The sequence below is a fragment of the Diadema setosum genome, chromosome 8 (genome assembly GCF_964275005.1).
Source record: "Diadema setosum chromosome 8, eeDiaSeto1, whole genome shotgun sequence".
Lineage (NCBI taxonomy): Eukaryota > Metazoa > Echinodermata > Echinoidea > Diadematoida > Diadematidae > Diadema > Diadema setosum.
The window spans coordinates 15013519-15157697 of NC_092692.1; the positions used below are offsets into that span (position 1 = coordinate 15013519).

Genomic DNA, 144179 nt, shown 5'->3' on the forward strand with positions numbered 1-144179 from the left:
AATGTACCCTTAAATGAAAGTTCGATATCAATATGAAGAGATGCTAGGTTTTTACATTGGAAAAAGGCTACAAGTATCGGAGAGTATCAATATACTACACTGTATATATCAACTTGAAACTGTTATATTATATCGCATTGTCACTTCATAGCGCTCTGATTTCGTTTGATTGTATCCTTAGTTTCACCTTGGTGTTTACAGAAATAAACGAAACTGTTTTTTTGTAATCATATAGGTCTAGAATTTTTACCAAACAAAATGCGTTGTAACAGCCTTTCAGCAACTTGGAGTGCGTAGTTTGGATGTAGGTCTGTATAATAAGAAGGTTGCCACGTCAACCTGAAGAGATGCTTAGTTTTGCATTGAGAAGAAGGTGACAGTATAGGAGGGTTTCAACAAACTTCACACTCATGAAACTATGATTAAAATATCGTATTGTTGCTCCTTCGTGCATGATTTTCAATTTTCATCGTTGATGTTGTTAAACTGTTACGATGACAGAAATAAACGAAACTGATTCTTCTTTTTTTTTCGTCATCAATCAAAATGTAATACAGTCTTTATTCGTCCATGTGAACTATTCAGATATGGTGTGTGACGTTTTATAGAGCAAGACAGTGCAAGGTGAGAGCTTGCTTGCCTGTGTGTCTGTGCGGTTTCTGTCTTGTTAGCAAAGGTCAGCAGAGTGAGATGTTGGTAGACATTCATTTGTACGATTATAATCACAAAGCATTTTTTTTTTCGAAAGGGAAAGTGATTGATGTACACTACGTCTGCAAGATCAAAACAGATGAGGGAATTTTGAACGAAGTTAGACGAGTGTTTATAAAGGTACGGCAGTGATTACAGATGGCATCTAAGTAATAGCCATACCTCGATTGAAAAGAAAAGGATCCCGTTGGTCATCTCTCTTTATACGACATATTGTCATGCATTTAGCAATATAAAAATCTGTTGATATGGTGTTCATTGTTTGTATTTTATTGTTGATGTATGCCTATGATAAGCTTAGTAACGTTCCGTGGCCCGGGTGCGATTTATTATAACCCCCCCCCCCTCTTTCATTTTCGTATTTAATTGTATCATAAAGAATTTATCGCTGCAACAGGCAAGTGTTTGAATATTATATCATGCGGATGAAGCAGTTGTGATACAGGAAGGGATATTGGTGTTTACATTAATAAGTGCAATATGTATAGGCATGATATGAGTTAATAGTGTCTGTTTTATTTGTAAATGTCGGGATAATTTATCACGTTGTATGTGATATTGTGTGTCAATATGTCTCAGTTTCAGTTGCCCCCTGTGATACGTCTTTGACGTATACTTAATATAATGTATTTGATGTTTACTTTGCTGTAATATCCAATGTGCAAATAATGTCCATTGTCCAAGTGATTAGTCAGTCAATCAAACCATATAGGTAGGAATACTCGTTGGTTTTGCACGCAAGACAAATTACAAGACGACGATCTCATTTAGTACATAAACGTTCTTTCGTAAACTGTATTTCCTTGGGGTATTTTTCAATGTTTTTGCCTTAAACTTGCAAAAGGAGTCGATAAGTTCTGTCCGTTGGAGATCATAAAATGAAGTAGGTGCCTACTCATCTTTTTTTTTAGGTCTTTAGCAAAACACAAAGAGGATAATGAAAATATTTGCTATAAAGCGATATATAGGTATTTTATATATATGTATATATATATATATATATATATATATATATATATATATATAACATGTGTGTGTGTGAGTGTGTGTGTATATCTTCCGCTAGCTCAAACATGGATTAGGGAAGAAACCGGAGAGATAATACATGTAACAGGAAGTGGGGAGGAACATATATACATGTATATATCAGAAGTGCATGTAGCGTCCTGACAGAACATTGTGCTGAATGTCAGAAGCGTTGTTTTTACATTTAAAAATGGAATTCACGAAACAAGAAAATCCTCGTGCTCCATAGTTCGGGTAGTAAGGTAATGCGTATATATATAGATAAGACATCCTCTATATCTGTGGCAAGGCATCATTACTCGAACGGCAAGAAGGATTTCTTGACCTGTATGTTGGCAGTTATGATAACATTCCTGAATGAGGAGGTTTCAGATGATTTTGAATGTATATTTTGTGTGTGTGTGTGTGTGTGTAGGATAGTTATGCTTTAACACACGAATGTATGTGTGTATACACATTTTACTACATGAATATCTCCTTGGTGGTACCGCACAGAAATTGAGTTAATGGAATTCATGTTCATAAGGAAAGCGGCATAGTTCCTGACATACTTTTCAAAGACCATGAGCGATATCCAAAAAGCTTTTAATAAATCAGCCAAGTGAGCTTTTTTTTTTAAGTGTCAGCAGAAGACTAGAGAATCTCTGACTGGTTTTGGAGTCGCCCATCTTATTGCTAGAGCGAACTGTGCATGCGCAGTTTCGCTTAGTGATAGAATTTCGATAATTATAGTTTCGATGTTGTCAAAGCGCCTGCGTTTGTGCACGAGGAAACTCTCTTTTGCAATTCGGCACGCCTGACTGAGGCAGGTGGCAAACCATTGGCGAACAGATTCGGTAGCCTACATACACCTAAGCGTGTATATTCTTTGTATTGGTGCAGACGAAAAGACGCTTTTTCGTCCACTGCTCCAACTTCGGCGTGTTTGCTGGTTACAAGACACCACCAACCACCGGACGAGCTGAGCCTTGCGCTTCATCGCCTAGTGGGTCTCGCTACGGACCAAAGGACTACATTATATTCAGAGGGTAAGTTGACAGACTCACTTACATACAATGTGTTTGATTCTAATTATTGATATCAGTCAGGATCTTGGAGATAACACAAATAATTGTATGTGACCGCATCATACCCACATCCATGTCAGAGATACATTATGACGTCAGTTCTTGAAAATGTTTTTGGTCTCCACCAAAGACAGAATGTAAGTCACAGCATAATTATTAGTACCTTCTGCTTTCCAAACAGGAGAAAAAAAGATGGACATTATCACAAAGTATAATATTTTCGCCTGTCTCCTTGGAAGACTGTAAAAGCCAGTTATTGCAGAATATCTCAAAATACATGTAAAGACATATTCGTAAGTGTACAATTATGGTCCGATACGGAAACTTAATCTTGTAATCAATCAGAATTCGATGTTTGTTTGTTTGTTTGTTTGTTTGTTTTTCAGTTAGAATGAATATCTTATCTGTCAATTATATTATCTTTTCAAAAGTTGCTGTTAAAAAATTCAATATTTCATCTGCCATAATAGATTATTTTGTCAAAGACATGAAAACGTGCAGTCATGTTTGTAAACCAATTTTTGCCACTTTCTTTCCAGTCGGTCAGGATTTTTTTAATGGAATTTTGTTGTTTACAAGAGACTTTAGGACAGCAGAATTCTCGTAATTTTCATTGATGACATCTTTCTAAATTTGTTCATTGAATAAGGAAGTAGCATCAATTGACTGAAATCGACGTAAGTCATCAAGAAATGGGGGGAACGCAGACATCGGTTCCTTCGGTCATTTTGCAGTATATGTAGGCCCTATATTTTCAGCTTTGCAAAGGAATGTTAAAGAGATCGTATGGTTTTAGACCTATATTGTCAGCTTTGCAAAGGAATGTTAAAGAGATCGTATGGTTTTAGACCTATATTGTCAGCTTTGCAAAGGAATGTTAAAGAAATCGTATGGTTTTAGACCTATATTGTCGGGTTTTTAACATTTTTCGGTGAGATAATGAAAAACCTCAGATGAAATGTGAAAGAGCATGTAATTTAAAGATAACAGTCACACGTACACACACACACACACCCACACACACACACACATATAGAAATCTCTTTCGGTAGTGTCATTTATACAATCTATATAGTCACAGACCACAAATAGCCTTTGTCCATATCATATCAACAATCTGTTCTTTCTCTTTCACGCTTTCACATTCTTATGCTAATGACATTATGTCAGTTATCCATTCGGTCATTTTTATAGATAAGGCCGGATTATAAACGAAACTTTCTCAAAATTCTAAGCGATCTTACATAAAATATGAAAAACTATTAAACTTATAAGTGAATGGCAATTCAGTCATTTCCACAGCAGGTACACTGGATATGGTATTAATGCCACTGTTGAAGTACCTTTGGTGAGAGATTTAATTTGAAAGTCACTCGACTGAAGTTCTTCCTATCAATAGAGTCAAATCCCACAAACCGACAGAATCAAGCCGGACATGAATTATGAAAGCTTCCCAATTTAAACTTTTTTTTAAAGATTTTGTGCAATATGATCATAATTAATTTTCACGAAGGGATTACAACACTGCCTCAAAGTCTCCCATTAGCCACTCAAGGAAAAAATACATCAAAACCAATACGGACGGGAGTTGAAACATGATTGTTTTTACAATTTTTTATGTCATTATTTTAATTCCATACTCTTTCTCACACCCTGTGGCCCTTGTCTCAATCATTCATTCTTGGCTATCCAAGTCAAGGCGTCTGTTTTTGTATATATGATAATCGCTTTTAATTTTCACATATTATGGGAATTGAAAAACAATGATCGGATATTATAATTAGTGCCTTCCCGGAGTGAAAAATTATAGTTGGTTCAGGTGATGATGAAATACAAGGTTTGTGTATACGTTGTTTCGAAAACCTATTAGGCTATGATAATATTATCTGATGAAATCACGCTAAGGCGATATTATTTTTCTCTTCCTTGTTTACCTTCGTCCCGAGCTTTCGTCTTTTCATTATTCGTTCATTCTTTCTTTCCCTTCCTCTTTCTTTCTTTATTTTTGTTCTTTCTCTCCTTTTCCATCATCTCTATCATCCAAGACCTGACTTTATTAAAGGGGAATTCACCCAAAATATATATTTGGTTGCAGTGAGTGCAGCAATATTAGTAGGAAGTGTCAAAGTTTGAGGTAAATCTGAGAGGGCTCTCAATGGTTATGAATTAAAACAAAAATGATGCCTCCAATCGCTAAGAAATATATATAGCTTAATGAAAGATCACTTGACTGACCCCCTACCGAAGATGGGGAAATGATATTGCCCGTAACAAAGTAGGCCCATTGTGTCCATAGCAAGCATGACAAGTCGAGGAAATATGAACTTTTCGTAAAAACTGAAATCTTGTGGAAAGCTCTATACATTTTTCGGTATTAGAATTTCCACTACTGTTACATTCCGAATTGTTTTAGCCTTCTTAACCAGTCTGAAAAACTATAAAGATTCATAACTTTTGAACTGATTTTTTTATTTAATGCGATCTTCTACCATTTCTGCATTCACTGCATCCAAATAACATGCTTGGGGTAGATTTCCTTGTAACCTCTAAAGGTCACAGCGTCCGGGTCAACTTCTGTAACAGAGTATCATGACTGTAATACTTTTGCATGAATGTTCTTCTTTTTCTCACCCTTTCCCCTATACTCCAAACATGTATATCTGAACCTTGTAAAATATGAAAATCATTTGTTTAATGTATTTACTTTATGATAACTATATTACGCAGTAAAACACTAATGAAATCAAAGCGAACTTTACCACTTACAGTATTTCAATTTATTTAGATTCAAATCAAACAGACAGAACTAAAAAAGTTAAGAAAACGGTCAATTTAGGTAGCAACCGTGTATATAAACATATGGCCATTAACCAAATGAAATCTGCCAACAAATCATACTTTGGTTTGGACGGAAAAAAAAAGAGAAGATATTTCGCAAGAGCAATTTTCAATCAACAGTTTAGTAGCTACAATATTCATTTGCCTAACAGGTCATCATTCCTTGTTTATCACAACTGTACAATAATGATTATGATGTGCAGTACAATGTATATGATTCCAAATTTTGTGTTCCATCTTTGAAGACAACAAGCAGAGTATAGTGTTAGACATGTAAACATTTGTGAAGATACATTTTTCATCTATTCGCCAATTTATAAAGTGAAAATAAATCAAATTTCAGTGCCAGACTTTATCAATCGGTGTCCATCACCTCATGTAATTTGCATAGTGATTATGACCAGTGAAATGCTTTACGACGTTTTTGTATTACTTTGAAAAAACACAATGGTCTCACGCTTTGCCAGATTGTGACGGGCGGGTTTCACCATTAATTTTCTGATTGAATAATTCCATGCATCGTAAGTCAGCTTACACTAGGAGTAAAGTACTCAAAATTATCAGTCCACTTTCACAATGTTAAGTCTTTGCATAATTCTTTACAAAGATAATATGGGCGTACCTGAGCGAGATCCCCTCATACGGGCCAACAGCTCTACGAGGTCTTACCAAACGGGTGAGAGCAGCGGCCGAAGACAAATCGGTATATGTACGACATCGTTCGACAACCGTTACGACGGCGATGACGTTCGACGCGACGACCCGAACTTGGGACACAACAGAGGAGGTACATCAAACGGGAGAACCTCTGCTGTGAGTAACCAAGTTAATGGCGTTGGTCCTACCGCGAGGGATGATTTCACACAGGGAACCACACCAGGAGACGAATCGTCGGATGGCAGTTTGCGCAGTCGTGGCAGACGTCGACGAGAGACCAAAAGTGGCGGGAAGTGGCCGTGGTTTCTGTGGCTGAGCATGAAGTACCTGGGTCTCTTCTGGAGTCGGTCTGTGGTAGAGAAGCGAAGTTGTCAAGACTGCTACCAGAAGAAGCTGAAGGAAGCTGATCTAATGGCTCGACATGGCTCTGGTACACAGGTGACCATCTCCAACAAGGACAGTCTGAACATGAGAAGAATTATACAGACTATATTGTGTCAATAGCTTTTACCACTTGGATATAAAAATGTGCGATGAGGCCTTACTGTTTAAAACTTTTAATTTCTGTTAAGGCGCTAAGTATTTCCCGTAATCTACGCTTCTGTTTTTGGCTAGTTTATCGTATTTTTATAACTGTCGTAGGTATTGTCTTCCCTGTAAAAAGTGCTTGCAAATATTTTACGTTCATACCCTGAGTGACGAGATGATACCATGCAAAATGATAAACTGGAACAGCCATACACATAGGTCAAAAGAACAAAATGAACATCAAAGTTGTATGACAACTGACGTCGAACGGTTATCACAAGGGGAAATTCGTTCGAGTTCAAGAAGAAATGCTGATAATTTAAATCAGTTACATGATATCAACTTATTACTTGATGCAATGCTACACTATAGAGATATCGAATACGGCAAGTCACATTAAATTAAAGCGGGATGTATACCAAAATATGTGGATTGAGTGAATGCAACAATGAATTAGTAGAGCACATCAATAAAAGTTTGAGGAAAATCGGGCAAACCGTTCAAAATTCATGTTTTGTTTTGGGGTTTTTTAAGTGTAGGTGCCGCCATCGCTGCTGATGGACGAGAAGACTACAGCAGTTCATGACTTTACTGTATAGAATAACGATGTAAGGAAAATATGAAGAGAACTCAACAAAATGATTTTTATTCTTCTAGCATAATGAAAGAGTACTTGACTTGCCTCTTTCGGAAAGCAGGGGGAATATTACCTTTTCATAATATGCCAAGAGCAAGTCAAAGACATGCTTATAGTGCACTTTTGAAGAAAAATGAAATTTTGTTAAATTATGTTTAAGTCTTCTTTATATTGTTGTCCTGCGGTGATGTCACAAATTGTTGCTGTCTCCTCATCCAGCGATGACAGCACCGCACCAAAACTTTAAAATTCGAAGGGAATTGAATGGATTGTCCGATTTCCCTCAAACTTTACTGATGTGTTCTACTAATATTGCTGCATTCACTCAGTTCTCACATATATTTTGGTGTTGTTACCCTTTAAAGAAATACAGTGAACGCTGGAAGCTCAAATGCTTACGAAAATATGAATATTTCCAATCTTTTAAACATTTATAATGACGAAGCATATAGCTGTGCCAATTCCCATTACGCACTGGATGACAACTCATATCCTGAAAGTGACGGAAAAACATCATTTTCACAGGATCTGTATTTTTAAGCGGGATGATGAAATAAAAAATGTCGATTTATCCCTTTCCTTGGTGAAAGTGATATGCGTTAATCAAAACCAGAGCCCTTTCTTCGCAAAAAGCTCTTCACGCTTTTTTTTTTTATATATGTCATGTTTATCGCAGTTACTTGCGGCTTTACGACGTCATGGTCAGTCCTATTTGCGACCCCCGGAGATCGGCATCGACACCGATATCGACACCATTTTGCAAGTTGAGAACTCGTCCGATGGCATGAGGGTTGCAAATGGGCCGCTGAAGAAGACTTCGAGAAGCACCATTAATAATAGTGATGTTGACGACGATGAGGGGTACGCTGTGACGGACAAAAGCGAGGCCGACACAGCGGGTGACGATGACGATGGAAGGAAAAGTCGATGTCGAGTTTGCGACGCACTGTGGTGGGACGGTAAAGGCCAATATCGCACGTACAGCGACAAGGATATCGGTGAGAAAAGTTTGTTTGTTGAATCAAGTTTCAGATTTGCCCCTAGTGGACATTGGTCGTTGGTTGGACCCCAACCCGTTACTTCTTTATCATGGCATAGTAAAACATTGAATAATCGGTACTTATTTATGTCCATGAGAGGCAATTTGTTGGTCAGTTGCAATGAAATATTCCATCTTCTAACAAACTCTAGCGTGTAGTCTGGGATTCTAATTTCTGTTGGACAAAAACCTTCTGTGATGTAAGACATTTTGCGGACGATATGCAAAATAAGTCAATGGCGGGAATGCAGAGCCTGTGTATATCATGTCCTGTTTCCTTAATTTCTATTTCTTTGCACTTTTTTTTTCATTTTCCACGATGGTATATATTACTTTCTGCTTTTGAGTGGGTCATATGGAAGAGCACTGATCAGTAAATAGGCTTCACAAGAGAATAAATTTCCTTTTATCTGTTAGGTCTGCGCGCATGGAATCACCGTGGCAGTGGAGTCCTGTCTGTGCTCCTGCTCTGCTTGTACCTCTCCCTTGTCCTGTACGATGCCCTCTTCTATGCCCGTTTGTACTGGGGAAGGAAGAAGGACCTCCTACGATACATCAGTTACATGTCGTATCTCATTTTTGGCGGCAGCGTCCCGTTCCTCTGCCTCTTCACGCTCATCCAGAACATTACGAACATAACACGTTTCGCCCATTGGCCCCACGCCCTTGACAGTCGGTACATTGTGCGTCGGCTGCAGTATCTCGACCTCCCCGAGCGCGGACTGCCAAACAAACTTTTCCTCGTCGCCTGCGTCGGCTACCCAACTTTTACCGCGATCTACCGCCTCCTCTTTTACGCAGTCGTTGTCAACTCAGCGAGCCTCTCTCTCCATAGCTACCTGGCCATCATCACCTGTCTGTGTGTATTGACACTGTACGGGGTGTTCTCCTACATCATATACCTTCTGAGAATCTCCTTCGAGCCCCAGCTGAGGCTCGATGTCAGCTTCGTTCGCCAGCACGTCAACCACCTGGACATGTGCAGAGCAAAGCTTGCTTCGACGGTCCAAGACTTCAAGACCCTGCGACAGCTGACCAATGGATGGATGGTGATGGTGTTTGGAGTACTCACCTGGTCTCTAGCCACTCAGGTAAGGATCGATGTCTTTTTTACTGACCGTTAGCTCGTCTTCTTCTTCGGGGTGGGGAATTAGACCCACATACAACACTACCCCCCCCCCCTACACACACACACACACACACACACACACACTAAAAACGTTCCTCAGCCCATGCAATTATCGTCCTCAGATAATTTCATTAATGATTAGGAGCTGTTTGTTAATTACTGCACCGTCAATTTTACTTATCAAATTGACAGTTGGTTTGATTCACTCATTCTCATTAGCACCATATCACTAGGTCAGTTATAGATATGTGCTTCAAATCATCACTTTGCATAAGGCACTTGATGTGTCAAATATGCATGGGTGACATTGACACACAAAGACATCTTTTTCATTTCCGAAACTGAAAAGAAAGGAAAAGACTTTTATCTGCATGTCCTATGATAGTATGTGTTTGTACATGGTGTTGTATGATGCTGTAATGGGTATACACTCTTAAAGGTCCAGTTTACCTTTGGGAGCAGTGATTTCAAAAATGTTCAAGATATCACTTTTGATGCATATGTGTAGGTTTGTTTTATCACAAAACATTCTACTATATAAAAATTTTAGCAATAAAGCCTAAAATATAAGGAGATATCAGTGTTTTTCTCAATAAACCGTAACTGTAGACGCTTTAGTCTGGAAACATTTTTATTATAACTATTGTTCACATTTTGTGTATTCAACAACACTTAACATCGATTATACGGATTCAAATTTTTACAGTGGTTGTTTCTATCCCTAACTCACATTTTAGAACTATTTTAAAGCACTACTGCTGGGTTTTTGTTTCATGTGCAAATGGTAAATTATTCCTTTAAAAAGGAAAGGGTAAATCAGCGTTTTGAAAGGGGCGAGGAGTGACAGCGTTTTAAAAATCTTGTATTCACCCCTTTTCTTGCTGTACATTGCACATCTAACTGCTGGATTCAGCTGGATAAAAGGGTAAATACAACATTTTAAAAACGCTGTCACTTCTCGCCCCTTTTAAATGTTGATTTACCCTTTTCTTTTTAAGAGTGTATACTCATTATGTGCAGTTGTACAACTGCGGTCATTATGTGATTTTGTGTTATTATTCCGAAGGTTTGTAATTCCGCAAATGAATTACTGTTCGTTATTCCGAAGGTTAGTTAATCCGAAAATGAAAGTAAAAGGTTTCTTTTCGAAGGTTCGTTAATCCGAGAATGAATAAAAGGTTCGCTATTCCGAAGCTTTGCCAATCCGATAACGAATCAAAGATCGTAATTCCGAAGTCGTACAGTAGGCACTTTTGAGCTTCTTTTTTTTTTTTTTTTTCATTTCCAGATTAACAAACCACCTTTCTTTGAGGACTAACGAACCTGCGAAATGACGAACCTTATTTCATTTTGGAGTAAGGAACCTTCGGAATAATGAACCTTGTTTGATTTCAGATTAACGAACCTTCGAAATAGCAAGCCTTTATTTCATTTTGGGACTAACGAACCTTCGAAATAACGCCACAAATTTATGTTCGGATTATTCGGAGCAACGAATCCTATTTCATTTTCTGATCAAAGAACATCTAGGTATACGGAATTTATATGTATGCTTTTGAACATCTGACCTCGGAATCACGAACTTTTTTTTTCTTTCCATTTTCGGATTAACGAACCATCGGAATGACTAGCATGTGTCACCTGTTTTATACGGTTGTCCTAGTATAGTGCGGTGTGCTATTGCACTTCAAATGCAATGTTGATTGGTCATCGTCTTGGCGATGTTTTATGTTACTATTGTCAAAATTAAGAATTGCGTAACTGTGGTCATTATAGGGTAATGTTTTCGTCTCGTAAGTTGTAATCATGCAAGATCGTATTGTGATTAAATGTTTTGTTTGTTTTTTTTAGTGTGAACGTAATGCTGTAGGTTATTAACCAAAGAGTTTGTTAATGCAGGTAGGCGTAACATTGTGTTTCGATGGTGAAAATGTGATTGTGTTCTATTCTGTCCATAATGCAATGTTCATTGTTGCATTACTGAAACTGAAACTGAAATTCAATTCCCGTAGTCACAATGGCCATTTGCGTTGCACAGGTCATAGCTGCGTTAATGTTGTGTCAACATTGTCATGTTGTATTGACATGTCTTCGTTTTTATATCATATAGCATTAACATGACAATGTTGACACAACATTAACGCAGCATGACCTGTGCAATGCAAAATACCATTGGTCACCGAGATCATAATGCAATATTGCGTTCCTCCTCGTTTCAGGTGACTTGGAACTACATGCTGTTCAGCCACGAGTGCAAGCTGAACTGGGGCATACAGATGTACATCAACGGGCTGATGGCGCTGGAGAACCTCATGTTCTTCTGCCTGCCTTGCTTCGCCATAGGTGGCGCAAGCATCAACTTTATCTGGGTGCGATTTCGCTATCGTCTGCTGGAGCTGCGGCGCGCCCGCCACGAGCGATTTTGGTATCGCCTGCTACAGTTCCTCAGGGAGCAGGATCCAGTCGAGTGTTCAATGCGGATTACGATGCTGTTCACCCTGATCGGTCTTTTCGTCGCTCTGCAGTTTGGGGATCAGAATCTTTATTATTACACCCCCGGCAATTCGACGGATAGCCCCTCCTCTGACAGCAGTTACGTGTGTTTCACAACATTGAATCCCAGCACTGACACATGAGTGATTGTTTTACAATGCTCAAGACGCATCAGGGTCAAGTACCCATTTCAGTTTTGTTTCTGAAGCTGAAAATGTCGTGTTGCCTCCCATCCAAACCTCTGTCAAGAAGTATGCATTTGGTTTGATTTGCTGATGTTAAACCTCTGGAAAAGATTGAACAGATGTAGAAAAACGGCTTATCCTTATGATGATGAGCCTGCATTTAACCTGTTTCTTGTTTGTTGTTTATTTATTTGTGCGAAATACCCTTGTTTTGAACATTACGAATTCATATAGCCACATTAGCAAATCAAGCGTGTGTAACAGAAAAAAGAAAAAGAAAAAGATGACTTGCTTTCTCACAACTCGTTACATTCAAAACAAAGGCAAACACTTCCTCTTGTTGCTTAATCTCTCCTCATCATTCATGTCGTGATCCGGAAGTCGTAGAGAAGCTGACTCGGAGATCTGTCGTCACCAACTGGCTGTGTCCTCTCTTTTACAGAAAGATTAAAGCATCTTACTATTATACTTCCTTCATTACTGATATAACTCTACAGGTTTACAAAGATTATACCACACATATGAGAAAATAAGATACATGTATCTTGGACGCTGATATTAAAGGGACAGGAGAAGAGATGAAAGCCTGCTTCCCAACAGCAAACGAAAGAAGGCAAAAATCGAGGTATAAAAGAAAAAAAAAGAGGAGGAGAGACTAATTCTCTGGGAGAAAGGGGAGGATAGTGTTTGTTTCTCACTGTTCATTGCGGCTTTGTACAAATCGTGTTCACTGATCGGTCTACATAGTAATATTGTCATGTGACCAAGCTCGGATATGACATTTTTATTGCTAAGTTAAAGATAAATGACAATTGAGAAGGACTTGTCAAACTGTGACGTCATATTATTTATGGTATAGTGCACTATTCCATGAGTGTGACTTAATATTCGTGGTATATTCATCAATGGTCATTATAGACCATTGTGTAAAATCACGTCCACTGCGCGCGCGGTACGCTGATCGTCTGTGCAACAGATATACACGCATGTGAACAAGTAACCAAACTACACTTGTATACTGCAATGACATTTATCGTAGATGAAAACATTTTGTATTTCATTAAAATATTCGTTTGAAGATATAAATCAAATAGATCTTGCACTGTTTCCAGCCTCTGGTGAAATTTTGGTTACCTTCGTGACAGGATGAGCTCTATAGTTTCTTCAGGACTGCGACCCGCTGCAGAAAATATATAGTACTATGCATTCTTGTCACCTCGGTATCAATTATGAATCAACCAGAGACTCTCGGGGCATTTGTGTACACATAATGTGTGTGTGTGTGTGTGTGTGTGTGTGTGCGTGTGTGTGTGTGTGTGTGTGTGTGCGCGCGTGTGTGTGTGTGTATGTGTGCGTGTTTCTCTGTAAATTTCATACCCAGAATCTTTGTCCACCGGTGGATGTAGTAAACACCAAAAGTATGTTTATTGAAAATGCAGCGATATAGCACTTCTTTCATTAATTCATGACCATTGCTGTGATACCAGCACATTACTTTCTGTGTTGCATCTATTGTGAGACCATACATTACAGAAATCATAATGTTGCTAAACCGTATCGTATACATTGTTGTGACTATTATGTAACAGGAAAATAATAAAAAAGAACACACATCACTCGAAGAAGAAAATCCGTTTGTTTGTTTTTTGTTTGTTTGTTTATTATAAAGCCGCAACATTCATTTGGAGGATTTGACTCCAAAATTTGCGCAAGTTGTTATCATCTTTGTTTTGTTTTGTTTTTGTTTTTGCTTGGTTTTCTTTTTTTTTTGGGGGGGGGGGGTAATGAATGTCGGTTTGACTTATCTTTAACGAAATCATTTTGAACAAACTATGGTTTCATATTATGTATGTTTAAAATTGTTGCAATACATTGTTTGTTTGTTTGCTTTCCTTCAAATTATATCCACAACAAAAATGTGATATCGGAAATAAAATTTGGTTTGAATTAAGTGAATTGCATTATTGTCACCAGCAGTATTATAAAGTACAATGATTATCATCCAGAAGTAAACAAAATGTTTTGAAAACCGTCAAAATTCAAAATACCCATGCACATGCTTATCAAACGTGCTTATGTTTTAAGAATAATGAGTGTATGTCACTCTAGTCATTTCTCTGCTCCATTTCTGAACCAAATCTCTTTCAAATCGTTAGTGGAAATTAAAATTTTACAGACATGAATGTGTAAAAAAGAAGAAATGTCTCCCTTGCTATGACGAATGTGTATCATACTGTGAAATATTATCTGAAATGAATTTGGCATTAAGATCGTATGTTGTTAAACAAATCTTATTCTCGATCTAATGAGAGCGGTGAGCATTCCTAGTGTCTGCTTCATTTCATGCCAAAGCAGAATAATGTACTTGTTCTTTTCTCTGCTGTTTTACATTCAGTCTGTATATATGTATTCCTGCTATTTTTATGTTGTTCACAGATTTGCAGAAGAACAGTTTTGCTGAAGCAAATTGCCGTGATTAAATAAAACAATTTCAAACTGAACTGAACTGAAACTGAACTGTTTTGGGGTTTTTTGAGTGGGCCTCCCAGGATAAATTCTGTCACAGCGAGTTCCTTTTTAAGTGCATGAATGATTCTCCAACAATATTAGATGGCATCACCATTTGATATGCAAAGGACAGTATAAAAAAATCAACATAGTCTGATTTTTCTAACATAATGGAAGAGCACTTGACTTACCTTCTTCAGAAGGCAGGGGAACAAGATTCATGACTCTTAAATCGTCAGTAAGAAGTCGATGGAATGTGTATACTTTTCACTCAAAGAATTACATTTTGTGGAATTCTCGTGTTAACATTTTCTTTGTATCTTCGCCCTACTATGACATCACGAATGGCTGTGGTCTTCTTATCCAGTGATGACAACACATGGCTTTAACCAAAACTAACTTAAAATCTGATTTAATTTGAAAGGGTTGTCCGATGTTCCTGAAACAAATATGTATAATTGTACCCAATTATTTTTGCACTGAATCCAATTGTAGGTAAGTCCCCTTCAACAGCTATAGAAGTGTAAGTCTTCAATAACTACACGTCAAAACCGTTTTCGGAATTGGAAACTTTACTTTTAATGAAGCGCTGAAACAAGAGACGTAATGGTGTGGAAATGTAAACAAAATCTATATATGCCTTTATAATGATAATTATGACCATCTCTAAGTGTCCACCTTTTGTATGTATAAATGAACATCAAATGTGAAATGGCTTGATGTAAAATCCCCCCCCCAAAAAAAAAAGAAAAAAAAAGAGAGAGATTTCTTTATCACTCTATTCGAGGACGAACATGGGTGCTCGTAAGAATCTTTGTATGTACAGAAATTGCAAGTCTGGTGACTCTGAATTGACTGGTTCTGTAATGTATTATGCATGAATGCTTTGTTCATAGAAGTTGCCCTTAAAGGGGAATTCCAGTGCAGTTAAAAGTTGCCCTGAAAAGAAGAAGTGGAACTTTTTTTTTTTAGCACAATAAACTAATGAAAATTTGATCGAAATCGGGAAAATAATGAAGTTATGATATTTTTGAGGTTTCGCTAATATTTCAGGAAACAATTCTTGAACAGTCAGTATGAGTGTGCATAATTGTGAAGCGATGATGTCATCTCCTCACAACTTGCCACACAGTTTGCACATACCATCGCAATTTTTAAATTTCCAGTTTTCATTCAAACCCTTATGTCCCAGTCTCAAATCCTGATATCTAATTGATAATTTTTCAATTTTTCAATTGATAAATTATTCAGCTAGGCATATAAACGCAATACACATCAGTAAGAGAAACAGTAAATTTCCATCATTGTATTTTTTTTTTGGGGGGGGGGGGAGGGGATGGAAATTTGTGAAATTTGTGAGGTGATGACATCATCAGCTCACTCATTTGCATATTCTGCAGAAATGAGAGAATCTTCAGAATTTTATAACTTCCCTAAGTTTTATCTAATTTTATCAATTTTAATCAAATCTGCACAGCACCGGTACTCGTAAGATTTTACTCTTTCTTACTAGACTAACTTTTAACTTGACTGGAATTCCTCTTTAACAACCACAAAGTTTGCCGTAGAGTTACCCCGCTTAGCAACAAATTAGTGAATTCCTGCTTGTGGAACTTAAAGGGAAGGAGCAGGTGAATGAAACGCTTCTTTACTATTTATATGCTGTAGGAAAAGAAACTTTCATGAATTGCAATACATTACAGAAACGGTCTATTGCCAGAAAAGCACGTTATCAACATACTGGGAAACCATAAATGCGACATTGATATTTTGTGGCACTTATTGACAGTCACATATTTGGAATACAAACACAATGATATTATTTTTTTCCCCAGCTTTATTTTCCCAATTCACATGCTGCTTCATAAACCAAATACAGGCATGATAATGAATAGTACATTATGGGATAAAAAAATAACATAGAAAACTATGGTATGATAGCTTGCCATTTGCTCACATGAAAATCAAGACGATCAAGACATAAGAGACATAATAGATAATTGTATTCACGAAATGTCCTCTTTCAACATGTTGAGTTCCAAAACATATTTCCTCATCTGTAAACATAACATTGCGGACATTTTTAGCTTTGAGCCAAAGAAATAAATCATGCCAAAAAGATGACACATGGGCACACTTCAGAAATAAATGTATTAATGTCTGTGGATGAGAGTCACAAAACTTACAAATTGACGAATCACTGATACCTATTTTACATAAGTTGAGTAGCGTTTTTTCTATGTACAAACTTAAATTGAAAATTACGAATTCTATTCTCTATCGATGAGCTATATATCAAAGAAAAACGAGACTTCCATAACAGAGAATCTTGTAAGTTCAACACTAAATCAGTTTCCCATATACTTGATGGTCTGTCTCTGAGAGTGTGGTTTTATATTTTTGTACAAAGTATGGGTAACAAAATTTTGAAACTCTTTTGGCTTTAAAAATTGTTCAGCAGAAGATTACAAGGATTCTAAAGTAATACAACATTTTGACAATGTATATTTTGTTTTATGGTGAATTTCCATTGTCGAGGAATTGCATATTCTATACTGAAAAATAAATAAAAAATAACCCTGGATTAAATTTCTGTAATATTTGGTCATAACTCATAAAGGAACCATCAGGGTTGATAATATCTCCTATGTAAATCATGTTTGATTCAAACAAATTTCTAGAAAAAATAGGCTGACCATCAATTAAAATATGGGAATTGAACCATAATGGCTGATATTAATTCGAGCATATACTTATTATAATATAATAACACTGATCTGTTTAACTTCAATACTCTCAGTGCATGTGTACCACAAGATATGAATATTCATGAATATGATATATATGAAGAGTTTTATCGCAAAACGAGCTAACTAAAAATGCAGGATATCTTTAATAATGACTTCTAGAGTATTCCTTGTTATATCGCAAGTGAAGTATTGCTGGTAAGGTTTAATTTTGCTCTATATCTGATGATGGACTTACTTTGAAATGTTTAAAATTAGTGGCGCTTAGCTCATTTTGCGATAAGACTTTTCAACATGTATATATATATATGTATATATATATATATATATATATATACATATATATATATATATATATATTATACGGATACGATGATGAATATGTATACATAGTAGGCCTATATTGTCTTATACGATTTGCGAACAGGGCCTACATTGTGCATGGTATAGCCCGCGTGTGCGTGTGTGTGATACGATGACAGGATGTGTTTTCATAATGCTCGCAATAGGAATCTGCCACAGTGCACTCCCCTCTCCCACTTTTGTTGTTGTTTATTCTCAAGCCACGTTACACCTGTCTGGTCCTGATCATAGCTAAGGTTATTCTTAGAACAGTTTCTTCAGGTTTACCACACGTTACTCATAGGGAATAAACAGTAAGTCTACACTCTAAACTCCTTAGATTTTAGTAGATTGTAGTCACGGACCAATCCAAACGTTGGATTGAAGTTTTCAATCTAATAGAGTTAGAATTCAATCTTATTCGATTGAAACTTTCAATCCAATTTTGGATTGGTCCCTTACTATACAATCTATTAGATTGACTTTCAATCCACGGAATTTAGAGAGTACCTTAAACCTACACAATTCAGATTTTCACTACTCGAGCGTTTGTCACGCCGAGGTGAAATTTAGAAAGGATTACAAAAAGATTGGAAAAGCAAAATGATACTATCATCATGCACATGACAAAACTAAAATGAGAAAGATTATTGCACGCAAAACATGACCACATGTATAGGCTGGATCATCGGGGTGGGGCGAGGGCACCCCCCCCCCCCCCTTCCCGGAATTTTAAAACTCCCTTTTTGTTTGAACTCAGAGAAAAGATTTTCAGATAACTTTATCAGTAAATTTTTTTCCCACCTCGTTATCCCATGCAGTGTGACACACATAGCATTATCATTATGACATTTTTTTTTATTCATTGCCGGTGAGCGCTGGGCACCGTCCTCAATTTGAGCCTTGGTACGTGCAGAAGAAACTGAAGACACATGAGTGGAACAAGACGTGACAGATACCACGATATCATTTCATTTCATTTCATTTCCGACAAAAGTATACAATACAATATGATATTTGCATATACAGAAATAGAGTACAATGTGACTTTTGAATATTCACAAGCGGAATTAATACAATAAACAAAACATAGCAACTGATTGACAAATTGCCCTACGTCGACGTAAATAAGCACTGAATTGATCAGTGTTTTAGTAGTAGCATAAATAATAAAAATCATGGGCGTACATGAGATCGTGATCAGGAGGTCGTAGGTTCGAATCCTGCTCGAGTATGTACGCCCATGATTTTTATTATTGCTACTACTAAAACACTGATCAATTCAGTGCTTATTTACGTCGATGTAGGGCAATTTGTCAATCAGTTGCAATGAAAACATCTCGACGGAAGAATTTCGTGAATTTGAATAACAAAGCAGTACCCGCTGCATGCTATGAGGATTAGAACCAACACTTGCTGTCTGGCGAAAGCTCGATGGTCTAGTCGAGATGACGCCTGTTCGGTGATCAGGAGGTCGTAGGTTCGAATCCTGCTCGAGTATGTACGCCCATGATTTTTATTATGGCTACTACTAAAACACTGATCAGTTCAGTGTTTATTTACGTAGATGTAGGGCAATTTGTCAATCAGTTGCAATGAAAACATCTCGACGGAAGAATTTCATGAATTTGAAAAACAAAACATAGTTTTAAGAGATGCAAAGGCAAACTGCAACTGAATCATATCAAGGAATAGATGTCGAAAATGTATGGGGCCGGGGAACTGCTAAAAAGCCTAGCTTGTAGAATTCAGTCCCCTCGTAAGTAATAAAGCTATAGTAATTTAGTCAAACGAAACGATAAGACAAATTGCGTGAGAAAGAGAGGTAACATAAAACAAATCACACAATATTGCACACACAGACAAAAACAAAGCAGCTCTCTTACAGGCGTTGAAAGAATAAACAAGAGGTCAAAGAGTACAGAAAAGAGAGACAGGAAGAGGTCAAAGACAGGGAAAGAAGCAAAGGAGGAAGAGTTCAAGGGTCAATCCTACTGAGCATCAAATCGTCCCTCATTTTTTATTTCTTTTGCTTTTTATTTCAATTTTTTCTTAACATTCATCTCAAAGTGTGCACCATGGCAAGTCGCTGAATTTCCAATTCCACTTAATGTAAAACATCTCCGTCCCCCTTCGGACCATCTCCATATTTTTTATTTAGATTTGTATTTTTTAGTTGTCTCGTCTGTTTACTTCTATTCCTGTTTCCTCTATCGCCCTCTTTCCCTTCTTTTCTCATTTCCCGCACACTTATAGTTAAGTTATTCACCCATTTTTCCCTGTGACACTTTTTCCAGATTTAAAGTGTTGACTCGGAAGTATTTGCTTCATCGATATTCTCAGTCTCATTGATGCTGCTCCTTTTAAATTCTAGATACATGACTTCATCTCATCGCTTTCCATTTGAGTAACATAGTCTAAATGCCAATTATGTTTTGCTTTAAAATTCCATAGGTAGTGTGTGTGTGTGTGTGTGTGTGTGTACACTTAGAATCCATCCATGTATGTTAAAGCCACTGTATAATTCTGGTTTATGGTAAAAATTAGAAACTCTCCTTTTGAAAGGGTCCTTACCTGTGGAGAAGTGAGGGTTCTGAGACCATACCACAAAGTAAAAAAAAAAAAAATACTGCTCCCTCTTGTGGTCATATATCACTAGCCGATAAAGTTTTAAATTGACTCGAGGGGGGGGGGGGCAATAAATTTGGTGTCAATTTTTTGGGTCTCCGGGGTGTGGTTGCTGCGCTTCTTGAGGGATTCCACTAAAATTATTCTGTGGCTTTAATATGTTTGTATATATTTGTGAGTTGTTACATTACATGTCTTAACTTGTCTTTCAGGGGTCTTATTATACAAGCTTGCTTTTCTAAGACCCCTCCACTTTACATCTATAATGCATCTACATACATTGTCAATTTATATTCAAATATTCTGCAAATTGTTTTAATCGCATATATTCAACAATGTATTCCTTGTTACATATTATTGTTTATATGTAAATTTTTGTATTGTGGAAACTTTGAATAAACTTGAAACATAGTACAAGCACAGTCTTTTGAGTGGGTACCTCCACTTTTTTCGCAGAATGTATAAATATGTTTGTATAAAAAATGCCTCACTTTGCGGCTGACAAATGTTATTCTTTGCTATCTATGTATCATTCCTTCAAACGCATGTCGAATTTATAGGGCCTACTTTTTATACATTCTGTTGAAAGAAGTGAAAATAAAACCTTTGAAATGAAATGAATTGAATTGAATTGAATTGAATTGAATACAGACTTTAGTACGTATGTAGGCCGACAATGAAGACACAGACGCCTCATAATCATAATCAGATATCACGATTTAGCCTTCACATAAAATTGTCTTTGAATATTGATTTTATCACTATGATTGACAATTTTCCAAACATTATACAAAAGTGCACCACAGATGGTTGAAAAGCTTCCTCGTGTGGGAAGGGGTTACCTCCGCTCTGCCGCTGAGCTCCCCTGCTTGCGTTTCTCACATAATCTATTCTTGCTCCTAAGTAAAATATCCCTGTGTATGACCGTGCACACAAACAAGAGAGACACAGCGAAGACCTCTTCTATCGTCGTGTTTGATTTTCCCTGTCCAGTTTCTTTTTTTTCCCTAGCGTTTGGTAGATGTCAAAAATACTAGTAAGTTGCCCTCTGTAGTTGGTGAAGCTACTCTCAATTTGACTTGGCAGAGTAGCAGATACATCACGTGACCTTGTCATTTTCCCTCTTCGTTCATTTTAGTACGTGATCGTGGGGATTGAAGCGAATCCCATGCTTACATAGGCCGCACACGCTATCTTGTATTGCACACATTCACTCTGTGTGCATGCTGTACAAATGTACAACGCACTGACACACGTACACCGTACGTACATAATACAGGCGCGTTTTTTCACTGCTCGATCGTACCCGTACTCGACATTTCATCAATCAATCATACACTGTATTTGGAAAACATCGGAGCGTGTTCGGAAGCTGGTATTTTTCTCTCCGAAAGTGTATTTGTATTTACAGGTAAGGGCCTTGTTAATCTTGTGTTCCATCATCTCGTTCGTGTTTTACGAATGGAGTGATTTAAACCCCTTCCGAGTGAAGGTGTAATGTGCACGTTTTGTTGGCAGCAATCGTCGGCTCAGCTCAGATGCATGCATGCACGGATGGGTATCGTAAGCGCAATGCAGTGCAATCATGGTCGTAACTCGTATGCGCCCTCCATCTCACTCTATTCTACTTTGCTTGGCCGATTGGTGTGAACTGCTGCGCTAGCATTTCACTTTCAACTACCCTCACGACCCTCTTTTAAACCAGTCTCTGCAATATCTCCTCTTTGTTAACTCCATGTCGACAATATTTTTTTTATTTATTTATTCGGTTTGCCTGGGTACTTCACTACTTGGCCCTACTACTACTAGTCCCGTCGTTCGCGCGTAGAGTCTACTGAAATTCATTCAGTTTCACGGTCGGTCTTGCACGTTGTGAAATAGCCAGCTTCTTTCATCACTCGGCTCAGGGAAAGAGATACAGGATTACAGTGTCCGTGTATAGTATAGAACCCATCTAACGGTTAGGCTAGAACTTCTAACGTTGGTTAGCTAGTCTGCTTTTTATGTAGACTTCGTGATCGTGGTAGAGGGAGGTACTGGTAATAAATGTATTGCGTTCAAACTTGCATTGGGTCATGACATTGACATTGACATTGGCAGGTCATTGCATTTTAATCTTTTTTAGATCTGGTCAAAGACTAACGTTAAACAGAAAAATCTGTCTGTCGGGATGAGTCTTTATCTTAATCTTTTTTTCTTTTTTTTTTAATACTGTATCAGCTCTCCTCCGTATATAGGAGGGAATCCATAAAGCTAGACGCAGTTTCTGTTGTGCAGAACATAGATTGTCTAACTAGGGGTCTACATATTGTACAACTACAACGTTAACGTTAAAGTGTAGGCATAGATTTATCACCGACGACCAGATACAGACCAATCTTCCAGTCACTTCAAAAACATGTTTGGCAAACACTAAAATCATAAGAGTAAGACCACTGGAAAAAAAAAAGTTGCTGAAAGTGAAAAAACATTTGTTTGTTTTGAAAGCATGATTCATACAGTATGGCTTGCATCAGGATGGTGTGAAGTGAAGTCACTTGCACTTTATGCACTGCACATCTGCAGGCTAGTTGATAGTTGACACTGTTATATTGTAATAATGATAATTATTGGAAATGTTGGCGGTATTTAATATGATTGCTGAGAAACGACTGCTGCGTACAGCAAGCCGTCCATATTGTATACACCCTGTAATTTGACCATAGCACCATCTAAAATTTGTCCACCGGCCACACGAAGAAACGTACAGTGTCCACATGCTTTTGCGTGTGGTCGAATTTTGGCATGGTCGAATCTTGGTGCAGGTTTTTTTTTATGGATATGAGTCTTGATTGGGTAGCATGTACAGTGCATGTGCCATTTCTGTCCGATGTCCAGCTTTGAACTGAATAGAGTAAAACTCACATGTGGTGGACCATGGGACCAGTCTACTCCTCTGTAAAGTGGATCAAAGGTGATGGCTCTCAGGCCCACCTACTGTACATCTGTACAGTAGTTCATTATCACCGTAGTTGAACCAAAGTTTTTAGTCATTTGTTGAAGGAAATTGGAAGGATTCAGAAAGCATACAGGAATGACAATGGACCAGAAAGGAATGTTTCTGAATATGCATGTAATTGGTAGATCTAATGCACTTTTTTTTGAAGGGTAATCCGTATGTCCATCAATCTGTGAGAAACCAACTCTTTAGTCTTACAAATACAGAGTGTACACGTCTAATGACACAAGGAATCCAATTTATATATACAATGTATGTACCCTAGAAACAAAAACATGTAGATCCTAAATAGAGCCCGAGAGGTGCAGAAAACTCTGAATCTTTGAATTGTTCTTTCAGTGTGTGCATAGCGCCTATTCCACTTTTAATTAATTTCATAACTACATTCCTCTTTTTTCTCCTTCTTTTTCTTCTTCTTCTTCATGTAGAACGTAGTGCAAGACTTTGTGACTTCAACTCTGCCAAAAATGTCTGGGATTGCGATAACAAGATTGTCAGAAGAGAGGAAAGCATGGAGGAAAGATCATCCATTTGTGAGTGTTTTCTGTGTTTATGTTTGTTTGTTTGTTTGTTGCTGTTTTTTTAGGTACTTGTACATTGTATTATTGTAGAAACAGGAGAATACATTGTAGCATTGTCGTGGTAATGTTAGCAAGCAATACACTTCTACATGCATAATCCATTTTACTGTATAATGTACATTATGGTCATCCATGTGATCCATCTCTGATTGACAGTTACTGGTGATTTCACTGTTTAAAAGCTACTTTTGGTCATCATGGCAAGCAACAGATGAAATTTAAGGGACGGGAGGGGACAAAGGGAGGGATTTAAACACCTGAAGTTGGTTACAATTATGTTGTTTTAGTGTTGGCAGGCATCTACTCTCTTTCCTTCCATTCTACAAATCTACAAATCTGATTTCCTGATGGTATTATATTGGTCTGTGATTTGGGTATTAAGAGAAATGAGTGGAGGTATGGAAGGAATATTTGTGTCAAACATATAGACCTGTTTAGTTGTCAAGCCCATTGATTTGAACCCATTATAAAAGCCAGGAATTTGATATGTGATAGATGAACCCCAAAGCTGTATCATCTGTGTAGAAAGTAATTGTTATCTTTGTTCTTGTTCATATTCCTTCAGGGTTTTGTAGCTAAACCAACCAAGAATGCAGATGGCACATTAAATCTAATGAACTGGGAATGTGGTAAGATACATTACATATCTGCACAGTGCAATGGTGGCTAATAGCACCACTAGCACCACTGACCCTATTCTTTTCTCAAAAGTGATGGTCAGAGATGCGCTTCTGACAACATTGTATCATATCAACACCAGCATAGAGTGAAGAGAGAATGAATGCCGCAAAAGCTGATTTTGAATTGATCATGTTCATCTTACAATGCCAATGGATGCCTTTGCTGAGGCAGGCAAAGAATCTTTTGAATGGACAAATTCAAACAAAAATGGACAAATTCAAACAAAAATGGGCAAACCTACATGCTCAGAATTTTTTTAATCAAGATATTACCCCTGGTACATACTGGAACATACAGCAAGCAACATTATGTGTTCTTTTATTTTTGCATTAGTTTCTGGTTGCGTGAAATGCACAAAAATTTCCCCTTTTACAGTAAACAAGAATTAAACAAGACAGTATGCTGTTGAAGTGAGTGGTCACCGTGATCCTATTGAACAAATCATAGCACTTAGTGATGATAGTGTAGCTCATATCAAATGTTTGCTGTTTGATGTAATGTTAGTGCTTAGTTTAATGGGAAATCCTTATCTGATGCTCTAACATGACAACAGTCATGCTGGATTTTATTATGTTTTTTGTGAAATAAAAGGAAACACATCAACAATACAATGTTATTGATGGTGACAGAGAAAGAAAGGAAAAATTATCATTCTTGAAATATCTGTACCTGAGCTAATGTGCAAGGACAGTAGGAAGCAATGTTATTTACTCTTATTGCAAGACATTTGCTGTATTAGTTTTTTATCAATCTAAAACTTTTCTCCTGCAAACACATGAGATAACTGCTAAAAAATATATCCAGTTGATATACAAGTAGGTATTTTGTTTGAACATCAAAGAAAATTATGTCAGATTCTGAATGTGTTTAATATTCTTCTCTGTTGTGTTTGTTTTTTTTTTCCAGCAATTCCAGGAAAGACAAATGTAAGTGTGAAATATTTTGATTTATTTCATTGGTATCAGGGATTTCATTATGTATTCTACTCTGAAAGGGAAATGTACAGTCATATTGAATGTTTAATTGTAGTGAAGGACACTACCATATTATTTTAGTCAAATGCAGGACAAGCTGGCTTTCTTTTTCATGGTTATCCCCCTCTTCTCAGACATTGAAAATGATTGTCATCAGCCACAGGTCACAATTCTGTGTTCAGAATTGTGATCCAATGTCAGATGTGAACAACAGTACTTTAAAGGCCCGGTCACACTGCCCAGAAGTTGCATAAACGCATGAATCACGCAAGAAATTTGGTTGTGCCTGCTTGTCGGTCGAGAATTTTCACTGATACACACGATGAAAATCACTAACAAACCACGCACTTTCAGCACATATGCACGCAAAGGTCCCTAGGACGAATTCATGGTCGTGCGCGACGACTGAGGTCCACGGAAAACCATGCATAATCTGCGCATTATCACTAATGAATTGCGTATGAATCGCGCATGACTCGCGCGTGACCACGATAGCGGCAAAATTTTCACGACCGATCACTGATATTCCACGCATACTTCACACATTGTTCGCGTAAGAACTACGCAAACTACAGAATTAGAAGCATTTTTCTTGTGCTATAGATTTTTCAAAACTGTAACTACTGCAAGTGTGATTTTTTTTTCTTTTCAAGTTGCATTTAATTTCTGTTTTAATCTATCACTTTTCGTGTATATATATTTGCACATTTTTCTCTGTATCACATCCATTATCGGACCACATTACCCAAACCATTATTTACCTGTGATTTGTTAGTATATTTGCCATCCTGGACTAAATATGTGAATTTCAATTTATCTCTTTCATATTGTAGACACCATGGGAAGAGGGTCTTTACCGTCTTCGGATGATCTTCAAAGATGACTACCCAACAACACCACCTAAATGTGAGTTCTCAATTAAAGCTTGACGTTATAGTGTATTTCACTGAGTGGCCAGTGTTTGCAAATTTTTGGTTTCATCAGCGTTCATATACAGTTGCAATAGAATTTGCTGGGAGTTTTTATTCCTGCAACCAGTTTTTCTTGTCGCAAAGAAATTTGGAACATGTTTAAAATCTCCTTATGACAAGAAAACCTGTTTGTAATAATGAAAACTGAATTCATTGTAACTGCTTATGAAACCTGACAAAACTTGAAATTTGTTACATTTGCAAATATTCACCGCTCAGTGAGATACCACCTTTGACAAGTATTGAAATCCTTTTTCCTCTTTCATATTAAAAAGATGCTTTTGCTCTTAGAGGAAGTTGTGTAATTCTGGAGGCAATCAATGTTATACAAATTAACTTACAGTAAAACTTACTGTCATGCAGGTGAAGAGGAATTACCAGTTGCCTATCAAAAGTACATGTATAGGTGTCCCTGTCCAGTGCTATGGTCATTTATTTCTATATTAGGGTTTGTGCTTGAAAAACAAAAACAAACAAACAAATGTCACACAATAGGGTATTTTGAAATTGCGTGGCTGTCCACAAGCGAGAATTATTAAAATTAGAATAAAAGAATATGAATAATTCATTAAAATTTACAGCTGTTGATATTGGAGGAAGTCCCGTTGGCTGAACTTGACACAGCGCTGTACCGTGATGCCTTTTACATTAGGCACATTGAGCAAGAGCATGGGATGAAGATTTCCTTCTCCTCCACCAAAGTAAATCTAAATGACCATCTGTGGCATCGTTCAGTCTTTTCAGAAGCATATCTCTCCATCTCCCCTGCAGGTAAATTTGAGCCTCCCCTGTTCCATCCCAACGTGTATCCGTCTGGCACTGTCTGTCTGTCTCTCCTGGACGAGGATAAAGATTGGAGACCGGCCGTCACAATCAAACAGGTACAAGTGGAGCAAAAGCAACATCTGTGCTGAAATTTACTTTAATAATAATAATAATAATATCAATTTATAAAGCGCAAAACCTATAGACATATATTCTTCTGCGCTGCAAAAGCTTCTGATGTGCTTGATAATAACGAACAGTTAAAAGAAGAGATGTGTTTTGGGTCGTGATTTAAAGACTGCTACTGTTGGGGATTTCCGGACTTCTAGTGGTAGATCATTCCAGAGTTTGGGAGCTGCACAGGCAAATGCTCTGTCTCCCAATGTTACTTTTGTTTTACATGTTGGAATCTGTAAAAGAAAAGTGTCCTTAGAACTGCGCAAATTATGAGTATGTCGATGAGATTTAAACACTAATAATTCGGATATGTAACTGGGGGCTTGACCGATAAGTGACTTATACACAATCAACAACAACAAAAAAAAAAAAAAGTTGGTGAATTGCAAGCGAGTGATTATTTTGAGCATTATTTGTTGAATGGGCATATTGTGAATATTTTCATGTTAATCCCTTGTACTTAAGGTCTCCCAGTGTGCACATGGAAATACCCATGGTCATTATTATGTGTTAACTCTTGATAAGTATTTGATGTATCACCCATATTTGATTTGCTCTGCAATGACACTTTAAGACTGCTCAAGATGTATATGTAGAGAAAAAATTTCAATTTCTTAAATATTTTTCACATCCAAGGGAACTTGATCTTGTCTTTTCAAACATGAAATTAGGGAGAAAATTGATCTTACACCTTTGGTTTCCAGCAAAACATATACTAGAGTTCTGAAATGTATGCAGTTACAAAAGCTATCTCAAAAATCATGTTTGAATGCCTAAACTGTACACTGCTTCATCTCTCAGAGCTTTTAAAACTGAAAAAAAAAAAAATGTTATAACATGCTTAACATCAAGTATTGGTATGTAAGTGATTCTTCTGGTAGTCTTGGAAATCTTAGGAACTAATTATTTGACTGAATTTCCCATCCACAAAGAGAAGTTTGAACATATGGATTTAGTTGCACTTTGTAGGTTAATGGAGAGAAATTTGTATTTGAAGCTTATGAAGGATACATCTCTGCAGACACTGAATATTCTTGGCATGTCATGCTGAACTTTGGTTTCCTATCTGGCAGATTCTGTTGGGTATCCAGGACTTACTAAATGACCCCAACATCAATGACCCAGCTCAGGCAGAAGCATACACAATATACCAGTAAGTGATTCTTTGGATACACCAGAGAGGGCAATAACTACATGCCTGTGGACAAAAAAAAAAAAAAAAAAAAAAAATTGTTTGCAGTTGGTGTTGAGTTGTGAATGATATCGCGTGGAGGCAAAGCTTTTTCGGCTACATGATACAGGATGGTTGCTGTACGAGCTGAAATTTTTGCAGTGGTTTTATTTTTGTGTTCCCTTTGAATTGTGAAAATATACTGCATGCATGTAAAAACATGCACAAACAAAAACGCAACAAAAAAAATGTCGTTTCTAAAAATTAAAATAAGAATGAAGCCATGCTAACACTGGATCGCGTGCAGTATATCTCTAGCATGCTGCATGAGCCAAGACACAAAGTCATATCTGGGGCATAACATCACGCTAGTGCATCACCCTTTACCTCGAATGCAGGGCACATTACTTGTTTATTTACAGAGAATCGCTGAGTAAAAACATCCAATAATAGATTTGGCTCTTGTTACTTGTTGTTGTTTTTTTTTTTGTTGTGAAGGGTAAAGTAACGATTACCTTTGCAACCATGAAATTGATAGCACAAGTAACAATTTGTTAGAATATCTGTACGCGATGCTCTTGAAAATAAAACCAGGAGTAGTAATCAAGTGTTACGCATTCATCTCTCTTTCAGACAAAATCGGATGCAATATGAGAGGAAGGTGAAAGAGCAGGCGCAGAAGTTTGCCCCAGGAGGCGAGTTTTACCAACAACAAAGCACCAAGGCATAGACCTTGCTGACGCGGTGGGGGACTGCACATGGGCCACGAGACTCCCCGCCTCTTTTCCAGAGAAAGAAACAGACTCTGTACTCTTGAATGGTGGCGTAAATTCACCAGTGCACCTGACTCTTAATGTGAACAAAAGACCTGGTGAGGAAGAGCAACCAATCAAACTTCTGCCTCAAGTTTTTGGCAGTGGCTATGGAGATGCCGACTGTGCGAGAGGGGAGAATCCTACCAGCTGTGTCACCGCCAAAAAGCTTGTGGAGTTTTGATAGCCATTGCACAGTTTGTAGTTTGCTGCTTTGTCCAGTCGCCTACCTTGTCCTTTTCCGTCTGCGTTTCATCACAACCTGTGTTTCGTATTTTACGCTTCTTTGTTCCAAGAAATGGTGGGGAAAACAGAGAGAGAGGAAAATGATGAGAAAGGAGTGTATTTATTCCAGTTTAACCAAAGCCTAGCATGCTTTTGTTGTCCCCAGAATTAAAGTAAGTTGGTAAGTTGTAGTATTATGCATGTATTGTTGTTGAATAGTTGTGTAAAATTCATCAGGTTTTATCCAATCCAAGTGTTCACCATATTCACACTCCCAAAATGGCAGTTCTCTCTTCACTACAGGGCAGGATTTATTGAAGCAGCATGGTCTCTCCCGTGTGATTAATGTTTGTCCTTCAATCTCAACAATATGTATCACCAATAGGCTTGTTGCGGTAGGAGTGTCAGTAGACATTATGGTGTAAGACCAATTCCTCACCAAGTGATAATACTGTATAAGCTGTTTTTTCACATACAGATATTTTTGCGAATGAGCAGGTCATGACCGTTTTCGCGAATTGACACCGACACTATTGTAAGTGCACTATTCCCTTAGTGCATAGCGACATTTTCACGTGTTAAACTCGCGGACTGACAGTGATTTGCGAAATTCGTGAATCTTAAACCCTCGCAAAAATAACAGCTTATACAGTGGTCAGAGTCATTCCTGTGCTACCCAGATTACCCCCTCTATGTGATTTTGGCCGGAGGGAGCACTCATATTTTGCTCTCCTTTACTGACTTATACATGCACATTTATACAAGATTGCTTACATAATTATACAAATATGGGTCCTGCTTTCATCACTCTTCTTTTGCAAGTATGAACATGCTCCTTGTTTATAAAGGCCATTGAGAACCTATGAGAGGACAAGATTTGGATTATTACATATTGTCAGGGCCTGCAGCACTCTTGATACAAGTAGACCATGCGTCCTCTGTCTCTGTTTTGCTGAATCTGTCGGAAGGCTGCGTATCTTTATCCGTAGACACGTCAAACAGCATTTATCCCTTGGAAACAGGCGTGTCATGCAGTCGTTAGATTCAGTGCCAATCTCAGTTGTAGTGACTTTCATTGGACAGTGTGATTGTGTCTCTGAGGTAGTCTTGTGTATGTTTAGTTTCTATCAAATTATTTGTACAATATCACATTTCTTTCAATTTCATACACTAATATTTGTTTGGATTGTTTCGTGTGTCACATTTCTTGAAGATAATCATTTGCAAATTGTGTCCTTTTACACTATGTGCACATTTGATGAGTAGAAGTGACTGGGTTTAAAACCACTGCATAGTGTGGCTATATGGATGAATATTCACCAGCAAAAGCACTGCAAAAGCAAAATTTTCAGCTAAGCAGTTACAGAAAGAGAGAGAGGTAGAAAGAGAGCAAGTGTGATACCAGTACTGGAGATGATATTTGAATTTTGGCAGAGTAGTAGAAAATGTGACAGTTTGGACTCGGGGTCAGTCATCATTCATATTATCCCTCTGGCTTCATGGAATGTTTAAAAAGGCTCCAAGGTTGTGACACCATTTTGTTGTGTATGCAAAATGTCATTCAGTGTAGACACATTTCTACGAGAATCAATTTATTTATCATACTGCTTGAGGTAGATAGTCTGTGGCCACCTGCAAAGATATATTATCTTGATGGTTAATTAGGAGGAGTTGTTATGGTACGACAGATGAAACAACAACACAAGGGACAGTGCAGTCCAAGAATAAAAAGGCAATCTCGAAATGGCCAGAAAACACCCATGTTTAAAAAAAAACACAAACAAAACATACTCTTTGACCAATAACTACTCATGACAACTGACTTGTAAATTTTTTTTTCATAAGAATTCTCAGAATGTTGCCTTTATTTGACTGCATTCATTCAATTGATGTACTTGTGTTCAATACTTCTTGAAAGAGGCTTTAAGTCTACACTGTCGCCAGAGGTCTCTTGAAATCTTACAAGTTCATGAATGCTGGACATGTTGGTGTAAATCATCAATATCCCATCTTCAGAACAGTTAGAGAGCAGCTTGTCTTTGAACACTGAAAATTCAAACAAACAAAAGTGATCTATGAAGGACACAAGTGTATGCCATGATCAAACATCAGGACTGCATGCCTCACCAGTGTGTAGAACATTTGTAGGAGAAACCTATTTTGAAATGACAGATACACATATACAATGAATGGTCTACAAACTACACTTTGTATGTAAGTATAAATGTGATTGTGATTTGAATGCCTGTCTCACATACTCTGAAGCTTCATTCAAAATACCTACACTCCTTTGTCTACTGAAGCACTAATATGCCAACTTAGTCTCAAAACTTTGCAATACAAAAACAGAAAAAGGGATTATGTGAGTAGATGGAATATGCTGTATCCATTTTTTAGCCACTTGTCCAGTGTGCTGTGTCAATGACAAGTGTGTCTCTACCATGTAGAGACCCACATACATAAACTTTTTTGGGGAGATTATGGGGGAGGGGGAAATTGGCATTCTTTACTTCTGTGTTATAGGTTGTTTTTTTGTTTAGGTTGTGTTTTTTTTTTATAGTAAAAACATCAAGGAATCTGTCTAGAATTAAGGGAAGAAATTTTATATTTGTTAAAAAGCTTCCGATGTTTCTATGAAATTGACAATTGGTACATATGGTACATATATTGGTGCATATGCTTGATTTGGTCTCAAACGCCCTGCTAGTGAACACAAAATTCAGACCAGTATTTGAATTTCCTTGTATTTCCTGTTCATTGTGACATATTTTTCCAGCCCCAGTGACACAGGATGAAATTTGTCAGTAAATTATTTGTTCTGTGTAAATTGAATGTTTGTGTCTATCACAGCTGTTCGCAGTCATTATAATGTTTCTTTTGGACTGTGTTTTACCCGTGACGGCTTGTGTGTGTGTGAGATGTGTTGCGTTGAATAATCACTTTATGGCTGATTAAACAAATAGGCATCATTCAACCAGTGATGCTTAGAAAAGTAAGTTATTCTTCCATGTTGCTTGACTTTGTAGCTTGTCAGGTTTATAGGGCATCCCTGAAAAAAAAAAAAAAATGTTTTTGGCCTTGACAGTAATGATCTTTTGAAAACAAAATAACAAAGAATTTTCAGTCAATTTATAGATTTTTCTCCTTTTTTGGGGGGGGGGGGGGGATGGGAGAATCACTAGATATGTAGTGCTTGCTCTATAAAGTTAAAACGTTTTCGGCAAAGTATGTCTATGCATATGTTCTGCATTTGAGTGACGCAGTGTGTTCTTATACCAATTTCTTATGTTGAATCATGGCACATGTGCTTGATATACACATGTGGGTATACACGAGCAGGTTCATTGTCATTGGGTTCCTCCTGGTGTCTTAGGTATGCACAGCAAGCATGAGAGACAGGTTTCTTCAGAAGTATGTGAACTCATCACTTTTTTTTTTGTCATATATTTTTAATCTGTTATTTTATTGTTATTTTTTGGTGCAAATGCCCATGTGAATAGGGGAGTAAACAAGTTGTTGGCAAACATTTTTTCTATGGTGGTAGTGTCAATTGTGTTGTTCACTGTGGGCATTACCTCTCTCCTCTTGCAAGTTTAGTGGACTTTATGCTTGTGTAACACCTGGCTTGTATTTTGTCTTCAGTGATCATTGGAATCGTGTATTCTTGTAGGAGATACAGACATTTCTTCACATCTTTTGTGTACAGTGTATATGGGAACATGCTGCAATGAACATGTTGAGTCCCAAGAGTTTTGTGCATTATGTCACGCAAGGATACAAATACTAGAGCGCTCTTGGATGTGTCACGCCGTGTTCTTGTGCTTTCGTCTCTCTCGCGGGCAGCACCAAGTGAATGTGCAGACGTTTATGGGCCAAAGTCTACACTCAGATGCTCTCATTGAGGAGATTCGAGGAACCTTCCGCTTACCCCGACTGAGAAATCTTTTTTTTAGTCAGTGTTTTGGCAGACTTTCTGTCCGATGTGGCAGTGTTCATCATTCATTCTAGTCTCTATGATGCTGATCAAAAGCTCTTCATCCATCTGCAGATATTATATTTGACTTGATCAGACTGAAAGGCAACAAAATTCTATATTCTATATTACACACATACACTAAAAGAAAAAAAAAAACAGTAGGCAAAGCCAATGTAAATACAGTAGAAAGGTGTAGGTTACCCCAGCAAGGAAGTTATTGCTATTAATAAGAACCATTGATATAAAAAGGAATTTAGAAGGAAAATGCCAAGTATGTTTTGTACCATTTGTAGAAAAGGGGTGTGAGTGAGTAGTATGCTTTGGAGCAAAGTTCCGAGGAAAATGTTCGAGAAGTACATGAAATGAGGCATTTTGTATCCCAAGTGTGAAATAGCTAAATTAATGGGACATTGTGTGCATACAGTCCTTTGCTTGCATGGCATCAGATGTGTTGTGATACATGTATTTAGGTCCACTGGATATCACATCATATGCTCTGCAATACTAGACCGGCAGACGGTTTATGACCCACTTATCATCAGGAGTTGTTACACTTTAATGTTCCATTGTAATGCTCTTTTAATTCAACCATTTCTTACTCTGCTCTAAATGATTTCCTTGTTTGGGGTAACTTATCCACAAACTACCTGATGTCTAAAGGCCATTTTACATGATTGTAAATATCCTTAATCTTACTCGCGACAGTAGAGTATAGTTTAGTTGTTGAAGTAGATATGCCATATGGCAGCCATGTCTATGTCTTGTCGCATGGGCAGTCCTTAAGACTTGTTTCATATTGAATCGAAATGCATTGCAAATTCATGTTATTACACCTCTGTGAGTGAACTTATTACAGGAGTAGTGACCTCAATGCATCGATAGACAAAGGCCATGAATTTTTGTAGTGTTGCTGCAGGGTATGTACCCTTTGGGGCAATCCAATATGGTTGTTCTTGCAAGTGAAGTTCATTTAGTTTTGCGTGGTTATTTATTTTATGTAATTTTTTACCCAGGTCTAAGCCAGAATTTCTCCTGGCTGATTAAATTAAATCTTTTCATATCGTATTCCCCAACTTGATCTCACCGTTTTGTTTTTTTTTGTCCTTCGGATATCGCCAGATATAGGCCCTTTCATTTGGACTTTTACCGCTGATGCAAAGTTTTAAAAAAAAATCTTTTGTCTATTATTTCTGTTTGGCTGTGTTTTGTATTGTGTATTGACAATTGAAAACCCATGTCCGTAAAATGCAACCAGTTCTGTCCATACATGAGCAATTTTTGTCATTCATGGAGATTACTTGCCTTAGCATAACTTTATGCTTGCCAGGAAAGAGCTGGCGAGTGTTTATGAAAGATTTCTGCAATACTGATGGAATGAATGAACAATTACAGCACCATTAGATGGTGGCAACTTTTTCCTGTCTTTGTAATCATAGATTTCTGTGTTTCAAACAGAGGGGATTTAATGACTCATTAATTGCTGTACTTTTCTTTGTATCTTTAAGTGAGGGTATTGTTCGTGTGTTTTTGGGATGTTTTGTTTTGGTTTTTTTAACCAAACACTTCGGGGCTCCTAGTCTGTTTAAGCTGCAGAATACATTTTGCAGCCGTAAATTTAAAATTAAAGAGCAGTTGCCATCCCCAGATTAAATGGAATGAGAGTTGATAGATGTAGGATTGTTCCCATGTTGAGTTCTGTATTGGTATCTGATGTTGCAATGCATCCACCAGACCCTAGCATTATTATTTAAGATACCCCTATAGGTTCATGTTTAAATGGCCCGCTATATTTGGTATTTTCTTTTCGCTCTAGGTGCATGTACATGAGGTCATTGTCCCTAGTGGATTTCCCATAATTGAGTTTTCTCCAAGATGTTATACATCTATCATTTATTTCTCTCAACACAATTATGACCTCTGTTACTACAGCAAGAGTTTGAGTTGAGGCAAGCTCATCATGAATTCGATATTTGTAATGCATGGTCGTTCACCCGATATGTTGGAAAGAGCCCTCACAAATTGTGTTCTGTTGTTTGTGGACTTGTGATACTTTTGGTTTTGTAATAAATTGCCATCGGGAGCAACCAATTACGATATGTAGCGAAAGTTTATATGTGCCTTTTTTTACTTGTCTAGACGAGTGAACAGAGTCATCAACATTATATTCTACATCTTTCTATCTGTATATCCATGAGGAATTGTGCGTTGCTCCCATAACTCCAGAACAATTGTCTTTTATTTACTAAACACTGTTGAGCCTGCTGCATTGGGTAACATACACAAATTAGGAACATGTGGAAATTAGGGTCATAGGTTTGGGATGTAAGTGTAACAGTTAATGGGATGTCATAGTTTTGATGGCTTTTCATGATGCTCGGGCCTATATACCTAAGGTACACATCTATTGTTTATATTGTGAGCAAAGCCCTCAAGGACAAAGGTCACTGAACTTTGGCTAATAGTGAAATTTTTCAACCACAATTGGAGCTGGGGGGGGGGGGGGGAATATGTAGATGATTATACACCTGTTCACATGCAGTGACCAGTGATGAGTCAGGTCACAGGTTACTTAATATTTTGCAAAATATAAATTATCAGAACTATAGCTATGAATGACCTGGTGCAAAATGTGAAAAACAACAACAACATGAATGTAAGTTGAGCTGAGAGCTCTTAAAGGTATTATTTACCATTTGCAGATGAAACAAAACCCAGCTGTAGTGCTTCAAAATAGTTCTAAAATGTGAGTTAGGGATAGAAACAACCAATGTAAAAGTGTTAATCAGTATAATATGTGTTAAAGGGAAGGTAAACCCAAAGAGCAATGTGGATTGAGTGAAAGCAGCAACATTAGTAGAACACATCAGTGAAAGTTTGAGAAAAATCGGACAATCGATGCAAAAGTTATGAATTTTTAAAGTTTTGGTGTTGGAACCGCTGGATGAGGAGACTACTAGAGGATATGACGTATGAGTGGACAACAATACAAAGAAAATATAAAGGATATTCAACAAAAATTCACTTTTCTAGAATTATGAAAGAGCAGTGGACCAACCGCTTTCAGAAAGCAGGGGGAATAATTGCTACCCTTAATATGTCAATATCAAGTTGATGGAATATGTAATTTTCATGAAAAATGGATTTTTGTAGTATTTTCTTTATATTTTCTTGATATTGTAGTCCACTCATACGTCATAACCTCTAGTAGTCTCCTCATCCAGCGGTTCCAACACCAAAACTTTAAAAATTCATAACTTTTGCATCGATTGGCCGATTTTCTTCAAACTTTCACTGGTGTGTTCTAATAATGTTGCTGCTTTCACTCAATCCACATTGTTCTTGGGGTTTATCTTCCCTTTAAGTATTGTTAAATTTACAAAATGTGAATAATAATGTTTCTAGAATAAACCGTCTATACAGTTATGGCTTATTGAGAAAAATTGTGATACAGCTATCTCCTTATACATTGTACAACTTTACATTTTAGGCCTTATTGCAAAATTTGTATGTGGAAGGATGTTTTGTGATACAGCTGACCTACAAATATGCATCAAATGTGATAACTCAAACATTTTATTGATTTACTGCTTCCAATGGTAAACATACCTTTTTAAAGGTCAATTAAGGGTCAGGTAGTGGTCACTGTGCATTGACTGAGAGCCATTTTTCACTACTGTATACCATCAGCTGTGAATGTCCATTAATTGCTACAAATATGTGGTAAAGAAGAGAAGTAGAAACAGAAATTGCATTGAAATGACATTGAAATCAAAAGGTGAGAGGTCACTGAATGCATTATGATGATTATATGGTTTTATGATTACAGTAATGATCATAATATAATAAATAAGAAATTATTGCTTATTATATCAATCATATGAGAATCAAGCTGTTGTAGAAGCATGAGGTAGTGGCAGTAGTAGAAGTAGTAATAGTGACTATAGCAGTTGTAGCAGAGCTACCAAGTCTCACGCATTCTGCGTGAGACCCAAGCATTTAGGGTCTGTCTCACGATCTCACGCATGGCACCCATTTTTCTCACGCATTGGGCGAAGTCTGCAACTTGGGCCTATAATAAGGAGCATAGCTCAAAAGATTAAAGTGACAGTTGGAATTGAAGGTATATTTCCCTTACGTCTTTCAAATAAGTAAAAAATGGTCACTCAACTTAAGAGCTAAACATTGAAAAAGCTCCCTAACGTGGGAGGCCACAGGGGGAAAACCCCTCTTACACCCTCGCTTGCGCGCACATTCGCGCTCCGAGATGCCGAGCGATGCCGAGTCATGAAAATCTCACTCATAAAGATTTTTTGAACTTGGCATCCCTGTTGTAGTAATAGGCCTACATGACGATTGTATTGATCATAGCTGTATTATAGTACAAAGTACCAAGACATATAGTGGTATAATTCATGACTATATAGAAACAGAATTGATACCCCCGGTCTAAACCCTGTTACAGTCAGGCTGCTGAAACAACAAGAGGTAGCTAGAGAATCAGTCAATGAGTATCCATTTTTTAGTGGAATGATTTTTTGTATAAATCATTGCAAAATTTGGTAGATATATACAGACAGGTTCATGCATTTGTTCTTGTTTGTGTGCATGTTTGTTTTTGTTTTTTATTAATTTGTTTGTTTGTTGTTATTTGGAGTTTAGTCACTCCCTTGCCCTACGTGTAGTCCGCGGACCAGACGTTTCTAAATAAAAGAGCCAAACCAACGGACCCACTCGCTGAGACAATGACAACAACGCAGAAGTAGACATCCCTCTTTACGGGTCATTGCACGGCCAAGTATACTTTCTCTTTCTATTCTAGCTGATATGCGACGGCACGAAAACTGTCGAATTATGCAGATTCAGCAAAATTTGATAACAAATTAATTCACTAGCACCAATGGTAACCACAAAAAAAAAAAAGTTTCAATGTATATTTCCCGTATCAAATCGTGCTTATTTCATGATACTAAGAAGATCATGTATTCATATAAATTTATGTCCGGATAGATGATTTCGGAGTACATACAGGGAAAAAAGAGTTTAGTAATAACGGTACTTGTACATGTACAGTATGGTTGTTTCCGCTTTTGCCATGTGTCATGCTTACAAAAAAAAAAACCTGAGCCCAGCTACACGTCGAGCATTGGGTTTTATGTCGCGACGTGTAACGTTACTGAAGCTCAATTTCGCTGATCCGCACTGCCACTTTCCATCTGCGTACAAGACACACTGATCGAATGTATCATCTCTGGAGTGCAGCGCTGCACGCCACGTCAACTCAGCCATCTTCTACTTTGACACGAAAGAGAGCAGACCACCATGAATATTTTCCGTTTAATTGGGGATTTGTCCCATCTTCTGGCAATCATATTGCTGTTATGGAAAATATGGAAAACAAGGTCGTGTGCAGGTAAGTAGAAGAGGTTCCTCGTCATTTATTTGTCTCTTTGCTTCGTAGAGATTTAGTAGTACTTTCAACTTGTCTGAGCTGCCGCCGCTGCCCTGTGCGGCGATTTCTACGTGTTATTGTATGTTATTTTATGGTTCGAAAAAAGAAAACGGCATCTCAAATTGTTTGAAAGTATCCCCAATTCCTTGGGCCCTTGGCCTTTTCAGTATGAAAATTTACCCATGAACAATTTTATGACGGTGTTCTGAGGAATAATGTTGTGACTCGTATGCTAAGTTGTCCTTTACGTGACATATTTCCGATGACACCAAGAAACGTCAAATCATACATGTGTCTTGTGTACAAAACTCGCGCCGGTATACGGTACCGCCGCGCCGGCCGGTGGTAGCGCGGTACGGCCTCGGTCCATCCCGCCACCGCAGCGCAGCTGCATTTTGGCAGCAGTAGCTAGCTAGCGAGAGATGCCTGGCCTGACCTGGCTGGCGAGATTGAGAGCTACCTGTTGTACATGTAGAAGTTCAGTACCGAGCTGTAGCTACTAATTTAAGAACCATGTTCAGTTCACTTCAGTTTATTTTATTTTCATTCATCATAAAATACATAAAAATTCAAAGACACATACATTATGTACAACTACAAACTTAGAAAAACTTGTTTCAGTGCATGTGAATGTAGATCAACAAAAAGAACTTTAAAGTCTTTACGACATGTTAACCCTGGAAATATAAATATTACATTAAGAAGGACACAAACACAACCGCATAATTATAAAATAAGTAGATAACATTACAAAAGTAGCCTTCAAACAAATCAGTACAGTAGTAACATAGGAGGAAGAATACTAACTCATAAGATGATCTTTATATGCACGTTTAAAACCATTAAGGAATGGAAATTTTGAAGGAGCAGTAAACTATTCCAGAGGATTGGACCTTTAAAAAAGATAGTGTTTCTGTATAAGCATTTGTGTGTGTGGACCAAAGGATGGTGAAAATGACCGGAGTTTTGCATATGATCATCATCTAACTTAAACCTGTCCACTGTTTTGTTGCACCCTATCGTTATGTTATGTAATTTTTTTTTCTCTAATTGTAGAGGAGAAGAAACAAGAGTCTCTCCTTCGTGAATCGTACCCTTGCATGCTCCGTGCAAAGGAGAAGTTTAATATACCCTTTATTAGCTTTATAGCAGGTGTTTATAAAATATGCCTTTTTGACAACAACAAAAAACCCAGCATTTCTGTTTAAGTTGTGTGTACTATTCAATCACAACAAACTGATCAGTTGTCGCTGTCCCTTTCAACATTTTTGGCAGCAACTGTTTAAAAATTAGTGTGCAGAGAATTAGGACACACAAACAAAAATCATGAAAAAAATTGTTCTTTATTGTTTTTGGTTCGTCTTTATTCTTAATTGTAGTTTTATCGCAAAACGAGCTAACTCATTCTTGTTAAGTTGAGATATTTGTGATTTAAGCTGCTAAAAAACAAAGAAAATATAAAGATACAGGATATTTTTAATAATATCTTGTAGAATATTCCTTTTCATGTCACAAGTGAGGTATTAGTATTACTGGAAAGATTTGATTTTGCTCTGTCTGATGATGGACTTTAAATACTTTCAAATGGGGCTTAGCTCATTTTGAATTAAAACTTCATAGACCCCTATATGCATTTACAATTAGCCAAACACATCGTCTGAAAGACATTGTTTTACCTGAAAGTTTCATACAGGATTTCAACAATTCCTCTGGAATTTAGCTTAAACCTGTTAAAATCAACACCCTCTTCTTAACTAGTCTCCATATCAAAAATGTATGGAAGAGTGACTACATCATGTACTGTAAAACTGTAGGCACATGGAACGTCAAAGCCAGTGGAATGCTATGCATTGAATTGTACTATAGAACCTTCGTAAATTTGCACAAATTTGGAAGATATTCAGCTCCTCTAAGACCTCTATCAGCTCCCTGGTTATTGGCATTTGTTGTAAAAAATACAGCTACATAGGTTGTACCTGTGCTTCTTTCAAGTTTCTCTATTTCTCATGCATGAGTTACAGAACCGGGAGCATTAGCCTGTAACTTACAGGCTAATGCTCCCAGTCACCTATCACCAGCACTTTAATTTAGCAGAGACAGTACCACTCATATGTATGAAGTAATACTCAGTTATAGTAGGTCTACACAAGTAGACTGTTACTACTGTATGAAGTAGTTTCTTGTGGCTGCCAGGACTTAAAGGGACTGTACAGTACTGGTTGAGGTGGGGATTCATATTTGAACATTCCTAAGTGAGATAATGAAAAGCCTCTTATGAAATATGAAAGAGCATGTAATTTTAAGAAGGATTCAACGTTTATTTGATGAAAATTGGTTTTCACTGGCTGAGATATCCCAAAAAGTGCTAATAATAAAAGGCGACATGCCACAACTTTATTAGGATCTCTTTGTTTCACCTTGTTTTTGGATATCTCGGCCATTTCAAAACCGATTTTCATCGAATAACTTTTGATACCCCTTAGAACTGCATGCTCTTTGACATCTCATAGAGTGGTTTCTGAATATCTCGCAAAACGTTAAAAGCTAAATCCTCACCTCGACCAGAAACATCATGCTATATACAGTGTATCTAGCCTAAGCAATCAGTAATAGAAATTAAGTAAGGGTTGTTTTGGCAAGCTCAGTATTTACTTGAACCTTTCCCCATACTGTACTGCTGCGAAATGTGGGAGAGACTGTTTTATGGGTAGGTTCTGTCTGTATCAGGTTTGATTTTTCTTTTTTCTTTGTTTTGTTTGTGTGTGTGTGTGTGTGTGTTTCCCAGCACAGTGATGTAGGCCTACATGTTGTATATAAAAGTTTCTCTCAAATTGGAAATTTGTGCTGGCTTTGTTTTTTTCCTTCTAAAGCAATGACATTCTGAAATGCAATCAGCTCAATCCGTATGAATTGTCATCAATTTGTTGTACATGTATTCAATTACACAGAAGCAAGCAAGAATAAATTCAGAAAAGGATTGCTCTTTGGACTTATGGAAATGCATTGTCTAGTTGCTTGCCACAAATCTTTATTTGTAGAGCTTGAATTGTATCTGTGAAACCTTTGGTCATACCAGGGTCCATGGTGTTTAGTACACGTGTACCATGCTACAGAGATGACTTTCCCTGCTGGGCAAACAGTTATTATAATACAAGTATGTATCGAAGTATGATTTGTCAAATCTGGTATACCTGACTGGTAGAACCCCTCTGCTGTCGTGTCCTACTAATAGTAAGATGCTTCTTGATTTTGTATTTTTAATCACCATTTTTTACATGCGCTTCCCACATTGAAGGCATTTTCCATTTTAAGCAAAGTGCAAATGTTAGATGTTAGACTTTGGAAAGATTTACACCTTGAAATGGAAATTCATGCCAAGTAAACCATTTTTTTTTTTGGGGGGGGGGGTTGGGGGTTGTGTATTGCTTTTGTTTCCTGTTTGTTTGCTTGGCTTTTAAAACTTTGTGTGTCTGTGCTGTTTTATGCTTATGTCAGTGAATGAGGACTGGGGTCATAGGAACCATGTGACATGGGGCTTTTCAAAGTTTGATCATGGGATTGTTGTGATGGGTATCTGCATATTCTTCCCTTCATATTTTTGTTTTCCTCCTGTCACTGCAGGCATCTCGGGCAAATCGCAGGTCCTGTTTGCCCTCGTCTTCACCACCCGCTATCTGGACCTCCTCACCAGTTTCATCTCCATCTATAACACGTCCATGAAGATCATCTACCTGCTGTGTGCCTACGCCACCGTCTACATGATTTACATCAAGTTCAAGGCGACGTACGACAGCAACCACGACACGTTCAGGATTGAATTCCTGGTGGTGCCTGTCGGTGGACTGGCATTCCTTGTCAATCACGACTTCTCCCCACTGGAGGTAAACTTTGCTGAAACTCCCCTTCGGTTGCCTGCACTGAGAGAATGATATAGTGACATAGATGTCATTCTGATTAAGAATTCGGCAGCTATATGTGCATGTACATGTAGGCTTAAGTGGAATTCATAATCCAAAGCAGAGCCATATCCAATGTGTTGCACTTAATTTCAGTGTATGCTTGCTGTAGGACACATATGTGCAAACTGTCCAAGTATTGAATTTTGAGGAGGTAGCAAAACCAACAGCAAAATCAGAACTGGGAAACTTGAGTTTACAAACATGGTTTTTTTTTAAAAAGTCTTCCCTTCCAGACTCATCAAATATCTTCTTTTTTTTTCTATTTCAGAAAGATGAAAGACATGAACAATTGCATGCAGCAAACAGTAGCTCTCTGTAACTTTGAGAAATTATTTTTTTTTTTCTTACAGTGTGTGAAAAATCTGAATTGAAATCAGAATACCAGGTAGATGATAATAGCCCAGTTGGCTATATTTATGATCAAACCACCAATTCTCTCCAAGTCACAAGTATGTCTTCCATTTTGCATTTCAAAGAGAAAGAAAAGGATGAGTCAGTCTGAATGATTATAAGAGATTGCATAATTACATTTTTGCAATACCGTACATCTGTCAAAAACATATCAAATGTCATATGAGCTTACAGATTGTTGTATGTCATGATATAACCTATTCTCTTTCCTGTCAGATCCTATGGACCTTCTCCATCTATCTTGAGTCGGTGGCCATCCTACCGCAGCTCTTTATGATCAGCAAGACGGGGGAGGCAGAGACCATCACCAGCCATTACCTCTTCTGCCTAGGAGCCTACCGGGCCCTCTACATTGTCAACTGGGTCTACCGCTTCTATGCTGAGGGCTTCTTCGATCTCATCGCCATCGTGGCGGGCTGCGTTCAGACGATACTTTACTGCGACTTCTTCTACTTGTACATCACTAAAGGTGAGTGTCAACGCTGTCACGTGTGCAATTCTGGGGCTGCTTTTCAGCGCATGAAAGGGAGGCGATTCAAACTTTCACCAATCACTGTTGCCATAGCAATTGCCAATCAGCTTCCAGTGCTTAGGTAATGACCATAACAACTGCAGTCAAAGTGCATTGACATTTTCAAAATTGGATATGATCAGGATTATGTGCAAAATGATGTGAGAATACAAGGAAGCAGCACCTACCAGAAGGTTTTCAATGGGGAGTTTTTCTTCTTTTACTGACATGACATTAAAATGATCTGAAGGCCCTTTCCACAAAATGTCAAGATTAAGCATTCTTCAGCTATGCCAATTTTTCATCTTGTGTGTGGTCGACCTCGGCAAGGTTGACTGTATCTCCCTGTTTGCTTCTTTAAACTGCCGTGATTTTGATGTTTGTATGCTGGCAGCCATGACATTTGAGATTCTTGTTAAAGCCAAAGCATATTTTTCAAAAGGGCTCAAAATTCATCTTCCACTTTTTGGAATTTGCTTGCAATGTATTGATTTGCCAGGATGAGTTATTCAAGATCAAAAGAGTAAAATAATTTTGATCGTATGCTCACACGTTTTATTCATGAAGAGCCGTCCCCGTTTAGTAGTAGGTGTAGGAGGAACACAGTGTGATGATCGATTGTGCCCTTAGCTTTCATATTTTCCAACAAGCTGCATGTGAATCACTCTTGCATGGAAGATCAACGGATACTCCTGTGGCCCGATTTGTCTATGATGGATCCTTAATTGATTACAGAAAATTGCATACCAAGTTCGATTGGGTATGTTCTGAGATCGTAGTTGTTCCGGTGAACCTTCAGGTTTTCGTTGATATTTTACATTTTCATTGTTACCCACTTGAAATCTTGTTATGGTGTTCTTTTGCACATTTCTTATGCCTAGGGCTACATTTTAAAGCAAAAATCGACAGTTCTGCAGGCATATGAGAACTATTTATTCCCTTTAATGTCCTATTTTCTCTGTATATTCCCTCTTTTTGTATATAAACTGTACATCTCTCCCTCTCATTCTCTCACCTCTCCAACTCTCCCTGTCTTTTCTCCCACAGTTATGTATGGTCAGAAGCTGTCGTTACCAGCGTAAGGGTGCCACTGTCCCCGAGCTGTAGATTAAAAAAAGAAAATCTGGCGGAGCAGACAGCCACACCTTCCTGGGTTGCACTTGCCACATCACTCCTGATGTATGGAGGGTCTGCAGAGCCAGCTTGTATAGATTACACATTTTTTCTCTTGCTTGCTATATTTTTTGTTTTTGTTTTCCACATTTGAAATAATGTACCCCCTTTTTTGGTTTCCGTACATAAGAATATTGTTCTGTACTTGTTGTATAGCATTTGTTTTGTGTACTTCTTCTTCAGCTTGCATCAATATGTGTAACTGTTGAATGCACAAAGATGTTTGTTGTGAGGAAGAAAAAATTGTGATTTTGAGAATGAGGAGACAGAAGTTTTTGGTTATCCTAGGTAGGTGTAGGAAAAAGCTTGTTATTTAAAAGTCTGCTTTTCATCATACTGTAAATGTTCATGTGTCCGTTCCATTTCCTTAGTCAGTGGAGTGAGGATGTTGTACAAATGTACATACTGGCAACAAATACTTGATGTGAAACATTTAGATCCATCTATTTTTCATCTAACGAAGACATGTGCTGTGAAGATCAGTTCGTTTGTTCCAGGAGCAGAGATTGTCCTGGTAGCATGATGTGCATACATACATGCATTGTAGAGTTGCCCATGTCATTCGTATGTCTCTAGAGGCTTGTCAAGTAGACTGTCAGTGATAAATAGCTACAAGTCAGTTCGTAGCTAGCTGTTAGTCAGCGCTGATGCCCCAATGTCGAAGGAAACATTTTGTAAGCTGTATCTTCAGTTTATCACAAACCATGCCTCATATTTTCGTGATTAGTTGTAAACTCTTCAACAGGTAATTTACATATTTGTTTGTTTGTTTTTTCACCTTTATAGTGATTTTTGTAGATAATGATCTTTCTTGATTCTTGTTTCTTCAATTTTGGACAGTGTAAAACTTGAACAAACATCGGGGTATCATCTCGATCCTGTGATGATAAAGCAGTAAGATGGAATGTTATATTCTCAATAAAAAGATAAACACTGAATGCGTACTTTGAGATTATTTTTTTTTTCAAGCAACTTTAGTCTGATGGGTTGCTTGAGATGTAGGTCAGTCAAGGATGTAATGGAAGTTCAAATTGTACAGTTGTCAACTCCAGAGCATCACATGTCCAGTGCTACTCAACCATTGAGACTGAGATAAGGGGCGCGGTTGCAAGATAAGAATCCGTGAGAGAAGTATATTCCCAGCTAACAAAGATAATCCAAACACTTATGACATACATTGTATAACACTGTATTTACAACAGTAGAGAGCTGTTACACAATACAAGACATCGGAGAAAGAGAGAGAAAAGAGACAGTTACGATGTGATTCAGTTTATAGTAGCGTGATGCAAAGGAGGAATCTAGTCAAATATATTTAGGCTGACATTGGTTGTACTAGGAAACATTTGTGATGGTACACATACTCGTCCGCAGAGCTACTGTAAAACCAGAAATTTCTGTGTGCATTTTAGCTTTGCGAATTTTGTGAAAGCCAAGATTCGTGAAATTAAAATGCATGTGAAAGTTTTTGTCTACACTATGATACATAGGATGCCAGCAGAAATTTGTGAAAATTTCATGCTGTGAATGAGGCCATCGGCTCAAATTTGCAAAAATGTAATAGTGCAAATATATCTTGCATTGCAGCATGTTATGACAATCAGTGACAGTGAACCGTGCATAAAGTTGACTCCTTGGCACTGAAAAATGGCCTTTGCTGTAATTGTCCCTTATGTTGAGTATTGATTCCAATTGAATTGTGCTCTCCTGTGAACCCTCGACTTGGCCCAGTTTCGTTATTATGTAATCTGACTGTGTCTGCATTCAAAGATTGTTTGAGTTCAAGCAATTGCTTCAGTTAGGTCATCATGTTTCGGCACAGCGCTGGCCAACTTTCTACGGTCATTTTTCTGAAGCAAGACATCCTCAGAATATTGTTGATAAGAGTGTATATAGTTGTAGCTATTAAAGTATCAGAACCAGTATACACATAAAATGTGCAAAGTCTCTTTTAACCTCGCCAAACAAATGAATTTGTCGTCTGTACCTTCTCTAAATATGCATTTATTTTGTATGCGTGTACTACACTTGTATGTTATTGCCTGAGATGACAAATTTCAAGGTATCTTTTTTGTTGTTGTTGATATCACACAAGAAGATTAAATGTTTGCTATTCATCTTGAGTGCCTTTCACACTCTGAATTTATTGAGGTATAGCACTTCAATTAATTTTCTCATGTCAGTGCTCCTCTTCCCGAAAGAACATATACTGGTCATTTTGTACTTCAAAGAAACTCAAAGCTGAAGTGAGCACAAAGAAGGATAACAAATTGCATACATGTACATGTATAATAAAACTGAAGTGTAAACCTCTTGGGAAGTTTGGCTTTTGGAAGAACTTGAAATTGAAGCTATTTTCATAGGTGATTAAAGCAGTCACTGCAGTGAATCTGCACGCATAGATGAGAAAGAATAAAAAGAAAAATGAATTCCAGCATAAAGGTAAAAAGTTCGTGATATAAAGAGACTGTCATTTGTCTTATACAAAAATGATTTGTAGCAAGAGATGGTGACCTATTAATGTATATTGTCTTTTGTCATTTGAACCACGCGGCTGCCGCTCGCGTCAAACGTTTGACTAATGGTGTGTTCACACACACATTGAGTATGCATTTACGAAGAAGTCATCTCATATTTATAGGTAAAGTGATGGTGAAGTGTAGACTGCTGTGATAACCTGTATGAATTCATGGACCATGATCAGAATTTTATTTTGAACTCCAGCAAAAAATGTGTTAGTAATTTTTCTGCAAGAATTTCAACAAATGATCCATGTCAGGTAAATTGATTGTTGATATTCATACACTGTACGTATATCTTTGTAATTCCTACTGATTTTTTTTTCCTATTAAACCATCAATTTTTATATAAATTTTTACCATGCTGGAGAAGTGGAGAATATAGGTAGAATCTTGTTCCTGTATGAATGTTGCACAAGGACAAGTGTAAATATGACACAAAGTTCTTTATGTGCATGTTTTCGGCTAGCTAGGTAGTGCCAAGTGGCGTTGCATCCAAAGTTTTCCAGCCAAAATCCTCCTTTTCATGTCCACATGATGACATGGCTGTTTTCAAGACGTATTAAAATCATGTGATGGGGAGACGTGACCTAGTTCTGACAATGGAGTTTCATTTGTTCACTTGTCTGTGTCTATTCGTGAAGAAAGGTTCAGCATCAAGACGCGCCGTTCCTGTTGAATGCATGCCTGGAAATGAAAGCCGAGAATTTGATTCCTTTATCGTGCGGTAAATGGACTTTCCTTGTCCGCACTTACATTTGTATCATGTAGAAATTAATTAACAGTACAAGTCGGTAACTGTGGACACCTTCATCTGCCATCCTATTACAGTATACAACAATCACAAAAGATCATGTTAAAAAGAGAAGCAGTTATTGTTCAACATAACAAAATATTTCCCCTTTTAACCCTAAAGGGGCCGGGCTTTTTTTGCTATGCTCAGACCGGGGGGGGGGGGAATGGATTCCGCCCCCCCCCCCCCCCCCCCCCCGAGATCTCGGCCATCAGAGGTGCGATCGCGATGAAATTTTGCATGCGTGACACCCGCGCCATAATCTACAAGATTGTGTCATAAGATTTTTTGAAACAATCAATTTCTAATTTTAATTAATTAATTATGCAAATTAAGCTCAAGGTGATATTTTAGCCTAATTAAAAGCATTGAGAGTCTAATTTTTGATCTGTAAATCTGTTTTAGCATATTCAACAATTGTACATCACAAAAACTTCCAAAACTCATTTCAATTCTTATGTATTTTATTGTTTTCAGAATTTCTTATGTATTTCTTTGTTTTTCAACTTTTGTTTTTTCTTTGTTTTTTTTCAGTGAAAATTGTCACTGACCACTTTTCTACCATAATAAGCACAAAATTAATCAATGAAAGTGATTAATTGTAAAAATAATCAGGTTTTATGCCGTTCATGACAGAGCACTGTTTTCCATAGGAAATGTACACAAAATCACAAAATTGTGCCTGTTTTGGGGCGACATTCCGTTACAAAAATGGGCGTGGCTTCGCAAAAGTATGCGCGGACGTTGCAAATTTGGTCTCAAAAGTTGCGCGAGACTTGAACGAAGAAAGTCAAGAAGCCTCGCGACGAGGCCTTCTCGCGTTACAGAATTATAGCGCGAAACGTCGAGGGGGGGGGGGGGGCGGATTTCCCCCCCCCCCCCACCCCCTGCCCTTTTAGGGTTAATTTAACAAGGAGCATATGACTGATGCTTTATTGGATATTTGCCTTGGAAGGCAAGTGACATCTTTGCATCTATTCCAAGATTTGTCAACAACAAAACTGGCTTGTACGTTCTCTTCATGAAGAAAGTCATTCGTACATGTTCTTCAAAACTGGTGAAGCATTTGTCGCAAGTACAGCTACAGAACACGTACTATGCACAGATTCAATATTTCGTCCTCACATTGACAATAACATTTCTTTATTGTTTACATACATGTATTTATGTACTGCTGTGAAATTCATTACATCATCTGTGCACTTCAGAAATGCACAATGTTTTAATACCTGTGTGTGAAAGGAGAGCATGAGAAGTGAATACATGTACTGTATCAGAATATGGGTATGCAACATTATAGTTCTGGTAATTCCCAGAAAATGTGAGCGTCTGTCATGTGATTTCAGATCACCAACACATTCATACTTAGTACATTGGAACATCTTACACATGTTTTGTGCAGATAGCTCACAGGGAGGCGAATTAGTAATGAAAATGCATGTGATTCAAACTGTTGACATTTGTAATGCTGTATGTTTTGATGAGTTATTGAGTAGCGGATGCATAATGATGTATGGATGGTGTAGTTGAAATAATATGAATACAGTGGAAACTCAGTACAACGAGATCCCTGAGACTAAGACAATTTGTTGGGTTTTTTTTTAATGCAAGATATTTTGTTATATCAGTAGTCAATAAACAATACAAAACAAAGGACATAAATTCATTGGGGCCGAAGAAATTAGTTATTTAGGTATTTTGTTATATCAGATCTCTTTATATCGAGTTTCCACTGTATGTAGGTACCTACCTTATCATGAAAAGAAGGACGCTAACATTAGACAATGCCAATTCTCTGAAAATCCGCGCCAAAAATCCAGACAAGGGGCCCGTTGCATAAAACTTACCATTGAATTTCAGTGGTAACTACCGTCAAAATTAGGCATCACAGCCAATCAGCATCAAGGATTATAAAATTTACCGCTGATTTGAAGCGGTAAGGGTTTTATGCAACAGGGCCCTGGTTTCACGCTCGCGGGTGTTTGCAGGTTTTATTAACCAAGTTAATATGTTGTTATGATGTTAGTGCTGTTCTTGAATATGGAGAAACCGGTTTCATTTCATTAAATGTTCGTACATTTGCTTTTCAGAATTAAAGAGGAAACTACCCCCCCCCCCCCTTCCCCCCCCCCCCCAAAAAAAAAAAAAGAAAGAAAAGAAAGAGAAAAACCTACAGAACGTCCCAAAAATGTCAAAAATTGGATAAGAAATATGGAAGTTATGACATTTTGAAATTTCACATTCTTTCAGAAAGTATTTCTTGATCAGTCCCTATATGATATTCAAATGAGTGAGTTGATGATGTCGTGCCAACACTATTTTTCATTTGTTACATATGGGATTCGGAAGAATTATATTTGTAGCTAATACAGGTGAAAGCATATTCCCATACCAAAATATATCACAGTTAACATTATTTTGTTCTTTTTTATTATGGGTGGATATAAGGCAAATTTTGTATTCATACAGCTGAAATATGAGATTTTTGTCATTTCTGTACCCCATATGAAATGAATAAGAAATTGTGACTATTCATAACGACTGTCAAGAAGTGTTTTCCGAAAAAAATTGAAATTTCAACTTCCTTAAATCTTAACCGATTTTGATACTTTTTGCACTGTTCTGCAGGGATTTTTTCCTCCTCCTTCTGAAATTGATAAAATTTTAGAGTGGATTTCTTCTTTAAAGCACTTGAAAACCGTCCAGATCGTCTTTCTGACTTCAGCCCAGTCTATGTTGCTGTCCACTTACTGCATCAGTAATTAAAAATAAACAAACAAAACAAAACAACAAAAATGCAGATGTCTTTGATGTATACCTCTGAAAACATTTTACTGTCTTAGACCAGCCCGTATGGTCAAAAAAACAAACAAACAAAACACTTCGACGCCGGGTTCGACACATCCATTTTCCTATCTTTCTGTCACTGTAATGGGTTTGTGGAAGAGATGGTTATGTGGGCAAATAATTATGGGGAGGAAGTTACGTACGGATAGATAATAGGATACATTAATTAATGTGATGAATGAGAGGGTGAGAACGAATGAGTACAAGATGCGACCTGTAGCCGACATGAAGCGTTTATATACAGGATGCGTGGCAGACTTACGTGCTGACTCGATATAAGGTGTGAATTAATGTGTGAGCAGCACATAATTATCTAAGCGATTCTTGAGAATCTCTTCTGGTGGGTACGTGTGTATAAGAGTGAGAAGGCCTTTGAAATGCGTATTTATTACGGTCGGCCTACAGAAAATGCATTATGACACTATAATAAGGCCTATGTGTGATGTGACTTGAATATGATGGTAGATTATTACTTCCACTATACAGCATGTCATTAAGAGTGGACTCTTGATTGTGATATTGGTTCCTACTGACTTGCCAAGCGTACGATGACAGTCTCATAAATTCCAATCATTAAATTGAATCGTTTTAAAGAGTTTTTTTTTTTTTTCACTCCCATCAGGTCCTATATTTCGTAGAGTATTTTTCGATATGATTACATAAGCCATAATTATTCGCTAGAAATAAAGAGTCCAGAGGGTATTTCATAAAGCTGTTCTTAAAGTTACGAACTACTTAAGAACGACTGGTGATCAGTTCTTGTGCTGAATTATTGAAATTCTGATAAGTATATCAGAACGCGTTCCAGTCGCTCTTATATGTAAGTTGTTCATAACTTTAAGAACAGCTTTGTATTATATCACCCCCAGATTCAATGGCAGCAAATTTATGCTCACACGTGATTGGTTCTTAACTGCCTGTCACCATGCAATATTGATGATGGTTGGTTGCAACTTGCAATCATCACCAGCTGTACTAAACTCTGCCCCAACCAATGCCAATATAGCGAAGTTCTGTGTTTGATTGCCGTCATTGCTTGGACTACCAATATCCACCCTCCCCTCCCCCACGCCTTCTCACTCAGCAATTATCAATAATGGTAGCAAATTAACCTATCGCAGAATTTAATGGTAACGCCATGCAATCTCATTCGTTCAATATTTCCTTGATCCTTTAGCCATGTTATACAGCAATGGTGTGGTCATTCGTGCGTGTCGGTTCCAAAATGTTTTTCTATGCAGTCATCATATTGGTTTGGTTTGAGCGGATAAAACCAACCAGGCGACTGGTATAGCGGTATAATGCAACTTGTACTTATCCGGCCCTGCATTCTTTCCCCATACTAAATTTGTATGGAGCTATAATTTTCAAGAACCCCCTTCCCGCCCGTATACACGCACTTATTATATATTTAAAAAAAAAAAAAAAAAAACAATCACAACAACAAAGACTTAAAAAACATAAAAAACAAAAACAGATTCTTCGCTTCATACCTCTATACAGAACACTTTGTGCTATCACAGTTTTATTTTCTTATATGCCCCCTTCCCCTATTCGTCCTTTTTGTTTTAATCATTAATTTTGATTGTCTCGTTTCTTCTCCTCTAATACAAGTGCAATCGAGCACTCTCGTTATAGCATAATAAAGGAGACAACTGCATGTGTGGAGATCGAAATGCAGAACAATTTATCTTTCTGTATTTTATACCCTATATGTAGACCTATATCGTATATAATCAAACAACACTTCGTGTTTTGTTTCTATTGAGCTAATATTTGGCGCTCCTTGGGCAAAACTTGGCATTACGTTATTGGCCGATATCGCGTCGATTCGTTTTGATTGTGTGCTCATCAAACAAGCTCTCTGGTTTGAATAGCAGAAGGAATATAATAGTCTTTGGCCAAGGCTTTTAAGATCTTCTCACAAAAGAGTGCTTTATATTTGAGATTGAGTTTATAGTTTGGCAGCGACATGACCACCAGCTTTTCTGCAATTTTATTCTGAACTGTCATGGGGTGTTTTTTTTTTCTCTCTCTCTCTTTGTTTGTTTGTTGTTGTTTTGTTTTTTGACACTGATTCACGGAAACGCGCATGCCGCCATTCGAACTTTCACGACTGTTCTCAATGATCTAAATCATATTCTGTTTAGTGTATGCTGTTAATTGTTTTGAGAGCCAATCAACTATAGAATATATGGAACGGGGTTTCCTGATAAAATTTGACCTAATTGTTGTGACGATGTATATATCAACATATTGCATCGGAAATGCAGTACGCACGGTTATTATACACGATTTACATGTACATTGAATCTCGTGGAGCAGGTATAGGAATTGGGTATGAGGTCCAATACGTATATATACGCATTTGTTATCAGTTAACTTTGCCGTATTAGCTTTTGGGTTAGCGTCTGGTAGATGGATAACAGGCAAATCAATGTCGGATCGAAGTTCGTGGTCTTTTATTACATTTACCCCGAAGTGACCCCAACTTGAAGAAGCTAGTTAACGATGAAAACGTACACGCCTCTTTTCCCTGTGTGGTAGCCGGATCAGGAAAATCTCCTAGAAATCCCCTCACGGCTCAGTCAGCTCCATATATGATCCAGGCGTTCACTTCTTCTGTAATACACGTCTCTCAGGATAAAAAACAGGGTGAGTTAAAACAATTCAGACTATGATGATTGTTGTGTGCAAGCACATTTCTCTCCCCTATAAAGTTACTCAAGTTCTAGCTGTTCTATGCCGACGTTTACTGTACGTGGTTGAATGTATTATCTGAAAAAGCGAGTTCATAACATTGTTCCAGTGAGTATAGAAAGGTACCTTTGACGATCCATGGAGCTAGCTCCATTGTCGGACGTGGTTCATTTTGTGCCCTGCGTTGAGGCACGGTTTTTAGAGCAACTTAAAGCAGGGCACCTCCTCCCTGAACCTTGTCATGGGGTAATCTTTCGCATACTAGTAGTCTTTCGGTCAAGGCAGCAGCCCTCGCTGCCCCTCCCAATGTTTACTGAAATGGTGCAGAGCAAATTCCGTTGCACATAATCATAATAGTGTACACACATGTCATTGTCTGCTGGGTTTTTCACAACCACCTCACATTGTAGGTTACAACTCAGATTGTACAATTATACTGGGAGTGCAGACAAGCGTGTACTAGTAGTATTTTATGACTGTGTTCTGCGTGGCTCTTTCTTTCTGTAGCGGGTGTTCGAAAAATACGTTTAGATAGGGTTAAGGCGCGTTGATGTTAACCTTGACATACGACCGTACACCAAGAACAAGAACGTGTCGATCGAAGGGCGGCGTTAGCAATGTGCAAACAGGTGGCATATAACAAGCACAAGAGGAATAAATAGATGGAAGAGAAATACTTGAAAGACTTATATGCCAAGAAGGAACCGATCGCCCCTTTTATATAATCCTGCAATGTGAATACATATGTATTTTGCAAGGGCATTACGATCGTGAATAAACAAAAATATACCCATAATAGATACGATACACATTCACAGACAGACAGACACACACACACACACACACACACACACACACACACACACACACACACACACACACACACATACACACACACACACACACACACACACACACACACGTACACACACACACACACACACTAATATATGCCCCTATGTCCTACATAACATTTAGGTACTCCAATACGTATATAATATATATGCCTATGCTATTTAAATGTTAAAGGCTAGAAAGAAAGGGAAAAAAAAGAGATATGTTTTAGAATTAATGCAAATATTGTCCTGCATAATAATGAATCTTCTGACATCGACATACGCAATCACTATAATGTGCACTCCCTCTCTCGATACACGCAGATCTGAAAATGCAGCTCTCTTCAGTTTTGGTGTCTCATCTCCTGCTTGTCGTGAATCTACTTCATCATGCACAAGGCGAAATGAAACCGACTAAATTTGCCAAAGGTTTGTACTATCACATTATATGATATTGTTATCATTATGAATATATATATGTATGTATATATATATATATATATATATATATATATATATATATATATATATATATTTATATATATATATATATATATGTATATATATACATATATATATATATATATATATATATATATATATATATATATATATATATATATATATAATTATCCAAAAACCTATGTAAATGTTTGGAGCCAACTTTAAGTTTGGGACCTAATTGTTTTTGTATTTCGCAGCCATTTCCAAACTGATTTTAAAGGGATTGTATAGTTTTGGTTGAGACCTAATTTCAGGTTTCTAACATTTTTTGGTGAGATAATAAGAAACCTCTTCTGAAATATGAAAGAACATGTAATTCTATGAGGAATTCAACGTTTATTTGATGAAAATTGGTTTTGAAATGGCTGAGATATCCAAAAAAGAGCGATTCTAATACTTGTGGGACCCACACTTTATTACGATCGCTTTGTTTTTACTTTGTTTTTGGATGTTACAGTCATTCCAAACCCGATTTTCATCAAATAAACTTTGAATTCCTCTTAAAATGGTATGCTCTGTACTATATCACAAGTGTTTTCTTGGTATCTCGCAAAAAGTTAGAAGCCCAATTCTCATCCCCACCAATACTGTATCATCCCTTTAATTTGATAAACTTCGAATTCCTGTTAGAACTGTATGCTCTTTCTCATTATCTCACAAAAAAAGTTAAAAATCTGAAGCCCCTTATCAACCAAAGTTTATATCATCCCTTTAATAGCCATTCTTTATCAATCGCCAGACTGACCTTCATTATTCAGGTTATGATTAGCCTAATATGATAACCGGGCGATGTGCTGTATCAGGTATTAGTTATCCAATTACCAATAGTTTATAATGTTTGGAGTCATCTATTTCATTTGAAGGATTGGATGTTGATGAATTGGGCAAGCTTAAGCCACACCCTATACTGCCCTACGAAAGTGTCAAATCGTCATCATGGAGAGAAAATACAGAATGCACAAAACGTTTGATTACATGTGCAGTGATATAAGTCAAACAGTCAGTCGCATATCATTCTTAAAGAAGTTGAATCTTCCAGCGTACTCGGGTAAACTCTAGAACATTTTCGTTCCTCCTTTTTTCCGAAAGAGTTTTCATAAAAGTAGAGGTAATTTCAGCTTACTCTAATCCCAGTTGTTGGTCCCAGTCTTACTGTCTTCTCCATTGACCAATATTTGGTGCTGTGACGTCCCAGCCCTAAATTAATTTCTTAATCCCGTAATCCTACCCCTAATCTCAAATTCCACGTCCGTAAACCCTTGTTTCAAATAAACTTAATCCAAAAGTTAGTTCTAATCTTCTTGATATTATCTTCTAGCAGGAAATTAACCCACATGTGAGTGATAGAATTAAGTTTGTTATGCTCTGTCCATTTGTATCAAAGAATGTGTTCATAGAAGTCAAACCAATTAAGCGCTTCTGTCATATCATAGATCATAATACACTATGACAAAATGTCGATTATGTTGAGAAAGTGATGTTATCACAAACTTTCGTATAGAGTGAACGCAAGAAAGTGCAGAGTTTCGAAATTTCAGCATCCTCTTCTCAAATTACTGGATCATTACACTGATTCAAATGGCACTGACTTGTTAAAAATAAGTCATAAAACTGTGCAATATCAAACGTGCGAGTGATTGATAACACCTAGTTGTCATTAATCAAAACTTATCAGACAATCTCGGCAATCTTTGTACATGTATTCATTATGAATATAGCCTTCACCGAATCAGTTGTACTGATATTGCTTGTGGAGTGTCGTAAATATAAAGCAAAATTGAACGATTCTTTGATGTCTGATATCGAGCTGAAATAAAGATAAGATTCATCTGATTGCTCTTTCAGAGGTGGTTTGCGAAGGATGCCATGCAGTTATAGCAGGTATGAACATGGATGGAGCTGTTCTTTGTATTTATTTCATTTTCTCTCTCTCTCTCTCTCTCTCTCTCCTTGCCATGGCATTGTCAATAATGCTTCGTAAGCAGTTGTTAATGTCCGTGAACTACGAAAAGATATTTTTATCAACCAAAAAAATTCTTAATTGACTCTATTCTAATTTCTATGTTTATCTTGGTGTCCTTTATTCCTTATTGTCGTAATTATGAGATAATGCGCTTTTGCAAGATTGTATTCGGACAATCGGACGTCACATTCAAGGTGGCTTCGATCCGAGATAAGTATGAAATACACTCAGGGTTATCTGCAGATCTGGTTTTGATAACTCCGAAGAAGAATCGTAACTATCATTAATCGAAGTCGATCATACGCCATGATTTTAGATTGACCGTCCATATAAGTCCATATAATTAGATTGCCCGTCCATAATTTAGATTGACCGTCCATATAAGTCCATATAATAGTAATTGATCATAAAGTAACCACAGTGCCCTTGATACAAAAGGATTCATACAAGAGACAAAACAGTCATAGTGTATTATGTGTGCTTATGTGTGTTTATGTTTAATTTATTATTAGCGTAATCTCGATTGACCGCATGTGCAGAGAGTCAATTGTCAAGTCTTTTATAACTCCGCTTTATACGTCGGAGTTGATGATTACAACACACAACTGCTCAAACTTTACTGGAGTTGTTGCCAGTGGGTGTTTAATTTTGTATTTGCTTCCAGAGGCGAATAAGATCCTGGGAAAGGGGAAGAGGACCGACAAAGTGGTGAAGAACACGATGAAGGCCGTGTGTAATGTCCAGAGACTAAATTCGTATGAGTTCAGTCCGCCCAACATGAACAAGGTCTGCGACTATTGGACAAGTGAGTATTACCGTGCGATTTTGATGATTAATGGATGAGATGTTACTTATTATGTATATGGTAGTATATGGCGGTATCAAGCATAATGTACACGATGAATCATAATGTGAATCATAACAGTTACTACAATGGTAGTGGCAATAATGATACAATGAATATAGTCAGTCAACAGGGGCTGGTCCAGGAATTCCGTAAAGGGGGGAGGAGCACCTTTAAAAAATTAAAGGGGGTGCACGCGCCCCCTCCATTTTTTTCTTTTTATTTCTTTTGTTTTAACAAAAAAAAAAAAAAAAAAAGGGCGGGGCGCCCGGTCCGCCCCCTCTGGACCCGCCACTGGTCAATAATGATAACATTAAAAGCAATTTACAATTTCCCCGTACATGTATACAATTCATGAACTAGTGATTAAAAAGACAAACAAACAAACAAACAGAGCAGTGATGTTCTCATCATGCTTGCTTATACGAACATTATGAACACTATTACATATTCATATTCTCATATCATTTGCGATTATTGTTTTTATATATCCTGTATGCATGTGTTCATCATTGTCACCTATTGCTGTTCGCGTGAATGATCCTTGTTCTCGCTGCAACTGATCGACAGATTGCCATACATCGACGCATAAAGATGATATACACCGCGAACATTCAGTGTTTTAGGTACACAATGTAGTAGCCATGATACAACCGCATATTATTATGGCTGTGTATATAATTCTTATTTTTCAAACAATCTCTTCTTCCAACCCAGGGAAACAGAGATCGAGAGAGAGAAAGAGAGAGAGAGGGAGAGATAAATAATATCAAGAAGAGAGTGTATACAAAACAGTGTATACAAAACAGAGTAAAACATAGACAAAAACCTGACATTTAATTATAATGATGATATTTGTGGAATTGGTAAAATAACTTCATAGTAGGCTGCCTTGTGAGCACACACGTACAGGGTGACAGATGATGTAAAATTAACGTTCCAAGTCGTGAAATGTCGATAAAACCACATAAATAGCACAGGTTGACAATAGATTAATACTACAAACATTCGCGAGCGACAAAATGATATTGTATAGTCCATGTGGTAATAACTCAATGATTCCTATTAATGATTTACCTTGCTCATTTATCACAATTCTATACTGGTGGCGGTCATTGCGTCATTCATTCTAATACCCCCTACACCGCCCCCCCCCCCAATCCTCCATGTCTCCCTCCCCCCCCCCCTCTCTCTCTCTTTCTCACGCATTAAATATATATATATATATATATATATATATATATATATATATATATATATATATATATATATATATGTATATATTATATATATATATATATATATATATATATATATATATATATATATATGTATATTATATATATATATATATATATATATATATATATATATATATATATATATATATATATATATTAAGGCGTTGGCGTTCCATGCCAAAGACCCGGGTTCGAGTCCCGGCGGAGACCAATTTTTCAACTCTTGCGCTTTTCCGAAAAGGAGGAACAGTAAGAGGAATAATAATGTCAAAGCTACGCACCGATTTTCTCCTTCCTTTCTCATATCTCACATATATATATATATATATATATATTCACGTATTGACTCCAATATAACGAAGAATCAAGAAATAAAGTATAGTAATGCATTATTTCGCCAATAAAGAATGAGTTTATTGTACCTTTTGAGTACAATAAACTCATTCTTCATTGGCCAAATAATGCATTACTAGTTTATTTCTTGACCCTTCGTTATGTATATATTATGTGTGTGTGTGTGTGTGTGTGTTTATATATAGATATATAGATATACAGACATATACAAACACACACACACACACACACACACACTCTCTCTCTCTCTCTCTCTCTCTCTCTCTCTCAGTGCTATCTTCCAAAATGATAATGTGTTAAATGATACATGGTGTGCCGGCAACAAAGCTCATTCGCCTCTCTTCGCATCGATCCTCTGCTATCTATAACTAATATTGAATTAGTGTCATGTCCTTTCTCTCTCTGCTTCTATTCCGAAGCTATCTTGTATTGTGCATGATATTGGTGAAATTGGGCGCTACTTCGACTATTTATCCATCTACACACACACACACACACACACACACACACACACACACACATGCACAAACGCACACACAAAACACACACACACACATCCACACAAACACACACACACACATCCACACAAACACACACATGTGTGTACATATTATAATATAAATGTGTGTGAGCGCGTTCCTATAGGGCCCAATTAAAGAGAGATAATAGATATTGTATCTTTCACATGCTGTTCGCGTCTAACAGCTACACATGCACTTCAAATTATAGTGTAAATCGCCACGATGAAATAAAACCGCGTAGACTCACTATCAAAACTGTATTGTTTTTGTTTGTTGGTTGGTTGTTTTTTTTTTCTGCGGCATTATCTGTCCCTTGCTTCTTCTGTCCAGCAAACTACATGTCGGAGATCACGTCAGCCCTGACCAACGGTCTACCCGAGGAGGAACAGGAGATCGAGCTGTGCTTCGTGACCACCGACATCTGTAAAGGAGTCGATCGATCCAAGTTTAGGATCAACAAGTATCAAGGACCGGTGAGTTCAAAAGCGATTATAAGCTAAGAATGAATACACAGTACAAATTCACATCATTGAAGTTATTTTTTTTCCTCTCAATAATCACCTCTGAATATTTATCATTTATTTTATGTCCTTTTTTAGAATCTAGAATTCACTGTTACTGAAAACAACGAAAAAAAGTTATTAACTTTTATCCTATGTTGACTTATTTTCTCGCTTTTCAGACCCAGAGCATTGTAACATTTACTCCCTTATAGCAACTCATTAAGATATAATCATTCATTTATCAAAAAGTCATTCGTTTATCAATTTGTCTAAAAAGCCCTGCAATTTAACACCATGTCCGATCCCACGGCGCAAATAGAATGTAAAAATATCGCTATCCATTCTTTCAAGAAGTTATCCAGTAAATGTCGACTGAAGATGGTACTCTTTGTAAAGTTATTGCAAAATTAAGAGTTCAGTCTATCCCTTGTTAGATTAACCTGTCAGAAATGAAAGTTACGGTTCAGCTTTGATTGTTTTTGTTGAATGCGGGGAGGGGGGACATCCGTCGCAAAGCTAAAGGCGAAAATATGAATACTGTAAACTTTGTAAGGCATGCACTCACTGACGAGAAAATTCATTTTTACGATGATTTCATTACGCTAATCCATTTTTACAATTCATATAGTGCGTATAGGTGGGGACAAATGAAATATTTGGTAAACAAAACATAAGAAGGGTCACCTTTCTAAAGTTCTTACAATCCTGCATTTTCAGTTATGCTGTATGAGCTCAGCTCATACAGCATAACTGAAAATGCAGGATTGTAAGAACTTTATGCGGCTCATTTTGTTAGTTTATCTTTAACATCTCTATTTGTTTTACTTCTTGTTCAGAGCAAGAGGAAAATACAAGCTGCACTAAAGGCGGCGAAGGGTGAAACGGACTCCATCGCGCAGGACGGGGATGAGGAAGAGGAGAAAGCTGACGACGACGTCACAACCACGGAACCAACGCCGACACGGACCGAACAGGAAGAAAAGGAAGATGAACCAAAGAAGGAGGGAAAGAAAGAAGAGAAACAAAAGAAGAAGAAGAAAGGCTCGAAGAAAGGAAAGAAAGCAAAAGACTCTAAGGATGAACTTTGATGATCATCGAAACACCTTTTACTTATCTGGATATCGAGACAAATTCCATAAATGAAAACACAAATTGAAACTCACTAATGAGGGGACATAAATTTTGAATACCGGTACTATCTGACGCGTACTGAAATGCTACACTTTTGAATATTTCGTTTTCGTGCTTAGTGTGTGTGCTAAGTCGCCAAGAAATGAAACACTCGTTTTACGGCTATAGCTATTTAATCAGAAAGTGTCCATGTAACGGCATTTACATTGTATTCATATCATTATTTTTGTGTCCTTGTTTTATCTGAAATGTACTCTATAGGTTTCCCGTCCATTTTCGCCATCATTTTTAAATCAGTTATTGAAAACGTGTTTTCTATTTCGCCTCGGATACTGATGGAATGTGCCAATACTAGTTTTAATGAATTGTCTTTTTCAATCAATTTTGAAAAGTTGTCATTAAATTTCGTGCTTTGTCGCCCATTTTCGTCAGCTGCAATACAAGTGCGTCGATCACAGCAGCCGAGCACGAGGCAACAAAATTAATTTTGTCTATTGGCATCCATTTTCATCTGAGTTTCACTCTAAATCGTCTTCCAAATACACAGTACATTATGCTCTGCAAATTATTGCCTTAATAATCAGTACATTTACGTCTCTTTAACCATACATAAAAACACATTTTCGTCGCTTATATAATCATACGTAACACTTTTTTTTTCGTTCATAGCACTCACTTTCTCATAGCTATCCAATCGACGGAAATGGTTTAAAATCTAGCTGGCTTACCCTCTATCATAAGGGCCCATAATACTTGAATTTGAATGACCAAATGATTAATTTGTTTGGAAAATGACGCATTTGATCCTGCACTCCTATATTTCACTAAGCGGCAACGACGAGTTACAGCGACAGCTTTGACGAATATGAATGCTTGGCCTTTCAACTTGATTGACAAAATATGAATATATGGAGGAAAATTTGATGAAATTAAACCTATTTAAGTTAGTAAGCTCCTTCGGACGAAATTGAATTGAAAGTTGATGAAATTGAATCGGAAGTTGACGAACTTGAATTGAAAGCTGATGAAATTGAATGAAGAGATGACGAAAATGGACAGGAAAGCCGTCATGACATCAAGTGAGTGGACGATAAAATCTGAATGACAAGCATTAGACCGGTTAAACAGCCTCAATAGCAGAAAACTTATAACGTTACGTTTGTATAGCGTCAAGGGGAAATCGAATGAGAGCCACCACCTATCCGTCGAAACTGATAGGAATATTCAAGACATCTTTTCTGCAAATAGGCATGGGGCGAGAGTTTAGCTGCAAATCTGATACATTCTCGTGTGAGGCTCTCTTTCATGTAGGACCCTACCACTGAAAGGCCGGAGTATCATGCGGAAATTGGTTTTTGTTGTTGTTGTTGTTGTTGTTTTTTTGTTGTTTTTTGTTTTTTGTTTTTGTTTTTTTTTACTACACATTGTATTTGATTGGTGTAAAACAAACGAAAACAAGGTAAACGTTAGGATCATTAAAGAATAACTACTGTATGACCATCTGATTTATGGTTCAATACAGATCGAGTATATGAGTTTTGCAGTACGTTCAAAATACTTTCTCCTCTGAGCCACTTGACTGACGAATATGTAATACAGAAACAATTGACGCAGAAAATCTTTATGTGCATTTTCATAAACACGTATTGTACATGTATTACATGTATATAAAGACACATGCGCAATCATCACACACGCACATGTATACACTGGCACAAATAGAAACACGCCTCAATAAATTGGCCCGAACTTTAATAGTCATGTTCGAAGGAAAGACTTGTTCGACCCTCCAATATGGACGCATCTCATAGGCCAGCATTCCTATTGGATAGGTACCACCACATTTTTTTTTTTAAAAAACCAAAAACCTGGATTGGTAAACTTAAAGGGACTGTACAGTACTGGTTGAGGTGGAGGTTCATGTTTTGAACATTCCTAAGTGAGATAATGAGAAACCTCTTATGAAATATGAAAGAGCATGTAATTTTAAGAAGGATTAAACGTTTATTTGATGAAAATTGGTTTTCAAATGGCTGAGATATCAAAAAAAAAAGTGATAATAATAATAAAAGGCGACAGGCCACGCCTTTTATTAAGATCTCTTTGTTTCACCTTGTTTTTGGATATCTCAGCCATTTCAAAACCCATTTTCATCAAATAAACTTTTGATACCCCTTAGAATCGCATGCTCTTTGACATCTCATAGAGTGGTTTCTGAATAATTATTATCTCGCAAAACGTTAAACTTACACCTACGGATTTGAATTGTATATCCTTACTCAGGCGCGGTGGAGCACCCCAATTTGCATCTCATTATCGCCCCGTTCTATTTGAATTTCCAACGGGCATCCACGGCTGCCCGAAACTGTGTGCATGAAAAAGTCAAATCTTTACCTTCTCCTTGTGCCGCTATGCGTGCCGCTAGTAAACTCAAACTTCCCACACTATCTAAGTTTTTAAAAACCTTCCTTTTGATGAAAAAATTATGAAATTTGCTGCACTAGAACTTGAGATATTAAAGCGTTTTGAAAATCACCTCTCGCAAAACATGCTCTCTGTTTTTTTCCGACTGGACTATGGCCGGGCTCCAATGTGTCCGAAACTGGCAACATAAGTTCATCAGGCCTCAATCCATATATGGTGAAAGTTTTCGCTTTGTACCACCTGTACTTTTTGAGAAATCAACTTGTTTCTACAGGGTTTGGAATAGAAAATTGTAGTCGGCGAAACAATTGAAAATGACGTCATTTCTTTTCCCGTAATATTGGGCATGCGTGGTACGTGAGATTCAGGATTTCGTGCTCATTGTTGGTTTGCATGTGACGCAGTCAATTTTGCTGAGTGTCGCACGGCGGTGATTGCTGAGCTGCTGCCGCGCACGCTGCATGCAGCAATGCGTTGTGTGTGCTGTGACATGCAACGCCACAGTGACGCGATTGATTATACATGGGACCGACCTGTACGCTTTGCGTTCGTGTCATTTTTGACATCACCTTCTGTTTTTTTCCGACACAACCATGGCCGGGAATATTATGGTATGAAATTTAAAATGCAAGCAGATAAATAAATTTCGGTGTACTTTGTTTGAATGGCGCTTTTGTTCCGCAATCACACTTCGTGAATTTTAGGATGATTTTCGAGGCATATTTTTGGTAATTTTGCTCGCCAGGTTTTCGCTAAAATTTCACATTTTATCATTGTCAAATCCTTCAATATGTTATATGTGCATATTCGGACATGTTTTCAAATTCAAACTAACTCAATTTTAATCCGAAAATAGGTTTCCTGAAATTGTTATTAGCTTGAGAAGTTGTTTACTTTTTCTCAACTACGCGAGTACATGTTGTTTACTTTATGCAAATGAGGCTCGGCTGCCGATGGAAACAGCACTTGACTTGTCTCTTCAGAAAGATGCGGGAAGAATACTATACCTCTAACACAATGTCAATAGAAGGTCGAAGGAATGTGTACTTAAAAAAAAGATGTCATTTGTGAAATTTTCTTTGTCAATTTTCATCATATACTTGCCTTACCCTGTGACATCTTGAATTGTCTTTCCTTTGCCTTCATTAATATGCAGTGGTGACGGCACTAGGATTACACAAAAACTTTACAAATTCATAACATTTTATCAAATAATATAGTGCAGTCTTGACATATTCCTCAGCCTTTACTAATGTACTGCTACATTCACTGAATCCACAGGTAATAATAAGGGTTGTTTTTTTTTCCACAAAATTGAAACACGAAAGGTTTTCAGAAGCAGTCGAATTGACCAGTCCTACCTATTTTGGTTTCAAGACAGGCAGCTAAAGTATTCTTGCCACGGAAATACTTCACAAGCATAGAATCACAAACCTTTGCACACACACACACACACACACACACACACATACATACAAACAGTGTGAAAGAAATTAATATAAGTTGAAACAGCAATTTAGTATACATACGTCCTAGAAACAGGGTGTGAAGAAAGAAGAATGCAGGTACAATTTACATACACATAATATGAGCTGAAGAACTGGTCATATCAAGAAATTTTAATGGCTCATTTCTGATTAAGTTACATGCGCAATGCCAGTTGGGACAATGTTCTCAAAATTAAAGACACCAACGAGATAAAACTTGATTTGATTTAAGATACATGTATGTGATCAACTGTGAGAAGACAACTGATTGATGCGATGAACCATTCTATAAATGCACATTGCAAATTTAAAAAAGAAATCATTGAAGTGACGAAAGAAATACAATACCCGTTTCATGCTCTCTTATGTGAAGAACATTCCGAAGCAGAAACATCTGTTTTAACTACAATGTATTACAAAGTTGTGCACACTTACTTTCAAGTTTGCGACTACATGTCCTATAATTCATACCAGGGCCCTCATGTTTTTTGTTTGGGGGCCTGAGAGAAAAAACTTGGTGTTCCGAAAAAAAAAAACCCAATAAAAAACATTAAAAGTCCTTTTTTTTTTTAAATGAGTCAAATATTTAAGTTTTATGATAGTAAGAATTAGCAGTTGGACATATCTACTCATACATAAACTTCAACAAACTTGCAACACTCACTCTCAGGCACTCATTCAGTCCTTTTCATCCATCCTTTAAACAAATTTAACTGCTAATTTCCGGCGCAAAAAGTTACGAATTCATTGACATACTTTTCAAAAAAAATGTGCCCTTTTTTGGAATTTGGTGGCCCGACTTTCATTTTTTTTTTTTTTTTCACACCGTGCCACCGTTAGTGTCGAGCCCTGCCTTATGCATAAAAAGATGCAATCAAACGCAAGTCAAAAAAACCAAACATGAGTCACTCAAGTTACAGATTTATCAGCCAATCTAGGTCGAGTATTCAGAAATTTACATTTAATTTTCTAACTTATGTCTTGATATTCTTGATATCAAATCTTGAGTAGAACAGGGCCCTGTATATTAAAATGGGAATATGGTAGACAGCTGGATGTTACTAGGTTTGGATGCGATAGCAAGTGAAGGGTGTCATTAATCAGCAGTATGCCACGGGATATTCTCTATGGAGTGGAGCACAGGGGGAGTGCTGCAGGTGTGGTTGCCATTCCTGAAACCTGGCAGGGTGATGATATAATAACTGCAAGGTGCTTTGAGCACCCGAGGCGGTGGAGAGACGCTACACAAATATGACTTCACCTAGCCCATTACCATCATAATTACAGCTATTTGTGCATCGATCTCCATACGGCATGCTATAGTGTACAAGTAAATGCGCAGGTGGTGTGCAGCAATTAATCTCTCTTCACACATCAAGAGTACATGCACTCTGGGCAGCGACACACAGACAGAAAGACATACCGAGCACTCCATGCAACAAAACATACAATGTATTACATATAGGTTGTAACGAATGCTTCTACTGTATCTCATGAGGGTTACAGCATTATGACTCGTAATAATCAATTTGATACAGAAAATGCCACAAATTGAAGACCTTATCAAGAGCTGTATTTACTTTGTATTCTGACTTTTACGACATTGTTTTGGCAATTTCATTTCATTTAAATTCTTAGTCTCATATTGCAAAAGTAAGAAAATGCTTTCAATGTACAGCTTAAAATGCACGTAGCTGAATTGTCTTCTCATCCAAATATCACCCATGAAGAAAGTCAGGCCGAAGAAGAACACTCCTAGCCCACAATAGCACTTTGCTCTGCAAACTTCCACTCTCTAAGATACCTACCAGAACACAATTAAGCTCTGCCTAAATAATTATGATCATGAATATCTAAAAACATGGAAATTTGATTCCCTAAAAACAACAGTATAAACACAACCACCAAAACTAAACCACTTTGTACTAACATCTTGCTTATTGTTGTCTGGACCGCACAGTGAAGTTGATGTATTTGAATGATTAATTCTGTTTCTCTATAATTTTCTTTCTAAACACCTCTTCCAGTTGCAGAATGTTATTTCATTGCCTTGAACTCATTGACAACACATTTACAGAAACATTATGAAAGTTCAAACACCAGTTGTGAGCATGGCATTTCACAGGGTAAAGGTTGCTCATGTACATGGGACAATAACACTTCCTTCAAAAAGTCGTAGTGGATTTCATCTGAGCAAGTTTGACCAAAACCATAAGAGTGTACATTTGAAACTGTGTCTGCTTTGATCCCAGTTAATTTGTCGGCCACAGGATTTCAGTTCTAAGTCTTCAAAGAACTAGAAACGCATATAAATAATTGTAGGGATTCCAGTTAGTTCCTCAACAACACGATTTTAGTTGTTGGGCTTCAACAATCAAAATTAAAAAGTTTTAAAATATGAGGGGGTGGGGGAGGGGACACAGAATCTAGTAGCTATACTACTGCAAGCAGAATGCTGACGAGAGGCAACACATTTCATATCATGCTGCGAAGAACACAAATATACACTATAAAACACTTAACTTCTCCAATATTCTAGCAGGGTAATGAAATTCAAATGAATCATATCCCACAATACTCCCTGAATACGCTTAAAAAAGTCTCAGTGATACAATTCACCGAAAATATTTTGCTGAATTGCGGCTGATGTTCAAAATAAATAATGAGAAATATAACAAAATAATGAATGGCACACAGTCTTTTGTTTCTGCTGATTTCAGAAATCATTTCAAAATGTTCAAGCACTTGCAAAATTATCGCACATCCTATCATGAAGAAAATATCTCAACATATCAAAGTAGTATCCTGTTTTTCAATGGCTACAGAGAATTGATGATATTCCAGCTAAAAAATTTACCCGATAAATATCTCAACAAATCAAAGTAGTATCCTGTTTTTCAGTGGCTACAGAGAATTGATGATACTCCAACTAAAAAATCTGTCTGACTAGCTTAAAACGATGGTTCACAAATCTAACCATCTAGTAATGAATAAATAAGCTTTGAGTATGACTCTACGCACAACAACACCGCTACCATACCTTGCAATAGATGACACATAATCCCAATATATCACACGTTTCACAATGTTTGTGCACACAGCCAAGCAAATCGCTAGATTTACCACATGAAGTCAACCAATCCTGCCACTGGCCTCGTCATGGAGTTTGCATTGGCCCAGCTTTGAAGCAAACATCTACTGTATACGCCAAATATCTCGCGAGGTTTTTATTTTCACGAATTTCACAAGTCGGGTGCTCTTTGCGAATTTACAGACACACAAAAATATTCCTTGACTCTGATCCTGACATGCACGCATACATTTCTCCATTCAGTACTGAACTCCATGATCGCTAATTTAACTAACTGCGAAATCGTCGGGAAGTCCTGATTCACGAAATAATTAGACTCACTAAATATATGGCGTTTACAGTGCATAATGACTCCACAATCGTAGCATCACACACCCTCTCACAGGTGCACCCAAAATCTAGGATTGCCATTAACGCTTCATAAGTCCTTGCTATCATTAAACCAAGCTCCCGGGCAGGTCCCATTTACCGCTTGGCACAGGAGAACCCATCGTCTCAAATGCACCGTATGGGAAGGATTAACATGCTGGGATCCAAATGGTTCAAACATGGTACAGACACCAAAGCTATTCCAGTCTCCATTTCTGGTGTATCAGCTTCAAAACATGGCAGATGTCCTACACTGTGTCTTGCTGATGCTGTCTCAACACAGATTTGCTTAACCCGTTGAGGACGGACTGCTTTTGCTACAAAACGCATTTCCCATAGACATTTGCCCAGGTATACTCGGGACTCGTCCTCAATGGGTTAAAAACATTTAAACACAAAGAGCTTCGTCTTTTTTTTTTTAAGGTGAAAGAATGCAACATGTAACAATTTTTATTTTCTCGGCTTCAGTTGTGCTAGAGACAGGTAGAAGTTGCAGTTGCCGAAGTTGCGTCACATGACCATCAGTTGGTGCTACATGTCGTCATAAGCTTCGTAATCGTGGTGGAAGTTCATAGACATGCCGTTGACTGTAGGAATGAGAATAAAGCAAGGATATAAGATGCATTTACTGGAGGAGTTTGGCATGCAGACTATCATACATACAAATGATTCACATCATCATTTACAGGGAATACTATGTTTGGAATGATAATTGTAGTAAGTCTGATAAAAAAAAAGAAAATTAGTTTACATTATCATTAAAACAGAGAGTGATACTGAGTGATAAATGACATGCCTTGATATTTCATTATCAATCCGCATGGATTCCTTTAAATTACAAAGTGCTAATGTCAGACTCATTATTCAAGATTCATTCTAACAGAGTATTTCATCTATTCTTGAAATGAACAATCACTGTCTATTTCACTGCAACATAATTATAGATAAGAGAGTCATAACCTGGTAATGCACTACAAAGTACAATGTAGGCATTCCAAAGAATCCACAGCACAGAAAATAATACAGAATTACATTATCATACCAAAACAAAAAAGTAAACATATATACATGAGTAATTAAAACAGAGAGATATATACAGATGTTTCTCTTGACAGAATAAGATGATCCAACATGCCATGTGAATAGTGATTAATATGCTCATGCTGCCCATTCATGTGTAAAAGTCTACATACAATGTACATGTATATTGCATTATAAAAACACATATGTGTACATGCATTTTCCTCCTCATGCAACCATGCCTTAGTACATGTACATGTAGGTGAGTTTGATGCAGGGGCACTTTGTGAAATAAGGGTAGTTAAGAAGTGTGGAATATCCTTTCTATTAGCATAACAGGAAGACAATGACAAAAACAAGTAAAATACGTATAACAAACATGACTGAGACAAAAGCAGGTTTTGATACTTATGCGAGGCATGCAAGTAGTCTCTGTGGCATGCAAGTGGTTAAAATGTGGTACACTGTACTGTACAGACACCAGAAACTATCCCAATCTTCATCTCTTGTGAGGGATCAGCTTTAAAACATGGCAGATGTCTCAAACCCTGTCTTGCTGATGAATTCAAATGCTGTCTGATCATAGATTTGCTCCTAAACTTTGACAACTCAGGCAGGTAAAACAGAATTTTTACTGTTTTTTCTGTTTGCTTTAGTAATCCCTGCCAATTTATGCGATATTTCATATGTACACAGCAAATTGTCATCAGTATAGCAGCAACTAAGAAACCAGGACATGCAATAGCTGCACAATGCCTATTAACCCCCCCCCCCCAATTTAACCATGCTTTGTCAAATTTCTTCATCATTGATTTCAAATCGACTGAGATTCACAAGTGGATTGACAGTAAAGTAGATAATCATTTTTAGTACCAGGTACTATAAGGTCTATAACTGTGCTCTGTATTGAAAAATCCAAATATTATAAGAATTTATTTGGATTTCTTTGAGGAGTTTAAAATACAGACATATATCTTCCTATTAAAAATGCAAACAGATATTCAAATGCAAATGTCACATCATAATCCTAAATACATTGCTCACTGATAATCTCCTATCCTATGCTATGTGGAGAAAAGTGTAGTTTGTTGTCAAATGAAGACCACTTTTCCCCATATTTGATCCGAACATTTTGAGCACATTCTTTGACCTTTGCACATCTTGCATACCCTTGATCAGTATTAAAGTTTGCTTTTAGTTTTCACCTGCAATGCTACATCATGCTGGTTACATCGCAACCATCGCAATGGTTGCTACGTCTTCAAATATCTCAAGTGGGTACAATGGTGATCGTTATAAAAGACCTCGAATACAGTAACATATGAACGAAAACAGACATAAAGGCACAAGGTTCTATAATTCTTCACATACAGTACATGTATAGGCACTACTGAATGCAACTGAATAGGAGCATTTAAATCTAGTCTTTTAATTTGTATACACAACAGTATTATTGTAGTAGCATTCACATTACATTAAAAGAACAGAAAGAAAAGAGGCATCATCAAATTTATTCACGACAAAGGAAATCACTGGTAGGAAATGCAACTTTAGGGAAATTTTATAGATCAGCATGCATTGACAGAACAGAAATATTACCCGTGCAGATGGAGGATAAGGAATTTTGAGCAGTGTACATAGCACACTGCTGCCGTTATAAGAGTCAGTTTGTTATGTAGTTAAACAAATGATACTGGAGAATTAATGATGCTCTTTTGATTTAACATTAGCTGTGTCCCACATGACAACATGCCCAGCAGAAAATCACTTCTAGTTCCATGTCTCCTTTCTACAGAAGTAAATAATTTCAAGGATCTATGCCATCTCTTATCCAAGAGAAAGGACTATTTTTCACTGGCATTTTTTTTTTCCTGCAAGGAATGAATTGTAACTGTTTGAATTCACTCGTTCTTAGTGTCTGTTATGCAATGTATTTTGGCATTCACTACACTCATGTGTAAAAGGACACTAGAAATGTAATTTCCATATGATATTTTCTTTCTTTTGCTTTCGTTTCCTTGAGGGAGGAGGAGGAGAAAGAGGAGTAGATGGGAAATGAGTTTACAGAGGTGACATACTTACATCGCTTTCAAAAGAAAATGGTTCCAAAATTATGAAAACTCAACCACATGCATTTTTCATGCACGACTGCTCTTAACTGAATTCTATGCCAAATTATGTCTGAGGGAGTAGAGATGGCAAATGTCAGTGAGTGTGCAAAAGTTTTGGTTTGCTGAGACGTGATAGGATCATGGGCAGGAGGTAGACCTTGCTTTAAAACTGAACCATTTTCTTCCCTGGTAACAAAAGGGCAATTCTGAAGAAAATCCTGAAATAAGACTTTGTCTCAAGATTGATCATCAAACAACATCACATCGTCAAAGTCTTGATTTATAACGTCTTGATTAATCGAGCTCGAATTTTTGAACGTATACAGCAGAAACTTATGATAAGTTGCTTCAGGGAAAGAAATCATTCAGTCTTGAAGCTAAGAAACAGCCATGCTACCCACGATGCAACAGTTGCAGTCATTTACAGCGCCTTACACATCTTATTTTGCAGGGGGGATGACACGCACAGCAACTTTTCAGAGATCTACATACGTGAGAGAAATGGTATACCTTGTGTGACGGCACAGAAAAAGACTTCTCAACAGTGAATTTTATGACTAAAAATCTAAGAGACAGAGAGAGAGTGAGATCAGAGGACATAAACATGAACACAGAAAGAGAGAGAGAGGGAGAGAGAGAGAGAGTCGAAGTGATTGTGAGAGATATCCGTTCAACTAGACAGAGTGTCGACACAACGTATACAACCAGTCTTTTGACGGTATGACAGTTCAGCAGTGAAATGCATAGCTAATGAAGCAAAGCCAAGTATTCACTATCCCACTTGTGAATGTCTAGATGTGATTGCAAACCAGTCAAACTTGTGATATAGTTTAAGTTGTAAAACAACTTATAGGACTGCCCAGCTAAAGCTGAAAACAGCTAAGAGTACTTCCCATTCACAATCTCACACAATACAAATATAAAAATGAAATTACAACATTGCAGAACAATCTTGTTGACACAATGGTATTCATAGAGTTCCATATATTTACTTGTAAAACCAGGCACTAAAAGTCTGAAGACATTTGTAAAATCGAGCCAAGGAAAGATATACTTTATTCAGATGATAACTTGTCTACAGTCTTACCCGTCTACAACTAAGAGATATGGCAGTGTATATTTCATTTTCCAACACAATGAAAAGATGCCAAAAGATCTTACGGTTTCATGTATTACTGACATTCAGCATAACAGCATAGTCTTATGTGTCACAGTGTAACATTATCTTCATCCTTGTGAAATATGCTATTTTCAGATAAACTGCGTACAAATATCTCTTAGGGATTGAAAAGTGTTCTCAAGGGGGGGGGGGGGGAGTAACTTGCTGTTGTTGTTGCACATGGTGTTACTAAAAACCTCTCTCCATCACATATATCACCATGCAAACAAAATACAGGGCTTTACATGTAGATTTAGCTGTAACTTAAAACTGACAACAAAACACCCCAAATTTACATTCCTCGATTGCATAGAAATGAATTTCAGATGCGTCCCATCTGCTGTGTTTGGAATATTGCTTGCGGTGTACAACCCACAACTAGAGACTCTTAAATGGAGATTCTCGCAATTTTGTAAAGAGGACAATATCACTATGAAAAAAAACAATGCAGCATGTGATATCGACAAATAAACAATGTACATGTCTAGGCTTCAATTTTACAGAAACTTAAATGATATGCGAACATGAATATCGGATACGAACCTTACATAACAGACATATTATGCTAGTGTACTGATGACACAATATACAAAGAATCTGTTCTACCTAGCCCTTACACTGTCTTCTTTAATGATTCACATAGCCCAAATTTATTTGAAAAAGGGTAATCAGATTTAAAGATAATAAAAAGTTTTGGTACCTCAAAAGTTTCCCTGAATTTCCTTGTCTTAGTTTGTGTTTCAGGTTAAAGTACGTTGTCTGTGAGACTTACTCGCCCCAAAGTGCTCTCATGTCTTAGTAATCATGCAATAATGGTTTCGTACCACAGCCGCCCCCGTACGGCGGCGAGGTAGTATTGTACGAAACCACTGACTGCGACCAGCAGCGTGCAGCCCCATACGCATAGCGTAATGGGGCTTCGCATTGTAGCATTCAGGATCATGACAGATTTAGTATCGCGGGTAAATGTCAACTTAAAATCTAAAAATTTCTTCAATTTGGAGACTTACTAATTAAGTTGAAGTATTGAAAACAGGCTTCGGACAACGTTTGGTTCTGCCAATAGTCCCTTTCTGTTCGAATTGATGACTGAATGTGACTCGGTCGAGAGGACCTTGGGAGAGCTACATACACTGAATACCACGGCCAGCGCATGCGCACACAAACATCTTATCCGTTCATGGATTTGAAATTTGTGCGCTTGTGATGTGTTTGCATGCACTGGCTGTAGTATTCAGTGTATGTAGCTCTCGACCGAGTCACATTCAGTCATCAATTCGAACAGAAAGGGACTATTGGCAGAACCAAACGTTGCCCGAAGCCTGTTTTCAATACTTCAACTTAATTGGTAAGTCTTCAAATTGAAGAAATTTTTGGATTATAAGTTGATATTTACCCGCGATACTAAATCTGTCATGATCCTGAATGCTACAATGCGAAGCCCCATTACACTATGCGTATGGGGCTGCTGGTTGCTATGCGTATGGGGCTGCTGGTCGCAGTTAATTGCATGATTACTAAGACATGAGAGCACTTTGGGGCGAATAAGTCTCACAGTGTTAGTTATATGACAGGTACTTTATCCTGAAACACAAACTAAGACAAGGAAATTCAGGGAAACTTTTGAGGTACCAAAACTTTTTATCATCTTTAAACAATCAAGGCTTCTATCAAAAGTTTTTGTTTTGTGCCCTTTTGCAGATTCATATGCTCAATTTCCAAGGAAATAAACAGAGCTAGTATGTCAGAGAGTTTAGATCAAAGCTTAGAATCATAAGAAGCACAACTGGACAATGGAAAATGGGACATTAGAGTCAAGCATGCAGTAATCACACATTCAAGGGCAAGAAGAATTGCTGGCCATCACAGTGTTATCATATATATGGTAACTAGTAATTCAGAGATATGTTTATGATTAGTAGAAAAATCTGTACCAGTAAAGGAATATCGATTTGCTTTCAATTTTGAACTGAATAATTTTGCTACTTCTTTTTTTTTTTTTTTTTTAAACATTTGATGAACATTCACAGATGCATAATCCCATGCTACATACTAAATGAAGGTACAAAGACAACAGTTAAGAGTCTACATAAGGTTTGTGATTAGTGCTGAATTTGAAGGACGTGTCGTTAAATGAACACCATTAAAACAAGGTTTATAGACGCACTTAATTCTCCATTTATACTGGTATAGTGCAAACATATCATTAAAGTATTTGCACTATGTGTCTACCAAACAGTTATTTTCTATGCGCACACACACCCGTGACCAAAACTTTGAGAACTGAAAAGATCACGAAGTTTAGCTGCCAGTGTGGACAAATGAGCAAACTTTGCCGAGACTTTGCGATATTTAAAGGTCACTGTCAGTAAATACACAGGCAATCAAAATATCTTGAGAAAGCAATATCCAAAAATATGTTTAAACCATAAATCTTGGAAAAGTGATGAGAACACACCGCAAAGTGTGCTACTAATTGTTGTTTTACCAAAACAAAGTACACCTCAAATGTACCATCTTTCAAGCTCCCGAATGCAGTGGTTGTCAGTATCTTTCCAAATTATGAATGCAATTTGAAATAGCTTTTCTATTCATATTAGATATAATCATGTATGAATAAACTATTCACACGAATAATGTCACACTGGACACAAATCCTGCTTAAAATGCATACTGGTGAAAGGGCTGGCAACCTCTACCACTCAAATTGTGTACATATGCACAGAAAAAAAAAGAAAAGAAGAAAAAAAGAATAACTGGTGGGAAAAATGACATCATTTTGATTTCAAAATGGAAATATTACACACAATGCACATGAATAATAGTTGGAAAAAAGAAATCCTTACAAATGCACTTCATATTAACTTCTTTCTTTCTAATGAGAGGCAAAAATCAATGGCTTATTTCTAATGATTAAAAAAGTCATTAAAAAGCACACACACACATCACAATGTTCATATTTCTATTGAGAAACACACAAAAAACTATCACAAAGACAACTAGTTGGCAGCTATAAGGGTGGGGCTAAAGCACTGAACTCTACTAGTGGAGCGGGCGTACGTGTGCAGTGCACTGAAAGATGCCGTCCAGCATTTTGAGACTCCCATACCAAGAAGCCAGTGCGCTGGCCCCGCTCACTTCTGTTATGGTGTAGACCAGAGTATATAAGCAGACGCAGTGAACTTTTGAAAGGGGAATCACTGTGTTGGGAATTTCAGTCTCAAAAAGGCTGCGATGGCTTCATAAATGTGTACCATTTATCAGTGGTGCGAGCTGAGCTCACAATAGCCTTTCAGCCACTCTTAGCGTGTCCTGCGCATATACGCCCATTCCATATAGTAGAGTTCAGCGGGCTAAGAAGTTGTCTAAGGTACCATTCTAAAATCGTGTGAGTGAGAGATAGAGAGAGGAGAGCAAGAGAGATGGTGAGAGAATTAGGGTATTTTTCCATCAGGACATACCTGGTTCATTGCGCCTAGACTCCAGCTCAGATTTTAACCTCTCCACTTCTGATTTGAGTTTAGTGTATTCCTGAAAATGATGACAAAATCAAATGATTAGTGAATTCAATAATCCGTAAGTAGGTTGGTACTCTTTCGCAATTTGACAAGAGTAAATAAGTTTCCATAAAGTTTGCACATTTTCAAGATTTCTTCATGGATATCAATCAATATGGCATTGGTAATTGGGGACAAGAAACTTACCCCTTCTTAAAGGACAAGTCCACCTTCATATACATGTGGATTGAGTGAATGCAACAATATTAGTAGAACACATCAGTGAAAGTTTGGGGAAAATCGAACGATCCGTTCGAAAGTTACGAATTTTTAAAGTATCTGCGCAGTCACTGCAGGATGAGAAGACTACTACAGTGTATGATGTGATATGCGTACTACGATATAAAGAAAATAAAAAGAGAATTTCACAAAACTTTACTTTTTGAATAAAGTGCACATTTCTTAAACTCGTTACTGACATATGTTAAGGGTAATATTATTTCCCCTGACTTCTGAAAGAGAGAAGTCAAGTCTTCTTTTGTTATGTGAGAAAAGTGAAAATATGTTGAATTTTCTTTACTCTTTCTTTATATCGTTGTACACATGTGACATCAAAAGCTATAGTAGTCTTCTCATCCAGCCTTGCGTGAGCAGAAACTTCAAAAATTCATAACTTTTGAATGGATTGTCCGATTTTCCTCAAACTCTCACTGATGTGTTCTACTAATATTGCTGCATTCACTCTCAACCCACATGTCTATGAAGGTGAACTTGTCCTTTAAACACCCCTTGATTTCCCCACATTTATCAAGATGTTTCACCGCACTGCAGATTTTTATTGGCCCCAAAATTTCAATAATTTCTCATCATTCACAGTAATATTGATCAAATGTCATTTAAATCCATATCTTCCACGCAATCTGTATGTCATGTTCATTTTTTTCAGATTGTGGCAATAGATGTATGAATAAATGAATTTGAAGTTTCTTTTTGTGTTCTTTGTATACCATAATTAGAAATGATTTATGTTTGTATGCCAATAGTTGAAATCAATAAAACATATAAAGAAAAAAAACAAAACAAAACGAGCCTTAGCATAGAAGCAATACAAAGAATGGATTCTAAAACCCTTCAGTGCATGAGATATTTCAGGGTCACTGATAGTCTACAACAATAACCTTTAACCTTTACAGTACCAGACAGTTGCATGGTAGGAACCAGATTACTAATCACCACAGATTGAGTTCATTTTGAAGCACAATACAATAAAGAGTGCTGTAGAATAATACAACCATATGAGCTTGCATTGTCTTTGCATCAATTTTACAGACTGACTAAGAAGAAAAAAGAACAAACAAACAAACAAACTTGGGTCACTCAGGTAAGATTTTTTTTTAATACTTTATTTTGGGATCATTCATTCCATTCATTCCATCTTGTCATTTTCATGATTCTCAAGCTTGGCTGGCTGAGTGTAGTTTCCTAGACTTTCAACACATCTTTGTGTGTGATGCCTACTGACTCCCTCTCCCCACTACTGCAAAATGATTGTGGGTCACCTCTTTGCACATGTCCAGCGAGGTGAAGTCATCCACACTGCGGTCAGTCTCCTGCTTGATTGGAATCGGCTTGACCTTCGGGTCCCTCACTAGGCCGGCTGACTCCAGGATCTTGTGTAGCATCTTGTCATAGCCCTTCATGAGCGAAAGAGGTATGGGGTGTTAGGGAAGAGGTTAAATTGATCAAGCATGTCAGATTTGAGTGAGATTCTTGAGTGAGACACTGCAAGGGAGCAGAGTGATGCGACCAAGGGGGGATGGTGGTGTGGAAGGGGGCGTCTCCCCTACTACCGTAGCAGGTCTGCCAACATTCCCACATCCAAATCAGGGAGATTCCACCCAGCAATCAGGGAGATATCTGTGTGTAACATGCATTTCAGTGAGCGAAAATAATTTCCAAATCAGGGAGATTTTAATATTTTCTTATTCAGACATGAACAGATTTTGATATTTTCAGGGAGAGCTGCCAAATCAGGCAGATTTGGCAGCTCTGCAGTAGGGAACTTTGACAATCTATTTCATATTTTAAATGGTGCAATCTGGTACATACTTTAGTCATGATTTCAGGACATATATGGAGTGGGTGCGCCTTCAGGAAAATCTAAAATCTTTGAGCTTGGGCACATCGAATATTACAAGATTCTTGAGACTTTTTTTACTTCCTACTTTTGGGGTTTAGCATGAGAATTTGTTTATCAAAGAGAGACAGTTATAACTGGGTGAATTATGTGAGTCTTGCACTGATTGCATGAGTTTGCAGGCCTGCTATCATGACTCCAGTTCAATCAACTCAGCCAAATTCAATGAAGAGTCACCCAGACATTTTTAATTGTAGTCCTTCTGGCTGGCCAGTAAATCAAATCATTCTGAAAACCAGGAAGGTAAGCATTGGAATTGCAACCCTGCTGTGGCACACAGGTTGATCAAAAACAATAGCAATCATTACCTTCTTTGTGATCTCTTCTCTGTATAACCTTGATTCTAGAACATTCCATTCTTCCTGTAATTCTTCACTCAGTACTGGATACACTGTGATGGATATAACAAGTCATAAAAGAGAAGGTTGATACGAGGGCAGAGAGAAAAACAAAGAACAAAACAAACGAAACTAGAAATGTCGCTTTGGCGACTGGTATGCCTCCGCCATAATGCATGATTTTCCCAATAGGTCTAGATAGTACATGTGGACAATGTGTGATTACATTTTCACAAAATTGGCAAAATATTGAAATGACAAGTTTGTCACAAATGTGTTGAATGTTCACCTTCCTTGACCTAGGTTTAATTGGATGAATAGGAGAGCATGTATCTAGGGATTTAAGGACTTTAACTTTGACCCATTCATACATTTAGGCATTGAGTAATTTTCAAGGTACAGGTGTGGAGAAAAAGTGCAATTTCTGAATTGAATAGTAAATTGTTACCATTTTCATCTGGCCCTTGACCCTAAAATTCATAAGATAATCACTTTCAGGTAGAACATGCATAATATGTACTAAGTTTCAAGATAACTTGAGCCACTTCCGAGATATGGAGGAAAAAGTTAGTTCAGCACTTTCACTTGATCTTTGACCTTTTGACCTTTGAGGCAAAAAAAGAAGAAAAAAAAAACTTTCCAGAGCATTTCTATGAGGTTACACATGTATGCATACACCAAGTGTAAAAAAAATAACCCTGCTGGCATTGCATGATAGGAGGGAAATAGTAAAATTTTGAAGTGTTGCACTTGACCTTTGACCCCTGACCTTTGACCCCATGAACCCTACATTCTCTAGATAATCACTTCCATTCAGTATATGTCTATACTATGTTCCATGAAGATACCTTGAACAATTTTCCAAGGTATGGAGAAAAAAAAAAGTTTTAATATTTTTACTTGACCTTTTGACCTTTGACCTTTGACCTCACGGCCCAAACTTTCACCAGAGAATCTTAATTGGGTAATACATGTATACACTAAGTTTTAAGAAAATATCTTCAGGCATTCAATAGATATGGTGGAAATAGTGAAATTTTATGTATTTGACCCTGACCTTTTGACCTTTGACCTTTGACCTCATGACCCAAACTTTCACCAGAGAATCTTAATTGGGTAATACATGTATACACTAAGTTTTAAGAAAATATCTTCAGGCGTTCAATAGATATGGTGGAAATAGTGAAATTTTATGTATTTGACCTTGACCTTTTGACCTTTGACCTTGAGCATGTGCACCCAAAAGTTGATAGGCACAACTTCACCCCCTAATACACATACATGCCAAGTTTCATTAGGATACCTCAACAGGTTTTTATAGTTACCTTGTCCACAAAATTCATTACGGACGGACGGAAGGACGGAAGGACGGAAGGACGGAAGGACGGACGGACGGACGGACGGACGGACGGACAACCCAAAAACATAATGCCTCCGGCACCACTTCGTGGCGGAGGCATAAAAACATTGGTACCTTAAAGAAGCTAACTAGAAATTTAATTATATACTTTCATCACTGAAGAAAATCAGTAAATCTTTGTCGATTCTCGTTTTTCCTATTATTCTAATATATAGTAAACTTTCTCTATGGTGCCACGTTGGTACAACTGCTCTTCATAATATTTATTCCTTCAATCTAAAAATGACAACTATATTATAACCGCAGTCACCTGCAGCTGATGAGGAGATTTGAACTGATCATACGTTTTCAAAAATATGAAGAAGCGATAGTGTCACAACAAAATCGTCCCTGGGGTGACAAGATTTCTTATATCAATTGGCATATATATTGAAAAACCTCCAAACTCAATTTTGATTTGAGCTTTAAAACGTTACAATTACTAATGTAATCCAAAACAATGTCTATACCCTATTTGACATCAGATTAATGTTACTTTGCAAAAATGTTGCAAAAATGAAAAAGTTCTTTGGCTCTCCCGAAAATGCATTATTTTTGAGATACAAAGTGTCGTCACCACAGGGATATATAGCATCATGATTTACAGTGATGTGGACGAAATAATCATGCATAATTGCCATGTCGGGATTTGCCATACTACGAGCTAAAATACACAATATATCTTGGTGATCTTTTTTCAGTTTCATGTAATGGGGCAATGGTTGCCATGGTTACCTAATAATGAGTGATTATGGCAAACAAGCGGCGATTTGAAGACCATCAGATATTCACACGTATGAGGCTCTCCAACACTGGCTATTTCATGCTTAGTACCACACTTTAGCTGTACCTGTGGGGGTCAAAGTTCAAGGAAGTATGAAGGGCACGGGGAGGGTGGAGAAAGAGAGGATATAAATGATACATCTACGTTTGAACACTTTAAAGGCGGTACAAGACTGAAAGAGTCTTATAATCACAAAAGAATTTCATTCACTGGAAGGTTACGATATCATGCCCATTCCGTGATTGCAAAAATAATTATGATGAGCACAGATGCCCCACTCTTTAGTTTTTCGCAAATGATCAAGCTGGATAGACAGCTTCACTGACGCATATTACATGTTTCATATGAATATCATGATGAAATGATTTATCTACATCTAGCAAATACATGGTAACAAGCTAATGCCACAAGCAAACGATATTCTGAAGACTGAACATTGAAATTTACCTGAAAAAAACCCAAGCATGAGTATATATATAGGTCTTTTTTTTTTCTAAAGAGTGAAGTTTTCAAGACATTTGAAATTGGTCATCAAAATTTGCAAGCATGACTACAGAAAATACTATATGAACATACAGAAAAAAACCCTTTCTCTTTAAAGTTTTAATTCAGACAAATATTTGATTATCCTAGCTATTTGAATATTTACTTTCTCATTAGATTTGAAACTGAATGACAGAAATTATTTGATTAGCATAAGGTGAAGAGACTGAAAAGCTGTACCCTTCTATGGGCAGTGTAAGAACAGAGATTCATACTCACAGTTACTTGTCTATTTTTCTGCCCACACTCGTCTCCATTTCTGAAGATCATTGATTGGAATGTGTTGTTAGCCACACCCCATTCTTCATATATTCTGCGAGTGCAACAAGAGAAGACGAACACCATGAAGTTAGACACGTTTGCAATTTGCATTTATCATTCTTACTGGTCACTATTAACTCTTCATACTTTTTAATCTGAATTAAATCTTCAAAATGTTTTAATCTACCCTCCCCCATCCTCTTAAATTTCAAAATGGTCTTGAAAACATTGCAAAAAATCAAATGTGAGGGCAGCATGATCCCTAATCAGACAGAAAAAAAAAAAAAAAATATGCTCGTAATATAACTGCAGCATTATTTCTCCCAAAAATCCCAATCACATCACTTGACAATTTACCCTGTGCAATATATAATTTACATCTTTTAGACTTTACTTTACTGACAAGAATTGGTATATTTACTTATTTAATCATATTTTCTTCTTTTTTTTTAGGAGGGGGTGAGCAGTCACAGGGAAAAGCCTACTTGTGAGAACTTTGTCATTGATGACATTTAACATTTAGCTTGCTTGAAATAATGCAATGTGACTACAAAGCTCCACATGTCTTTGGTACTGCACTGCAGCTGAACGCACTAAATGGCGACTTTGTACATCCTAGAATGAGTAATAGGGGAATTTATGATTAAAGAATCGTGGGACTTGGCTCTTCCAATGTGAAAGTCTTTTATAGCATCTGATAACACAACATAGATAAAAGCAAAACTTCATGTGTGTCATTATGAGTTAACTGTACAGTACAAAGATATTACACAAGAGATTAAAGAGTATTTACACACATAAACAACAATGTCAAGGCACTTTCTTACCCTAGAATTCCACTGTATGGGTTCCATCTTAAGCTCTGCTCATGTTGTGTGACATTTTGAAATGGACAAAGCTCATACTTGTAACTGTTGTGTAAGCAAAGAGAATTACACGAATGTGACATCAGTAAGAAACAAGTGTGTATAAGTGTCAATACCAGCTACAAAACCTTTTTTCTTCCTTTTTTTCTTTTTTATCACATAGTCATAGATTAATACAGAAAAAAAAGATTATATACAGTGGACTCCCGTTATAACGAAGTCCTCGGGACCGGCAGTTTTCTTTGGTTATATCGAAATTTCATTATAACCAAACAAATAAAAAATTAAAAAAGAGCCGGTAATGTTGCAGCCTGAATTTTTATTTCATTGTAACCGGAATTTCGTTATAACCGTGTTCGTTATAATGGGAGTGCACTGTAAATCAATTTCTTACTCATAAGACTGGCATAGGTCCAACAAATATAATTTCCAATTCTGTTGAAGACCAAAAACTTCTGGGAATTTGTCTTACATCCAAGATAAAACACATGAAGAGTTGTATTAAGTGCAGTTGAACACAGTGCAGTGTAGCTCAAAGAATAACACAAATAACACAATATAAAATACTTCCAAGGTTGCAGATAACTATGACAGACTTAAATGCAAATGTTCTTTCTACAGCACACTGTAATTAGCTGGATCTCCTAAAATGGACAAGGTCTTTCCAATCTCATTGTTCATCATAATTGGTGTTTGGATGTATGCATAGAAAAGAATAGAAGGGTGATGTGTACTCACTTTGATTCTACTTTTGAAAAACACCTTCCAAGTAGGCGCCGTAAATGAGGTGGACCTGCAGTGGAATATATAAAAGAAATACCTGGTATAGTAGAACTTTCAAAGGCATAATAATAAATAATAAAGTACATTAATAATGCGCCGTATCTATCATTAATGATACTCTCGGCGCATGAGAGCCTGCGTACTTCAACACATACTGTGTACAACCCTCCAAACCCAGTCCATACAATATTACATTAACATTAACAAAAACTACAATTAAACAAATATAATTTAACTAGAGTCTTGAAATGAGAGTACGAAGTTTCCTGACGGATGTTGAGTGGGAGACTGTTCCATAGATGAGGTCCAATGTATGAGAAAGACTGTGCCCCCCAACTGTGATGTATGCGTGGAATGTGAAGCAGACTAGAGGTTGAGGAGCGTAGCTGCCAACATACTTGTGTACAATTTACTACCTATTCCATCCTATGAGAATGACCAAAAACAAAAACAAATAAAATAATAATACCAATAAAATATGCAGAATTTCATGATGCTAAAACAGTAGTCAAATGCTGAAATTACTACTAATTACTATATTTTACTTATAGTTGGCAGATATACAAAGGTCATGTAATACTGACTGTTGAGGTCTATCATACTAAGCTCATAAGGATATCTGAAACAACAGTTCGTGTACTGTATGTTACTATACACAGGTTGTTTATATTTCCGCACTGTCATTTTGCAATATCATGGGTTTATTATCATTGACATCATTGATAAAAATAAACCTTCTAACTCCATGGCATCATTTCATTTCCACAAAAGAATAATACATACTGTAATATTCCACTTTTTGCAAACCACCAATGACGGTGAACAAATATGTGCTGGAAATGTATTCATCTCACCTGAAAAATTGGACGCTTGGACTTTTGGGACAAGAACTCTTGGCTGTGATGGAGCATTCCACTGCTGATTTCTGCCAGAGTACAATAAAATCAAGTAAAATGGTTTAATCCAGTTTATGTAATGTAAATACTTAGAATGTGAAGTGCTATAATGTTAAAAATGGTTTGACATAAGTTAGCAATAAATGTATTAGCAAACAATAGCAAACATCAAAGGAGAACTTTCACTGTAACAACAAATATCATTCTTATTCATTATGTACATATTCAAATCTTAATGTGTACCAACAGCATGCTTCATACATTTCTTCTTTGTTCGTATTTACATTGGCATTCAATAATGAATATATTCTATGGTTTGTATCAAACAATACTGTACATGAATTCTCTCTACAATTGTAATATTCTTTTCCTACACTGAAAAGAAGCAAAAAGGATCTTAAAGGGACTGTACAGTACTGGCTGAGGTGAGGATTCAGCTTGTAACATTTTGCAAGTTATTTAGAAAACACTCAAAGAAATGTACAAGAGCACACAATATTCTAAGGGGAATCAAAAGTTTATTTGATGAAAATCAGTTTGAAATGACTGAGATATCCAAAAACAAGGTAAAACAAAGAGATCCTAATAAAAGTCATAGCCTGTCAATTTTATTAGGATTGCTTTTTTTTTTTGATATCTCAGCCTTTTCATGACCAACTTTCATCAAATAAACGAATCCTTCTTGGAATTTTGCTCTTTCATATTTCATAAGAGGTTTCTCATTATCTCACCAAAATATGTTATAAACTTGACATTAGGTCTCAACCAAAACTATACAATCCCTTTAACATTCTACTTGTACATCAACACATTCAAAAAGTGCAAACATGAGAATTTGACAAACACTATGGAGGTAAAACATTAGAAAAGAGCAAATCTACTCATCTCACCCAAGATTAATTGGCTCCTCAACAAGTCTCATACGAATCTCTTCACTGAAAACTGCACCTGCAGAGAGTAAAAGAGTCAAACTTTATGCATCAAAATGGCATACAACTTGTATGTACGCACAACATGTCTACTACACAGGATCTTGAGCAATAAAAGTTTGCAAACAAATTTCCATGTCCTGAACTGTATACTGTAAAAGAGAATTAAGCTCAACAAGCATGCTATTTTAGAATGAAAGCAGTGACATGAGGCATGCGCAAAGGACTGGTAAATAGGCCTATCTAGTAATGTACCAAGAAGTGACGACTGAGTGAGAGATTACCACAGATGTATCTGCTGTTGTATTCAACATCATGCTTGAGATTAGCTTTAAATAAATGGAATAAGTTTGCACAAACAGAATGGTAGAAATTCCATACACATCAGACTTAGAATAGAAAGTATAAAGAATGGAAGATTATAAAGGTTTCACAGGTTTTAAAAAATAGTAATGATATAATGGTCACAACAAACCACATCTGTATCTGCAAATTGATATGATATACAGTATGAGATAACATCAAGTCACAATTCTGCCATTATTACTGATGTGTGCACAAACAATCATGAAAACAGTGGCCTTGGTATAGACTCCTCTATAAGGATAATACGTGTAAATTGAACTTATTACAGAATGCAATCCTGGCCTTGCTCCCTTGTACACAAGTAAATGTTCAGTGGACGACTAGAAATTGGTGTTCTAGACACTTTTTGGCCCTTTTTAATGCTAACAACAAGATAATACTCGTATGTGATTAAGAGCGTGAGGAGTAAATTGTGGTGAAACTATCTAATCTGGAGCCATGTGCTATGTAGCTAGCTCAGCTCAGGTGCTACTGCGATGGTCTACAAGTGTACGTGAGCACATCTTCCTCGGCACCTCTTCGAATGGTCTGGTCTCAGCCCAGGCCAGGACTTGGCTCACATCACCGCGAATCATGCTCGCTAAATTGCTTCCACAATTGGGCAGTCGAAAAATGGGCAACTTGCTTTAAATAATGCTCTAATGATGGTAATAATAATGATGTTAGCATATACAGCACAATTAGTGAGTTTCTACACTTACTTTAATAGTCAAATTGAATACATTTTTTCTTTTTCAGTTATAGATACAAAAAAGTAGATGGGCATTTCCACGGTAACTCACGTTACATTTTGAACTCAAAATTAGGTTGTTGAGATCAATATCCTTAAAACCTAATTAGTGATATGAGTTACTATATGTGAATGAGTATCATGCACCTCCATCCTACCTCACAGCAACATTACATCCACAGACTCTTATGAGAACTATGAGAAAAAATATTACAAATGTCGGTAACTCACGTTACATAATTTAGACATGCAAAAATTTGGCATGTCTTAAAGTTTCCTCAAACAAGAAACAGAGAGACTTTAAAGTCTATTGTGTCAAAGACAAATTGTCTTACATTCTCCAGGTATCGTCATGTGAAGCGGTAACTCACGTTACGGTAACTCACGTTACAGTTTGTCCACATGATCACAAGACGATTTTTTGTCTTAATAATCCAAAGAAAACTTACCAAGACAACTTTTTTCACAAACAAACTCCATGAATAAAGAATCTAAATTGATTTGAACATTGATCTGATAGTACAGTGCACTCCCGTTATAACGAAATGCTCGGGACCGGCAGTTTTCTTTCGTTATAACGAAATTTCGTTATAACCGAACAAATACAATATATAACGAAAACAAGGAACCACGTATATTATGTTTGCTGAATACTCATCATACACTGCAAAGCTATGTGGAAATGTGATGGGATAACTGTATGACAATAATAAACGCAAGTTCCCCTCAGAAACTGTGTGTGACACAAGGAGCAAACACACAGTGGTGTGAAGCGTTCATCCATGCAGAGACGCTGTAAATGCTTGTTCTGCTACGTACAGTATTTTCGAAAGCAATTCGCATTTCGTTATAACGGAGCACATTTCTTTTGTTTTTCTTTGTCTGTGGTGCTCGGAAAAGACTTCGTTATAACGGAAATTTCGCTATAACCGTGTTCGTTATAAGCGAATTTTGTACCATAGACTTTAATGGTGATAATTTTGGGACCAGAAGATTTACTTCGTTATAACGAAATTTCGTTATAACCGTGTTCGTTGTAACGGGAGTGCACTGTAATTAATCCCATTTTATCCATGAGATTACCAAAAGGCAGGAAACTTTACATTTAGAATACCAACTTGAAGATAAATTTCATTTTTAATTGAGTCGTTTTCCAAGCTTTCATTTGTACTGAGACAAAAATTGTATTCAACAAAATGATATGAAACAGAGTCTATTTCATTAAATTACACTCTTTTCCAGTTAACAAATGCATCAGAAATTGAGGATTTAATTGAGAATTTGATTTGATTTTTTATCTTATTTTAATAGATTTAAATGGATTTCAGGCTATCTGGATAAAACAAGTCATCCATAAACTATTCCATTTAATACACTGAGTCAAGAGACTAGAGACCTGTACATGTAGTCTGTGGATCTCGAGTTTAAAGGTTCAGAAATGAAATATTTCAATAAATCTTTGAACTTTTAAACAATGCAATTTATATTTCAATTATTTGGTAATTGTTTGAATTACTCAATACTCAATTGTTTGTATGTTTGATTTGTTTACAAATTCTTATACGAAACTGGTACAGAAATTAGACTTGAATTACAAAAACTGCAGATAAATTTTAGTTATCTGCTACCAGTATTGATCAGTTTAATAAAACATGTTCATAAATTTTTTAGCCTTAAAAAACAATGGCTTTGGTCTATGAAATGTCAAGTAGCCATTATTTAGATTGTACATACACGTAAAAAGTATATACCAGTATTTTCTAGAGTAATCAAGCAGACTGAAGCAGTAAATCCCAATGAAAAACATGAATAGTAAATATTTTGTGATCAGGAGGCTAACAATTAATATTACAAAATGTTGATAGTTTGCTTTAAGGTACATGACTGTCCCTTAAAGAAAATGTCTGATAATGAGGTTCACATTCAACAAGTTTTTGGTAATAGATCAGCATGTAAAGTAAATTATAGTAAACATGGAAAAGTTTCATTGTAGGATTTTGCAACAATATAGCTAAAACCTCAGAGTAGAATAGTATAAAACACATAAGCGTCTCAAATTCACAATGTTCAGTTCTCAAAAATCTCAGAAAAAATAGCAGGAAGCGAGCTCCAATCTTAAAATTCTGTTCATACAATGTACATGTAAATGTTTCAGCCTCATAAACAATGGCTTTGGTCTATACAGGTAGGTATAAACTATGAAATGTCAAATAGTAATCACTTGAATTACATATGTACAAAAACAAGAACTTTTCAAGAGTAATCATGCAGTGATTATCCCAATCAGGAGGCTATTAATAGTTATCACAAAATTTTGATAATTTGTTGGAACAAGGTCCATCCAGCTTTATAGAAGAAATGTCTTTTAACAACTTTCGTAACAGATCAGTATACATGCACTGTAATATTAGATAGTAAATATGGAACAGTTTCTTTGAGAAGTTAACATGTGATGAACATGTGTAATTAATACATTGTACATGTAGACTAGTTGGTTTGGTGATAGAGAGAGACCAAGAGAATAAAAATCTACTGGAAATAGAATCTTAATACAAGAGTTCAGTAATCATGTACTCATTGGTTACTTACAATCACAACCTTCATATCATTTTTTGGTATTAAAGAAAAATCATGTCGGTAACTCACGTTACATTGTGGTAACTCACGTTACAATTTTAAGACCTCTGTTATGAGAATTTGAAGCAAAGACTATAAGTCCCATCATATTTCTTTGATGTGTGCTGCATAGTTATTTGATAATCCAAAATACCATGTCTCAGTTGGGCATAGTAAAATTGCTAGGTTAAAAAGTTCATGTTTCGGTAACTCACGTTACAGTAGCTTCTCGAGCTATGTAAGAGCACGCTGGTGTCCGAAGTACATATCTTATATCGAGGTCTCCACTTTATTTTCTGCTAGATTAATATATTTTTGATTTGTAAAACCAAACAAAGTTTGATTTGAGCCTCAAATATAAAAAATAATCACAAAGAGCAACAAAAATGCATTTTTAGGGATTTTTAGGTCAAGAAATGCTTTCTGGCTTCAAAAGGTATAAAAATGAACAAAAGGGAACTTTTCTTAGAGGTAAAGTTGGTTTCACACACTTCAAACTATGGCTAACAAAGTAAGATTATCAGTTGTCCTGAAATATGCGGGTAAAATTTTGGTGGTCATGTCGCACAACTCACGGAAATGCCCAGATACACACGTCCACAGGCCACACACATACAGTACAACAAAACAGAAGCCAGTACACAGGCACTGCCACCGCACTGTGACTTCTTTTTTTTTTTCCCCACGCACTGTAGGGCCTAGTGTAAATTTAATTTGTATAGAAAGCATGGAACAACTTCAAACTTGGCAGCGATTTGGCTCCATCTACATTATTTCCTAAAACAAAAGGACCCTCCTAAATCAGTTTAAACATGCTCTTTTTACGGACCCTTCCTTCTCATCCTTTCTCTGAAGGATCCTCTATGCAACATCCAGTTAAAACTCCACAGGAGATGTCTGGGAGGTCTACAGCTCAGTCCTTCGAAGCCAAGCAAGATCCAAGAAGACTGGTGCGGATCAAGAGCATACCCAGCATACTTTCTTAGGTATGGGACCACTACATAACACGACAATACACCGTCAACGCAACGTGTATAGGCTAAACAACACTCTTACAGAAATGTATTTTTGCATCGCAGTATCACACGACAAAACTATGTTCAGAAGGTAAAATACAGGCTTTCAGCAACATAATCATCTCTCCATTCCACATACCATCATCAAACAGGAATATAATCTGTAGGAGGACAGCTGTAATGAGATGCCAGGACGCAGCCATGTTGGAGATGATGTCGTGTCGCTTCTTTTATTTTGCTTCCGTACCGTGCCGGCGCAGCCGTGCCGCGCCGTACAGCCAGCCGTAAGTGTACCGTGCCGTACCGCATACAATAGCCGTATGAGTAAACGCGTGCGCTCAGGTGGTGTCAGCTTTTTTTGACTGTTAGTATTGACCGATTCGGGTTCGTTGAGGGCAGCAGACATTTTATGGCACTGGGCGCAGCCATGAGCTCAAATTGCGGTGTCTCAGCCGACCCCCCCTGCTCTCCCCCACCCCCCGGGCAACATGTTTATCGCGCACTTGTAACAAAGGTTCGCGCACTAAGCAAGCATTCGCGCACTCAGTACGAGATGCCCATTGGCTAAAACAACCATGCATCGATCAGTTTTTCATTCTGCGCGCGTGAGAGGGGTGGGGGAGAGAGGAGGGGGGGTCGGATGATACACCGCAGTAATGGCGCTGCCCATGCCAAAAATACACATAGCGCGTCACAGAATCGGTCAATAGACCGATTCAAGTGACTGTTCATGGAAGTGCGCCCTCTTATGGCGACGCCATAACTGGGGGCCATCCAGGCCGGGTCGGCAAGCGCCCTGCGTGCGTGGCAAGTGTGCCAGCGGCAGCCAGTGCTTTTACCACCCGGCGCCAGCCGGCCAGCTAGCTATCTCTGGCGCTGGCAGCGATCGACGCATCTGGATTTGTGACAACTAGAGTCTACATTTTTTTTTTTTCGCTAGCTAATTAAAAAAAAAAAAAAATTAAACAACTTCTACCGACTATGAGCGAATGGGTAGATGACATACGGCTGTAGCCAAAACTTGAATTTCAAGGTAAATATCGGTACGATCCGTGAGTGTTTGTAGACTCTATTTCTTTGGCGATGACTTGGTTACTCGAGTGTAAGCCCCATATATTCACATTTGTGTAAAAGAATAAAAACCGCTGGGTAGAACTATGGCTAGGCGCAGGCAGACGTCTTGCTAGTAAGCATAGACTGTTGAGAAGTTAACTGGTATAATTAAATACAAATAATGAATAAGAACCTTGAGCTAGATATGGCGCTATAAATTGCAACCTATCAGTTAACTTGAACCTTTTTAGGCTTTTGCCTTTACTCGGGAGTCTCGGGCCAGCGGGGTAATATCTACGTTAGATCTTGTCTAGAATTCTAGGCAAGAGTCCAGACTAGATCTAGACCTATTGACTTCTAGAACCCTACATCCTATATCATTTTTGGTTGTCGATAACTTCTGGCAAGCCTAACTAAGTAAACCAAAAGGAATACAAATCTAGGCGTGTTTAAGCCGTATAAACTTAAATTACGCTGCCTGATGTCAACAACCAAAACTACTTGGGTCTAAGTAACCTTGCATAACATCACCCTAACGCCTAAGATCTACAAAAGTGATTTTCAAATCATACTTTCTTAATATGATTATGAAACGGATGTTTGCCACCATCCATGGTTTAATATTTAAAAGTATCACTTTATCAAAAATCAAATTCAGAGTTTCAGGCCAAAATTGAATATGGTCAATTCAGTGCTGAACATTGAAGAAGTGAAATCAATAGGAATTTAACGCATCTTGAAACATTTATTTAGCTGTAGTGTAGGCTGTAAAATGTGTGGCATAATAATATAGTATAGCCAGGAAGTGTATTCTAACTTTGGCAAGTAGTGCACAAAAGCATTAAAAAAATTAAATCAGTGAATTATCAAAATCTTTGATCTGAACTTGTCTTCTAAAATGAACAACATATTTTACGAATATGCAGTGAAAGCCTGATCAAATAGAGAATCTAGTAGGCATAGTTTGTTTCGATATCTATGCATTTTTTATACCGTTGTATTTCACTTAATTGTCTCTAATTGTATATTTATCATGCGTCAGTGGTGTCTGAATTGCACACACTGCCGTGAAGCTTCCATTTCCATTGTTTTTTTTTTTCTGTTATTTGTGCACCCAACAACTGCACAATATGTTTTCCTGATCCTTCCTCTGAAGCTTTCATTGTAGATCAATATGTCTGAATCACTCATATCAATTTGTCCAAAAGAAAAGCATTAAAAGCCGCTGAATGACTTTTCCCACAGTGAGTAAACAGTCACAATATTAGCGCGGCGGTCGCCGGCCGCGGCGCAGCGGCCAGGCCCGGCTAACTATGCGCGACGGGTACGCTAGGCTGTTGAGCTGCAAGTGCAACTCGCTGGGTAGCTAGCTCGCTGGAAGCCCCCGTTGGCCCCCAGTTATGGCGACCGTTATAGCGCCGCTAGCGGCGGTAGGTGAATAGGTCATCGAAATTGAATCGGTCTATAATCATAGCGCGAATAATTCTATATAAAACTAAAACTAACAATCGTGCAGTACGAATTCAAAAACCCGCGAATATGAATTATTTTTGAGCAGTTCAGCGCGAAAAATTAATCACATTTTTTTTTTTTTTTTGCTCGATTTTTCAAATAATATCATATATTACTTTCTGGTCAGTTACTCTAGATACTCTAGTATACGCCAGCTTTCAACTTTTTGCGAGATACTTAGAAATCACTGTGTATGAAATATAAAAAAGAATACAATTTTAAGAGGAATTCTTATTTGATGAAAATCTGTTTTGAATTTAATTGAAATGGCTGAGATATCCACTGATAAACAAAGTAAAACAAAGTGAGTTATAGTCCATAGGGAAACTGAATATATTTGGTGTAGGCATACATCGTTAAATATAATTCCGAGAAAAAAAAAATTCCATATAGGGTCAATGATCTTCCCCTGAATGGTATATACCAAATGCAGTATTATTATCTTCTCTCTCATTTTCCGCGGCTGTTTAGGGGTTCAAGTTCTAGTTCAACCCTTTCGGGGTGAATCAGTGAGTATATAGGCCTATTGTTATAAAGTTATATTATCATACAGGGGCTGCAGTCCCACACTTTCGGCTAAAAAAAAAACACAAACACAACAACAGCAACAAACAAACAAAAAGCAAGCAAAAAAAAAGGAAAATATTGTGAAAAAAAAACGTGACTTTCTGAGGGTCGCGGGGATGATGGGTGGGGAAGTTTTTAGATGGGCATGGGCTTTGGGGTTAGGGCCCAGAGAAGCGGTGACCCGTGGCCAACTTTCCTCCCCTCCCCCACACTAAAAGTATACGTTCCGTTGCCCTTGACTGTATAAGTCTGTTTTTCTGGGTATACGTATAAAATCAAACCATCATAAAGTGCCGAATGCCCACTTGCTCATTTTGATTAAGAAAAAAAAAAATCCACTTTAGTCATCCGATGCAACTATACGAGGAAGTGATTCAGCTTTTCGTTTACTTTTGTCAGTCACTGGTGCCAGTCAGTCGATGTATAGGCCCGTCCTTATGTCCGCTTTGTTTCTTCAGAAAAGAAGCACGCACCCCCAAATGTGTGTTTTCTTCCCCCGTACCGTATGATGATAAGTGAGATTCGATAATGTAACCGATGTGGCTCGAGTGTTCACATATCATGTAGATGTGAAGATAAGGATCATGCTTGAGAGAACATCAAATTAAGGTGAAATATGATTGGGCAGTGGGCTTTATTAAACACCAAAGTAAAAGAATGCATCTGTAATAATCAATATGCAAACTATAGCAGTCAGTATAGAGTGTGGTGAAAAAAAAACTCACAACCCATAAATGATATGGGGGTATGGTATAAATAATAGAATGCAGATTCGTTAAAACTAAATATTTTGAAGAAAAAAACAACATCATCATCAACAACAACGCAATATAATTCCCAGAGTAACGGGTTATCATTGATTGGATCCTTTTATTGCTAAGCGCCTTATCCACTGCCGTATCTCCGCTTATAGACAATGGCTGGCAATTAATTTCAGCAGGCAGATCATATTTATTATCTGAAGATATTATTCGAAGTTAGTGTTTGACATGAAACTCTGGCAGGGACAGAGCAATAAGTATCATAAATTAGTGTTTCCCTTGTAGCATACTGTCTCCCTCTCTCGCACGGAGTCGCAGCGGACTCGCTCGTTGCACAGGAGCTAGCTGTTGGGGGCGTTTTCCACTAACTTTGATTATTTCACGAAAAACATGGCGACGAACGGAAAGGAAGTGAATGGTTCTGCACACACAATGGATACAGACGAAAATTGCAGTGTAAATGGAATCGAAAATAGCTTTGAAAGTGAACAATGTGCAAGAAAATCGAAGTGGGTCCGGCTGAATGTCGGCGGAACATATTTCCTGACGACCAGGACAACGCTATGTCGGGATCCGAAGTCGTTTTTATGCAGATTGTGCCAAGACGATCCCGATTTGAGTTCAGACAAGGTGAGTCCAATACCCGTCCGTCGGATATCGTGCGGGCTGACAGGGCAGGATGGGCACTGCCCTGCCCCGTACGACGCGCAGGGCAGGGCAAGGCGCTAACGAGAGCTCAGAGTCGAGCGAGAGCCGGTTATTGAGTGATGCGTTGCCTCACGTCACGTAGTTGTTAGAAGTTCAGAACTAAACCTAGATTCTAGAATCTAGTTGTCTAGATGTGAGTTAGCCGCGGCCCTCCCTCGGCCCTCCTGTTCTCTGCGAGCTGCTAATTTCGAGTTTGACGATGCGCGATGTAGGCCCTAGATCCATAAATTTAATAATATTCATAAGACATAACTAACAATGTTAGATATCCTAAAGTCTAAGAAGAATCAAAGATTTTAATTTACTGACATTAGCACTGTTTAATACTTTATGAATGTTTTTACGCGAATGCCCACATTCACATTGACATGTGATGTTCATTCAATGTATGGTTGGATTACTCAACGACAACCGGTACTTTTTGATTAAATAACAATAACATGCATCTTATCCCTCAGTTTCACTTTCTGTAATTCAGTTCCATTGCATTATGGCAGAAAATATTGTAGATCATATCCCGGGCTCGGATTGTACACGCAGAATTCGCGGCAACAAACGGAAGTGACATTTTTTACTGTGCGCCGCCATAGGCAGAAAAATCTGTTTGTCTGGAGGAGTTTTCTTTTTGGTGTCATTTTTTGACATTTAGGCTATGGCTCTCCTCAGCTCAGTAGACATTTTGGAATATTCCGTGAAGCCAGATGCAGTCTCCATGGAACATATCCCCGACAAGATAGGTCTACAGACCGATCTTTTGGTCAGTGTGCACCGGTGCGGTGCAAGCTCATCATTTTAATCGACCACCTATTCTCCCATTAGTGAATGGCAAACATGAATTATGTCATGTGTATTACTATTAACTATAATGAGGATTTTCTTCAATTCTTTTTTCTCCTGTTTCGTCAGGTTTTTTACCTGTATCCCCCTCATTTCTCTTGATTTGTATTCATATTCGAATGTTCCAGGATATTGCTCCCCATCCCACACATATTTTTTTATTTTATACGTGAGAAAGCCATTGTGGCATTGTGTGAGAGTGGTTGATCTAAAAATAGGTGGTTGATGAGTAGACCTCCTAGTAGATTTACTATGTACACTGATGTAAGCTATTGAATACAGGCCTCGAATTAACCGACGGCCACCGACGGCCATGGCCGTTGGTGCCCCTCTCGTTGGCCGCAATACCTTTTTTTCCTTGATCAAAGTTTAACGGCCAAAAAAAATGTGCCCTTTTTCTTGTGGCCGTGGTGCCCTTTTAGAATGAAAGTTATTATTTATGACGTGTAATATGCCCTTTCTCAAAGTCTACACTTTAATAAGCTTGAACAACTTTCCTGATCTCAAATATCATACCTTCAGTTCACTCGCGTCCCAATATATCTGATTCAAACTCAAAGTATTTTTCCGAGATACGAGACGACGTGTAGAACTAGAAGTCTACGTACATGTACAGGGCTCGACCTTAACTTTTTTTCTAGGAAGCCAGCCGGGCTCCTCGGGGACCTTTTTAGGGAGCCAAATTGAGTTTTAGAGAGCCACGTTTCCCTCAGTCACAATCGGCAGTAGAGGTCTATTACATGTATTAACCTGGTGGAGAAGATTTCATTTAGATATAACATGCATTTCTCCACAGACACAAGTCTGAGATAGTCTCTAACAGGTTTTAGCACAGTCACAGTGTGTGTGTGTGTGTGTGTGTGTGTGCGTGTGTGCGTGCGTGCGTGCGTGCGTGTGTCGTGTGTGTGTGTGCCTGTGCCTGCCATGCACCTGCGTGTTTATCAAAAAAAAAAAAAAAAAGTGTGTGTGTAGGTGTCTTGTGTGGTTCCTCTCCCATTCCCTTGTGTAATTTCTTACCCTGGTCTGTTCATATTGTCTTTCTTTCTCGGTTCTTCTTTTTTTAGCTGCAAGGTGTGGGTTAGAAACAATTATGTAACGCCACATGTTGATTGATCAGCAGAGCTGCCAACCTTTGGAAGCACAAATCCGTACTCAGCAGCTCCATAATCCGTATTTTCCACCAGAATCCGTATTTTTTCCATCTCCCTCTTTTTGCCATTTTGAATTAAACTCGTCGACTTATAAGGCCTACAGGCTCTTAACAAAACATTACGACACATGCCGAAGTATCGAGCTGGTCACCAGCACGATAAAGAATCCAAACTACGCAATGTTCAGAGTTGATTGATTGCTTTCTCGCAATGCATGTGTACAAGACTACAAGTGCATGTATGTACCTCCAGAAACTTGCTGGGCTGGTTATGGAAGCTTCCACTATCTAGCAGGGGAGGGGGAATGCTTTCATCTTCTCAAGAAAGCTTCTGTGTGAGCGAATGCAAAACTCTGTTCGGTGTTTCGAACTATTGTTTACTATAAAACGTAATCATGCGTTGTTTTCAGGCTTTTTAATTTTACTGGATTTTAAACATCAGTATTTTCCGAAAGTACCGGTATTCCAATTTCTTTTACCCTGACGGGAATCGGAAAGTCTGCTATAACGATGATCGCAAAATGCCGCGCTGTGTGTGGTTTGCGCAAATGTGCAAACACGTGGTTGTACTTTCAAGTTTAAAGGAATGCGCCATGTGCTCCTGCCTAAGAGGTTACTGCAAGTTCGATGGATCGAATGCGCCATAGCTGAGCTGATGGCTTGTTTATGGTAAACATGTAGTTTACATTCGATACGAAGAAGTCATTACGTCTTTCAAGAGGAAAAACATACAAAACAAACAAAAAACACCTACGAACGAATGTTGATAGCCAAAACTTTGAAAAGTAATAAGCAGTTATGATGAGCATGAACTTAAATTAATCGTCATGATTTTGCTGTCTAACCAGGTGATGACTGCATCTCATTGGACCTACTCGTAGTGAATTTGTCTGGGCATACGAGACCTTTTAAGTATTTCTGTGATTGCCTTTTTAATTGACTGATTAATCGATCCTTTTTTATTGTTCAGGGAACATAAGATATTCGATTAAGTACACTATATTCGACTGTTTGATGTTTCCTGCTATGCGCCAAAAGAAAGGCTATAGAATCACGATATCTTTGCAATGATTCCTTTAATTCTACTAATGAGCTGGTTCTTCGATCGATATTTCCAGGATATTTACACGCTGTTTATTCCAACGCGCGCATTCTTTCGTCTGGCACGCACCTGGGTGTGGCACCTGCTTTTGTGGAAATTTCCACAAGGGGAGAAGGGTGGGTGTCAAGTTTCTTCGAGCCGAAGAGACTGCGCGCATGTATTCAGTATTTCACAATCTCTTCGCTCTGATTTATTGTAATTCATGCTTTCCCCTTATTCTTTGCTGATATTGAACATTTAGATTTAACTTTACGAAGGTTGGTAGATCGTAGATCTTTTTGTTGTGAGGTGTATATAATTTGTTTTTTTTTTAATCATTCTTTGGAGGGGAAAGAAGAGTAAGGGGGAAAGAAGAAAGAGGGAAAGTGAAAAAAAACGAAGGGCACGTACGCTCAGCATTCACAGTAAGCCGTCTTTTTATAAAATTGTACCAGCATAGTTTTCATCATCACCATCAGACATCACTCTGATCATTTTAGCCTTTTCCTATCAACATTAAGAAACACGTACAGTCCCTCGAGATAAAAACCGAGGAAAATAAATAACAAATACAAATAACAAGTATCAACACCTCCCAACAACACAAATATTTAGAAAAGACAACACACGTCACTTCGATTCGAAAAAGTGTTGCAGCAAAGCGGAGAAATCGCCGTTACGAAAATAACAGTGCGAGACACTTGAAAGAATTACGTTTAAACATTTCAAAGTAAAAAGGGAACGGATAAAGTGATATAAAATGGAAGAAATCGTACCAAACGAGGTGTGAGAAACGACAGAAATAGAACGATAAGTTTAGTAGTAGGATTAGGCCCTAGCAAAAGTTTGCAGCACCGAAAGCTACGCGAAAATTAATACACATTGAAAACTGTATTGCGACGAGATGTGGATCCTTGGGATCGTCAATAAACGATACAAAACAAAGGAAATTAATTCATTTTGACCGGAAAATAGTTTGTTATAAGTATTCTGTTATATGAGATCTCCTTTAATAATAGGCCTAGAAATACACCGAGTTTCAACGATACAGTACTCGGGAAAGAAAATTCGAACGCTTTTCACCTGCGCATTATACTGCAGTGCACATCAATACACGAACAGAAACTCACCTCTTCCTTGCAGAAAAATGATGCAATAACGTTACAAAAAACCACACACAACACTCTCAAAATCATTTCGTACTTGGGAGGCAAGGGAAAAGTGGAAGAAGTAGAGAAAAAAAAAGCAGACATTGCACAACGGAGCGCTTCTACCCCGACTCAAAACGAAATAGGGTACTGTTTGTAGTGGCAGCTGGCTACAGTGAGTAGCTAAGCTACTATACTCACGCTCCCCAGCCGGCCACACGTGGGGATACCACGGCAATTAAACATCCAGGGTCCGTAGGCGACAGGGATTCAGGTGCGCGAAGTTCCGTTCGGTGTACACAGTACGCAAGCAGCGAATTGCATGCGCGCACACTATTCTATGATAGAAGATACGAACACACACACGTCGGGTACACACAGACACACACACATGCGGGCAACGCGGGCCGGCTGGAGAATGAAACATGTACAGTGTGTAGTCTATATTGCAATTGCAGGGATAATAACTTCGAGCGTCAGGGCTCGCTGCGCGCGCCGGGGCCGCTCGTGCTCGTCAATAGTGTGAGTGTGTACATAAACTAAATTCTGTCTTGAAACGTGAGGCTATACGGCAAAAAAACTTGAGGAGCCAGCCGGGCTTTTTTCATACATTTCTAGGGAGCCCGTAGCGATTCTGGGGAGCCAATGGTCCCCGGGCTCCCGCTAAGGTCGAGCCCTGATGTACACCCGACTGGTTTTTACCGTCCCGACTGCCTCCGCAGCGCAGCGGCCATAGAGTTACTAGCTAGGCAGCGGCGGGCCGGAGCAAGTGGTCGCAAGCCATGCTAAAAAATGCCAGGCCTGTAGGACGGCTGCGAGCATTGCCATCTCTCACGCTCTGCATTTATGCCCGCATGCTCAAAGCAAAATGGCGCCCGAAGTGCTCCAATACTGCCTAACGTCGTCTGCTGCGGAGAGATCTTATGCTTGCGTGCGCTGCTGGAGTGTAGCAGCACGGTCGATAGCATACAGCTCTATGGGGCATTCACATCACGTATAAACACCCAACATGCCCTTTCCAATGTGGCCTTGGTGCCCCTCTGACTGACCTAAGTGCCCTGCCCTCGTGGAAAAAGTGCCCTTTTCTAAATGGCCTTGCCCCTCCAAAATCCTATTTCGAGGCCTGCTGTATTGCATTTGTATTTCAAAAGGCCAAAGCACAAGTCGACTGGACTCTAGATGATACACGGAATTGACAGATCTCCTAACATTAACAATAAATTTATCGTATCAATGAATTATCAATCATATGTCTGTGCTATCACTAGATGTAAAACCAAGGAGCTTCATCAAGAAATGGAGTCATTCACAACAGATGTATTCTCTTTAATCCCATGTTTAGTGCCGCAGCGCCACTTAAAACATTTTTGAACGAGGCACACACATTGATGTATGTGCCGCACAGTTACTGGAACTGCCCCACAGATAGGACAACAATTGAGTCATGTGTCATTGGCATTGCATAATGACCAGCCTCTCTATACACTTTTGCACATAAACTTACATGTTCATAGGTATTTCTGGACGGGATTTACTTTTGTATCACATTATGCTTGATCATCAGGTGAATTTTCATGTCATTTTGTAAGCAAAATATGGCCGACATTTAATATGTTAGCTTTCAAAATGAATTTTCAGATTGCTCAGGAAGACAACGGCATCGAACCTGGATCATCAAGCAAAGGCACAAATGCACCTGCGGAATTCTTTTGTCCATACATAGAAAACTGACAGTTGTGGGATAGTAACAGCCACTTGTAGAGAACCTCCTTTGTAAAACCTCAGGCCATATCACTCAGCATCGGCATCATAAAAAAAAAAATAGAAATAAAAAATAGAATTAACTCCCTACCACCAAGTACAGTTAATGACTTGCTGAAGACTACTAGTAATCCAAAGTATTCTAGGGCAGGAGTCTGGGAAATGCATGTTACAGCAAAATCAGCCCTAGAGATTTTCAAGCAGGGGGTGCAACAAGTTAGGTTTTGTTAAGCCATTCCTGTCTTTCTTAGTACCACATCAAATTTGTAGTGAGGTTTTTACTTGTAAGTGTAGTAAACACTTTCGCCCCCCTGAGATCTTGGCCATCAGTGGCATGATCGCAACGAAATTTGGCACGCGCAACACCCACGTCTTAATCTACAAGATTGTGTCTTAGATATTTTTTAAATTAAAATGTCTAATTTTAATAAATTAATTATGCAAATTAAGCCCAACATAGATTTTATTTTAGCCTGCTAAACACTAATTAAAAGCATTGAAAGTCTATTTTTAGATTTGTATTTCTATCTGTTTTATCATACATTCAACAATTGCACATGATCTTAAAAACTGCCAAAAGTTATTTAAATTCTACTTTTTGTTTTTTGAATTTCTTATGTATTTCCTTGTTTTTCAGCCTTTTTTTTTCAAAAAAAATAAAGTTGTTTTTTCAACCATAATTTAGCCTAAGATTAATCTTTAAGCTAAATTATGGTTGAAAAGTGGTCCATGAAAATTTCAATGGAAAAAAAAAAGGTTAAAAAAACAAAGAAATACATAAGAAATTCCAAAAACAATATAGGAGATATATACAAAATCACAAAATTGTGCCCGTCCTGGGGTGACATATTATATAAATGGGCTTGGCTTCATAATGGTATGCGCGGACATTGCAAATTTGGTCTCAAAAGTTGCGCGAGACTTAAAAGAAAAAAGTGAAGAAGCCTTATGATCAGGTCTTCTCGTATTGCAGAATTATTGCGCAAAACAGAGAGGGGGGATGGACTCCCCCCTCCCCCCCCCCCCCACTCTATGGTTAAGGTCTTGAATTCAAATGAGATAGAGGATTGAAACTTCTCTGATTTGAGTCTATGTATAAATGACAACACACACAAAAGTATCCTAAACAGTGGCTGTGAAGCAATGTTACTGGGCACTGAAACTGTATTGCTAGCATCCATGGTAACACATTGATTGAGTATACAGCTTAATTTTTGAGTAGCATTTCTACCTTTAATTGCTGTGTACATTGTACACAGCTTAATTTCTGAGTAGCAACTCTACCTTTGATTGCTGTATTCAAACTGCAGCCTAAAATTTTGCACCAATAATGAACTCATGGAGGTGGTTTGTCATATCCCAAACAAGTACATCGTAGACTGAATTATCAATATCAAAATCCGGGATTTACCGCAACCTTCAGTTAGGCGTCCACTCACTCCCCCCCCCAACTTATGTACATTTCATTACATGTTCAAACACACATTACTGGGTACCGTTTCATGAAAGTTGTCAGCACTGACAAGTTGTCAGTCTCTGACAATAACCTATTAACAGTCAGTGACCAGAGCATCTCAGCCAACAAAACCAAGGATTTTGCTGAAATTGTCAGAGACTGACAACTTGTCAGCGTTGACTAAATTGATGAAACACCCCCCAGGGAGATGATAGGCATTTAATAGAAATTACTCGCAGAAAGAAAGTAACAGATACAGTTGTACGTAAACGCAGACATGAAAAAAAAAATGGTAGGACCATACATGTACTGTAAAAGTGGAAATTTTCGCTGTGTTGAAATTTTCGCGCATTTCGCGCAACCAGAAACTAGCGCGAAAATAAAAACACGCAAATATTTTTGCTTGCCATACGTTCCTGTGCGTGATGTCTTGATTCCGCGGAATTAAAAATACGCGAAACTCTTCTGACCCGGCCTAGCGCGAAAAATTAGTTGCGCGAAAATATCCACTTTTACAGTACATTTCCAACAAAATGGTATACAAGTCTATGTAATGAAACTGCTATGCAAATTACATTTTTTATAGCAGTCATACCAAAATGCATACCGTAGCAAATTGCTATGCGATACCAGGAAAATTATTCCCTGCTTTCATTGAAAGTAAGTGATATCTTAAAAGCATAATTTACCATTTGCAGATGAAACAAAAGCCCAGCATTAGTGCTTTAAAATAGTTCCAAAATGTGAGTTTGGGATAGAAACAACCACTGTAAAAATTTGAATCCGTATAATTAATGTTACGTATTGTTAAATATACAAAATATGAACAATAGTTATAATACAAGTGTTGCCAGACTAAGCCATCTACAGATATGGTTTAATGAGAAAAATAGTGATACACATGTATATCTCATTATATTTCAGGCTGTATTGTGAAAATTTTATATGGTAGGGATGTTTTGTGATTTCTTGGATTTTGTGGAACTTGCGTGTAGTGTACCATCAAAGTTTTAACTACTGTAAAAGTGGATATTTTCGCGCGACTAATTTTTCGCGCTAGGCCGGGTCAGAAGAGTTTCGCGTGTTTTTAATTCGGCGGAATCAAGACATCACGCACAGGAACGTATGGCAAGCAAAAATATTTGCGTGTTTTTATTTTCGCGCTAGTTTCTGGTTGCGCGAAATGCGCGAAAATTTCAACACCGCGAAAATTTCCACTTTTACAGTATGAGATTTTGGCACAAAACATGCTCACGACATTGCTCATGACATTAAATGTAATTCATCATGCATTGCCATCTAGCTAATTGTGCTCATGTTATATAATTTTCGCTCTCTAACTACATGTGTACAATGTAGTTTCCACTCTTTTGGTGTGTTCGTCTCTCTACATTCAAGTGAACTATCCCTTTAAGGTTATGAGCAATATTGTTTGTGCCAACGCCTTGTTTTTGATACCTGTGTGAACAGAACAGATAGAGTGAATCCAATATCCTGCTTTTCCTGCCCGTTGTAAACTCGGGATTTTTTTTTTTCCCCAGAGAAAAAAAGAGACAAAACAATAACAACACAAAACCTCACACCATACCACATAAAATGCTGTCTTAATTTTCACTATTGTTTTCCTCGTTTTATTCAAACAAGAAAGAGGTGCTGATGTAGAACCATTCACCATTTCTTTAATCATGAGATGAGCCTTGTTCATAAAAGTTTAAAGGACAAGTCCACCTTCATATACATGTGGATTAAGGGAATGCAGCAATATTTGTAGAACATATTAGTGAAAGTTTGGGGAAAATCGGACAATCAGTTCAAAAGTTATGAATTTTTAAAGTATCTGCACAGTCACTGCTAGATGAGAAGACTACTAGAGTGTATAATATCACATGCATACAATGTACAACGATATACTGTAAGGAAAATATAAAAGGAATTTCACAAAATTTTACTTTTTGAAAAAGGTGCACATTTCCTTGACTCGTCACTGATGTATGTTAAGGATAATATTATTCCCCCCTTGCCTTCTGAAAGAGGGAAGTCAAGTGTTTTTTTATTATGCGAGAAAAGTAAAAATATCTTGAATTTTCCTTTATACTTTCTTTTTTTTTTCTTTAAGTCTCCTTTATACTTTCTTTATATTGTTGTACACATGTGACATCACAAGCTGTATTAGTCTTCTCATCCAGCAGTGACTAAGCAGAAACTTCAAAAATTCATAACTTTAAAATGGATTGTCCGATTTTCCTCAAACTCTTGCTGATGTGTTCTATTAATATTGCTGCATTCACTCAATCCACATGTCTACGAAGGTGAGCTTGTCCTTTAACAACTAAATGAATACCCATAGGCCATACAGCAACTAAAGCAACTGCCTGAACTGTGTTCTCAATTAAAAGACACTACACTTTGAATTAGTGATGTATCAATTTGTCATCTATGGAACAAGCAATTGTTGAAAAGCATACACAGTGTATTCTCCAGATTCATTTGTACAGTTGAATGTTTGTGTGTCTGTTTGTTTGTTTTTTGCCATCTGGTTTGATCTGGACATTTGCTTGTCAAGAACTGGAGCAGAGCTTCTGTCTGAACACACCAAGGCATTCTGGTTCCTTTGTGTGTTTTCAGTCTGCTATAGGGCTTTTACGCTTGCAAATTTTTGCTTAGGGTGGGATTTCACGGAGCACGCGAACGATTTGCGAAGGACGCGAATGACAAGATCCAACATTCAGAAAAGTTTTTCTCCGAATGTTTTCCGACAATGAAGCCGAAAACTATTCTTGCGCAATTTGTGCGAAGTTTTCACGACGTATGTGCGAATGTCGTGTGTATCATTGCTAAAGTACAGCATGTTACGTACACGAAGAACACGCGACGGAAATGTGAACAACGAAAAATTTTCAATAATCATGGGAGAAAATGTACCCAAGGAGAGGTGGAAGCTGTCTTGAGTTGAATTTTTTTCTTTCCTGTATTTCTCCTTTCTTTTTCTCTCATTTTTCTATTGTGTGCCCTACATTTTTTTTTTTCCTGGGACGTATCTCCACTAGTAAAGCATATGGGCAATTCCATGAGATTGGTGTCATAGGGTGAAAAAATAAATTGTTACGTTGAAACTTGCCACCTATTTTATTTTGTTCAGTATACGTCTGGCCATGTGGAACAGCCATTTCTTACACTAATATACCTCCAGAATGGCAGATATTACACTTTAAAGTCAAATTACATTTTCATTGAGAATTACATTGAAAATGTACTTGAATGTTTGAGTTGAATCCATAGAATATAAAAGAATGGTATGTCATTGATTTGTTGATTTTTATGATGTATTGGGTATCAGTTACTAGTTGTCAGTGAGGAAAAAATGATCCGTATTCCCATGAATTGGTAGAATGCATACTGCCAAACTGCTAAAACTAATGTAACGTGAGTAACGAAAATACTCAAATAGTTTCATATCTTAATATTCCCTTTGATTTAAAAAGTGCCAATGGAAATTCTCTTCATACTGCCTCTACCTAATATGAAAAATGGTGAAAGAGTTGTGTCCATGCAGTTGTATTATAATGAGAGAGGTTCAAAAATTGTAACGTGAGTAACAATGTAACGTGAGTAACAAGGGTGTAACGTGAGTAACGACAAAAAAATCACGAAATACAAATATATTTCTACACCAATGACAGCAAAAAAAATTTGTGTGAATTGAGTAAGCTGAGGGAGCATAAAGAGAGTATGGTCTTGTAAATAACCTTACATGACCTTGCTTGAATTGGTTGTTATCTAATAGGCTAAACAATTGCTATTCAAAGAAAATCTTGATTGGCAAACTAGACAAACCAGATGTGGCTAATAATCGTGGAAATTGTATTTTTTTGGTTAAGTTCTAAGCCTTACATTATATCTTTTCAGATATCAGCTATGGATAACTTTAAATCCCTTTTAGAGCCAGCTTGATCTTTTTTCAATGTTTAAGGTTGTAATTTGTACAATTTTGGGAATTGGTTAGTGGAGCAATCATAAGACAAATGGGAATCAATGTTGCATCTCGATGCAATTTACAAATGAATTGTAAGCATAATAGATTAACAAAAATCTGTATATATCTGATGTAACTTTGAGCAAGAGTTGGCATTGTCTCTTTTTACAATGCCATTTTTAATTTTTTTTTTGAGTGGGGGGGGGGTTAACAATAATCATTTTCTGGCAGCTGGTAAATACGCATACATGTGTGTTTAAGACATTTACAAGAATATTCGGTTTTACAGCTTTTTATACATTATTCTCTGGGATTATCAACCCCAAATAATGACAATTGCTTAACTACAATAACTTACTCAAAGTTAGAATTCACTACTACCAGAAGATACAAGAATATTTTTGGGTTAAGAGGTAGATCAGTTAAGACTGTACATAGCAGGGCTGCCAAACTAGAGTGAAAATTTGGGGTGAAGTGTTAAAGCAAGCGACTAATCAAAGTGACAGTGGTGGGGAGGGGGTTGGGGATGGTGTGGAAGGGGGTTGTCTCCCCTCCCCCCTTTTCACTGGAGTGAACTTCATCAATTTTGCATTTTAACTGGTGGATTTGGTGCATACTCTAGTAAAGATTTCAACACATGCCATAGAGAAAATTTGCCTGTGGGAAAATCTGAAAAGTTTGGGCTTGGGCATAATTGCATGTTCAGATAATCAGGGATTTTAGGGACATTACTTTTTTTTTTCTTTTTACATGCTGTTTTGGGGGTTAAGTGTGAGAATTCTTTTATCAGAGATAGTTGATACATGTATTTGATGAATTGCGTGAGTTTAATGCTAATTGCGCGAGAGTTGGCAGCCCTGACATAGAGTGGAAAGTCCACACTTGGAACAGTAGTTGGATGTAATTTGTAGACATATGTACTGTACACATTTCTAAAGTAGTTTACAATTTTTGAAATCAAATGTTTCACTCATGATTAAAACAACTTACATTTAAGTTCCTGTGAAAGGGAATAGAAGGATAATATTTTAATTCACTGCATGAACTAGTATCTACTACTTTATATTTTCTTGCATTCGGTTTATAGTGGTTACTCGGATTCTGAAAAGTAAAGTATGTGGAATATAGGACCGCATGATAGTGGGAAAAGTATGAAAGAGTGCCAATATTGCTATATTTTAGGGATAAAATATCTGTAGAGGTTAGATACATCAAAAGCATTTAGTTTCCAGCTAATTCTCATGGTCAGTTATGTGGTAGTGATTATGAGCTAATATGTAACGTGAGTAACGTGTAACGTGAGTAACGACAATTTTGCTATCGCTGTCAAATATTTCCAATGCTCTCAAAATTTTGACCCCCTATATTTGAGTACCCCAACATGAGTTATATAAATCATACAACAGTTGTTTGAAATACTGCCCAGTATGAGGACACTTTTTGAATAAAGGCATGTTGGCTTTTTATGTCGTCCCAAAAAATGTAACGTGAGTAACGAAAGTATTTTGTCTTTATTTCCGGTATGGATGTGGTTAGTAAAATTCTATTAACATTGCATGGTAGACTAAGGACTTGCGCATCTATTGTACAAGAGAGAGTGTGTCAAACCTTCCAGTATAAAAAATATGACAATTACAATATGCAGAGACGCCTAAAAAGTGTAACGTGAGTAACGTGGAATTGCCCATATGATCTTTTTTTTTTTTTTGCAGTTCCTCCAACACATAATCTTTATACTTCAAATGAAATTTTACATACTTTAGATTAATTTTAACTGTATTCTGCGATTTTTTGTTTTTGTATTTCAAACATTTCTTTCTCTTTGCTAGTCTTTAATTTCTTTTGTTACTATAGTTGTTAATAATTGTTTGATGTTTAGGTGTATGCTACGATTTTTATTTGTAGAAAACGTATAGGTCATACATCCCCCAAACGTGCGCTAAACGTTCGCGAGAATGTCTCAAAAGGTACGCGAACAGTTTGCGATTACGTCGTAAAATGATCGCAAAAACTTTGCAGATTTCGCGTAACATACGCGAGACATTCTCCAAAGTTTCGGAGTCTGTTTGGGGTTTCACGAACATTTTGTGAACATCACGCGTGTCTTGCGAAGGTCTTACGCATATGACGAGGCTTTAAAGACACTTTCGAGAACAATTCACGAGCAAATCACGACCAAGTGTGCAGAAAAGGTTCGCAGAAAATTTCAAAACTTTTTTGAAATTCTCGCCGAAGTAAAAACGACATTCGCGAACAATTAACGACGCTTCCGAACCCTCACGTTCGTTTGGCGATCTTTTGCAGACCAAAATGCGAATGCTGGATTTTGCCATTCGCGTCCTTCGCAAATCGTTCGCGTGCTCCGTGAAATCCCACCCTTAGTCCTGTACCAACGGTGGGGCTAATGGGGGGGGGGGGGGGGAGGGGCATAGCCCCACTGTTGGTACTGGACTTTCCTTAGCCCACTTTCTGTTTACACTTGTTTTTGCCAAAGTGGGCTAGCCCCACCGATAATCCCGTACTATCTGGCCCTGCAAAAAAGCAGGGTTAGCACCGCAATTGCGGTGCCAAGCAAGTGAGTGTAAACAGAACAAAGAAATAATCCGGGGCTAAGTGACGGAGACGAAGCCTGAACCACACAAAGTACTGAACTAATTATACGAGTGTAAAAAGGTCAGTTTTCTCTTTAGCCCGGGACAATATTTTAGTACGGGATTTATTGGCAAGTGTAAAAAGCTGAAAAAATTGGTACGGGATTAACGATAGTCCTGGGTCAGAGAAAGTACGGGGTTAAGAAACACAAGTGTAAAAAGGGCTTATGTGAGCACTCACTTACTTCTATCCTCCCCGAAAATCAATAAACTTCAAAAGAAAGAGAAAAATATTCCGTACAGAATGATAAAAAAAAAATGACAAAACTCGGATAAGAAAAAAGGAAGATATGACATTTTGAAATTTTATGTTTTTTCGGAAAACATTTCTTGACCAGTCCTTATGAATGTTCAAATGACCGAGTTGATGATGTCATACCCTCATAATTTTTCATGCATGTTGAAATTGGAAAAAAGAATATTTTCAACTTATCAAAAGTAAAAGTATGTACGCATACCAAGTATATCAATTGTCATTGGTTTTTTTATGCCTCCGCCACGAAGTGGTGCCGGAGGCATTATGTTTTCGGGTTGTCCGTCCGTCCGTCCGTCCGTCCGTCCGTCCGTCCTTCCGTCCGTCCGTAATGAATTTTGTGGACAAGGTAACTATCAAAACCTGTTGAGGTATCCTAATGAAACTTGGCATGTATGTGTATTAGGGGGTGAAGTTGTGCCTATCAACTTTTGGGTGCACATGCTCAAGGTCAAAGGTCAAAAGGTCAAGGTCAAATACATAAAATTTCACTATTTCCACCATATCTATTGAATGCCTGAAGATATTTTCTTGAAACTTAGTGTATACATGTATTACCCAATTAAGATTCTCTGGTGAAAGTTTGCATCATGAAGTCAAAGGTCAAAGGTCAAAAGGTCAGGGTCAAATACATGAAATTTCACTATTTTCGCCATATCTATTGAATGCCTGAAGATATTTTCTTGAAACTTAGTGTATACATGTATTACCCAATTAAGATTCTCTGGTGAAAGTTTGGGTCATGAGGTCAAAGGTCAAAGGTCAAAAGGTCAAGTAAAAATATCAAAACTTCTTTTTTTTCTCCGTGCCTTGGAAAATTGTTCAAGTTATCTTCATGGAACATAGTATATACATGTACTGACTGAGAGTGATTATCTAGAGAATGTAGGGTTCACGGGGTCAAAGGTCAGGGATCAAAGGTCAAGTGCAACACTTCAAAATTTTACTATTTCCCTCATATTTATGCAATGCCAGCAGGGTTATTATTTTTTTACACTTGGTGTATGCATGTGTAACCTAATAGAAATTCTCTGGAAAGTTTTTTTTTTTCTTCTTTTTTTGCCTCAAAGGTCAAAAGGTCAAAGATCAAGTGAAAGTGCTGAACTAACTTTTTCCTCCATATCTCGAAGTGGCTCAAGTTATCTTGAAACTTAGTACATATATTATGCATGTTCTACCTGAAAGTGATTATCTTATGAATTTTAGGGTCAAGGGCCAGATGAAAATGGTAACAATTTACTATTCAATTCAGAAATTGCACTTTTTCTCCACACCTGTACCTTGAAAATTACTCAATGCCTAAATGTATGAATGGGTCAAAGTCGAGTTAAAGTCCTTAAATCCCTGGATACATGCTCTCCTATTCATCCAATTAAACCTAGGTCAAGGAAGGTGAACATTCAACACATTTGTGACAAACTTGTCATTTCAATATTTTGCCAATTTTGTGAAAATGTAATCACACATTGTCCACATGTACTATCTAGACCTATTGGGAAAATCATGCATTATGGCGGAGGCATACCAGTCGCCAAAGCGACATTTCTAGTTTTTTTTTGTGTGTGTGTGTGGTTTTAAGACAAGATTTATATTTATATGAGTTTTCTTTTTTTGGTTATTTCTGTATGAAATGAATAAGAAATTGTGAGAGCATGACATCGTCAACTTGCTGATTTGAATATTCATAAGGACTAGTCAAAAAATGTTTTCTGAAAAAGTGTAACATTTCAAAATGTCATATCTTCCTTATTTCTTATCCGATTTTTGTCATTTTTGTATTGTTCTGTAGAGGATATTTATCTCTTTTTTTGAAGTTTATTTATTTTTGGGGTGGATTTCCTCTTTAAGGAGAGCAACTTTAAGGCACTTGGTGAAGACATCTGTGTTCTGATTCCTCCATATGCCAATATCTGTCATCAGAGTATTTGCTTGCCTGCCCTCCCAAGGCTCCATTGTCGTTGCATGTCGACCATCTGATTCTTTGTTTGCCCTTTAGTAAGTGCAGAGGTGCTGTGTGAGTGTGTGAACACACCATGGTGCATTGTGTGAACACACCATGGTGCAGTGTCCCGGTATCTAATTGATTTTGGGTAATATCAGTGACCACCCTTTGAGCAGACTGGTTTGCCATGATGCTAGCAGCGCTGGAATCAATAACTTGGCAGTTATTACGTAAGAGTGGGATTAATGAAGAGCAAGATTGATTTCTGCTCTATTTTTTACCCCTTGCAAGATTGTGGCGGCCTGTGATTACATACTTGTACGCTGTACATAAATAGAGCCACTTTGCATACCCATGTACGTCAGCGTTGTGAACCGTACGCTTTGTACGTTGTCACTTGGTTGCAGATTTCAACACTTCAAATTGCATGAATAGTCAGTTTCAAAACTGCATTCACAGACATGAGTCCTTTATGTGAGCTTGTAATATCCAGTGAATGTGGTAATTGTGTGTTCTCACATACTGTCTGTACAATATGTCACTAGAAGACAAACTAAGCAATACAAAAAAAGATGAGATTGAAGTTCACATGGTGAAAGTGAGCAATTACAAAAAAAAAAAAAATACACACCTTGTGATCAAAGATTAAAATGAGTATCATCTAATCAAACTTGATACAGTCATAATGATCTACAATGTACTACAATTATGAAATGACTTTGTAGGGAGCTAGTGTATTGCTTTGAAGTGCTCCAGTCAAAGTCTCGAAAAACTGTTTTACCATCGGAAGGGATGATCTTGTTTCTGGTGTTGGGGTAGAGCAGGGGGATGAGGTCAGCGATCTTCTGTGGGATGCCATATCATACAAAGAAGATTTTCTAGAGTGTGCCCCTATCAACAGAGTTTTATAATAGTCAAGTCATCATTTCTTGGTATGTTGTCGCTTCCACAGATACAGTATACAATGTATGTTGTACATTCATTGCTGTGAGACCAAAGTTGTGCAACTTTGTGAAATGTCAATACACTAGGTACAATGATAAAATGAGAATGTACAAACATTCTTCCACTGAAACATTTCATATACATGGTCCTCTATCAAAAAAAGAAAGAAGAAGAAATTACATGATCCTGAAATTACTACGTCTACACATACAATGTTACATGTAAAACTGTAGAGTGTTAAAGGAGATTAGCAAAGTTGACACTAAAAGCTGCATACTGAGTGGGCTACCCAGTATTCACCATATTGCTGTTTTGAAAGGATGGGATTTAAAGTTGCAAATGTTTCTGTATATTCTCTTTTTTTTTTGTTGAAATCATAATGTTCACTGCTTATTTCTCTTCTATTTTCTGTTACTTTCCATCCAATTCTCCCTGCCGCATATAGCCGATATCAAGCGCTATCACCTAGCAATACCGATATCTGATCGATCGCTCTTGGGACGCACTTCCGGTTTTGCGGTTTACCCAAGTCATGTCCTTCATCTATGGATATTTTCCATAATTTCGTTGTTTTGCATCATCATCCCAGCATTGGGCTGATTCGCAGAAGAATCCCATTCATCAAATGTAAAGTTACAGATCAGAAAATAACTTTATTATTCGACAGATTATAAGACAAAATCTGATACAATCTGTGAATACTAGTGCTTTAGCGTTCAATATGCATAACAGCGTACATTTACACATCGCGCGTTCATAACCGGAAGTTTATATCCCAAGAATTAAAAGTAAAAAAATTAGAGTGCCACACGTGTTCAGATTCGGAGAGCTGTGCGATAGGGAGAATTAGGTGATGTTAGAACAGGCAAGGTACGAGATTGTTCATACTTGTAAGCTGAATACATTATGAAACTGGCCTTTTGAAAGATGATGCTGGACCTTTAAAGTTAATGACTATTTGATTCCAAGCCAACTATCAATTTGCTAGAGCTAGGGAGAAGGGTTTAGCCATGATGTGCCTGCATGCATGCTCATTTAACACACATACTGGTTGATACCAGTTTGTGTGTGGTGTAAAAGTAGGAAAAGTGTTTTTGAATTTATCAGTGCATATATCATACATGTACACAATACATTGTGTCCAGTGGAAAAAACGCTCTAAAAATATCAACTATTATCATTATTATTATAAAAGCTGTGCATTATATTTTTGGAAAGAAGAATGGCAAGTGAAGTATCAGTAAAATAGGAAATATCTATTACCAAGCTGGAAAAAAGAATGAATTAGTACATAGATGACAGTTTGTATTGTAGGCCACGGAAACTGTCAGCCATTTTCCATAATTTTGAGTTCTGACATCCACTCCTTACTGCTAGATTTTTTGTTTTAATTCTTTTGTTGTTGTTGTTGTCGTAAAGAAAAATGCATGCCAAAGTATCTTTGGCATTGTACATGTTGATAATTGTTATCTTTTGCAGAGTTTTTACAACTGAAGTTTGAATAAAAGATCTACATATGTCATGTGTAGAAGTAGTTGAAATAGTGACATACACCTGGTATACACCTTATCTGCCTCATTTACAGTACTTATGTAGAGATACTAACTATTAGGGCCTACTGTTTTGCATTATTTTACATCTGCCAAAAATACTGTTTTATGGAAAATACCATTTTTCCCAAATTATATTACCAGTGCTGCACATTTGTATTGCAGGAAAGGTAAAAATACTGTTTTCCCACCAAAAATATGCCTTTTTAGCCCTCAGAACACTACATTGCTGTGTCAAAATTTGGCATCCCTGTGTATGCATAATGGCAAACTCTTTTATACATGACTTATGTCTTGTCACTACAAATGCCATTTGTAGTGCATCTGCAACCAATGTGCGCATTAGGGAGTGTACCAATGATGTGCTGTCTGAGTTGGATGTTAAACCCTAGGGAGAGGTTCTGGCAGCAGGCACCAGGTACTGTACATCCGGCCTTGAGTCAGGCCAGAGATATTGGTGTGACATGGCCCCTGGGGAGTCAGTGGCATAAGGCTGTTAAAGGCACTCAGTAACAACCCTCATTTGTAGAATCCATGTCAATAAAGACTGGGTTTCAGAAGCGCTAAAATTTAATGAGTCTGGTTGTAACAGACTTTGTCTGTTTTAACCCGTTGAAGACTAGTCCCGAGTACACTACGTATACTCGGGCAGGTGTCTATGGGAAATGCATGTCATAGCAAAGTCAGTCAGTCCTCAACGGGTTAAAATTAATAAAAACCAGAAAACTTGGCTAACAGAGAAACAATGGACACATGTAAAGTGGACTCGAGAATAAGTTTCTGTAGCCATATTCACCTTACATTTAAAGAGTTATCAGTTTTTACCTTGCAATGCAAAAATCAATTTTGTTTGTTAAAAAAAAAAAAAAAAATCACTAGGCTGCAAAATGAAGCACTTAAAATCTCCAGACTGTGCATGCCTAAAAAAAATTAAAGGAGCGTGTGACCCCAAGCCGCTGAGTGTTCAAACCTAGTGTGGGCCACTGTGGCGAGTTGCATTATGGGATGAAATTCATCTACATTATATAAATGGTTTACTTCACGTGCTGTTCAAATACGTCATGCAGGCAAATTATTGCCAGACTTCTACAAAAAGAAAAAACAAATCAAACTTGACCAATTTTGCATCATCATGCGTCTTGCAAGAATTAACCATTTTTTATGCATGCATGTGCATAAATTCATGTTTTTGCATGCATTGCAATGATTGATTTAAAAACTATTAATTTCAGTCACATTAATTTTGTCACAAAAGTTATCGAGCAGCTCACAGGGGAAAATAGTGTCTGCCATTAAATTTTGTCATGCAATGCCAATTGATGTAAATGATTTGATGGGGAGCCAGTTTCTAACAAAGGTTGCAAATAAATTGTATGTTACAATTTTGCTTGGAATTTCATTCATTCATCGTCAGTCATGTCAGTAGATCTGGTTGATGGACCACATTTGTGAAAATTCAGATTTGACGCTTTCTTTCTTCTTTATGCCCATTTTTATTTCAGGATGACACTGGTGCCTACCTGATCGATCGTGATCCCATGTACTTTGGACCAGTCTTAAATTACCTGAGGCACGGAAAGCTAGTTATCAATAAAGATTTAGCAGAGGAAGGTGAGTAAGAATCAAAAAGGAAAAACCAGACACGTTCCATCCAGAATGACAGGATGTTGGCTTTGGTGAGATTAGTGTCACTTTAGAACTAGAAGGATGCTTGAATGCACATTCCTTTGTATCATGTAGAATTAATGTCCTTCTTGTTCTCAGAAGGCAAATTACATGTACTTCAAACATGCACAATGTAGGTGCTCATGTATCAAAGGCATGGCAATGTTTAAGAGAGTTTGTGTCATTGCTTGTCTGCTTACAAAGTATGCAGACAAAAAGCAGACAAAATACTAATGATGCTGGTCATGATAAAACCACTTTTTTGAGGGCAATGTACCTTTGGCAAGGTCTCTAAGTACTTGAAATGAGAGAAAAGACTAAAAAAGATATAAAAAGAGAGAAAAATTAAATGAAGAGTTTATAGTCAATTATTTGGTCATGTTCATCGTCTCCCCCTTTACAGGTATACTAGAGGAAGCTGAATTCTACAACATCACCTCTCTCATAAAACTTGTCAAGGAAAGAATGAAGGAACGGGACACAAGAAATTCTCAGGTATGGTGTGCCGATGTGCGTAGCGTGCAGAAAAGTGTAGAGGGGACTGGAAAAAAAAAAATGAAATACTGTACGAGCTGAAATTTTCGCGGTGGTTTTATTTTCGCGAATTTCGCGAATCACCTTTGAACCGCAAAAATAACAACACGCAAATAACAAAGTTCAGTTAGACCCTCGCAACCGCGAAATTAACAACACACGAATATGTCCTCCAAGTAGCAATTCGCGAAAATATCTGTACGCGAAAATTTCAGCTCGTACAGTAAAGGACTTGCAGTTAGTGGTAGTCTGGAATTCCTCAGTCGCATTAGCACTTGTTCTTGAAATGAGGAGAAGAGGACAGGCCTGATACTGATTCCAAGGAGAAATCATACTAAAATACTCAAAGCGCAGTTTACATGTAGAGGAAGAAAGAAATTGGCACTTAAAAGATGAACTGTTGTGTGTGTTATTTTGGAAACATTTTGTTGCCAAGGCAACTGTTTCTCTGCCTTTCACACTTGCATTTATCATCATTTATTTTGAGTGTAGAGGAAGCTGCCTAACTTGAGGAATATTCATTCATGGTGTGAAAAGATTTTGTGGTTTTTGTCATTGGTGAATTTTTCAGACATCAGTTGATATACAATGTATCTATGAATTTCAAAAACGTTTTCGAAGGCTTTGTGTATCCCCCCCCCCCCCCCATGGAATATTTCACTATGACCTACAAAATCTAATACGTCTTTTGAAAGATCATAGGGATTGAACAGATACATGTATAAAGCATACATTGAAATATGATGTTTTGGAACAAATTTCTGAGATACAGTTCCTTAAAGCAGAAAGTTGAATTGATCCATCTCTTTCCCTCTGTGTATCCTGTTTGTACGTTTGTACCTGTCTTTATCTCTGTCTGTCTGTCTCCTCTTGTGTTGACAGGGTTCAAGGAAACACGTGTATCGGGTATTACAGTGCCAGGAGGAAGAGATAACGCATGTGGTGTCAACAATGTCAGACGGTTGGCGGTTTGAGCAGGTAACTTGGTTCCCCCCCCCCCCAATCTAAATCCTCTGCACTTCCTTGTAGCAATAGTGCACACTTTTTGCTTGCACAGAGCGTATTTAAAGAAAAAACAAAACAAAACAAAACAAAAAAACTCACACAAAACACACTAAAAAACCCAGATCAAACTTAACTCTTGGGGACATTTGACTGTCCTTGGATCTGAAGTAGTCCTAGCCAGTGCCGTATATAAAGAGAGTTTGGCTTTTAATGAGCTTTGAAGCCTGCGATTGGTCAATGGCTGGTCTCACGACCTACATGGAGCCATGTCATTACAGAACAGAGTGCATACAGTATGCAGTGCCCTTTGTTAAATACACTCTACATAGCTTGCTTTGCTTATGACGTCTGAACGTACACGCTATTAAACCCTGTAGTAACACGTATTATGCTGAGTAACGACATGGTGTCCAATATAGCAGTTGGCCAGACTCTCTTTCTGTATGGCTCTCGTGTCGGCCATCTTTAAATGGCTTTACAATGTATATCCAAAAACAAAGTAAAACAAAGTGGTCCTAATAAAAGGTGGATCCCACCTTTATAGAACCTCTTTGTTTTGGGTATCTCGGCCATTTCAGAACCGATTTTCAGCAAATAAACTTTGAAATCGTCTTTTGTATGCTCTTTCTTATTTCAGAAGAGGTTTCTCATCATCTCAAAAACAAGTTGGAAACATGAAGCCCCGTATCTCATCCAAAATTGTACCACCCCTTTAAATTCTGCAGACTGCTTTATGCAGATTGGTCCTATGCACAAATTATCATAATTCAACCGTAGAGTTTTAGTTTCTATATGAACTACATTTGGGTATTTAATCTTTTGATCTCCCGTAGGGAAGTATTACACAGAATTTAATTGAACTAAACTGGATTCTCGTTGCAACCTGAGTATCATAGTCCACTTCCATTTGGTGGAATTTCGTGTTTGTGTGCAGGGATTTTGTAACTTAAATTTCAAATTTCGGCAGTACAATAGAGAAGAATTTCCATATGTGTGGGAATGCATCTGTGAGAATAGCGCTGGCACCGAAACCCACATTTTTCTATTTACTGGGAAACTTTGTAGCAGACATTCTGTCTCCTATATGAGGAGTTCTGTGCCGAGGAACTCTGGACGTCAAGAAGCATTGGTGAAAGATACTACCTCCCAAGATACCGACCTCCTTTTTTATAGGAGAATTATAATCAGAACAATCAACTGACTGATTTCCTTTTTGCAAATGATGTTATTTCCTCATGCTCTGTCTTTGATGAGGCTTATCCTTGCAAGAAGTTCTGGTTGTGAAAGAGAAGTTTTTGATGTATCGCTTTAAGCCACCCTGAGTGATGGAGTTTGCATTACCCGTAAAACCTTCCTTTGGCCTTCAATGTGTACAGATTAGCAAAAAAGTGATGTAGATAGTGTGGAATATGTGCCAAACACCTTTCATTCTATCTGCAATCATTATCGATGTGCGTCTGAACAACACGATACGTCATACGTGTTTGTTTGTTGGAAATTCAGATCAATTCAGTTTAACTCAGTTTGATTCAACAGATTACTTTACATCACAGCCACAGCTGATTGTTGTACAATTTACTATCAGAATGCATACATGCACCAACCCCCCCCCCCCAAAAAAAAAAGTACCTTAGTGGTGCTGAATCAAACTTGTCATTTCAATGTTGCATTTACTAAAGCTTGAAATCTAATCCATGTGTCTTCATTTTTTTTTTTTTTTTTTTTTTTTGAGAGAGAGAGAGAGAGCTGTCCAAAACTTCAATATCATACAGGGTATTCTACATATATCTGCATGTGAAGATAGGAACTTAGAAGAGAGCAAAAGATCATGGAAAATGAAGAATTCACAGGTTATATGAAACATTGAACCATTTCTTAAAACCATGCATCCCCCCACCCCACCCACACACACACGCACACACACACACACACACATTTTTTTCCCCGGAGAAGGGCAACATGTTGTACTATTACAGCACAGTATAAGCTGTAATGTTTATGCACACTTAATAAAGGGATGGTAGAGTATTGATGGAGATGAGGATTGAGTTTTTAACTTTTGTGAGATACCAAGAAATCACTTATAAAATAGTACAGAGCATACCATTCTAAGATGAATTCAAAGTTTATTTGGTGAAAATCGGTTTGGGAATGGCTAAGAGATCAAAAAATAAAGTAAAACAAAGCAATAATCATAAAAGTTGGGTCCCACCTTTTATTAGAATCACTTTGTTTTGGATATGTCAGCCATTTCAAAACCAATTTTCATCAAATAAGTGTTGAATTCCTGTTGGAATCACATGCTCTTTCATATTTCATAAGAGTTTTCTCATTATCCCACCGACAAAATGGTAGAAACCTGAAGTTAGGACACAACCACAACTATACGATCCCTTTAAATTGAGCCAGATTATGATGGTTCTTTGAATATACCCGAAACAAAGTAGAAGAAGGAGTTTACTGAAAACAGCAGCAACAACAATAACCCAGAATTAACTTTAAAAACCCTGAAACTAAACAATCAAAATCAATAGCATGTCATGTCAGTCAGGATACACCATGCATTGTTTTGTCTGTGGCCCATTGCAGGAAGACAGAACCCAGCCAAGAGTCTGCTAGAACAATCACAATCCCTGGCTGGTAGCCAGGTGGTTTAGTCATTTTTCCAGCTATTATTGCTAATGTGTGCTTTACAGTTTGTCTCCCCCACCCCCCCCCCCCCCCCCATTTGAAATTCTCTAGTGGAGTGCTAACTGCCTTGGTTTTGAGCTAAAGGTCACCCTGAGGTCACTCATTGGTAAAGCTGCACATTTGCTGCAGAAATAGAGTTCTGGGAGAAAGTAAAGTATCTAAATGATACAGTGCAGACTTAACCTATAACATCTCTTGTCTTTTAGACACTGACAGAATTTTCAATTCTATTTTGTGTGAAGTAAAATGAAGTTTTAAGCACTGGAATGCTTCTCCTTGATTCATAACGTAGTAGATCAGATATTTTAAAACAAAGAGAGAGTTTGGAACAAATGAAAATGAAGGATTGAGTGAATAATAGAGTTTGAGCTGTTTAAATACATTTCAAGTAAAAAACAATAACAAAAAGCAAAAACTTGAGGTATGCTTTTATAAATCATATGAATTGGTAGGGATCCAAATCTCTTACAATGGAATCTTAGCAAGCTTTTCGTCTTATTTTCCCCACCAGCTGGTAAACATTGGTTCATCCTATAACTATGGCAACGAGGACCAGTCTGAGTTTCTATGTGTGGTCTCCAAGGAGCTGAGTAACACCAATGGTGCATCGGCAGCGGAGAATTCAGATAGGGCCAAGGTGAGTAGAGCGCCCCCTATAGTTCATTTTGGTGTGTGAAAGATCATCAAACGTAGTAAAGATCAGGGCAGGATTTGGCCAATCTTTGCAGGAAAAAAAAAGGAATAAAAGGTTCATTATTCCGAAAGTTCATTCATCCAAAACAGAAATGAGAGTGAAATACATCTATAGGTGTATCTTTCACATGTAAGTATCAATGCCCAATTATTATTGGATGTCTATTGCCTTATTCAATCTGTCATACATGTTTACACGCACAAAAAATTTGCATAAATTACAGACTAGATATAAACCCCTTTCATTATGAATACTGGCCTGACAGTTTGGTAGCCATCTCATATCATGATTTGTTCTTTTTTTGTGTGTCTCTGCCCCTTTTGTAGATTCTTCAGGAGAGAGCATCGAGATTGCGCGAGCACAGGACATAGGGGGAAGAGTCTATTCTCTATCTCTACTTCTTCATCCCCATCTCTCGTGTCATTTCTTCTCGCTTCGGCCGGCGTTAAACCGGCGGGATGCAATCCCACCCCGTCGGGCGTGAAGGCAGCCTCGGCGACTATCTACGAAACCCACTGCTCAGGAGAGCCAGAGGAATCGCTCACGTGTTTCTCCTTATGTCTCATTATAATTTCTTGACTTTTATTTATAATGAACTTTAACATTTTGTGTGTGTGTGTGTGTGTGTGTGTGTGTGTGTGTGTTTGGGGAAGGGGGGGGGGGCAGTTGTGTTATTGTTGAGGAGCTTTTTTTTTAATAGTGTAGCTAGAGATGTTGCATGAACTTGAACATCATGCTCGGATTTTTGTTGCCATCGTTCGTTCCTCTGTTTGGTGCAATCTTTGATTTTTATGATACGTCCTGTGGTTCGGAATGCAGAGTTTTACTATGTCTATGAGTGGCATCACATGATTTCATTTTTAATCTGTTTTGATTTATACTTTATGAATTACCAATGCTGGGGCTCTTTCTAGTGATGATAATGTCAGTATTGGTACTGACATCCCGAACACAGCGTATTAGTTACTGTGATGATAGAGGCTCATGCAATTATTACCCATATTCATCAGCATGATACCCGAAAAACATGACATTTTGCCCGTACTCCCGAGGATCAGAGAAGACCAAATAGACAAAAAATTTTACCCCTTTACTGGTGCTTTGTAGTTCCTTTGAGATGGCCATGGACATGGATATATCAAACACTTCATGAACTTCAAAATAACAAATGATGCGTATATGCTAAATGGTACAAGATGCCATCATTTGCTATAACTAATCAACGCAACATTGTGTTGCATTGGTTTCGAATTATGTTTGCTCTGTGATTTGAAATACTGTAAAGCCAGAACCTTCTGGCTTGAAATTTTCAGGAATTGCCACTGACATTCAGTGCATGAAGTGTAGATGAGAACTTTTGTGTGCATTTTAATTTATGCAAATCTTGACTCTCGTGAAAGTTGTAAAATTAAAATGCTCATGAAAATTCCCGATTTTACTGTACCCTGGTAGACCAAAGGTGCATAGCTTTGCCTCGGATGGGTTCAACCTTTTTTTCTTTTTTGTTACAAGGTTAGCTTGTGTGAATAATTTCTGTGGACTACTGCGCAGATTTGCATTTAGTTTTTAAAATCAGCATTTCCAGTATAGAGATGAGAATTGAAAAGAGAAGTCTTAAAAACAAGACTATTACATACATGCATCAAGCGGGACTCGGAGCAAGCCTAAGAACAAATGGCTTGAGAGCCTGAAATGAAGGTAAATTTATGACAAAAAAGAAAGGTTTTTCTGCATGTCAAATATTTGTCCCCTACTTCCTGTCGTTAATCATTTTCTTGATTTTATCTAGTTCAGTGTGCACAACAAATATTCATGACTCTGTCATATGCACAATTTGGTGTGTGAACTCGGTCACCGTTTAATTCACGATATTGGGAACAACTGTGTCAATGGCAAGTGTGCCTTGATTTGGACCATTTTCAATTTGCCAACGTTACATGACCAATATCTACTTTCTAATTTCATGTTTTGTCCCCGTTGTTGACACGAGTTATAGAACTATCGAAGTGGTGAATTCGTTATTTCGTAACATTTTTTTTTTTCCACACCACTGTATCAGAGAAGAGTTTCGTAAACTTTGCATTGTTATGCAATGCCAAGCTACCCTTCTTCTCTGTCCGTGAATGTGTGGAAAAGTGTTAGAATTGATGGGCTGTCGTGCAAGTAGCAAGTACAGTTCAAGATAATGTTGTACCCATCTTTGACTTGTAGTGTTTCGAACGGATCATGTTCGTGACAGAAAAAGAAGATACGATTTGAAGACTTTACATCAACCAATATATTTATTCTTTGTATTTCTGTTAATATTTCACTTAGTACTCATTTTCATTATCCTCTAAACTTCATAAATGAAACACACTAAATATATGAAAATTAAAAAAAAAATGCTGCCAATTTTCTATAATCTATCTGCCAAAGTAGTATATTAGTTAGAATTTTATTACATGATTTTCAGGTTCCTTATGTTCTTTTAATCAGTTGTTTTGAATATACGATCATATGCTTGTGTGCTATAGCTAGGTCTTTTATTTGCTGTAATATAGCAGTGCACTACTAGTTAGAAAAGTCAGTGGAGTTATAGTAGGTTTTTTTGTTTTTGTTTTTGTTTTTGTTTTGTTTTTTAGCTTTAGGCTTCCAACATAGGGAAGTCATTTTCAGTCGATTGTATATTTCTCATTTTATGATTGATTTACTAATGTTCATTAGTGCATTTTCAAGAAAAAAAACTTTCTATGCATGAGCTTTTTGTATTTATAACTTTTGAATGGTGAATTTGATTAGTCCTGCACCTGTTTTGTTTTTGGGTTTTTTTCTCAAATCTATAATGGTATATCATGCCAACTAAACTCAAAAGCTACATCTCTGTCAACACTATTTCTCTGCATGATTTTGAAGACAAATGTTAGAGAAGTAGTACATAGTGTACTTGGGAGGGGTAAAGTAGTTTTGTTCTGTAGTGTTTTGTGTCCTCTTCCCCCCCCCCCCCCCACTCGTATTGAATGCATACATTATATGATGATGCCTAATACTGGCTCTGTATCACCTGTTTCTCCTACTTTCTGTCGTTTGACAGTCATTTTGCAGAACTACTTGTGAACAAGTACTGAAATGAGCAGCAGTAGTAGGATTGAGGATTAAAAGAAGAAAAAAAAAAATAAGCATACAAATTTTTGAACTATCATTCCCTCGCAGTGAAAGTCCAAGTTTCCAAGGTCAGCATGTAGTGGTGTGCAAAATCATCAGTCCGTATTGCTACACTTCATGTGATCTTTAAAGGGATCGTACAGTTTTGGTTGAGACCTAATTTCAGGTTTCTAAAATTTTTTGGTGAGATAATGAGAAACCTCTTATGAAATATGAAAGAGCATGTAATTCCATGAGGAATTCAACGTTTATTTGGTGAAAATTGGTTTTGAAATGGCTGAGATATCCAAAAAGAGTGATTCTAATAAAGTGTGGGACCCACACTTTATCACGATCGCTTTGTTTTACTTTGTTTTTGGATGTTTCAGTCATTCCAAACCCGATATTCATCAAATAAGCTTTGAATTCCTCTTAAAATGGTATCCTCTGTACTATATTACAAGTGTTTTCTTGGTATCTCGCAAAAAATTAAAAGCCCAATTCTCATCTCCAACAATACTGTACCATCCCTTTATTAATAGTGTGAGGATAGATCATATACTCCATTTAGCGACACATTAATGATATATGTGTCTAATGACACTAACTCAGGAATGGATTTGGCAAACCCGGTCGCGGATGTCAGCTGCATAGTAAGATAAAAAGATTGTACATTGAATATTAGATTCTCACCAACTTTGTAGATGACTACCACCCAGAGATTGGTGTGTTAAGTCCCAGAGGAAATAAGGGACATCTGGCTGATTTGTGAGTGGTCTGGGCTTATTTCAAACCAGGTCTACTGCCCTCTGTATGTGTCATCATTTTTGCATGTGACTTGCCCATCTTCACCACTGGTTTCATTCAAATTTGACCAATTTGATGCGTGAATTAAGCTTGATTTGATTGAGAAAGGCTTCTCTTTAAGAAACTCGAAAGACTTTCGAGTAACTCATATTTACAGGTCTCAGTATTTCCCAATTTCACTGATTGCAGCATTAAAAAAAAATTGTGCTTTAAATGGGCAGTTATATTTTGATTCTCTTTATAGATTTTTCTCTCTTTTGTGGTCAAAAGAAGCAATAAAGTGTATTATGTAATGTAAAGTAAGGTTTTTGAAACAGGATTGCACTGTACAGTCACCACAGAAATAGATTTTGTAGGGGAACAAGCTTGAGCGTATGTTTTGATTATTCAGTCTTTTTTTTTAAGTATTGAAACATTCGGATTCACCTTACTTTAAAGTTTTGAAACATTGTGATTCACCCTTTAAGCTGCGGATAGTGGGGATATTTTGCATCAACACAATCACTGCTTTGCATGGAAAATTATAAATAAAACTCAAAATATTGGGATACGAGAGGGAGAATTATGGTGTCACACAAAGATGTGAAATTGGAGATTTGCGTACAAGACTGCATGGCTTCATTATGAGTTCATTATGAGTCAGAGTCTTTTCCCTCCCCCACCCCCACCCCACTCCGTAGTTTCTCTTACGCTATGTGTCATTTGCAAGTCTGAAGCAGGTGGCCCCACCCCTGTTTGAATTTTGGATATATCTCACAGCATTTTAGAAAATCATTGAACAAATGGTGGATAGTAGCACCACACCTCTTATCTTACATAGGAATCAATCATGAATAATCCACCTGTAAACTTGAAAATATACACTGTAACAGAGACAGTGCTAGGTGATAGCTTGTCAACGCGTCATGAACGTCAGTACCTTCTCAAAAGCAAACTGCAATTTCATTGTGTAGCTTTTATTACTTTGATTGTTCACACTGTCTCATCTTATTATGCATCCAATTTTGAGGGAAATCAATCCTTTTTTTTTCTGTGTATATTGTGTACATGTAAACTTTCATGTTTGATCAGATTTTTGTACATTTTTTAAATACTTCAATAAGTAAGTATATCTGTCTCATCAACTTCAGTGTCATAAAGAAGTGCCATTAATTTGTACTTGAATCTTGTTGCAGCTAACATGTGTTTTGAAGCTACCCTCATGTTGCACTGGCACAGTGAAAGCAGATATTAGCAAGTTGCATGTAAACCTTATCATTTAGTGTCTGACCTAATGTTGAGCGCATGTAGTAATGTACAGCACAAAAGTGTCAAAATGTGCTAGCTCCTGTCAAATGCTGAAAGCTACCTCCCCTTATTCTATGATATCACATAATCTCTCACTATATGAGCCAAGAGCTATTAGACTAGAATACAAACTTGTAACAACTTTGGTGAAAGCACACAAATTGGTTTTCTTACTAGATTTGCCAAAAATACTTCACATTAATATCGCCTTTTATTATCTTCTTTTGTGAATTAGATAATTTTTTAAGATTTTTTTTTTTTCATTCATCTTTAGAGGGGGGGGGGGGGGGACTTTTTTGATGGATGGAATTGCAGGCTATTTTTGTCTTTTAGCAATGGTCCATAAAATACATGCTTTGATTCAATAGATTATAGAGAAAGACACTTTTGAACTACTTCACTGCTGTAGCTTCTGACCACACGAGCATTGAGAATTAAGGGTTTCTGGGACAAACACTGTACTAGGGCTTTCTATAGCTCAGTCGGTAGAGCACCGGGCTAGCAATCCGGAGGTCTCTTGTTCGAATCCCGATGGAATCCCTTTTTTTTTTGGCTCATTTTTCCACTAATAAATGATAAGTAAAGACGCTTTGTGTGGGTAAAATAAAGACAATTAGCATGCTGTGACCTCAACTTTTTGACAATACAATTTTTGTGTAGCGTAGTGTTGAAAAAAAAAGACACCAAAGTGATGAATCAAAGCACAATTACTTCACACCAAGTTGAAGGGAGTGTCGGTGGTTACAGATCCAGGCTGACATGAATGCATGAAGCTTGGCATCGAGTTGGTTCTTGCTTTCGAAACTCTTGTGGGCCATCAGCACCAATAGGTGACTGAAGGTGCATCTGGACCACCCGATCTGTCTAGCAGACCAAATTGGACGGGCAGTGCTCATCACATATTAAGACCTAGGAAGTTTGGCATCTTTACTGCTCACGCTGCATTTTACACATAGGATGCCCTTTGATAGTCTAAATGTAAGTGCTATGTTTGCCTGCACCACATCAAATATTACTGTAGGGTATGCTAATCAAAGTTGAGGCTCTTTTTCATGTTTGTTTGGGTTTTGTTTTGTTTTTGATATGTGCTCTTCTATATCATAATAGTAAGAGATCATGGATTCTTGCAGTACAGTTGATGTTTGATTTTATGCACCTCTCCCTGCTTCTGTGCGGCAATTTGAAAATGACTGTACTGGTACATTACGTGACTTGTACGCTAGTCTTGTTTGCTGTTCGTCCCACGGCTGTGTGGTCATCTTTCAGGCCAGCTGTCTCGTGAACCCCTCCTGAGGAAACATTGGTCTTTTCTATTCCCTGTCCTATGCTGGGGCCGGTCCCCTAGTTCCGTTCCCGTTGCCATGGAAACTGCATGCAGTGCTGGAAAAGCTTGTTTCCAGTCGTTCATTTCTGTGTGTGGGTGAGTGTGTGTGTGCGTGCGTGTGTGTGTACATAACTATTAGATCAAACTGTGCACTCAGACATTTGTAGATGTAAATGACCATTTGTATGATATTATAGTAAGTATTTATCTCCTTTTTCTAACAACTTAACCGTGGATATCACAAGCATTTCTTCAGCATGAATGCTTGATTCGAGGGCAGTGAAATCAATCGAAACTGTGATTTGTAATGGTATGTGCCGTGTGCTTGCCCCTCATAGGAACTGCATTTCAGCAAGATCTGAATTTTTTTTTGTTATGTTTCATTTCTTTTCTTTTCTTGCTTGTCAGGAGTGAAAAGAAACTGCCTTACAATATCTATGTTCGAAGCAGGCTTCAGATTGTCTGATGTGCAAATACTTTTTGTAAAATTCTGATGTAATTTCCACTTTCAACTCAGAAAAATGTCTCCAAGAAGCACACATGTCATAAGGTAAGAGACCTGCAGAAAGCGTCCAAAGTGCAACATGTCGAGCGAAAAAATTAGACTTCGCTACCTTGAACACTTCGTGTGCCCAGGTGTAAACCCTGTGTGTGCACCACATTAGTCTGAGAGTACAGTGTATGAGCGCTTTTGGAAAACATTCATTTTTTCAAAGCCATATAACTTTTTGTAGAAGCATTTATGCTAGAAATGCGATTCAGCAAAGTTGTAGGAAAAAACTGCAAGCTTCGCCGCGATGTAAATTTTATGACAAAGCTATGGCTATGATGCTTTCAGTGAACTGTGGCATGTTGCGATTATTGATCTGTAAGTGTACGGTTGTGCATTCGAGCAAAATATGCAAAGTTGGCAAGCCTTGAGTCAGGGTGTGAATGGGCACACGAAGAGTTAAGGAAGGTTTATAAACATGATCCCAGCAGTTGTAACAAGTTTTGATGACTTTTCCTATTTCATGTCACAGTGTCATGCCACTAATCATTTATAAAGAGAAGATGGGGTAGAAATTGAAAATGAGCTTAATGATATACAGGCTCTGTGGATTGGAATTGAACAAGAGCCTGATGGGTGGGGATGTGTGACAAGTACATGTACACTCCTAATTTTAGATATTTATCATCATAGCTGGGAGAGAAAAAAAGAGGAAGGAAAAGATGTGTGAAAACAATCCTTTGGGCAAGAAAATTGTGAAGCATTTAAAGAATGGGATGAGGAGATCCTGTAGTTTTAGGAATGATTGGCTTGCACCGGGATGAGTTAGATTCTATTGTTTGGGGTATAGAATAGACACTAGTGTTATGGTTAGTGATAGTTACAGGAAGTTTGGTGCTGGTCTGGTGTGATTAAATCAGCTTTGGACACTTTCTCTCTGTTCAGTTTGTTTGACTTGCTGAAATGCTGCCACTGCGAGCTATGCCCCTGGCTTGTGATATGCAATTTTAATCATTTTTGAGATACATGCTTATGTTCAATTATTTGTGTGTGTGTGTGTGTTGTTGGTATAAATTACCTATGTGGGAATGGCTGTAGTACTTAATTTACATACAAGGTGACATCGAGGTAGTTTCAAACCAAAGCCCCTTGGTGGTATCGACTGACCGGTCTCGCTTTTCAAATTTTTCTCGCACCTGAGATCGTTAAAGATGTCGCCTTGGGCGTTTGTGACGTCACTCAATGTGAGATATCGCGGATTGCCATGCAGCCTCACCACGTAATGATACTTTGTGCAGTATAGTCGAGTGAGAAGGTTTAGTGTGTCAGATTAGGGATTCTAGCCTTATTGATATCATTATTAAATGCGTGTCACTACGGAATTGAAACTGAATCATTCGTATGAGACTTCATTGTCACAGCACTTACATAACCGTGCATGTCAACTGTCATTGCTGTGTGTACATATAGCGTCTGAAACAGGGTACGTTCATCAGCTCCTTTTCGGGTGACACTCATCTCTTTTAATAGCTAGAGTTTACACGATGAGAGACACCCTCATGTTTTTTCATCAGGTTATCATTTCGTAGCATCCAGTAGAGTAGGACTATGTCATCAGTTGAGAGCCAGAAGGGCACGAGGTCGTTTTTAACTGTGTACAGCGATAGCACCCTTCTTGCAATCAACTGAAATGATGCAGGATGTCAATGGGTGAAACCAGGTTATTTACCATTATAAATATTTCACCATTCGCCTGCAGTAAGGCATTCAACCAGTGTAGTTAGAGAGAAATCATAGTATATTTTCTTTGTTTTTAAGGCATTGCTGTCTCTGAAATCAACCAGTATTTGCCTAACCTGTCTTTCTATCTCAATGCTGTGAAGGTGATGAGTAGTTACAGAGATTTTTGTAGACTTTTATGAATAATGGGGTGTCAATCTAGTGTCATTGAAAAGTAACACACCATGGCCATTAGTGCCAACCTTACAGAGAACATTTAGTTTTGTTGCTGCTGGGTTGTTGTTGGGTTGTTGTTTTTTTGAGTGTGTGTATTTTTTTTTTCCAAGAATTGTGCGCAGTGGCAGATGCAACAATAAAAGTCAAATTGGCAAGGTGCCAAGGTATTACAAAGGTTGCTCGCACACAAAAATTTTGATTTGAGCACCCCAAGTTTTATCTTTGTGCCATTATGAACCTGAAATCATGCTCTGTGAGCCGGAAAGTGTCAACATAACTTTTAGTATGAAGTCAATTTCTTTTGATACCCTCCTGTTTCCATGATGCTCCGAAATGGAAGGGTCTGTATGGCGAAGTGGGCTGTAAAGGACCAAGGTGTCTCCTACACACCATGCTGAAGTACCTCCGGCATCTAAGCGGTGCCAATGGTACTTGAAAGGTTTCACTCTTGTGATTCGTACATGTGATGCATGCTCACGGAAAAGAAACTTTACATTCATTTTCAGTTTGGATGCACCAATGGATTGCAGTTAGTTTGAACACTTTTTGCTTGTCTCTCAGTTCAATTTACTCAAATTCCCATTATGCACGCTGGTGACTTTGGCAGTGGTTGTTTCTTCCAAAAAAGCCAGGTGTATTTTTTTTTTTTCACAATCATCATTCTACTACTAGGTCCTACATGTAAATATGTAAGGGCATGCCTATCATGGGCAACAGTGGCATTATGGGACTTAAAGATAAAACATGGTTAGTCTGTATATTTCCGTAATGATGACACCAAGTTTGAAATTAAAGAATTTTTGTATTTTAATGTCAGTGAAAATGAAAGTAGTTCCCCAATAGAGATAATACAATGTGATGGGCTCTGAATCTCATTTGAGTGAACATAGAGGCAGCATTTGACTTTAATGTTCTCATCCCTTGTAATGAATGATTTACGTAAGGTCAAGCATGCAGTTGCAAGTCTTATCTTTGAATTGTCAAAGATATTTGATTTGGGGATCAGCAGCCATTCTACCATTTTTTCCCCCCTACCAAAGCAATGTTTCACACTAAATGTAAATGGACGATGTTCTCACAGAATTTGAATGCAACTGGACATCAAAAAGACCCCCAAAAGAGGACGCCTTATGGAGAATCAAAATCTGTATGAAATTAAATGGTACATTCCATGTATGATAACCAATCTGCATGCCTCACTCAGTAGTCGAGTTCTGACACTACCCAATCATCGATATTCTTTCATGATTTAGGAGAGGAGACTTTTACTTCAGTCTCACATTTTGTAGTGTCTTTGAACCAAACAGATGTCCTATATAGCATCAGAAAATAAAGATTATTACCCATGAATATTTAACGTTGTCATACCATTAATCACTTTAGGTAGCAATTTCATCATTTTGTAGGGATATACCACGTGTATTATTTTTTACTCTGAAAAGTTAGTACCGTAACATTAGAGCGTGTTTAAACGTAGATTTCACCATGTTTACCGTCTTTCTAGCAGTTATGAATATCATCAAAGCGATTGTACCGATGCGAGTGTTGTACCATAAACTTGAGTCTGTGTATTGGTTTGTCATGTCTTGTGGAGAGTTTCACCATCTCCTCCTAAGAGGAACATTTCTTGTGATGCTGAGAATGAGAATGACGATGTTGATGTGTTACAACTCCTGCCAGTTGAGTTATCTTGTAGCTAGAAACGAGGATTAACGTGCCCGCGGACAAGCACGTTTTTTCGTTCGTTGAATTTTGGATGGGATTATCAGTCGAATCTCAACTGTGAGCTCTAGAAACAACTATTATGTGTACAAGTAGTACGTTTGTATGTATTTAGTGTGGAATGTATGTTTTGTTTTTGTTTTGAGGGGTCCACCACCCAAACCCAGTGTATTTTCTTTCCAGTCTGATTGAATGGCCAGTATATGTAGTTAGTACCATTGCGACAGCTGAGAATTCATAGCATTTATAAGGAGAGAATTTTGTTGATAATGCATGACCCATGTATACGTAGATTGCTCGATTTGATTGCACAAGATTTTTTACACCTGTAACCTTTGAAAAAAAGAGGAATAAAAGCATTAATCTTTTTTTTTTTTTGTGGTAGGACCAGGGTTGTTCATGCAGTGAATGCCGGTGTTTTGTAGATGCAGTGCTTTTAGATTTTAGAGTGAGTTAGCTTCTAGACAGACTTTTAATAGTTAAACTTTTTCTGGTGACAACCTCAGTGTGGATGCAGAAGGCTTCATCCATGTCTGACGTTGCACCAGAATCTTAAGTCCTTCTGGTTCTCACTCGCTTATTTCCTGGATATACTGAAGCCAATCACAATGTATCTGCAGTAGCAAAAATATCTATTAATCTGTAGACTGCCAGTATAAGTGCTTTTGATTACAGTGAATAATGTGTCCACAAGTGGCATATGACCACTGAATACGAGCACAGTGCGGCAGATTCAAGACGGCAAAATCGAGATTGACGTGCTCTCAATTCCTGTAGTGCAGGAGGGAGATGACACGACTTGAGTCGTCAGCAAGCAGTAATTCACCATGTCTATGGGCAAATCTGAAAGCTCCTACAGTTGTCAGGAATTCATTTTTTTCCCATGCATAGTGTCAAAAATAAACACCCCCTCCCCAGCAAATTGTGACCTTTGCCCTCCTGTGGGGATCTAGCCCTGTGAGTGTTTGGGTTGTAGAGAGTGGTGTCCTTACTGCATTGGGTGGTGGTACCCCAGAGTTCAATGCAATATTACTGTAGATATGATCTTTCGGCTGATGTCTCTGACCTTTTGTTCAAGGCATGCTTTATAACGTGTAAAAAAAATACAGTCAATTGAATAAAACACTTTTACAAAAAAAAAAGTGCAATCCATATTGTGTCCTTGTTTCTATCTTATTTCTTCACCTTTTGCTCATGAATTTTTAGCTGCTGCTGCAATGAATCGTGTGTTATTTGATGCTTTTACTATGCTCTTGCTTTTGTTTTTGTTTTAATATTCTAATATAATATGTGCACTATGTATGTACGCACATATTTGTATGTGTATGTGTGTGTGTGTGTGTTTGAGTGAGAGAGAGAGAGGGAGGGGGGGGGGTGGGAGAACTAGCCTTTTGACAAGGCTCTCTCTCTCTCTGTAGGGACGAGTGAATGGGGGCAAACAAAGCGAGCGCAGCTGAGTGCGACAGCTCGGCTGGTCTCGCTTTGCTCGCCCAAACAGCAATGGGGCTCTGACAAAAGGCTAGTGTAGAATGAGAGAAGTGAGGGAACGAGAAAGGGGAGAATGTCACTCACAGAAATTATTTTCTCTCCAATTACCGGTTTCATTTAATTTCACTTATTTCCACATTATAAAGCATCTATCATTACAGTTTCACGTCATAATATGTAATCATATTTATTGTGGGGGACCAATAAAACCTTGTTATAGGCTTGATGGGAAAAGGCCACAAAGTTTATAATACAAGACTTCCACAACTATATATATATATATATATATATATATATATATATATATATATATATATATATGTATATATATATATATATGAAGGGTTTGCAAAAACCGATAAGTCCATTTTTGAAGATTTTGAAGTACGATCTCTGTCATAAAGTACAAAATAATACCTTTCAAATGATATATTGGTCACTACATGTAAAGGTATATTTTTGAAGTTATGGTCAAAAGAAGCAAAAATGTTCTTATTATTCTCTTTATTTTTCTTGACCTTTAATCGCAAATATCTCCATTAGGCAAATGTGGACTTATCGGTTTTTGCAAACAAACTCTTCATATATGTATATTTATATATAATGCAAATGATACACAAACAATAGGCCTAAATATGTAAAGGGTAAAAAATATACAAATGGTACACAATAAGGATGTATAGAATATAGGGCGAATACAAATTTAAGTGGCTATAAAATTATACAGAAAGTGCATTGAAGCATAGAGATTATGTAGTACAATGTATATCTATCTCTCCGCTGAAGTTATTTCCAAACTGCTGCAATGACTTCGAGTTTTTTTTCAGTTCATTTGGTGAAGTACACAGTGTATTCCATAAGATGGGAAACTTGTTGGAAAATTGTTGATTTTGCTAATTCTGTGCAGTGGGGGGGGGGGGCTGAAAATGTAGATCTCTCATACGTTATATTGTAAGAGTGAATACTGCTGTTTAGATGAAAACAGTTTTCTAGAGGGACTGGTAATACGCCATGTGAACACTGCTGCCTAAAAATTCCTGTTTGAAAATAAATCATACCTTGAATTGACAATACATTCATTTTTTTTCTTTTTTTTAGTGCAGAAATTGGAAATAAATATTGTAAGTGGGTTATATGATATGAATTCACTCTTGTGCAACAAATGAATAAATTTAATAACTCTTTTTTTCTTAGTTGAACAGTATAGATATATACAAACACATCCTCTGTGGAGGGGATGGAGACATCTGCAGCAAGGTATCCCTCACCTGCTTCCCTGATCCAGGATCCCCCACCCCTTTTTTCCACTTTTTTTTTTTCTGTATTTGGGTTTGGTGGGGGCTGTAATCTTATTTTGTTTGTTTGTTTGCATTTGTGAGTATGCTCTGATTTCCAAAAGTGCATATTTTAGTCTAAGTCATCTGCACCATCATCTTCATATAATCATCATCATCATCATAATCACCAACTTCATGATCATCATCTTCGTTGTAGTCATCATCATCACCACCATCACCATTACCATCATCAGGATCATCATCATCATCATCATCATCATCATTATCATCATTATCAATCATCATCATCATCACCATTACTTCGTATCACACGCTGGAGTAGCTCCCATCAAAGATCTTTGATCCCCAATGCATGACCATCCTAGTATATTTTCCCACAAAAAGCTGCAACAGGGATTACTCCTTCAAGGTTCAGCGATGCTAACTCATAAAAGTGAATGATTACAAACAATACAAATTACACAATAATTATTATGAACATAAGGAACAAAAAATAAAATCAATAAAACATACAAATACAAAAAAAAAAAAAATAGACTCGGAATTTGTCAACACTGACAAATTAGGTGATCCGATCTATTGGGAAATCAATGATAATTTCCAAACCCCGCAGTGCTGGCTGCGGCCGGCTGGCTGGCGCGGTCCACGTCGTCCTCGTCCCATCAATTCAATACGCTGTAAACAAACAACAATCGGTAAATTTTGTCGGGGTGCCGGCGACGTCGGAAATCACGCAGATATTTCTTGAAATATTTTACATTGAATGAACATTCACAATGTCAGATGAGGCGGTTCAAGCAACTAATGATGATGCTTCGATGTGTAAAAGGTGAGCAGTATTGTTGAATGAATTGTTGGCCTCTTCCAGAGGTGGAACTCTTGTACCAAAATTGAAGTCGTTACTAGGAGCTTAGGATTGTCAGTCCCACGCGTAAGGTATTATGTGGTTACAGCACAGTACGCGGCCTGCGCTGCCATGCCAGCTGACCATGCAATGCTGACCGTGGTGCATGCTATGGTGCCATTCACTGCAATTCTTGATGGTGTGTGAATAGATTCTGTGACCGTTGCTAAATTTTCTTTCTGCGAATTCATGTGACACATTCAGTATTCTTAGGGAGAACATAAAGATAGCCCTGAATAAAGATTCGGAAGGAGGAGGAGATCGAGATGGAGATGATTCCAGGGAGGACTCACGTGTGTAGTCACAGGTAGGGGTCCCGAACGTCAAGGACATAGCATTCAGAAATTGGACACCCGCTTAATTACGTGTTAATTAATCCGCACCATCTCGTACGTACGCGTACGTCAAAATGAATGAGGTGTCAAATTGCATCCGCCGCCATTAAAAATGAAATGAATCCTCATAAACTTACCACAAATTCTACACGTTCATCTCACTTTCCTACCCCGATATGCAGCTATGACAAACTTTGTACATTGTAAATCATTATTACGGAAAGACTTGCCTAAACATGATGTGGAAGACGCAGAATATTCCAAAAATATATCCGAGTACATGCTGACTGTTGACCTTCAATCGATGACCATGCTGAATAAGTGATTGCGCAATGCCTGGCCCCGCCCTCCCAAGGGGCCCCGTGTTAATCCTAGTAGCGGGCGCCCCACACCTTCTCACTTCTTTGGCTGGGGCCCTGTCAACGGTACATCAAAAAAATCCAATTTGTAGTGGAAATGACAGACATTTGTCCCCTTTATTTATCTTTTCAGCCACTTATTAGATTGCTTGCTTTGATAGAGAGCTATACATAAAAAAGAATGTAGCATATGTTACTGTTGATTTTACGCGATTTTAACATGTATCCACATTTGCAAAATATTTTTTATGATTTTTTCCATTCGGTTTGGGCCCCAAAGGCCCTAGCGCATTTTGGCGCAAAGGAAAAAACCCTTTATTCATGAGATGATGTCATGCAGGTTCTGTTAATAGGCGGAGCTAACGCCGACTGAACGCAGGGGTATAGTCTTTGGCCAAGGCAATTACGATAATTATACAATTAATACACAGGTGAGAGTGCGTCAATGAAGTTGTAGCGCACTCGAGGGTATTTACAATTGTGAAACATGCACGATCGAGGCGAAGCCGAGTGCATGTTGCACTACATTGTAAATACTCGAGAGTGAGCTGCATCTCCACTAATTATTTGATTTATAAAATGGGTCGAAAACTAACAGAATTTTTCATGTACCTTTGTGGGTCAATACCAGTCAGCTACATGTAGCACTCGCTCAAAAGTCAAGATGTCCGAAAATGTTCGTCCCAAACATTTACGCATGTCGCACTCGGAAATCCCGCACATATACGTAGGCCATCGCCACACATGTTATGCACAAGGAAAGGCCGGCTGGCATGGCACGGCAGCCAGAACTAGAAATGAATTAAGAGAAAGGTCAATGACAATTTGACAATTGACAACTGACAATGACAATGACAATTTAATTTATCTCATGTCACCCAATCAGGGTATTGGAGATAACCATGTGAATTATACATTTGAGATTACATATCGACAAAAAAAAAAAAACAAACAAACAATATGAAAAAGTACAATGAAGGTACCTGTACATAAATTTACTGGGGAAAAAAAAAAAGTGTAATCTTATGCAATGAACCAAATAACCAAATAATTAAAAGTTGTTTGTCTAGAAGTTGTTTACAGGATTGACAGCGCGTACTAAGTAGCGCGCGACGCACTTGTAACAACTGCGCATGCAAGTATAAGAAAAATCATGAGCGCGCACGTGACTCATTTCAGCGCTTCCAATTGGCTACATTCTTGAATCCATTATATAATGCCATTTTCCCCATATGCACACGCGTACGCGTACGCACGCTATACGTTACACACGTTTACTATAAGGCTACGGGACAGCATGCAAGGCTCCCCACCGTAAACTCTGTATTCCAATTTAAATGATCTCTCCTTTAAGAATTCTAACCAAAATTGATCTAATTGTCAAATATCTAACAAACTATATTCATCTGCATTGCTTGTAAAGAACGCAGTACCTGTTGTATGCAGGTACAATGTACTCGTATTTGATCGCGTGTTATCCCCACGCACCACGTCGGGTTTGGTTTATGCTGTAAAACGAGGAATTTTCGCGTGCACTTTAATTTCGCGAATTTCGCGAGCGCCAAGATTCGCGAAATTAAAATGCACGCGGAAGTCCTTGTTTACACTATATGCATTGAACGCCAGTGGCACTTCGCGAAAATTTCATGCCACGAAAAAGGCTGTCGGTTCCAATTCGCGAAAAATTCATGCCGCGAATATATCATGTTTTACAGTAAGTACGTACGCGTACGTGTACTCTATGAACAGGGGGGCATGTTCAGTGCTGTAAAGCGATCGCGCTGTGTGCGTGACTGCTTGGACGTGGCCTATGACATGTGTGTTATTGAATTAAACTGATATGTGCCTACCTTTGCTTACATATATGCAATAAACATAGACTCAACATCACATAAGCCCATCATAAACTAGAAAGAATTGAGGTTGTATAAAGCTATACAAAATTATCGTTTTATACTCTCATTACGATGTTCCAATCGTAGGCATATATTCATGTGACATATTGCCGAATTTGCATACCACGATTACCATATACGGCACCAACTTCATTCATATTCGAGTTTGAACTTCATCAGGATTTCACAGTTAATTGAAACTTAATACTATTGTAAGTACAAAGAACATTATATGATATGAATAAATGATACTTCCAATGGAATATATGTGCTGAGTTTACCGTCAAGGTTCAAGGACATCAAGAAACCACGCCGCGCAACACATTCGTTCTCTCTCGATCCCATACAACGCCACGATACACCTCTGCCTCTCTTCTACTGGCAGAGCAGAATTAATCCGTAGCTGCAAACCTTTCTGTTAGAAGTGTTAATCAGCATAACTTACTGCTAGAAGACCTGCCATAAATATGAATATAGATACAACATAAACAGACTAAAAAATTGAATGGTCTTCTTACCAACTGTCACGGCGACATGGACCTTTTTCTGCTGAAGAGAGGAAGAGATTTAGCGTGTCACAGTACTCTGTGAATAGAGCGTGCCTTCTGTTTCACAATGCGATACTATACGTGGCGTGGCGTGGCAAGGGACATTAAACAGAGAATGGCCTTGTTTTGATCACGAGGAGGAGAAAGGCCTCCTGGGTAATATAAACAAAACCGAGAGAGAGGTGTGAGAGAGAGAGAGGGGGAGAGAGATGGGGTGGGGGTGGGGGTGGGGGTGGGTAGATTGTGTGTTGTGCAGCAGTGAAAGAGTGAGCTCTAAGAAGAGGAAGATTGAATTGAAGAAGAAAGCAAAAGGAGAAATTGTACTGCAGAGATAACAATATATGACTGTTTTCCTTCAAACAACATATTTTTTAGTGTTCATGGTTATCTATATAATAATTTCGTTTTATTTCAGGTATAGGGCTATTATACTTGTTATCTTAATTTTCATACAAATGATTTATTGTGTCATATGATTCTGTTATGTTTCTGCATGTCACTATTATTTTTGGAACGAAAATAAAAGATTACTCATACTACAACGGTATAGAAGGTGAAGACATAATGTCATTTCTCGCGTTATTTCAGTGTTGTGTCTCGTGTATGATGTTCGGAAATATTTGATTGTGCATTGTGTATTGTGATATAACTCATGCATCTATGTTGACAATTATTTTGTACTTTGGCGGGTGTAGGCATACATGTATCTTTTATATACACCTGAAGCACTTCAACTCAATATTGATACGCAGCTTACAGCTGCGCTGCCCCTTGAGGCCATAGTGTTCGTATTTTCTATGGCTTTCCAGCCTCTCTTGCGATAAGAAGTTAAGACGCTTAAGCTCAATCTTAATTGGTCATAAACTTGACCTCCCAAGCACACAACAAAGGCCTCTTTCAAATTTTGTAATCCCCTGTTGTTTGAACCCGGCTGCTGGTAGCCTTGGCGTGGGAACTATGTTGTCTTTTGCGATAACCTTGGCTTGAAAAGCTAGCCGGAATGCCATGCTGGTATATGATAGTCACTGTACTTCTCGAACGCCAGCGTGATAGGATCACCAAATCTCTAACCTCGTACATATCAAAAGTCGTTATATGCAGTATTACACTTTTCAAAGCCTCCAATATTGGTAAGCTATACGTGTTTCTTCTATTTTGCATTAACTTGTTGGGTGTGAAATAAGTTAAATGATGATGTTGTATCCGCTTTCAGTTACACAATGCTTTTATTATGTTTGAAGAGTTTCACATAAAGTTCGAAATTTCCTGCTACTTGCTGGGATTTCTTCGTCATCAGAATTAACATTCAATACATTATTCTAACGTCTTGATATATTACAACTACAGTGTATTTCAATTACCCTAACATCTTGAAGATGAACTATGCAATTTATGCAATTTGTCTTGTAATGTTGCTGTGAAAGTGACATTTCCGGCGTATATAAACACAAATAACTTTTGCGGTAACTTTACAGTATGTCGGTCAAGGTTGATTATTCTATATATTATGTGTGTGCTTTTGTCATGTCGGTATAATTTGGTAGTAGATGGATATATTTTATATTGAAATGAGAAGCAGTGAGTTAGCAAGCATAGAAGCAGCGTAGTCTCATTGTAGTGGTCGATCCTTGTTAGCGTATACACATCCCTATATTATATTATTTTGAACTTGCAAAATAGTCTTTTAGAATAATTGGTCTCTCTTGCTAGATTCGTATTATCTTCGTTTTCAAACTTGATATCGTGTGCTTTTTTATCTGTTTGTTTCATTCCAGAATTTTATTTATTGTCCTTATGTTCACCTGCTGTTCTTCGACCTTTTTTCGGCTTTTGTTGAACCACTTCGAGTGATGAATTCGTTTCGCGAACTCTAGATAAGTTAAACGGTTGATTCATCAGGTTCTTTTGTTGGATGTTTTGTCGTATATAACATGACCAATACTCCTCTTTGATACGCGCTTAGCGAATCTGAATCGCGTATAAAGCGAAGCAGCCGAAATAATCATCATTGACTCATATTCAAACACTTCGAATTCGGTCTATGCGAGAAAATGAGAATGGTAAAACGGTCACTAATAAGTCTTGTAGTTTTTTTTTCGCTGAATTACCGTTTCGAAGCATATTATTGTTCGGGTTTTTTTTTTTCAGAATAATTTATTGTTATTTCGGGAGAATATGTTTGCGATAAAGCAGTTCAAAAATGCGGAGGTATAATATACCAGTGTGACGCTGAATTGTTGCTGTGGCCAAAAGTATTCTTCCTCAATAATTGGCTGATACGCAGGTAGAGAACCGTGCATCAATTTTGATTTTCATGAATTAAGCATATGATTGTGACTAATTCCGGTTTTTATTGTTGTTGTTGTTGTTTTTGTTGTTGTTTTGTTTTTCTTTTGTTTTGTTTTGTTTTGTTTTGTTTTGTTGTTGTTGTTGTTGTTGTTGTTGTTGTTGTTGTTTTTTTGTTTTGTTTTTTTTTTGGGGGGGGGGGTTATACACCAACACTAACAACATCAATCTTGGTTGAGCGCACTTGGGAACTGCCCCCAAGGCCCTGCCCAAGCCCTCTTTTCACCCCGTAGGATCAGGCGAGGAGTTAGTTCCTGTATTTATTGTCATATGCTTGCAGGTTCACGTGGGCAGGGAGGTGACTGTTGCAGGCTCTTTTCTTCACATTACTAACATCTTCCTTCTGCCAATCAGAGTCTGTGACTTTTGCTTGTTGCTCTTGGCTCTTCGGTACCAGATAAATGGCGAGCATTCCTCTGCAATTCAGCTTCAAGGAGCTTCGTAGGCCCTGCGATGTAGCTTCTGTTGGGAGAGAAGAAAAAAGGCGGGAACAATGATGCGGCCATACACTAACATGCATGACACACACACACAAGGAGAGAGAGGGAGAGAGGGAGAGGGGAGAGAGAGAGGGGGGGGGGGGGGGGAGCACACTCCTGCACACACTCGCTCGTCATCAATCTCTCTTCACACATCAGTCTGTTATCTTCTCTTCCTCTCTCTCTCTCTCTCTCTTCCCCCTCCCCCCCCCCCCTTTCTCTCTCCCTCTTCCTCTCCAGCGGCATTGTTTATAAACCTCCCTGGTTTATATTACCCATCAGGCCTCTCTCCCGCTTGTGATAAAGGCAAGGACTCTCCCAAACATTCGCCATTTTGTATCTCCCATGCGCTTGCCACGAATATTAGAGAACTGACCTGAAGCGATCCAAACAGCTTTCATCAGAAGGGATTCAGATTTTATGTTCTGGGCGGCATATGCAATTGGTAAGAAGACATTTCAGTTTTCTATTCCTTTGATGTTCATACATGTGATGTGTATTATGTCAGTATAGTAGCCTAAGTTACATCAGGCAGTTTTCTGATCATAGAATAGCTTGACCGAAGATCGGTTCCTATCTTGTTGTTCGTTGTTGCCGGGAATTATGTTCCGGCCCGGGGAGGCATCACGAAATCCCTTCCTTCCTATCTGAAGGAGAACCGTATAAGTAGAAACAGACAAGGAAAACAAATTACAAAATCCCCCCAGACAGACGGATTTTCCGTCTACATATAGATTCAAGACAAAAAAAATCCGTCTTTGCGGAGTTTTTAATATTTTTTTTTCCATTCTCGGCTCTCCTCCGCCTCCTTTACTAGAGTAGAGGGGCTTGTATGAATGAAGCGAGACGCAGCATTCTCCGCGGACGGATCTTCGGACGGAACATTATCCCGACGACCAGATACAAAAACGATCTTCCGGTCAACAGAGATCAACTCTGTTTAATACGCGTACGGGCAATACTAATTCCAAACGTAAGATGTTTGGTATGTAATAGCCATTTATAATCATGGATTAAGGGCTGGAATATTAAACACTGACAAATAGAAGTGATGCATATGAATCATAGTACACAATGAAGTAGAGGTTACTACAAGTAGTATCCTTTCTGAGGGGAAATCTGCGTGAGTTCACGTATTATTGTTGGTATGGTATACATTGTATCACCAATGTCCCATGCAATGCTCACTCGAGGTTATTGGAACCATGGCTTGCTCCTGTTATTAGGCTTCAATGTGCTGGTCATGATAATTATGCAAAATAAGCAAAGAAATCTTCAACCAAAACAATTAACCATTGTTAAAGACGGAACTTGACTTCAGTGCATATTCAATGCAGCCAAAACCGGGATGCTTTTGTCCCCTGCCCGAGCTATCCCATCGGAAACGCTGCTCCGCGCACGGCACCTGTTGTATTAACGGTGTCAGAATGATCAGCTCCACCCTTCCAACTTTGATTTTAAAAACGTTTAAGATATCCCATAATGATTCATTATATGTGTTGTCTGTTGTATCATCCTAACATTTTTGCAAAAACCTAAAATATAAAGAGATATCAGTATTTTTTTTTCTCATTAAACTGTTGGCGGTTTAGTCTGGAAACTTTTTCTGTTGTTCACATTTTGTATATTTGACAAAACTTACATGCATAACATCGATTATACGGAATTTAAATTTTACAATAGTTATTCTATCCATGCATAATAATTCACATCTAAAAAGTATTTTGAAACACTAATACCGCGGGGGTTTTGTTTCATCTGCAAGTAGCAAAGCCACGATTTATGACCATTAGATCAATTGAATGAACACCAAACATTTTGTCCTTCCCCCATTCATTATTTGGAATTGATGTTGAGTCTAATCCCCCTTAATGAATGTATACCTTCTCCATGCCAAAACTAATCCCTGTTCAACTTCAAGACCCCGCCCCATTGTCACCTTCATTTTATGTTGATCATTGTGTGTTTGAATAGGGGCTGTATCGAGTGAGTCGTACTTTTCAAGTGTACATGGGATTTGACGCTCGAAGTTATACATGATATTAGAACTAGAAGAGATTTGATTAAATACTTAAATAGCGAATGTGTGTATCAGAAGTCATTCTGCAGCGTAGTATAGGAACCTGATTCCAATACGCAACAATAGTATTTGAGATTAACTCATTATACGCGATAAAAGGATTTTTTTTTTCATATTGACATTCTTTTGCTTTGATAAGCATATTGTGTGAAAAACAAATGAAGTTTCGTTCCAAAAATGGAGGAAATAGCTGTACATTCGCATTAGTATACTATTCCCCGATCCTTTGCGAAATCAGTTTCCATTATATGATATATATATATATATATATATATATATATATATATATATATATAAATGTATATATATTAATATTTATAGTTATTTATTCATTTTTTTTTTGATAAATTGTAGATATCTCAGCACATTAACGTTTCCACGACGATCTGCCATTGGAAGCACAGACGCACCAGAATTCATCGCCTGGCGGGAGGATGGACTGCCCTCCGTAGCCTCATCACTCCTGCTGCCGTCAGGCCCTGGCTGAAAGTCACACCCTTCAAGGCGAGATGACAGATCACAAGCAAGCCGGAAGGACAAGTTTGCATCTATAGGCAGAGTTATAACACATTTCAATTAGGGTGCATTCAAACGGTATTGCATATACAAACATTTTCTTGTCTTCCTAATAGATTTTCTTTGTGAAGAATGAAATTGTATAGGCCTAGTCATCGGCGATGCTGATTTTAATGATAACCAAATGCTGACACACGGACAATTTAATCAAAACATAGCTCTGTATTTTGGTTGTTATCCATGGAGGTTACTTTGAAACGTTGAATTGTCACACAAGT

The 144179-nt window shown here is 37.6% G+C and overlaps 7 protein-coding genes across 7 annotated transcripts in view; 6 read left to right on the plus strand and 1 right to left on the minus strand.

Annotated features, from left to right (window-relative positions):
• Positions 1-6254: 6254 nt before the first annotated feature.
• Positions 6255-12268, plus strand: LOC140232084 (uncharacterized). The gene is made up of 4 exons (XM_072312236.1): positions 6255-6737; positions 8141-8462; positions 8921-9594; positions 11852-12268. The coding sequence occupies exons 1-4, from the start codon at positions 6255-6257 to the stop codon at positions 12266-12268; spliced, it is 1896 nt and encodes a 631-aa protein (XP_072168337.1).
• A 9574-nt stretch (positions 12269-21842) lies between these two features.
• On the plus strand, positions 21843-30140 carry LOC140231534 (SUMO-conjugating enzyme UBC9-B). The gene is made up of 8 exons (XM_072311669.1): positions 21843-21946; positions 23962-24066; positions 24680-24743; positions 25702-25721; positions 26603-26675; positions 27512-27621; positions 28756-28835; positions 29487-30140. The coding sequence occupies exons 2-8, from the start codon at positions 24001-24003 to the stop codon at positions 29581-29583; spliced, it is 510 nt and encodes a 169-aa protein (XP_072167770.1). The 5' UTR covers positions 21843-21946; positions 23962-24000; the 3' UTR covers positions 29584-30140.
• A 9000-nt stretch (positions 30141-39140) lies between these two features.
• Positions 39141-48477, plus strand: LOC140231464 (ER lumen protein-retaining receptor 2). Its single transcript, XM_072311594.1, has 4 exons — positions 39141-39276; positions 42937-43196; positions 43902-44154; positions 45244-48477. Exons 1-4 carry the CDS (start codon positions 39186-39188, stop codon positions 45276-45278), a joined length of 639 nt encoding a protein of 212 aa, XP_072167695.1. The 5' UTR covers positions 39141-39185; the 3' UTR covers positions 45279-48477.
• A 6919-nt stretch (positions 48478-55396) lies between these two features.
• On the plus strand, positions 55397-62275 carry LOC140232003 (uncharacterized). The gene is made up of 5 exons (XM_072312155.1): positions 55397-55493; positions 57414-57449; positions 58196-58336; positions 60822-60964; positions 61831-62275. The coding sequence occupies exons 1-5, from the start codon at positions 55397-55399 to the stop codon at positions 62080-62082; spliced, it is 669 nt and encodes a 222-aa protein (XP_072168256.1). The 3' UTR covers positions 62083-62275.
• A 3873-nt stretch (positions 62276-66148) lies between these two features.
• LOC140231789 (N-acetylglucosamine-1-phosphotransferase subunit gamma-like) lies at positions 66149-91230 on the minus strand. The gene is made up of 11 exons (XM_072311945.1): positions 91147-91230; positions 86241-86298; positions 85309-85379; positions 84410-84464; positions 83633-83716; positions 82764-82857; positions 81953-82067; positions 79789-79871; positions 78843-78977; positions 77248-77317; positions 66149-70083 (listed from the first exon to the last, which is right to left on the minus strand). The coding sequence occupies exons 1-11, from the start codon at positions 91208-91210 to the stop codon at positions 70028-70030; spliced, it is 885 nt and encodes a 294-aa protein (XP_072168046.1). The 5' UTR covers positions 91211-91230; the 3' UTR covers positions 66149-70027.
• A 4060-nt stretch (positions 91231-95290) lies between these two features.
• LOC140231848 (BTB/POZ domain-containing protein KCTD5-like) lies at positions 95291-121464 on the plus strand. Its single transcript, XM_072312000.1, has 6 exons — positions 95291-95530; positions 115858-115966; positions 116424-116515; positions 117437-117532; positions 120762-120887; positions 121271-121464. Exons 1-6 carry the CDS (start codon positions 95291-95293, stop codon positions 121313-121315), a joined length of 708 nt encoding a protein of 235 aa, XP_072168101.1. The 3' UTR covers positions 121316-121464.
• Positions 121465-135140: 13676 nt separating this feature from the next.
• LOC140232390 (leucine carboxyl methyltransferase 1-like) overlaps positions 135141-144179 on the plus strand; it is a 19227-nt gene continuing 10188 nt past the window's right edge. Inside the window, exon 1 of the mRNA XM_072312517.1 lies at positions 135141-135268. Coding sequence (XP_072168618.1) covers positions 135216-135268 — 53 coding nt within the window. The 5' untranslated portion in view covers positions 135141-135215. The remainder of the gene's footprint in view (positions 135269-144179) is intronic.

Bases quoted from the DNA above. Each gene is read 5' to 3' on its own strand.
- LOC140231789 (XM_072311945.1), bottom strand. From the start codon at position 91,210: ATGGCTGCGTCCTGGCATCTCATTACAGCTGTCCTCCTACAGATTATA. The intron at 85,380-86,240 runs GTGAGATGAGTA...GTACTCTGGCAG, and splicing joins GAGGAGCCAATTAATCTTGG to AAATCAGCAGTGGAATGCTC. The intron at 78,978-79,788 runs GTAATGATTGCT...TCGCTCATGAAG, and splicing joins GAGAAGAGATCACAAAGAAG to GGCTATGACAAGATGCTACA.
- LOC140231534 (XM_072311669.1), top strand. From the start codon at position 24,001: ATGTCTGGGATTGCGATAACAAGATTGTCAGAAGAGAGGAAAGCATGG. The intron at 24,067-24,679 runs GTGAGTGTTTTC...ATATTCCTTCAG, and splicing joins GGAGGAAAGATCATCCATTT to GGTTTTGTAGCTAAACCAAC. The intron at 24,744-25,701 runs GTAAGATACATT...TTTTTTTTCCAG, and splicing joins TCTAATGAACTGGGAATGTG to CAATTCCAGGAAAGACAAAT.
- LOC140231464 (XM_072311594.1), top strand. From the start codon at position 39,186: ATGAATATTTTCCGTTTAATTGGGGATTTGTCCCATCTTCTGGCAATC. The intron at 39,277-42,936 runs GTAAGTAGAAGA...CTGTCACTGCAG, and splicing joins GAAAACAAGGTCGTGTGCAG to GCATCTCGGGCAAATCGCAG. The intron at 43,197-43,901 runs GTAAACTTTGCT...CTTTCCTGTCAG, and splicing joins ACGACTTCTCCCCACTGGAG to ATCCTATGGACCTTCTCCAT.
- LOC140232084 (XM_072312236.1), top strand. From the start codon at position 6,255: ATGGGCGTACCTGAGCGAGATCCCCTCATACGGGCCAACAGCTCTACG. The intron at 6,738-8,140 runs GTGACCATCTCC...TGTTTATCGCAG, and splicing joins GACATGGCTCTGGTACACAG to TTACTTGCGGCTTTACGACG. The intron at 8,463-8,920 runs GTGAGAAAAGTT...TTTATCTGTTAG, and splicing joins GTACAGCGACAAGGATATCG to GTCTGCGCGCATGGAATCAC.
- LOC140232003 (XM_072312155.1), top strand. From the start codon at position 55,397: ATGCAGCTCTCTTCAGTTTTGGTGTCTCATCTCCTGCTTGTCGTGAAT. The intron at 58,337-60,821 runs GTGAGTATTACC...TCTTCTGTCCAG, and splicing joins GGTCTGCGACTATTGGACAA to CAAACTACATGTCGGAGATC. The intron at 60,965-61,830 runs GTGAGTTCAAAA...CTTCTTGTTCAG, and splicing joins TCAACAAGTATCAAGGACCG to AGCAAGAGGAAAATACAAGC.
- LOC140231848 (XM_072312000.1), top strand. From the start codon at position 95,291: ATGGCGACGAACGGAAAGGAAGTGAATGGTTCTGCACACACAATGGAT. The intron at 116,516-117,436 runs GTATGGTGTGCC...TTGTGTTGACAG, and splicing joins GGGACACAAGAAATTCTCAG to GGTTCAAGGAAACACGTGTA. The intron at 117,533-120,761 runs GTAACTTGGTTC...TTTCCCCACCAG, and splicing joins ACGGTTGGCGGTTTGAGCAG to CTGGTAAACATTGGTTCATC.